This window comes from Diabrotica virgifera, chromosome 5 (genome assembly GCF_917563875.1).
Source record: "Diabrotica virgifera virgifera chromosome 5, PGI_DIABVI_V3a".
NCBI classification, from domain to species: domain Eukaryota; kingdom Metazoa; phylum Arthropoda; class Insecta; order Coleoptera; family Chrysomelidae; genus Diabrotica; species Diabrotica virgifera.
Genome location: NC_065447.1, coordinates 38,489,966 through 38,615,712, shown reverse-complemented (window position 1 = coordinate 38,615,712; position 125,747 = coordinate 38,489,966). Strand labels below are relative to the sequence as shown.

The 125,747-nt window shown below is 32.9% G+C and overlaps 3 protein-coding genes and 1 long non-coding RNA gene across 4 annotated transcripts; 1 reads left to right on the top strand and 3 right to left on the bottom strand.

Annotated features, from left to right (window-relative positions):
• Positions 1 to 19,966: 19,966 nt before the first annotated feature.
• On the bottom strand, positions 19,967 to 86,133 carry LOC126885012 (40S ribosomal protein S12, mitochondrial). Its single transcript, XM_050651402.1, has 3 exons — positions 85,880 to 86,133; positions 23,216 to 23,445; positions 19,967 to 20,120 (listed from the first exon to the last, which is right to left on the bottom strand). The coding sequence occupies exons 1-3, from the start codon at positions 86,019 to 86,021 to the stop codon at positions 20,007 to 20,009; spliced, it is 486 nt and encodes a 161-aa protein (XP_050507359.1). The 5' UTR covers positions 86,022 to 86,133; the 3' UTR covers positions 19,967 to 20,006.
• Positions 30,263 to 30,606, bottom strand: LOC126885015 (uncharacterized). Its single transcript, XR_007698224.1, has 2 exons — positions 30,468 to 30,606; positions 30,263 to 30,368 (listed from the first exon to the last, which is right to left on the bottom strand). It is a non-coding gene; the product is annotated as an uncharacterized LOC126885015 (long non-coding RNA).
• A 6,375-nt stretch (positions 86,134 to 92,508) lies between the features above and the next one.
• LOC126885344 (uncharacterized) lies at positions 92,509 to 93,162 on the top strand. Its single transcript, XM_050651901.1, has one exon. The coding sequence runs from the start codon at positions 92,509 to 92,511 to the stop codon at positions 93,160 to 93,162; it is 654 nt and encodes a 217-aa protein (XP_050507858.1).
• Positions 93,163 to 99,303: 6,141 nt separating this feature from the next.
• Positions 99,304 to 124,603, bottom strand: LOC126885008 (uncharacterized). The gene is made up of 4 exons (XM_050651398.1): positions 124,464 to 124,603; positions 122,843 to 122,996; positions 117,938 to 118,169; positions 99,304 to 99,526 (listed from the first exon to the last, which is right to left on the bottom strand). The coding sequence occupies exons 2-4, from the start codon at positions 122,858 to 122,860 to the stop codon at positions 99,339 to 99,341; spliced, it is 438 nt and encodes a 145-aa protein (XP_050507355.1). The 5' UTR covers positions 122,861 to 122,996; positions 124,464 to 124,603; the 3' UTR covers positions 99,304 to 99,338.
• Between the last annotated feature and the right edge of the window lie 1,144 nt (positions 124,604 to 125,747).

Below are 125,747 nucleotides of genomic sequence, written 5' to 3'. Positions count from 1 at the left end.
TGAAGAAATGCTGATATTGACGTTTTTATTAAATTCTCTCCTGTAGTATGTTTTTTTCTTGTTTAAGCGATGAATAAAGATATTTGATAACTTGCCTCAAGAATACGATTATTACCTGAAGTATGAGCAGTAAATAGAGACTTAGAGTAATGTTTTTCACAGAAATCTAGAATTGCATTTAAATGGCCCATATCGTAAGGGTTAAAGTCATGTCGGGCCCATATTCGAATTGCCCCCCTTAACAATTAAAGTGGCTCCCTGTGGGGCGTGGGCTCCACGTTGGGAAACACTTCTCTAAGGGAAAAATTGAATCATCCCAGATACCTACGGTATCAAAAGTATTGAGCTCTGGTGGGACTCTTTCCCTGTTATCGAACCCTAGGTGACTTGGTATGCAGGTGTATCTCCCAAATATTTTCGTACACTTTTGGCCGTCGCGAGTAGTACATCTTTCTGCATGGTCTTATAAAGATGTTCATAGAGACTCAGCTTTTTTATGCTTTCCAGGAGGGTCTTCGGAATGATTCCAGTAGTAGCCATAATAATCGGTATTGTCTGGGAACTTTTCATTCTCCATTGTCTCCGTATTTGAATTTCCAGATCTCCGTACTTGGCGATCTTTTCAGTAAATTTGGTACGTAAATTATTGTTGTTAGAAATCGCCACATCAATGAGTGTTGTTTGTCTCGTTAATTTATTGACTAATTCCAGAACTGGTCTATTATGTGCCACTGTTTGGTCTGTGAGCACAGTGCGGTCCCAGTATAGCTTATAGGTGTCATTCTCAAGCATACTCTCAGGAATATATTGATAGTATGGGAGATGGTCCGTTTGTAGAAGTCCCAGTTTGATAGCTATCTCTTGATGAAGGATCTTTCCAACTGAGTCATGCTGTTCCTTGTATTCAGTTGCAGCAAATGCCTGGCAGCCCCCGGTAATATGTTAGATGGTTTCTTGTGCTTGACATCCATATCGGCATCTGTCGTTTTGAACCTGAGGGTCTTTGATGATATATTTCAGGTAATTTCTGGTTGGTATAACCTGATCCTGAATGGCCAGTAATGCACCTTCCGTTTCGGGGAACATCTTACCTGATGTCAACCAGTAGTTCGACGCTACATTGTCGACATAATCTTGGATGACCTGATTGGGATGCCCGAGCAGAGGTTTACCCATCCAGGTGCTTATTTTTTCGTCCTTAGTGAGGTGGTTTATGCGCATTTCTGGTTCCCTCAGTTTGATCGGTGTCAATTCCGTGGCAATGTCGTCCTCTCTACTGCACTTTTAGGATGGTGTTTTTGTGCCTTTGTGAGGTGTGCCCTTACTGTTAGCTGAAGATTTTCTGGGTCGGTTTTTGTCCACTTAACAATGCCAAATGAATAGCTAAGAGCGGAACATGCGTAGGTGTTTAGTACTTTAAACAAATTTCTGCTGTTGAGGTGTGAGCGAAGCAGCTGTTTTACCCTTCGTATAAACTCCGTTGTTATCTCTGTTTTCATTTGTTTATAGTCAATTTTCCGCGCTTGCTTTACTCCAAGATATTTATACATTTCGTTTTCACCCATGGCCTCGATGTTCTGGCCATTTTACATATTGAATCCTCCGGGCTGTACTTTTCCTCTCACTATATATAAAACACGGCACTTGTCTAGGCCGAAGGGCATACTAATATCATTAGAAAATGATTCTACACCGAGAGAAAAAAAATCTTGATATAAAGAAACTTTATTAATATTTAAGAAAGATCGACTTGGCATATTGCCTAAGAAAGATATCTTTGTATGTAAGATATAATTTTCTAAAATATTTCAAATAAATTCTACTATAGCCAAAGAAATATATCTTAAACATGATTGAACTATCACTTTCTGGCAAACTTCAAACCCATTTATCAGAAAGAAATTACACTTAATTTAATTAATTTTATTAGTCATAAAAATATATTTCCTACACATTACAAAACTATTCTTTCTGAGCAATAATATTTCTTAGTAAGGAATATTATTATTTTACTATTAATAATTAATGTATTTAATGTTAAGAAATATATTTCGCAGAGATAAACGTATATTTAGAGTTCAGTTAATATTTCTTGAAAATAAAGTGATATTACATGCGGGGAAATAAATCATTGTGTTAAGGTAAAATCAGTATTTATTAATAAAACAAGATATAAAACGTTATTATTACATACAAATATTTTCTCCACTCTTAAACCACTGGCTTCTACACAACAATAAAAGGATGGAGAGGAAAATCCAACTTCCTCAAAGTTTCCTTCTTTTGTTAATAGCACTTTGTATATCAGCAATTCACTAAAACAAAATCGTTATGTAGAAAGAGTAAACTTACTTTAATAATTTTTTTTATAAAGATATAGATATTTATTTTGACAAATTTGGGAAATACAAAAATGAAAAAGAAATACACGGCCCCACATAAGAACTATTAATACTAATAATAATCAATCATATTTAGTTCAAACATGGCATTATTTAACCTACACATCTTTGTTTATTTTTTTCTTTTTGTTAATGAAATATTAATTATTTATCTGTATAATATTAAGTCACACAATAAACATTGTTTAGCTAAAACAAGAGGGAAAATACAACCAATGTAAAACATTGAAGCAGACATAATAATATGTAATTTTCTTAATTTTTATAATCTAAAAGAGACAGCATACCTAATCATTAAGAAATTTTATTACGGGAAAGTATTATTAGTTTACATCTAAGTCATTTAATACATATTAACTAATTCACGGTTTTCGGCAATAACATTTCTTAACCATAAACATATATTTCTTTTAGACTAACTGATTTCTTTATCTCAAATAAATTAAGAGAAAACATCCTCAGCGTTGCACTTGCCATGTTTTATATAGCGTTGTATTGTATATTTTTATAGAAGACGATACATTCAAGAAACCAATTATAGTTGATACATAAGTATACACATTTTAAAAAGGTACTTACATGTATGAAGTTCTACCATTTCTGGAAGGCCCCGCAGTTGGTTAATAACTCTTGTCTTAATATTGTTCTGAAGCTATATATTATATCATTCTGTCCCAGCTTTAAATTGTGGCATATTTCCCAGTTAGAATAATAAGCTCCTTTATTTCAGAGTCGTCCAGTCATTATACCTAAAAAGCATATAAAGATACTATTATGTTTCTTTTTTAACCATTCGGATACGCAAAAATATTATTATTACATCTTAAATTACTCAATTTACTTTTATTTAATACCTATAATATCTACGTACCTTCAAAATATCCGTAAATTTTTAAAGAACACCAATAACTCCAAAATCCATCTATATGAACATGAACATATCACGCCATCTTGACAAACACTGACGACTAAATCATAAATAGTTAATCTGCGCAATTCTTTTGTGGAAGAAAATCTCTTTGCAAGTAACATTTCGGCATTAATGACAAATTTTTTATTTTATAACCACAGTTACTACAGAGGGTATTTCTGAAGAATTATTTCTTGTGGTTTAAAATATTTATTTGATTGCAAGAAAATTTCTTGTTCACAAATATAAATATGGATTAACTTAACATTATATTTCTTATACTGCAAAATATTTGTAGTTTTCAATTTAAGAAATAAAAACTTTAGGATAAGAAAATTAAATGTAACCATTAATGCATTTCTTAGTATTGAAGAAATTATCTGTAAGAAATTATTGAGTTGTGTTTAAAAAACTCGTTTCTTTATATGTGAACCGGTATGTTTAAGTTAATAGGATATGTTAACTTTTAAGAAATATTGCTCAAAGAAATCGGTGTTTTAGGAGAAAAGAAATTGTTCTGTCGGTGTACAGTTTTTAGTATCTCATCTAGTTGTTTTCGAGTGGAAGCCAGTAAATTCAAATATTATTATTATTTCAGATTTAGCCATACGGCTCTTACTTCCTTTAAGGGGAAAATTCACTCACCTTTGATACTTACGGTATCAAAAAAATGTAGCTCTGGTGGTGCTCTTTGGCTTTCAGCATGTCTATCTATAGAGATGTTCATTCAGACCCCACTATTTAATGTTTTCTAGAAGGTTATTGTTGTTAGTTATCGCCACATTAATTAGTATTGTTTGTCTTATGAATTTATTAACTAATATGAGATCTGTTCTATTATTACCCATTATACCCATGTTTGATATGCAGTCAGTTTAACTTGTAATTGTCATTCTCAATCATACTCTCATAACCCGGTCTGTATAGACATTTCAAATAACAAAAATTGCCGGAGAGCCAAATTTTGGTGGAGAGCTAGGGTATACCATAACAAATAAAGTTTAAAAAGTCCCCATCGATCCCATGTGTGCGTCAAAAGTTATTCGGGGTCAAAGGTCAAAATTTGATTATTTTTGGATTTTTTTCGAAAACGGTAAGCTTTATCAAAAAAAAACTTAAACCAAAGTTGTAGATCTTAAAATTCTCCACAAAAATAGTCCTTACTATTTTTTTTCTAAGAGTTGCCATTCCTGAGATATCGCGATTCAAAGAGTCACATTATACATGATATGCACACGTTTCCACACCACCTGTGAGGTAGTGTACTCGGCGCGTTTTTTTTTACCGTGGTTTCCCCTGTAGGCCTACTCCACTAACTGTTTTGACAATTTTAGGATAATTTAAGGAAACAATACCGGTCAAGTTCTAGATATTACCTTATTATTGATATTGATTATTGATATTGCTATTGATTATTAGGTTAACTATTGTTTTGATTTCTTTAGATATTTTAATCAGATTCATATTCTTGAAAGTCTACTTCAACAGTCAAGTCTTCTTCGATTTCATCTTCTTCCTCTTCCTCTTGCTGGATGTTCAAAAATTGTTCAAATGTGACTGAGTCATTGGTCTCTTCATTAAAATCACAGGAGTCTTCCTCTGTTGTACTAAACTGGACATTTGAGCAAGACTGACCTTGGCAGTTGGTACACACTAGAGAACACAGCAACCCGACTTTTTTACATCCACATTTGGCACTACAACCTTTTTTGCAATTGCAAAAAATAGTGTTAAGGAGTTTTTCTGGAGCAGGTGGGAGTAAGGTTTTAATCGGTTCCAGAGTATTATCTATTAATTTCCAACCCCAGTCTTCTGGATTCAGTTCATTGCCTAGTCATGTTTGAACTTGATAATATACTCGATACAAATGTTGAAAAGCAGATGCTGATGTTGGAGGAAGACATGATAGTTGTACTTGTTTCTTGTTTCGCGTATTTTTTACAAAAGTTAAGTATCGGTATTTATCAAGACAAATAATTTTTTTTGGAGCTCCATAAACCGCAAGAAGCTGAAAGAAAGCTGGAATGTTAACTGACAAATTAATAGCTGCGAATATTGAAGTGAAACAAGCTAAAAATTACGCAGATGTCCTTATAATTGAGACAGCAATTGAAAAATTTAAGGCAACAAACACAACAAATTGTAGTTGGTGAAGGTGTTGATTTGTTGGTACTGATTACTGCAAGGACTCCAGTAGATAAAGTTATTTATTTTCTGAAACCTGGAAGGGCTCAACAGCGAACAGAGATGTATTCTTCGAATAGTTTATCGGCTTATCCCAAATGCCAAAAGTACATTTTATTTTTACATGCGATAACCGGCTGCGACACTACACGTCCGCAATGTACATATGGGGCAAAACGTCAGTACTTAAATTATTCAAAAAAAAAAGATTTGACTGACTGCTGTAAAGTTTTTACAGAACTTGATTCTACACCGCAAACAATAATTACGGAAGGAATTCGCTTTCTTCTTGCGGTTTATGGAGCTCCAAAAAAATTATTTGTCTTGATAAATACCGATACTTAACTTTTGTAAAAAATACGCGAAACAAGAAACAAGTACAACTATCATGTCTTCCTCTAACATCAGCATCTGCTTTTAAACATTTGTATCGAGTATATTAATTATCAAGTTCAAACATGGCTAGGCAAGGAACTGAATCCAGAAGACTGGGGTTGGAAATTAATAGATAATACTCTGGAAACGATTAAAACCTTACTCCCACCTGCTCCAGAAAAACTCCTTAACACTATTTTTTGCAATTGCAAAAAAGGTTGTAGTGCCAAATGTGGATGTAAAAAAGTCGGGTTGCTGTGTTCTCTAGTGTGTATACCAACTGCCAAGGTCAGTCTTGCTCAAATGTCCAGTTTAGTACAACAGAGGAAGACTCCTGTGATTTTAATGAAGAGACCAATGACTCAGTCACATTTGAACAATTTTTGAACATCCAGCAAGAGGAAGAGAAAGAAGATGAAATCTAAGAAGACTTAACTGTTGAACTAGACTTTCAAGAATATGAATCTGATTAAAATATCTAAAGAAATCAAAACAATAGTTAACCTAATAATCAATAGCAATATCAATAATCAATATCAATAATAAGGTAATATCTAGAACTTGACCGGTATTGTTTCCTTAAATTATCCTAAAATTGCCAAAACAGTTAGTGGAGTAGGCCTACAGGGGAAACCACGGTAAAAAAACGCGCCGAGTACACTACCTCACAGGTGGTGTGGAAACGTGTGCATATCATGTATAATGTTACTCTTTGAATCGCGATATCTCAGGAATGGCAACTCTTAGGAAAAAAATAGTAAGGACTATTTTTGTAGAGAATTTTAAGATCTACAACTTTGGTTTAAGGTTTTTTTTTTGATAAAACTTACCGTTTTCGAAAAAAATCCAAAAAATCTCAAATTTTAACCTTTGACCCCGAATAACTTTTGACGCACACATGGGATCGATGGGGACTTTTTAAACTTTATTTGTTATGGTATACCCTAGCTCTCCACCAAAATTTGGCTCTCCGGCAATTTTTGTTATTTGCCAAGCATTTTGATGTCTAAGTTGACCGGATTATCAGGAACGTATTGATAATACGGGACTACTCTCTACTGAGTCATGTTGTTTCGTATATTCAGTTGCAGCAAACGCATGGCTGCCCCTGGTAAGATATTAGATGGTTTCTTGGGATTGACATCCATAACGGAACTTGTCATTTTGGATCTGATTGTCTTTGAATACCGCTAGTTTTGCTACACCTAAACCGAATTAAAACAGTGACTCAACTGTATTGAATGTTCCAATGTTGCCACATAGGGTCATTGCTAAGTGACAATTCTAAAACTGTCTTTTTCTTCTTAAGGTGCCGTGTCTGTATTTAGACGTTGGCCGTCATCATGTTTACAATTTCCTGAAATCTCTCTCTATGGGCTGCTGCGCGAAATAATTCTTCTACTGTGCAGCCACACATTTGAGATTTGAGATGTGGATCTATCGACGAATCCTTAAGGCTCCCTGGACCGCAAGAATAACAAATGAAGAAATCCTGAGAAGAATTGGTACAGAACGACAACTGCTATGCACAATTAAACAGAGAAAAACGACATACCTGGGGCGGGGCACCTAATTAGAAATGAAAGATACCAGTTTCTGCAAACCTTAATTGAAGGAAAGATCGAAGGAAGAAGGGAATGAGCAGGAAGAAAATGTCATGGCTCCGTATTGTCAAACAATGGACAGGACTAAAAAACATAGGAGACCTAATACATACTGCAAGGGATAGAGAAAAATGGTCAAACGTGATCGCGAACATCCATTAGTGGATTGCATAAGAAGAAGAAGAAGAAGCAGCCACATCATTGTCTCATATTACGCAGCCATGAAAGTTTCTTTCGAGCAATCCATCTCTTTTCCTCCACTTTTCCTTGTATTATAAGGCGAAGCAGATGGTATTTAGGTCCTCTAATTATATGGCCGAAGTATTCTGTTATTTTCCTCTTTATGATGCTTATGAGCAGACGTTCTGAATTCATCATTTAAAGAACATCTTCATTGAAAGTGTGCGAAACCCTCGATATCTTTAGGATTCGTCGATAGCACCACAATTCGAATGCTTCTATTTTGTTTAGCATTGTGGTTTTTAACGTCCATGTCTCACAAGCATACAATAGGATAGACCACACATAATCTAAAACTGTAAAAATATTATTTACACATTAAATACAATAGGGGGTCTAAAGCCCTGTTGACCCCCTCTGTATCAACGCCTGGTCCTGTCCAATATTTGATGTTACGCAGCCAAGTTATTTGTCATTTACCAGGACCTAGCTTTCCTTCTATTTTTTCTACCATTAGGTATTAGTCGAAGGAAGTTATATCTCGCGTCTGAACATATAGGTATCCAAGATAAAATGTATTCTGTTTTTTAATAATCTCTACATCTCTATTCATTCTCTATCCATACTTCTTAAAACTTCTTCATTTTTAACAAGGTCAGTTCATGAAATTTTTATAATGCGGAGGAATATTCACATCCTATAGTTTTCCAGTCGTTCTAACGATCGAATTTTCAACGTCCAGGCTTCTATTTCATGCGATAAAATAGCGTGTATACTGCATTTTTCCATGCGATATCGTGTAGTTAGAAATGCGTTTCTGGCTTGATCCATTTGACTTCTTGCTCTGAGCCTATAGTGTCTCATGTATCAAGTATTCAATAGATTTAAATTAATCAACTTTTAACGGAACTTCTTCCGTTGACTTTAAGACACTCTTGTGTCTCATCCAGAGCTCGTACAAATATCTCCTTTGTATAAGTTACCGTAATTCACCAGTAAAAGAAGAATCTTTTTCTTGAATTTATATATAATTTCACCATAATTCATTATGTTTAACATATCAAAGACATGATTTAAAGTCAAAAAGAATATATCGTGTGTATAGAATCCAAAATTCCAAAAGGTGAAACACTGAAATCCCCAAATACAAGAACCCCACAATTATTATTAAAACGCTAAACAAGAATTTTAAGAAATAAGTCAAATTCTGTTACTGATACAGAAATCGAATCAGATAATGCTGTGAATGTCTTATCCTATAATTTTCTTTCATATTTCTGCAATTTTAGATGACCGTGCACCTTGAGAAGAACCATACATAAAGGATTGCCGTGTTACCGAACAATAACTCTTACAAATTGTGTCCTCAACTACCATCACCCATTCAAAAGCCATACATATTTTATCACGCTTGATAAATGAAGAAAATTTCCTCCATTTGTCATCTAATACGGCGTACTACCTACCCAATGGCCGTGCTTTTACCCATAACATGATCTGATGTCCCGTTCGGTCACATTTCAAAATTACGGGAACTGAATTTTGACAAAATCACACAAACCCCTTTGGGTGGCAGATGTTTGAGATGTATATAGGTCAAAAGCATTAAACGTATTTGCAATAGGGATTAAAGAATGGTCAAATATGTATACAGTTATCAGTGCTACATACATATCCATCATAACTCTTTCAATAGAAACGCTAGGATTGCAGGTCCGTATTCTATAGGTTCAATATCCCGTTATTTCGTAATAAGAGTTTTAAAACACACTCTTTATTAGTCAGCTTAAGAAGAACCGCTTTTGTAATATTTATTACCTACTTATTTATATATTTATGTGTTAAAAATTTCAGTTTATTTGTTTCCTGAGACCACTCTACTGAAATAAAACAACGCATTTTGGAAAAGAAAGATTTTTTTGAAAATGTTTTATTTACAATCTGTCCTTAACTGAGAACAATAGGTAAATTATTTGACAAAAATTAAATGACCTGTAGAGGGAGATCCAGTGATCACCCTCTTTACATAAATTAAATTAAAACAAGTTAAAATAAGTTTAATTATCACAGATTATTCGAATCTTCTTGCTAGGTCCATTACTTTGAATCTCTTCAGGCGTCGTGCATCATTATTTCCATCAGTGGGATTGCTGGCTAATTCGTTTGGATGAGATTCTAGTCTCTTCTAGTCTAAAAATGCAGAGATATCTTTTGAGAAGTCACGATTTTGCACTTGCGGGACCAAAATCTCTATCACCAGATGCTATGTTTTGTCTGCGTTATTATAGTAAGTAAAGGCCTGAATAGTTTCTAAAGCTTCTTTAAGAAGATTCGAGGTCTTCGAGATGTGGTATTACAGATGCATCTTATGAAGTTCATGGGTGGATCGTGTGACTAATGTTGAGGTCCTACGTAGAATTGATAAAAAATGCGAGATTATTAATATAATCAGAGATTAGAATTTCTTGGAATATTATAATGTAATGAGAAATGAACAGAGATATGGATTGTTGCAACTCAGGTCAAGGTACCAGGGAGAAGAAGAATATATTGGCTTCAATACCTAAGAAACTGGTTAAATATGTCTACAACCGGAATATTTCGAATAGCTTTAAGCGAAGTTAAGTTAGCTATGTTGATCGCCAACATTCGGAACGGATAGGATTTATACATAATTATTGTAGCTCTAGAGTAGAATATTAGCAGGGCCGCCGAGAGGGATGAGCGGGCCCCGGTAAGAAGTGAAGAGCGGGCCTCCGGCAAAAAGTGAAGAGCGAAAAAAATTGTTTAATTTTTATGGAAATAAAATTATTAATAATAAATAATAAGAAACATTTCAAATAGGTACATATAACTTTTATTAAATTTTGATTATATTTTTATAATAGTGAAAATATTTACAATACCGGTTCTTTTCGTGTTTTTTGATCGGCAAAAATGTCTTAAAGTTTTCGAAAAATCGCATGATTTTACCAAATCAAATCATTCTCAGTGGACAAAGTTGCTAGGTCAGTTAACTGATCCTACTTCATTTTAGATTTCATAGCATTTTTTATGCGAGAAAGAAAACTAAAGGATATTTTCCCTTTTTGCGACTTCCACCGGTAATGTGCAAAATATTCTTGACGCTATAACGACGTTAGGAAATAATGACGCCAATTCGGTATATTAAATTTTATTAAGCAAATCTATTGGAGAAAGTTGAGATTCACAAATATTTTCCTTGTATATCGCTCTATCGTCTTCTTTATACAACTCGAACAATATATCATTTTTTTCTTTATATTGTCGTTATCTTCATCTCAGAATGTCCATAAAATGTTAAACAGCGAATGAATTTCAATTGCTGCATTAAATCTTCCGGTTAAGTTGCTTATTATACAATCTATGACAATATTAAATCTCTCTCTCTCTCTCTCTTGGACCATCACTGGGCGCATCTACGTTTCTTGGCCGATGGTGTAAGACAGCGCATGACAATATTAAATATTTCATAGCGAAATATTGCGTCGAGCTCAAAATTATCAGTCGCCTCAATACTAATCTCTATATTTAAGGAGCAAAAGGGACGGCGGAAGGGAAGTTCCCCTAGCGTCTCTCTGTCACAGCCGCCCCTGGCTGTTACAATGAAATTTTTATGATGAAGACGAGATCACAGTTACGGAAGCAAGTCCAGTGCAAAGTCTATATTAACAAATTAAAACTTAAAATGACTAAGTTGTCATTTATAGGTTAAATTTTATGGTTTATGAAGCTACTTTAAATGTTTACGATTTTAAAAATCACAAATGTTAATGTTAAAGTAAAAAGATTGAATATATAAAATTATTAAAAAATAATCAAAACTGACAAACTTTAACAAAATTGTTGTAAAAGATAATGAAAATATTGTCTTTTTAAACAAGAAAAATTACGTCTTTGGTGTCGTCGACGCCGGCGTTACATCGCCGGGCCCCGGTAAAATATACCGGCTGTACCCCCCTCTCGGCGGGCCTGAATATTAGTGCTATCATTGTGTTGTAAGTACGCTCTAACATAATTTAATAGAGAAGACAATGGAGAGTATTTATTACAGGTTTTAATCCGCCATGATATCGCGGAAGTGTATTTGTATTCAAATTGTACATAAAAAGTGGGAAAATGCAATATTGAAAAGTGATACTTATCCCAAATTATTCAACTCTTTAGTTAACTGCTTGCAACGATGCAATGATAACTATAGGTAGATGTACTTTTTGGACATAGGTATATAATATGTACATAATATTCTCAAAGTATTATTTACTTTCTAGTGTCAAGCCGTACCTGCACTATGTATCCATCACCCTTTTACAATAGAGATGCAAGGAACGGGTCTATTCTGTGGCATTTTGTGTCCGAAAATCCTTCTATAATGCGGATATTTGCAGAGGCAGGCCACCGTGACAAGTGACAAGTAGGCAGGTAAAGAATGGTAAGGTAATGTACAAACACCGTTGCAGAATACACTGTGACGGACCACGACCACACCGTCACATAAGAAGTTGGCGGGTTTTGAAGAGGATTTAATACGCTCATCGATCATTTTATAACGGGATTAGGAGGTTTATATTTCAAGATGTCGTAACTTCGCTAAAAATTCTCTTTGATGGATTATTATATACTCCACATTATTATGAAGTTTGTTTTTGTCCGAATAGCAATAACGGTATAATTACTCTGGAAAATGATATTTTAAACACACAAACTGACGCTTGGCTAAGATATTTTAAACACACACAAAATTCGTTATAAAGCAAATTACTGAGAAACCACTAGAGTATAATAGACCAGCATTTCTGTCCGATTGAATTGAAGAAAGTATTTGACCCTTACAAATATATAGTATTGAAACAAAATTAGCAAGTTGTGAGTAAATATACGGTCACTAAGTCATTATCTGATGTCTATCGATATTAACCCTAATAACACAAAACATTCCATGAATGTTCCTAGAATGTACACACAGGACATTGAAAACATTCCTGGAATGTCCCCAAATGCACACGAATGTCCCTGGAAAGTCCCAGGAAAGTGCTGTGTCAGCATTTTAAATATTCTTAGAATGTTCTGTTGGAACATTCCATGAATGTCTACGAATGTTCTTTGGACATTCACAGTCTATTTTTTAGACTGAATGTCTTGTTGGAACATTCCATGAATGTTCTTTGGACATTCACAGTATATTTTTAGACTGAATGTCTTGTTAGAACATTCCATGAATGTCTACGAACGTTCTTTGAACATTCACAGTATATTTTTTAGACATTCACTGAAATATATCGTCAGTAATGTGACAATACCTCCTATATGTTTTTTCATGAGGTTTGCAGGAGACGAAAAACATTTTTTAAGGTCACTTTCTGTTTTCGTACGTATTCTGACTTTTTTGTAGTAAATAGATAGTTGAATTTACTGCAAAACAAGTCAAAAAATATATGAAAACAGGAGGTGGCCGAAACAAGTTTTTAGTCTATCTTACAAATCTCTTGAAAAAAACAGATAGGAGGTATTGTCACATCACTGACGATATGTGGCCATACCAAATAATACATCCTTGATAAATATAAACATTTTTATTGCAAAAAATCTTTACATACATTTTTTAATGTAATTTACTGACATTCCTAAATATTATAAAAAAATGTGTCACATTTGCTTTGTAAACCTTTCTTTTGCTTTTCGTAGCCACATATTCCGTTTCCTTTCTGGTTTTTTGTAGACCACTTCTCTCAGCTGATTCTAAAAGAAAATAAAATAAAAGGTAATTTTTCTATCCTTTACAATTAACAATCAGAAGAAATATTATTTACAGGTAATAATACGCATAAATAATAATAATAAAAAAATAAATATTAAATATTTAAATAAATAATAAATAATATTTAATAAATAAAATAATAATAATGAACATTTTGTATTTTGACAACGACATCCGACGTGGAAGTAGAAACCTTAATAAAATTATTTTTTCAAGTAAATTGTGGCTTATTTCCTCATTAGAATAGTTAATTACAAAAAAGCCTCAAAGAAATAGATTTTTCACAAACAAATAAGTATTTAGTATTCATTATATTTATTGTTTTTATTATTTACTTTAATGTCCTACTGGTACATTATTTGACAAATAATGACATTTCGAAGTCTGTTAAGTATGATATAACGCCCTTGGGCATTAAATTTAAATAACGACTTAGATACTGTCAAGTTGACAAATATCAACCTAAGTAAAACTATGGTTACCACAATTATGTTACTACTGTTACTGGTAAATGTACTTATTTAAAAACTAATCAATTCAAAATTCAAATTTTTCGCATATAAAGAATAATTTAGTCAGACATTAAACGTTGAAGGCACCACAGGTATTATAATAATAACGCTTTCAGTCAACGTATATCCCTCAGGCCCTTGTTAAAAACACCATTGACCTCAAGCGTTATTGTCCTTATAATACCCTTGGTACCTTAATAACTGTAACATAAGATTATACCTTAATTCTTGTTTTCTATTTCTGATGTTTTTATTTATTTACATTGAATATTAATCTGTTTTGTTGTATAATCTACTTCGCAATAATTATGTGATATATTTGACTTAAAATGAATTCAAAAATTTTTTGCAGTTGGGCAACAATGTCAACTTAGATCTCCGATGTAGATAATGAATTACAACAGTATCTATATTGTACAGACTGTATTATTAATTAGGTTATTTATTTATTTATTTATTGAAATATACATCCACCAGGTATAAACCCATAAAGGTGTACATAAGAAAACTACATACATTGACTGAACACTTGATGACAAAATATAAAATAAAATAAAGAATAACCAAAAATGTTTCTGTTGTTAATACACATACACAATAATAAACAAAGACCTTAATAAAGAAAAATAACATGGCATCAATTCGATAAGCTATTGCGTATTTCGCGTTTAAAGATGTTAAAACCAAGAAAAAAAATGCATATACCTGTGTGACATAAGCTATTGGAACAGCACAGTCTCTTAAACGAACAGATGAAAGTGAAGTTCTGTCAATATCTTTTTCTAAAAAGTGTTTTGAACATACTCCTCTATTAACAAATCTGATCTATACTTCATGTCTTCTTCGCAGGATCTTCTGGAAAGCTAAAAATACAAAATATATGCATTACTAAGCATTATTAACAAATTTTAGTTTTAAATAAAAAATATGATTAATGGACTCACAAAATATTATAAAACAGCTTAGAAATTGTTTATTAGTATAGTCGGTTCCCCAAACTCTGACACAACTGGCTAGTGATTTTAGTAGGTAATTTTTTTTGTTTTTGGCCAATTTTGCCAAAATTACAGTAATTATTAACTATTTAGTTATTATTTTTTTTTTGCCAATTTTACCAAATTGGCAAAATTATTTACTAAAATCACTAGCCAGTTGTGTCTGAGACTCAGTAGTACCTACTGAGACTGAGTTTAGCAAATCGACTATAATATTCTGTGTATTCATTAGTTGGTACTGCATATTATAGTGTGTGGTCTACCATCCTATTTATAAAGGCATACATTAGCAAAAACGCAAAAAGAATTACTTTAGTTTTACAAATCCTATTGTTATTATCTCTATTTACTATTTTAGTTAGGAATAAGCGAAGTTTGTGGCTTATTCACAATTATTATTAAAATAATAAATGGATATGACCAATTATTAACTTATAAAATAAAATAATAATTCTTCTGATTTATGCCTTTTATTCACTTTGTTATATCTAGGTTACTTAAAAGATTTTTTATGAATAGTATTATTAGGGTATTAATAGTATTAATTTATTTTCTGAAATACAGGGCATGCCTTCGTTTACATATTTGCATACTAACCTTTTAATAGGGCTTTTCATTCACAGTCATTTGTTTGGAGCTTCTGTCATAATTGAAACGTTATTCCTGCAGATTTTTTTATCTACATTTGTTTCTGCTACTCCAACTGCGTTAAAAACAGGACACCATTTTATTCACTATGTTAATAATACTATTAAAGCTATTATAAAAGTATCAGAATTAAAAAAATATTCTTAAAAAGCACAAATAATACAAACGATCCACCCACGCCAAAGCAAGGCATAGAGAAATAAAAGAAACTTGTTGTTATTTCTCTATGAAGCAAGGTGGCCAAGATGAAGATGCCAAGATGGCCGAAGCGAGGTCGTTGGTTGGTCGTTTTTAGTCACGTGATGCCCTCTCAAGCGCCATGCACAAAAATATATGCACGGCGAATTTGAAAATGAACGCAAAAGAAATAAATATAAATGCCTCTCTTGGGTTTTGCATAAGTTATAAGTATTTTTTTTATTAACAAAATCGCATTCCAAATTGAATATTCGCGAATAATAATTTTTATTACATTTGTATGTTTATAATATTGTATTAATTGAACTTGGGAAACTCTTTAAATTTGACATATTATTGCACTGTAGGCCTAAAGTGTCACTTAGTTTGTCTGGTATGTTATAAGTAATGTTGTATCTGTTACACGTATGTATTATTTCGCAACTTAAAATATAGGAACATTGGTAGTATGTTCACAGAATGTCTTATGGTAACATTCCAGGAATAATTTAAACAGATGTTCACCGAATGTTCCCTAAATGTCCAGGACATTCAAATATTGATAGAACTTTGGTAGTACATTCCTGGAATGTTGTGTGTTGTTAGGGAATTACTCAACATTTGGAAAGTTTAGAAACCATCAGCTAGATGGAACCAGAGAAGCGTTATTTAGTATTCACCTTATAGTTTATAGTACAGAGATAGAGATATATCCGTCATCCAGTTTATATTTAATATGTGTTTTCTTGACTTTGAGAAGATATTGGATCGATTAAAAACATGCTGACATGATAGCCATGCTTCAGCAGGTCGGTCTTGATGATAAAGACCTACGTATCATTCAAAATCTCTACTAGGCTCAGCGTGCAAATATCAGGATTGGACGGGATAATTCTTAAGAGCATCAAATACGAAGAGGAGTACGGCTTCCACTTGTGCATTTTGTCCCCACTATTTAACATCTATTCGGAGAGAATTTTCAATCAAGCACTGGATCAGTGGCGACGCGTGACTTTTTCTAAAGTGTTACCAAGACCAGATGTAAAAAATATTATTTAAAAAAATTATTTTGAACCTCCCAAATATAAGTTTTTGTTTACTTTATTGGCAAAAATGTTAATAACAGAATCGTATAAAGAGGGTTTTGTCAATAATCCATTTAAAAAGGGATTCTCAATGGAAATTAAAGAAAATGACGACATTCGATTTTGCAATTGGGTATTTACTTATTTGGCATTCATTGTTGAAAAACTTCTTTCAACGGATGCACTTATATAGCCGGGATTGTTAAAAATAGGTTTGCCAATTTAAATGCTTCCTGAAATGGATTATTAAGTCCTGAAGACTTTAATATTGATACAATTCTTGTACATTTTTTAATATAATCTGGAATATTATAGAAAACTGCTATTTCTAACTTTACTGTGTCAAATTTTTGTCCATATAGCTTTACAAATAATTGATGAAAGTCACTATCTGGGAATTTTTTGTATAATTTTTAAAATTGTCAAAATCATAAATAGTGCCAAACACTCTAGATTTCTAGATGCTTTAAATTATAAAACCTTTTTTTAAGTTGAATAATCATAGTGTCAAAAATAAAAAACAAACGACACTCATCCATGTTTAATTGCACGTACACAGTTAGGTATGGTATTACTCGAGTAGTTACCAATACAAAAAACTAATCCACAGTACCACATCGCGCCCACGTTTTCGCCTTTCAAAATTTTCAGACACGAGCCGTAGCGATAGCCGATGGACCATCATGCGTATGTATCCACATTTGAAAGTGGTAACAACGTAGTAACCTCGACCTGCAGTCGAGTCGTATAAACTCGCCAATATTTTCGTGCGTCTAGTTGGCTTTTTACTGAATTACTATTAACTCATATCTCTACTTAAAAAAAAATAAAATAGAATTATTTCACAGTAGTCATAATAATATATTTATTTGCAAGTTTTTTAACTGTTAGCAATGGTAACAGTGGTTACATAAACGCTTCACCAGTGCACTGGATAGTGTTTAATGTGATATCAAAATTAACTGCGTCAATACTGATAATTTGAGGTATAGATGGCACGTTTTTACTTGAAAATAGTTACGAAGAACTTCAACATTGGATTAATAGACATAACACAATGTGTGATGAGTATGGACTGCAGCTGAACACCACAAAGACAAAGTTGATAATTGTTAGAAAAACGCCAATACAACCAGAAGTGGTAATAGCTTATGGAAAGCAACTGGAGATATTATTGGAATTCATAAAACTTGGAGGAGCGTTTGGCTAGCAATCTAGCAATTCTTAATCAAAGTTTAAAAAAAATTATTCCTTTGCCTCCAGAAATTCATTTTTGAATATTAGCAGAGAGTAAAAAATCAAAGAAAATGTTTATCACCTATCGTAAAAATATTCAATTTACTTGTCACTAAAGCAATAAACATCGTATATCCACGTGTAACCAGGGGCGTGCGGTGAAATTTGAAACAGGGGAAGCAATTTATAAAAAAAATTGTAAAAACACCTATTTATAATGTAATTCAGTTCTTCTACCATTTTTCGAAAACTTGTCTATAACTTCCTTGTACAAACGTGGATATTGTGACATTTCTTTAATCAGATTATATTCAATTGGAAAAGAAAACAAGTAAAATCCTTTATAAAACGTATACATACTACTAGGTATACTCCCTAGGGAGTAAAAGTACCTTGTCTCCCTAGGGACGAAAAGTAGGTACGCCTTTCCTTCCTACAATCAGGTCAGGAAATGTATAGTTTCGGTAGAGGTAGGTGGAAAAAATATTAGTAACTCACTGGCAATATTTTTTGTGTCAATACTCAATATCCTCAGTCTCATATAAAGCTGTTAGTTCTGAACTTAATGAAATCAAGTCAAAATATTGTCCATAAAGACGCATCAAAGATTTTGTTTGTTTTTCAGGAAAATGTGTTTTTTTAATGTATTAAAATTGCACAGCTAAAGAAAGTCTCGCTCATCAAAACTCTTAAAACCTATTTTCCATTCGTTGACATATTTGATCGAAAATCTGGTAAATTGTATAGTTGGCGGTAGCACGATTCGACATCTCCAACATTATCAGTGCGTACCTATTCGTTTCCTTTTAGGTTTAACTTAACTTCTTGCCATCATATTATTCGAGCATTTTTCAAAGTCTTTCTCTTTTTGTTAATAATATCTTTAAATACGCTAATTTTTTTACGCAGAAACCAATCTCGTTTATCTTGCATTGCAATACATTAAATAAATTATCTGAGAATGGAAATATTTCTGAAAAAAGCTAAGTTATAAAGTAAAATTCAAATAATCTTTTAAACTATCCAAAAATCCTCTCGAGCTATTTATGGTTTCTGTATCCCACATTTCACATTTTCACCATTTTCCAAAACACTAATACATATTTTATAATATATTTATATAAATAATATTTATATTTAGTATTTATAATATAAATAATTCTATGTACTTATTTATATAAATAATTCAATAAAATCCATCTTCATACTTTCAAAAAATCAGTCAACGAAGCCCGTCATTGTCAAATGCTGGTAAATCCCATTTAAATTCACCAAAAACATCTTCGTATGCAATTGACAAAACTGCTTATAAGCTAAAGATATGCCCCAAATTTGAACTCACCGCTCACCATCTAACCCCGATGATTTTTACATAGGCTTGAGTTGCTGGAGAGAAGCAACTTAAAAATCAGATTATTATGCCGACATAACTCCGAATACCACCGTAGAAATACGATCATGGTCCGAGTACGGAAGGATGCAGCATACAGCGCTGCTTATACTTTATACTAGTATGGGTACCTATTTCATTGCTTAGTTATTTACTGTATGACAAAAATAGAGTAAAATACGTTTGTCTTTTCTTATTAGGTAGGTACTTGCTGCTTGTACTACATAATTAAATATTCTCGTACGCAACTTAAAATCCTGCTTATTATGTGTTTGTTCAATTTTTTAAAAATTATCTCAGTTACTCAGATGGTACGGCATTACTACGGAAACCAAGGGAAGCAATGCTTCCCTTGCTTCCATGGACTGCACGCCCCTGCGTGTAACTCTTTAGGTGCTAAAACTAAATTGGACTATCAGGCATCAGGAAAAATGTGCTGCTAGAAGGATGTTGCGATGTTATTATTATTAGGAGTAGTAAACAAACATAGAACATTAAATTATATTTACACTATTAGCTTTAACAAACATTATTTTCTATTAATAACCACGTGAGATAAGTCATATTTTCCTCGGACACATTTGATTTTCACACCGGGACAATCCTGTAGTCTTCCTACTCTGCAAAGTACTATATTGTGTTCCTAAAAGCAAAAAAAAATATTACCAAATTATTAATGTATTATTTATATTAAACTACTATTCTTAATATCCGAAACCTTTTCAGTCATTCACTGACAAGTGTGAAATCTGGATTATATCGAAGCAAACCTACTAGAATAACATTCTCTGTCCCAACGGCGTAACCAGGTTGATCCTAAGGGGGTTACAACTACTGGAGTGTCTCTGGGGGTATGGAATAGTAATGGTGTTAAGCATATAGAGCTCAAAGTAAATCCCAATGGGGGGAGGGTTATAACCCCCAAAAGCCCCCCTGGTTACGCCACTGCTCAGTCTTCTTTCTTTAAAGGACACTAGATGGCGCCTTGTATTTTTCATGAAATATTTAAGAACGCTCGTCATGTAGAAATAATTTGCAACTTATGATGTTTTAATGTTTAGACCAACTAACAACGGAACATATAGTCTGGGCTGATTATCGGAGAATAGGCCATTTTTGGGAAAAGTTATTTACCAGCAATTTTATTGCTGGAATCGAATTATAAGATCCTATATATTAATAATATAGGTATGCAAAGTCCTCAGATAGTGTGCTACTTTTTTTATAAACAAAATGGCGCCCGAAAATCGTGTTTTTTTCAATTATTGCTCTAGAACTCCGAAGATTTTAACTTTACAACAAAAACACTCAAATAAAAATTCACCGTGATTAAATTCTGCATAGATACGTGTTTTTCCCGATCTGCTCCGAAGAAAATTTTCCTCGGAAAATGCGGGTTTTCCCAATAAAATCTTTAATTTTCAAATAAAGTTTTAGATAAGTAATTATTTACCAATAATTAAATAATTTGGTGACTTAAAAGCCTTCTTGGTTTAGATTATAGTTCCAGAAGCTGGTGAAAATTAAACGAATATTTTAGCAACAATTCAATTGTTAATTAATAATTTACGGTCGCAATAATAACCAAAATAATTATGATACACTGATCAAACTTTGAAATCTTATAAAGATGAGATGCCTATTTAACATTTTGTCGACAAAATATAAATTTTTTATTTTTTTGCATAATCTTTAAATGTTTAAAAAAAATAGTTATAAACAAATTAACGTTTCTCAGAAAGTTTTTATTATATTATAATTTTAAAAAATAGCTAAAATGCGCATTTCAAATATCTTGAAAATTAATACTTTAAACTTTTTTGCAACCATTTGCAAAAAAGTTATGAAACAGCAAAGTAAACATACGATTACTACGGTGTTAATAATTTTTTTTAATTCTTTCAAAGCGTAGAAGTGAGTTTAAAGTACAAGCTAATTATTTATAGAACAATATCGATTATCAGCTTAATGGTTATATTTTAATTAAAGATTACAAATATATTTTTTTTGTAATTTACACGCGCGAAAGTAGAATAATACAGTACCGTAGCTACCCGCCCACATACACAACTCGCGCGAGTTTAAGCGTGTCAGTCGCTTCGAGTGAACATTTTATCTCCTGCTCTGTATCAAGCCTACCTTCGCGCTAAAAATTACAAAAAAAAATATTTTTAATCTTTGATTAAAATATAACCATTGCACTAATTTTTGACATTCTTTGTGAGTAATTAGATTGTACAATAGACTTACTTTTAAGCTTTGAAACAATTAAAACAAATTATAAACAATGGAGATATCGTATATTTATTTTGCTGTTTCCTAACTTTTTTGCAAATGGTTGGAAAAATTTTTTAAAGCATTAATTTTCAAGACCTATGAAATACGCATTTTAAGTATTTTTTAAAATTAGAATATAATAAACAATTTCTAAGAAATGTTAATTTGTTTACAACAATTTTTTTTAAACATTTAAAGATTATGCAAAAAAATGAAAAATTTATATTTTGTCGACAAAATATTAAATAGGCATCACACCTTTATACTCTTTCTAAGTTTGATCAATGTCTCATGATTATTTTGGTTGTTATTGCGACTGTAAATTGTTAATTAACAATTGAATTGTTGCTAAAATATTCGTTTCATTTTAACCGGCTTCTGAATTTATAATCTATACCAAGAAAGCTTTTATTTCACCAAGCTATATAATTATTGATAAATAATTACGGGCCCAAAAAATTTATTTGAAAAATTCCAGATTTTGTTCGGAAAACCCACGTTTTCCGAGGAAAATTTTCGTCGGAGCAAATCGGGAAAAACATGCCTCTATGTAGAATTAAATTGGGATGAATTTTTATTTGAGTATTTTTGGTGTAAAGTTAAAATCTTCGGAGTTATAGAGCAATAATTGAAAAAAATACGATTTGTTGGCGCCATTTTGTTTATAAAAAAAAGTAGCACACTATCTGTGGACTTTGCATACCTATATTAATAATATATAGGATCTTATAATTCGATTAAAGCAATAAAACTGCTGGTAAATAACTTTTCCATGAATTTTGCTAATTAGCCCAGAGTAATACTCGAACAGACGGAATTCGCCAACGATCGACGCTAGCGGCTCCACCGTCAAGCGCCTCAGTCAAAACGGCACCGTAACAGAGCACACAACACACAAGCAGTACACCGCGATCTTCGCTCAGCGATGAACGCAACAGACCCTCCACTAAAAACGTACTACATCGGTACTACATCCTTCCATCTTTTTCTTGGGCGACCAATTGACTACGTATTAATTAATTTCTACGATATAATTTCGTTTCGGTCATTACAGATGTCTACAGATAAGGACTACAAGAGCTTTAAATGCCAGTGACATGCAGATGACTTAGTCATGAAACTAAACGTCATGAAACGTCGACAAACACTCCTCCTCCTCCTAAGTGCCTTCTCTATTGAGGTTGGCGATCAATATAGCGAATTTCTCTGTTCTGGGCTTGGTGAATGAAGTCATTCCCTGTCGTGTGAGTCCAATATCTGATGTTTCGGAGCCAGGACTTTTCATTTCTTCCTATACTCCTTTTACCTTAGATTTTGCCCTCTAATATTACCTGCAGCTGCTCAAATTCCCTATGGCGCATTATGTGTCCTAGATATGACATCTTTCTAATTTTGATTGTATTGACCAGACAAATACTCAAGATATACAAATTAAATTATACTAAACTTTCTTGAATTTACCTGTAAATTGTGTCCAATTCCTGGTATATAGGCTATCATTTCTTTTCCATTGGATAACCTAACTAGCACACATTTTCTATTGGCGGAGTTTGGTTTCTTCGGTTTTCTGATCAAGGTTTTTAAAACGACGCCCTTCATAAAGGGTTTTCCATCAAAAGGATTACGAGATTTTCTCTGTTTTATGTGAGGTCCTTTCCTGTGCATTTGGTATAAAGAAGATGCGCATCTTTCTAAAAAATAAAAAACAGAATCAAATAAATTATTTTCGATACTTATATACAGGGTGTAATGAAAATACATGTCATAAATTAAATCACATATTCTGAGACCAAAAATAGTTCGAATGAACCTAATTTACCTTAGTACAAATATGCACATAAAAAAAGTTACACCCCTTTGAAGTTACAAAATTAAAATTGATTTTTTCGAATATATCGTAAACTATTAGACATTTTTTATTGAAAATGGACATGTGGAATTCTTATGACAGGAACATCTAAAAAAGAATTATAGTGAAATTTGTGCACCCCGTAAAAATTTTATGGGGGTTTTGTTGCCTTAAACCCCCCCAAACTTTTGTGTGCGTTCCAATTAAATTATTATTGTGGGACCATTAGTTAAATTCAATATTTCTAAAACTTTTTTGCCTCTTAGTATTTTTTCGATAAGGTAGTTTTTATCGAGTTACGGCTTCTTTTTTAATATGTTTACATAAAAATTTTATGGGGGTTTTGTTCCTTTAAACACCCCAAATGTTTGTGTATGTTCCAATAGGGAACTTGCACATTTTTTTTATTACATAATAATGTTCAGTTTTGTATAAAAATGAGATTTCCAAAATTTCACGCATCAAAACCTCATAATAACTTAGAAGTACAAATTTAAAGTCTTCGGTATTTTAAAGTAGTTCGAACGGCCCGTGACGTCACCTAGTTTTACATTAGTTATTATTATGGTTATATTTCGCTGTGTCTAGGTAAACGCTAACGTGTACGCAAATAAAAAAGTTACGTACATACACGCGAATTAAACTTCATCAAGCCAGTGACGTCATTATTTAACATACGCAGTGACTGTATATTTTGGTAAATACATGCTATTTTGATATGTTTAGTGTTTGTTTAATAGAAAAATATTTGTTAAGGAAAGGGAAGCAGAACTATTCAGATGTTTCAAACTTAATTGTAATAAATCAATGTATATAATAAAAGTATATATTTAGGTTAGCAAAATAAATATATGTATTTAGTTGACATGACACGTACAAAATATTGCTAAAATAATTTTTATACGTAAGTTAATTATTGTAATCAACTATTCTAAATGGGAAATGAGCCACAATTTAACTAAAAAAAGATTTTATTAACGTTTCGACGTCCAAATCGGATGTCATTGTCAAAATACAAAAATTAGTCAGATTAAATAAATTATTAGAAAAAATTTTTTACTAAGCAAGAACATTTTTGAAAGAAGTGAAAGAAGTATATTAAAGTGTGTAAATGTATTTTAATTTCCTTAGCTAAGCGATTTCGACATAAAAGTCATCTTGAGAGCTAATGGTCAATATATAAAAAGTACCGGCTACTTAGGATTGTATTTTCTTGCATCGCATTAAAAAATTTGTAATTCAGGTCCACTGTACAACTCCGGCTGATGAAAGCTAGTTTTAATTTTTAGTTTTTCTATGGTAAAACAATAAAAACAACCACTGGGACGATACATACATATAAAATTTTTTTCATGGTAAAGGTTTTACCCAACCATTTTGAAGTGATATGAGCTGGCGACTCTCATCGCCATATGAGTCGCCAGCTCATATCACTTCAAAATGGTTGGGTAAAACCTTTACCATGAAAAAAATTTTATATGTATGTATCGTCCCAGTGGTTGTTTTTATTGTTTTTCCATAGAAAAACTAAAAATTAAAACTAGCTTTCATCAGCCGGAGTTGTACAGTGGACTTGAATTACAAATTTCTTAATGCGATCTCTCACTTCTTTCATTCATTTCAAGTGTGTACAAAACCTATCAGTCTTTCAACTTTTTAAGAACATTTTTGTTTAATTTAATAATATTTTGTATTTTGACAACGACGTCCGATTTAGACGTTGAAACGTTAGTAACATCATTTTTTAGTTAAATTGTGGCTTAGTTCCAATTTAGAATAGTTGATTACAAAAATGCCACAAGGAAATAGCTTCATAACAAGTTAATTATTATTGTGAAAGCTTTAGGTCTTCCTTTTATTTTAATTTTGGACGGTAATACTAAATATTGTATATACTAAATTGTAACATATTGTACTATATTGTAATACTAAATACTGTATTTCACTTATAACTAAAAAAATATATATTAATTTATAGTTAACTTTTTCATACTGTTTTAAAATTTTGTTAAACTCATTAAAACAACTAAATAATTGTCCACACTGCATAGTTAATTTAAAAACAAACACTAAACAAATCAAAAATAAGAAATCTCTTTACTAATCAATATTTAAATTAAAGTATAAACACAACGCAATTAAACAAATTCCAACACTCTGACACTAACTTTTTTATTTGCGTACACGTTAGCGTGTACCTAGACACAGCGTTATATTTAGGTATATTCTTCTTTTTCTTCTTTAGTTTATTGGCCTCCACCTACTTGGGTATTTGGCCAGCTCGTCGTAGGGTAATAAAGGAAAAATATTTATATTATAATGACATTTATCGTATGTCGTTGTAATAATATATAATACCAGTTTGTTGAGATTTGAGTTTGATACAGTTTTTGAAGGAAAGAAAAGAAGGTTTACTATTGAAAATAAAACCATTTTGTAAAAGTAAAAATTTTCTATGAATAGTTCAAACGAACAAAAACACTTTTAACGTCACATAACTGTATTTTTTACTGACGTTTATAATGTCTAATTAATTTTGTTTACTTTTTGGTATAAAATGTAAATGCAAAACCATATGACGTCACGCCGCGTTTTTTGCTGGCTGGAATAATTTGAATTTTTAATCGTCTTTAGGGGCAAAACGAAAGACAAACAAAACTTTTTTATTATTGATACATGTTTTAAATTATGTTCTGTTGTGATTTATAACATTTTTTCCAATTTTAAATTTTATGCAAGTTCCCTATTAAACTTTTACTGCGGTACCATTAGTTAAACACAGTGTTTTTAAAACTTTTTTGTTTCTTTGTATTTTTTCGAGAAGGCACTTTTTATCGAGATATTACTTCTTTTGTAATATGGTTCAAAATATACCTAAAAATGTAAATCATAAATAAATGTTCATATTATTACCAAGTCTCCATAATCGTACTTAGTCATATACAAATATGTGGTGGATTTGACAAATATTCAAAATATCTCGATAAAAACTGACTTTTTGAAAAAGTACTAAGAGGTAAAAAAGTTTTTAAAATATTGTGTTTAATTAATGGTATTACAATAATAATTAAATTGGAACGTACACAAAAGTTTGGGGGGGTTTAAAGGAACAAAACCCCCATAAAATTTTTATGGGGTGTCCAAATTTCACTATAATTTTTTCTTAAGATAACTACTACCATAAGGATGCCACATGTCTATTTTCAATAAAAAATCTCTAATAGTTTTCGATATATTGGAAAAAATCGATTTTCATTTTGTAACTTCAAAGGGCTGTAACTTTTTTTATGTACACATTTGTACTAAGCTAAGTTAGGTTCAATCGAACTATTTTTGGTCCCAGAATATGTGATTAAATTTATGACCTGTATTTTTGTTACACCCTGTATAAAGCTATATAATATATTATATTATAAATATATACAGTGGTAAATGGAATAAAAAACGCGATTTGGCATTTTAGTCCCCTTGTACATTTAAGCACCTGAACAAACTAACATATACATAACCATATCCTATTCAATTATCAATTTATCAATTATTAGTAGAGGAAGAAGACAAAGTCCAACAGAAGTTGCAAAAATAATCAAAAAACGCAAAGGAAACAACACCAGGAATAGGAGATATCCATAATATTGCAATAAATTGTTCTACATCTAAGATACTGCCTGAAAAATGCACATTTTTCGAATAACTGGAAAAATTCAAAAATCATCCCTTTACTAAAATCAAGGAAGGACGGAAGAAGACCAGAAAGCTCTAGGCCCTAGGCCAATATCTCACTGGAATCGCTAGTAACAGTATTAGAAAAAATAATCTACGAAAAACTCATAAAACATGCAGAAAGAAGAAGAATTATATACAAGAAGACAAATTATATTATATTATACTCACTAGGAACCAAAAAACAGGAATAGAAAAAGCATACAACAAAGTTGGGAAAAAACTCCAATCAACACGATGGACAGAGCAAGATTGTCGCATTAATTATTAGTCAATATATGCGACGCATTGTTGACTAACACAACATTTCAGGTTTCAGCTGACTAAAAGATGTCCAGGTGTTCGATGTGGTATAAAATGTGTCGTGGATGATACGGTAATATACACCACATAAAAAAGAAGACAGAAGTATACATAGTTGAGATATTAGAAGACCATTTAGAAATAATTTCGGACTTCGCAAAAAAAACGAAAAAAAAAATCGAAGGTCCAGAAGATTTAATAATTATACCAGGCCTACGTTAGATCTGTGATATTGTACGCAGTCTCATTTTAAAGTTCCACAGCGAGCAGAGTCTAACTGGAGGAACTTGGAAAGAACAGAGAAACGACAAGCTACACATTTATAGAGGGATCGATACGCCAAGACAGAATTTCAAATGCAACCATCCATATATATCCGGATATGGCAGGTTTTACTGTACTGAGAAATGCGATTCTTGATATGATTACCGGTACTCAAATACAAGAGTAATCACAGTAATCAAAGTATCCTACTAATACTATTTATAATACAAAATATGTACTGAGAAATGCGATTCTCGATAGGATTACCGGTACTCAAATACAAAAGTAACAAAAGTAATCAAAGTAATCAAAGTAACGAATACTTTAAATGATTACTTTATACAAAAGTAACGATTCGTAACGAATACTCGACAGTAACTATAATCAACATCACTATTGACAAAACACCTTTTCAAAAATCATTCGATTTATTTCAAAAACGCTCAATATAAAAATACATTAGAATAACAAATTTTTATGAATTATAAATATAACCGACAATTTGTCAAGCCATCATATAAAAACCAAAAAAATTAGAGCCCATTTACATTCATACGTACATACGGGTATTCACAGACAAACACATCCTCGTGGCTGCTCTATTTAACGCAATAGATATGAAATATTGTGGATATTTTCCACAGCTACATGAATTCCGTTGTAAAAGTAAATTTGAAAATTGTTCAATGCAGTGGAAACTGTCGCAGATGAGTGATCATGGACTATTTCCCGGTTTTCCACGAATATAGGGGAAGCAGTGGCAAAGGAGGTGCGACTAAGAATAAAATTTTCTGTGAGTGAGTTCAGGGAAAAGTTTGCTGGAAAAATTGTAGAAACAGCCAGGTTTGACGTGAAAATAATTTGATTAAAACAGCTGAGTAGGTCTTGGTAATGATTTTAAGAAAATTGGTAAATCCATTTGTAATTATTGCGCATTTACTGGCTGAAAGCACTTTTATAGTGCAGTTACTGAAGGTGGATATTAGCTATTACATACCTCCGATTTCGTTGAACCTCCATCGATTTGCATGAAAATTAGTGAATGGTTTTTACCCTGAGGATGGATGCCACCCCTTCTCGAGGGTGAATACTATTTTATTAAGAATAACCCCATAATTCGATAGAGGGACAAATTCTAAGCAAAATTTCTTATATAAAGTTATTAAAATAAATCAAAACTTTTTGAGTTATTAAAGATCAAAGATTTTAATTTTTCGTGAGAAAAGGCATGTAGAAGTTTTTACAAAAAAGTTATTATTACCAAAATTGAAGCTAATAAAAAATGAAATAAACTCCTTACTAGATCAACCTTCTAATGCTAACTAAAAGTGAGTTAAAGGTAATTGAATGTATATTTTTTCGGAGAGTATCCAAATCTACGAATTCAAGTTTAAATAACGGGAAAATGATGCATTTTATAACATAAACTTATTAAACATTTGTCAAAGTACTTGAAAATATCTATCAAATGAGCTCCCAAACGAGTCGATAGCATTAAAATTTATGCTCCAAAATTTTTTCAAAATATATCTTTTAAAATTTTTTCAAAAAAATGTTACTGTTTTTCTTTAAATAACTCCGTTAATTTTTAAGGTATGAGGTTCACCTAAAAACCATTTGAAAGTTAATTTCAATGGCTATTAAACCACGTTAAACATAATCTTTTAAACCCTCTACTTTTTTTTTTTTAAAACAAAAGGTTAAATGGCGCGGTTATATAGTTCTCGCAGCAAAATTTAAGCTTTAAACGTTTCTCTCTCGGTTAGTTTTTACCCTACAAAAATAGTAAAACGGAATATTTGATACAGAAAAAACTAAAATTTGGTTATATATCATTTTTTACGTATATTGAGTTTTTTTGGAGTTATTATCACAAGAAAATAAAAATTACGATAATCTTTTTTCTTCTTCAGCTTTTTTCAAAAATATGCATTCTACACCAGTCAACATTGTTGAAATAATTACTTATGCTAATATAAAGAAATTCTTACACGGATAACTATAAATTTTAATTTTTGTGGAAATGGCATAATATGTTTTATTTTTCACTTTTTCCTAAAAAATTCGAAATGGTTCTTTTATTTTCATCATAACTTGCTTAGGTTTGACGCTATTAACTTTTTCTGGAGCTAATTTGATAGGTATTCCGAAGTACTTTGACAAATGCTTAGCAGGTATATTTTATAAAATGCATCTTTTCCCGTTATTTAAGCTTGAATACTTAGATTTGAGTACTCGTCGAAAAAAATGTACATTCAATTACCCATAACTCACTTTAAATTAACGTTAGTTTATTTCTTTAAGTAAGGGTTTTATTTAATTTGTAACGGGTAGTTCTTTTATGGACGACAGACTCAGTAAAACACAGGTTGAAAACAAAGCAAATCTATTAATTCTAAATTATGTACAAAATAAGTCAAAATAATAATTCAATATTCTATTTTGTCCCAGCGAAGTCCTCCTCCGGATGGGCGTCTGTATCAGAAGAACAAAATTAACAGCGATATTCAAATATATATTTATCGGAGCTCGCTCACTACGCTTGCCTCCGTTGAATTACGAGTCGAAAATTACCTGACTTCGGTACACCTTGCGTCTCGTCTCGAGTTGGCCTGCCTAAGTTTACGAATCACCTCAAAACAGTGCACGTCGCGACTCAGGTCGGCCTGCCTCGCTCACTTCGCTTGGCTGGTTATGGAGCCCAGAACGGTCGTTCAGGACTGCTTGATTTCTGCTTGCGACCTTCTTAAATATCCGTGTGCCGGTGTTGTCTCGGAGAGGTGGAACTCGGTGGGGGCATCTGCGCGAATTGAGAGAATCGCTCGGTTCCCAGTGTCGAGGCATGTTCAGCATATAGGCATATCATTACAAATTTTTTATTGTCTTTAATTTTGGTTATAATAACTTTTTTGTAAAAGCTTATAGTTTTTGAGTTATACGTCAAAAACAACTTTAAAACACGCACTGTTTTACGAAAAAATAAAATCTTTGATCTTTAATAACTCAAAAAGTATTGATTTATATCAATAACTTTATGCAACACATTTTATTAAGAATTTGTCCCTCTATCGACTTAGGGTATTATTTTTATTACAATAATTATCACCCCCGTGAAGGGGTGGCACCCCCCAGGTGGAACCCCCCAGGGGGAACGAACATTTAGTAATTGTAGATAATTAGTATTAAATGTGGGTGCCTACACTGGATCCGTTTTTCTCCGATCAGATCAGATCCGATATCGGCCGACGTCGGGAGTAGCTTCTCCTATTCTCATCGAGAAGTGTTTGGTTTCATTCCGATTGGTTGCAAGTTGAGTTGCAAGTTGGTTGCAAGTTGGTTGCAAGTTGGTTACAAGTTGGTTGTAAGTTGGTTGCAAGATGGTTGCAAGTTGGTTGCAAGTTGGGGGTTGCAAGCTAACATGTTTAAATATATTCAATGTCATCATCTCATTTTCATTTTCCACGGTAAACATGAATAAGTTTGATATTTCCTTCCGACCACTCCATTACTAACAAAAATTCAACTCAGGCGCCCCAAAACCAACAAACCAGTCACAAACCCGTCCAAATACGTGTTGCGAACCATCAAAGCATTTGTTGAAAAGCCGACAGAAGTTAGATCGTGGTGCGCCGTGTGCAAGCCGTTTGTGTGCCACTTGAAAACACGTACTAATCTAACAAACATGCTGCGCGCGAGCGGCTTGCACACCGAGCAGAGCGCATATGTATACCCGCCTTTACAGGTAAAAATGTGTAATTGTCATTATAACCTAACTGTGGCAAATCCCATATAAACAAAGCAGTATGAAGTTAGTTGCTAAATATTTCAAGTTATACGTATGTATCCGTGCAAATAAAGTGTGACAAAAATATATTGGGTACATATTTTCACCTGAAATACTTTATTTCGGGCATTACAGGTAAAAATGTGTAATTGTCATTACAACCTAACTGTGGCTAATCCCATATAAATATAATATTTAATCCAAACATGCCACAAGTCAACAGTTTTAGAACCAAAATATATTAGTGACTTTAATAAATATAATTTATTATAATTTTTGTATCTTTTAATTTGTTTTCGTCGGAAATAGGATAATGGTAGAGTTCGGATTTAAAAACATAAAGAAACGCAAAAGAAGCGCTTAAAAAGCATACGAATTTTACGAAAAAAAGCATTTTATTATACAAAAAAAGCATGAAAATAAGTATATAAATTTTGACAAACCATTTTTTTAAAGAAAATATATATACCTAATTATCTCTAGGCTTAACTTAAGAACTAGTAAAGACCTATTATAAATTTAATAATAAAATAGAATAAACAAAAAAAAAAAAAGATTACTGAAACAAAAATGCTTTAACCTAATTTTTATCGACACGCTTTAGATGAAGGAAAATATATCATTTTTGTTTAAAGCTATCACTCAAAACATTTTTTTATATCTAAAAGCTTCTTTTAACGTCCACACTGGTTATCGGTGCATACTTATACTTTGCCACTACTGCCGGATCCATATTTATATCTAAAACGTGTTCTCAATTTAAAACTGAAAATATTTTCTTTATCTTTTGAAATCATTCAGTTTTTGTTAATATATCTTTTAATTTTGTTAATACTATCTGACCAAGTTTTCCAGGAATACCTTTCATCTTTTTTTCAAAACTGTTTATTTTTTGGATCGACTCAACTAATGACATTTGCTGTTTCTCCAAATATTTTATTGTTTCACTCTCAAAACAAAAATTACTTTTGATAAAAGCAAGATTGTTTTGTAATTCTGTTTCACCTAAAACATCCTGACAATATTTTATCGATTTGCTAGCAGTCTCTTTAAGTTCCAATACGAAGCTTTTAAAATTTTCGAAATATGCGGCGTAATATAAAGCTGCATCTAACCATCTACCACACCGAGTTAACACTGGTTCCGGTGGTAATGGAGTGTTAGGGAATCTGTCTCTAAAATGTTGCACCGTTAAAGGAGCTGTAATGAAATTTTTTTCCATATTTTATCAACTCATTAACAAGTGGAAATTGCAGCCGTATAGTCTCAGCAATGCGATTCAGGCCGTGTGCTGAAACACGCTGAAAGTCCTCCGTTTAAATATTTGAAATTTCGACCCAGTAATACTTTCGCTACGCCCTGTATATCGATCTTCCGCATAGGCAGAGTATGGCGTTATTCAATTGTCACGGGATTTGGATGTTTATTTCGGTTCTTGCGATTCTTTGAAATTTGGTGTACAAAGGTGCCCCAAATTGTTTATATCCTACAAAATTGCAAACGGAATATTTTTCAAAGAGGTTCCACGTTAAGTAGGGACTCAGAGTATTAAAAGGTTTTTATGATATTTACAGTTTTGGTTTGTCGGTTATATGTTCGTCGGTATATCCAAATAGCTACAGGAAGAACCCCTGCTATGCTGTTAGGCTGTTGCAGTCTAGAAGATGAAAGATTTTTATGACTTTCTCAGACACAAATTTATTGAGGGTGTATTGCAACCGGAAGGCTCAACCTAAAATAAGCCGATGTCTTTAGTAATATTGGTTCTCAAAACTAACTGTAATTGTATGAGTGAGTCATCGCATTTCGTGTAAACTCAAGAGATTTTGTTATTGCGAAGTTTAAGTGTTTGTGGTTGGTTGGAAGTAAAACCATCATGGCGTTCGAGGGATGTCTTGAGAGTTTTTCTGACCATTTGATTGGTAGAGAAATATCTGGTATGATTCCTATTGGTCTAAGTAGGAAGTCACTTTTTTTGGGAGAAGAAACCCAAGTTTGAGAAGGATCGAGTTAGCGGTCCTAGAAATCAGTTCCGTATAAGCTATCATCATGTTCAGTTCAGTTCCACCAGGGCCACCATCAAGTTGAGTTCAGTAGAAGCCATCATCATGTTTAGTTGAGTTCGGTAGAAGTCACCTTTTTTTGGGAGAGGAACCCAAGTTTTAGAAGGATCGAGTTAGCGGTCCTAGAAATCAGTTCCGTATAAGCTATCATCATGTTCAGTTGAGTTCTCCCAGGGTCACCATCAAGTGAAGTTGAGTGATGAGTTCCACCAGGGCCACCATCGAGTTAAGTTGAGTTTTGTTTCCTTTAGGGCCATCGTCATGGAGAAGAGTTCTCCCAGGGCCATCATCGAGTTAAGTTGAGTTTCGGTTCCCTTAGGGCCATCGTCATGGAGTTGAGTTCCATTGGGCTGATTCTAGCCCGGTGAATGTGATGGTGTATCGTGAACCCCGGCGATTTTCCCGCTGTTTCTAAGCAAATCGTCGTTATCATTTTATACCAATTTTGGTATCCACTAATTTCTTTTAAGCAGTCAGAACCAGAAGTAGGAGAGAAGAGTTTCAATTTTCTCATTGCTATGTTTAACAGTGCAGTTAAAACATGTAGTATGCTCACATACTTTATTTTGGTCAAAGTTAATGAACTTTCAATAATCATGTTCGAGTCTAACTAAATAATTTTATTCAAGTAAAAGTAAAATTTGATCCAGTTTAACGAACTTTTAAACTATTTATCTTCAAGTGAAAGCTGAATTTTTCTATAATAATGTTTGTTTATAAACAATGTACTGTTTGCTGTTTGCTGTAATTAACGACAGTGAAGTAAGTGTTTCGCGAGTGCAATAGCGCCTTGGACTTTCCAATCAAGCTACGAGGAAGAAGCCAGGACACTAATTGTTAAGGTATAATTTTTATATTTGTAAAACTGTTCGCTTCATCTTTGATTAATTCGTAATCTGGTCTCTAATTATAACAGAGAGATCAGAGATTAATTTTTTTGTTTTTAATAAATAATGTTTGATTTTCAACATATAATTCATTTTCTTCCCTTCTCTCTTGAATCGTAGGAACAACAAAACATTGACTGAGTATATAATTTTGAGTGTAAAGTAAAGGAGGTAAGTTACATTATAACATTTTGTATATTATGTATATCATTTTATTTGACTATGTTTCTTTGTTTTATTTTAATTTATCTTTCTTTGTTTTATTTCTATTTTTTTTGTATAAAGTTTGGTTTCCCTTAGGTAACCAATGGCGCCCAATATTTTATTTTTTGTATTTTTTTTATCTTTTTATTTCACATCCTTATTCCGATTTTTCTATGTTTCTAATTTTTCTAAGCTAATAAGAGTATATCATAACATCTATTAAAGAATCCACTCCCTAAAATCTCTGAGACAGTAGCAACCGAGGTACTTAATAAATTATGTAGCACGAATTTTGTCCAATTCTTAATTAGTCATGTTTCATAAAACAACAGGGGCTATCTTTTGTCTTACATTAAAATGGCCCCATATGACTTCCATTCTTTGTCGTGTTTCATCAAATGGCTTCCATGCGTGGGGCTGTTTCATAAAATTAATTGTGCTATAGTGCTAGACACGTACAGTGAATCAGCATAATAATTTTAAAAAAGGAAAAAAAGCATAAAAAAGGGCTGTCAAAATGACTTATTTTTGCATATTTCGTTCATATTTAAAAAGAAAATAGTCCTGCTTATATTATTTACCATAAGCATTATGCTCTAGAAAAGAACATTAAAACTTAATATAGTATTTATTTGTACAAGGTGTCAAAATAATTCATTTTAGTTTCCATTTTATTCCAGTGTACCTAGCTACGGCCATAGCACACTGACTGACACCGTTATTGCCCGATAACCGTAGTCTATGGAAACCTGTAAGAAGGAGTGAAAATGCAATGCATCGTTTGTGGGCTAACTTTTCAACCTCTAATTCAACTTTCAGCAATCGCCGCTAGAGGCGCATGTGTTCGAATAGGTGCTACAAATACATTAGCTCTTATGGACTTATTTATTATTTAACTCATTTTATTATTGTTTTTAACGTAATTAGACATTAATTTATTGGTGGATTGTAGCTGAATATGTTTTATGCCAAAAATAAATTATTTTAACCTTATAACATATCGACGTGTGGTAAAAAGTGTATTCTTTTTATAGGTACCATTGTAGATGGAGATGTGACATCAAATTTAAATTTGTCATTATGTACTTTAATATGTAGGACAGCTTATTTTGAAGCGGAAATATTTTGTCACATTATCTAACTGCCACATTTTTATATACCAATGGTATTTCAACTGCAAATTAATTTGTTAATATCTTTGTAATTGATATCAAAAAGTTTGTTAGTTGAAAAAATTGAACTTAACTGTACGTAACTGTTTTTAAAAAGTTATTTAAATAATTTGAAGTTTATTGATAAATTTTTTTTGAATTAATCTTTTTATCAAAATTTAAAATGCTTTTTCTTTTGAACACTTCATTTATCTAGGTATATTCTCAAAGCTTAGCTATCAGATGTTTAAATTTACTTAATAAAAATATATGTAAATTAACTACAGACTGACTTTTATAAAATTAATGTTAATTTTTGTGAAATATTTTGTCTCAAAAAATGCATTGTTTCGACAGAAAAACTTTCAAGATCCTCCTAGCTAATATTATCATTATAATTTTCAGGTTAAAATAAAAACAATAATAGGTAATAAACAAATTTTATTTACACCGAAGGAAATAACATACAAACGAATAGGTATAATCCATGAACGTTATAAATAACATAAAGACAAATCTTTATAAAAAGTCTTTATTAACTTCGTTAAGTTCCCTTTTGAATTTTTTATGGGAACGATAACTCGATATAAATCCCGGTACAAAGTAAGTTCTTTTAGTGTAAGCTTTCTTGGCACTCATATTTAAATAATATTAATCACTAAAACCAGTAATCTTATATTAACTACGAATAATTAATTATTTTCGAAATTTTCACATTCACTCCAATGCAAAACTAGTATCTATCTATACCCCACCGCCGCCCTAGCGAGAAACCAAGCAAACAGGCAAAATCGTGTACACAAATTTCAAGGTCGTCCTATCTCGATTCCTCTCTGTGTAGGTCTCCACTCCATACCGTAGTCAAACAATGTCCAGCGCGGTTATGTTTTGGATGGGTGACTGCTTTGGAAACACCTTATGTTGTTGCCTGCTTTCCTTTTTTTTTTTTTTTTTTAATTTTTGGTATTACACTGCGCGTCAGAGAAAACGGGCGGGGCCCACAAAATTGGACATTTTTGATGTCTCGAATTTACTAAACCTGTTGTTCGATTTACTTGATTTTTTAAATATGTTATAACCTTATTCTGTAAAAATACCGTTGTAATAATATTGTTGCTAAACAGGTAAATTTTCATTGTATAACGGGTGGACCAATCAAACTGTGTTTTTTTCTCAAAGTTCGCAACACGCTGTGGAATAATCTAGCATTTATAAAATACTGAAATTAAAACCCAACTATAGCCTCAGGTTTTCCTAGCATTTTGTTTTTTGATTAATTCGCTTATGTTGGATAGTAAAAAGAATGTGTGTGTACTTTGTACGCACGTAAGAAGTTATACTTCTATTATATAATTTTAACGAAGTAATTGTATTCTATTTAAATATTAAACTAACTTTCTTATCTACCACTTTCAAAAAATTTTTATTAAAACAACTAAAAAAAAATGAATCGTAGAGGATTGGAACCCGGGACGTTTCGAACTCTGACCGAACGCTCAACAACTAGACCACCGAGGTCATGTGATTGACGCGTACGTTTCGGATATAATTACGAGTGCAGCTGATCTCACTACTACCAACTTTGTTAAATTTCGAAACAGTAATTTCACTTTTATTTAATAATGGTACGGTAAACAATCCTCATTTTTTAATATGTTATTCCTTACAAAAATACCTTTAATTTAAGCACAAATAATTAAAAATCGTAAATTTGGGTCAAAAGTTATTAACTTTTTAAGAATTCCCATAAGAGCCCATGTTAAAACTTAACTTTGACCCTTAATAGTAATTAAACGGCACGGTAAAACATTTTTTAAAAAATCAAGTCTTAGTTTTTTTAAGTAAACTATAACATACTAAAATTTCATGCAAATCCTTAATTCTTTGCCGAAGGTGTAGAACGTCATTATACTTGTGATATTTTGAAAATTGATCAAATTATTTTAATTTTGAATTGAAATGATTTAAGTGCACTTTACATCAACAATAAATTGAACAAGAAATTGACAAAGTTATTCAAGGCCAAATTTGACGAGTACAAAATGTATGGTTTGTAAAAGAAAATGAAGGAATTTGATGAAATAGAACAATTGGATATGTTTTATTTTGTCAAATTTCTTTATTTTCTTTTTATTCACGGCAAAATTGGATGTAGAATTGTGTTTTGTATAAGCCAAATTTGACCTTGAATAACTTGTCAATTTCTTATTAAATTATTGTTGATGTAAAGTGGACTATAGAATTGAAAAAAAATACAACAAAACATATAGTAAGAAAACAATATATTAGGTGAATATTGATGGTAATCAAATTATATAAATAAAAGTATTACATTATTACATACTATGTAATTTGGCAGATCAAACAGGTAGGTTTATACCCATGATACATTAACAATTATTACGTACCTGTTGCTTTTAAAAACTATTTAAAAGTCACTACAATATTATAAACTGTTTTGTTTCTGTCCTCACAACAATAAAACTAATATATTATACATTTGTTTACCTTTACATTTTCCTCTAAACCACAGCTGTCCTACAGCTGCCATATTGGATAATTTTTGACATGTTATTTGAACATCCAATCAGAACAAAGTTATAATGCGCGTATGCGCCTGGGTGATGCGTATGCGTCTGGTTTTAACATATAAAAATTCACCCTCATCGCGCGTAAAGAAGTATAACTTCAAAAAGTTAGGTACTTTAACAACTAGCCATGTTCTTGATCAGTACAGGGTGTTTCTAAATAAGTGCACACTTTAAGACAAACTTCAAGGTATAATTCTGGACGAAAAAATGATGACCGTTTGCTTTATAAACATATATGTCCGCAAATGCTTCGTTTCCGAGACACGGGATGTTAAATTTTTTCTTACAAACTGACGATTTATCTAGAATTAAGAATTTTATATTCACCATTGGCGTGCATACGGGTAATATGAATATGACCACTTAAAACTCACCCAACCGGATTTAAAGCAATAAATAAATTTTTTGCTTGTGAGACAAAATTCAATAATCCGTATCTCTGAAACGAAGCATTTGCGGACATATGTTTATAGAACAAAATATTATTATTTTTTCATGCAGAATTACCCTTTAAAGGTTGTCAAACTTATTTAGGAACACTCTGTTAATAACCATGTTTTCTAATCAAATACTACAACTACCTCTCCAACAAGATACAATGTTACATTTTTCTCATTAAAATTCTGTTCCAACTGCAATGAGTAGTTTTTATAGTATTTTTATCGTCGCCACAATGCTTTAATAAAATTAAGAAATTTTACGATATTTTGTCGCCCAGAATTTACGCCCGACATACTAACAGCAGTTTAGCGTTTTATTATGGATCAACTTGAAATTTTATCTGAGAATACATCAGCTAGTAAAACACACTTAATATTTTTAGTATAAATAACGAACATACCTGGACTGAAGTTAACTCATATCCGCTGGTAGCGTTAACTATGATTATACGTCACGTGGTAGGTACACTCTGACGTCGCGGGGGACGATCTTATGTGTGATTTACGAAAACAAAAGATTATTTAAATTTTTTTTATTAATTTTGAACTAACGGATCAATACATCAATAGAAATTTGCTACAAATACTCTATATTATGGTAAAAAATGTCTGATATAACACATACATATAGTTAGTACATTCTTTCACGGTTCTTGTGGTGAATTTTAAAGAACCGCTTGGATTGAGATGAAATTTGGCATACGCATAGCTAACATGCCAAAGAAAAAAAAAGTGATATTGTGCCGATGTGTGCTTTTGCCTTGGGAGTGACTTTCACCCCCTCTTGGGGTTGAAAAAATATATGTCAAAAATAATTCCGGAAATAGATAAACTGACTAATTTTAAGTAACTTTTGTTCTATAGAGTTTTTTCGTCAAGTCAACACTTTTCGAGTTATTTGCGAGTGAATATGTTCATTTTTCAACAAAATACCAACGTTTTTAGACGGTTTTTCGCAAATAGCTCAAAAAGTAAGTATTTTGTCGAAAAAAAAAACGTTCTTAGGAAAAATATAGCCTGTAAAAAAATAAATGGTATACGCTTGAGGTCTCTGGACCTCGTAGAATCAGAGTTATAGCCAATGAAAAATAGGTTCATATTCGCCAAATTTCAAATAGGCTATTTCAACGTGAAATATCCAAAAAATAAAGCACTTTTTGGGGAAAACCTATTAAATTTTTTTTAAAGTGTTTAAAAAATGCTTTATTTCTGTTTTTATAAAAAGTTTCTAGCATCAAATTTAAGCAAGTTACGCTCAAAATAAAGTTACTCCCTTTTGTTTTGGCAAAAAAAATCGGGAAGATCACCCACTAATTGGCAACCTAACTGAAATTAATCTTTACCGCTCCACAAATTTAACTTAAGTTGTGGTTATGTGATATGTAATTGACTCAAAGTGCTTATTTTTGAAAAAATTAGGTTTTAAAATAAAATTTTTAATTTTGAAAAATATGCTTTTTTCAAAATAACTTAAGAATTGTTAGAGATACCAAAAATCTCAAAAAACAAAAAAGTCAGTATTGCTTTTCTGAATATCTTGTATTTTTTGTTTTTCTGTAAGACAAAAATTGATTAAGATTTGGTGTTAATAAATTTGCACACACTCGTGATCAGTGACTCGTTCAAGCCCTTTTAACTACAGCTCTTGCAAAAATAAGGACTTTGAACCGATGAAACTTACAGATCATATAAACAATACATACACGAGTAAAGAAACTTGTGAAGTGGTAACGATTAAGTTCATCTGAGATACTAATTAGGAGGTGATTTTCCCGATTTTTAACCAAAAAAAGGGACTAACTTTATTTTGAGCGTAACTTGTTTACTTTTGATGCTAGAAATTTATTTTATAAAACAAAAATGAAACCTTTTTTAAATACTTTAAATAATTTGTAACGAGTTTTCCCCAAAAAGTGCTTCATTTTTTGGTTATTTCACGTTAAAGTATTCCATTTGGAATTGAACGAATATGAACCTATTTTTCATTAGCTGTAACTTTGCTTTTACCAGGTATAGAGACCTAAAATATACACATTTTTTTTTCAATTTTTTGCGGGCTAAGAACGTTTTTTTCGACAAAATACTTACTTTTTGAGTTATTTGCGAAAAACCGTCAAAAAGCGCGGTTATTTTGTTGAAAAATTAACATATTCACTCGCAAATAACTCGAAAAGTATTGACTTAATAAAAAAACTCTATAAAACAAAAGTTACTTAAAATTAGTCAATTTATCCATTTCCGGATTTACTTTGGACGTATATTTTTCACCCTCCAGAAGGGGTGAAAGCCACTCAAATGGCAAAAGCACACATCGGCACAATATCACTTTTTTTCTTTGACTTGTTAGCTATGTGTATGGCAAATTTCATGTCATTCCAAGCGGTTTTTTAAAATTTAGAGGTTTTGCAATATTTTACCGTTAAAGAACGTACTAAGTTTAAATATACAAAAATACGAAGAGATTTTAAGGCCGACAGCCGAAGTGTGACGTCACGACTGTCATATTGTTATTATCACTTTGTAAACAAGGGTTTAAATCCAGGACTTGCCCAATTTCAAGCCTTTTTAATTCGCATAAAGTTGAAATTTTGCTTCCTCTGCTGCGTTTTCTGATTAAGTACTATAGTGTTATTAAGATAATACCAACATAATTCGGTATTAAATTTCTATGAAATACAGTTTTTTAGCGATTTTCACCGACCAAAGGTTAGGAACTTTTTGAACCGTTGTATTTTGTGTAATAAAAATGGAAATGTGCTTTGTCCCGGATTGTAAACACTATAGCGAAGACGAATATTGTAAACACTTCTTTGTGTTTCCAAAGGATCTGGTTGGAAAGAAGAGGCGGATTTCATTACTAAGGTAAGAAAATATAATGAAGAAAAAGAACTGAACTTACCGCGCGCGGGGGACGGCTTACAAATTATGCCACTATGAGAAGCACTGTCGACATATCATATCCCCTCCATGTCAACCCTCCCAGTGGATACAAGTTAACTCATGTAAATCAAAAATAGCCTTGTTAACATTTTGTGTGATATTGTCAAGTTTTAAGTATTTTTCGTAGGACTGGTAATAGCGACGTTGGTCTAAAATTATTGCATTTTAAAGGTCACTAGGAAATGAACCTTCTTCTTCTTCTTCTTTTTGTATAGACATGACTCTGTCGGTTTTTTCAATGTGCCTCTAGTAAGTTGTCGTTCCATCGTTTTCGTGGTCTTCCCACTGATCGTCTTCCTATTGGGGAACCGTCTCTCGCTGTCCTGACTACCCTATTTGTTGTCATTCGGCTTATGTGGTCATTCCATTCTATTCTTCTGTTTCTTACCCAGTTATTAATGTTATCCACCTTGCATCTCCGTCGTATATCTGTACTTCTAGCTCTGTCCCATAGAGTCTTACCATCGATTTTTCGAAGGGTTTTCATCTCCGCTGTTTCGAGCAATCTTTTTGTCCTCTCTGTGTCGGGTCGTGTTTCTGCCGCGTATGTCATTATTGGTCTGATGACTGTTTTGTAAATTCTGCCTTTCATTTCTTTTCCGATATTTTTATTTCTCCATATTGTGTCATTCAGGCAACCTGCGGCTCTGTTTGCTCTATTCACTTGATCTTCCACTTCTGTTTCGAGTCTTCCGTAGCTAGATAGTGTGATGCCTAGATATTTCAACTCCATCACTTGTTCTATTATCTGACCTTCCAGCTCCTATTTACATCTTATTGGATCTGCTGTTATAACCATACATTTTGTCTTTTTTGAGGAAATTAACATGTTAAATTTTCTGGCGATTATGTTGAATTGGTGCAGCATACGTTGTAAATCATCTTCACTTTGAGAGATTAGTATTGCATCGTCCGCATAGCAGATTATTTTAAGTTGTTTTTCTCCCATTTGGTATCCTTTTTTAGTTCTTACTTTTTTTATGATTTCGTCCATGATCAGGTTGAACAATAAAGAACTCAAGGAATCCCCCTGTCTTATCCCATTGCCGGCTTCAATTGGGTCAGTTAGTTCATCTTCCACTTTTACTTTTATTGTGTTGTTCTGGTAGTTGTTTTCTATCGTTTTAATTATTCCCAGGGGTACCTCTCTCGAGTATAACAAGTGGATAACGTCCTTTAATGTGACCCTGTCAAATGCTTCCTTAAGGTCCACGAAACATAAATATGCCGGTTTGTTGTATTCCAACGATTTCTCTTGAACTTGCCTCATTATAAATATAGCGTCAGTGCATGACCTTCCCGACCTAAAACCTTGTTGTTCTTCTGCTAATGTTATAATTTCATTCAATTTGTTTGTTATCACTTTTGTTGTTAATTTTAATGTTGTGTTTAATAAGTTAATGCCTCTGTAATTCTCCGGGTCTGATTTGTCTCCTTTTTTGAAGAGAGGTATTAGGATGCTTGATCTCCATTCTTGTGGTATTCTGTTTTGTTCTATTATTTTTTGTATTAGTTTTAATAGTTGTTTAGTTAGATCTTGTCCTCCGTACTTCAGGAGTTCGTTCGATATTCTGTCCTCTCCTGGAGATTTTCTATTTTTGAATTTTCTTAATGCTTCCTTTACCTCTCCCTCCTCGATGTTTATTTATTCGTTTGTCGTAACTTCAAGTGTTGGTGGTTCATTGTCGTCGCCTTTAGCAAATAGAGATCGGAAGTAGTCTGCCCATGTTTCCTTCTCAATGTGTTTCGCTTTTATTAATTCGTTCATCTCCTTTCTTTGCCCTCTGATCATTCTCCATACTTCTTTTTGTGTTCCGTAGAAGTCGTGTTCCATCTGTTTTGAGAAACTCTGCCAGTGCTCCCTTTTGTCTCACTAAAGTGTTCGTTTCGTTTCTGATTCGTTTGTAGTGGTTGTATGCCTGTTGTGCTTGTTTTGTTCTGTATTGTAAAAAGGCTTTCTTCTTTTAAATCTTGAATGGGTTGCATGTGAGAGTTCATTTTAAATGAAGTAAAAGTCAGACTTACTCTCAATCTTTATTATAACTTCCGACGACCGGTTTCGCTCTTTAAAATTTGTAGAGCATCTTCAGGTCAAAGGTAACAAGTTACAAAATGCTACAAATAAAAACCAGAATTAGGACATTGTCTGGTTGTAAAAGATGCTAAAGATCCATATGATCAAGCCAATGTTGAATAACATACATAAAAGTAGCGAAATAGCATACCAATGCACATGCAAGCATTCATGGGGGTGGTGGTACAAAACTTCCCTCAAACGCAACAACATGCGCAGAAGTATGCTATATATAATCATGCAATCATAACGTGTCGTACTTACATTCGGATACAAGGTGCTATCAACTCAGTTTTCATTATCATGATGTTTCTTTTAAAGTTATGTTAACGAGATATGGTGGAATAGACGGACGATGCAGCAAAGGTAAACAAATCTATGGGAGAGTCCCATAAGATTAAGAGACCCATAAGTCCCATAGATTTGTTTACCTTTGCTGCATCGTCCGTCTATTCCACCATATCCCGTTAACATAACTTTAAAAGAAACATCATGATAATGAAAACTGAGTTGATAGCACCTTGTATCCGAATGTAAGTACGACACGTTATGATTGCATGATTATGTATAGCATACCTCTGCGCATGTTGTTGCGTTTGAGGGAAGTTTTGTACCACCACCCCCATGAATGCTTGCATGTGCATTGGTATGGTATTTCGCTACTTTTATGTATGTTATTCAACATTGGCTTGATCATATGGATCTTTAGCATTACAACCAGACAATGTCCTAATTCTGGTTTTTATTTGTAGCATTTTGTAACTTGTTACCTTTGACCTGAAGATGCTCTACAAATTTTAAAGAGCGAAACCGGTCGTCGGAAGTTATAATAAAGATTGAGAGTAAGTCTGACTTTTACTTCATTCACTTTCTTCTTTTCTTCGCATTTTATCTTAACTTCCTCTCTAAACCACGGGGTTTTCTTCCTTAATATGTGAGTATTCGTTACTTTTCTCTCTCCAAGTGATTCTGTTGCAGCGTCGATTATGTTATTTTTGAGTTTTTGCCAGCTCTCATCGATGTTATCGTTTTCTAATATTCCATTCTCGGCAATCTTCTCTGATATTCTTTTCCTGTATAAGTATTCCGTGGATTCCGTATGTAGTCCTTCGACTTTGATTTTTGTTTGTGTTGGTGCTGCCCTCTTAGGTGTGAAATATTTCTTAATGATTCATATTTTACATAATACTAGGCTATGGTCGCTACCTACATCTGCTGAGTTGAGGCATCTTACGTCGATTATTTCTGATGGATGTATATCTCTGTTGGTTACAACATAATCTATCATAGATCTTTGTCCACGGGTGTTATTGAATGTATATTTGTGTTGATCTTTGTGGTCAAAAAATGTGTTGTTTATTCTAAGTTCGTTATTTGTGCAGAAGTTTATCATCAGTTCTCCATTTTCGTTTTTAACATTTTCATTGTGTTTTTGCTTAATTCCGGGTATTACTTGGTTACCTATTCGGAACGAAATAGGTAATGAACCTGTTGTAAATAATGATAAGTTAACGAGGTTACTTATACTAGCTAAATGTTTCATATACAGTGTGTCCACGGATGCGGTGCCCAAGAGGAAAACCATTTTTATTTTCAATTTTAGCGAAAAATGTCAGTTATAAGCAACTTCAATTTTAGCGAAAAAAATACAGGGTGTACCATTTAAAAAAATGAAGTTATAAGCAACTTCCGGTATAACCGGAAGTTGCAAAGAGATGAAAATATTTTCATTTAATAGATCATCCTTCAAAACCCCTTTATTCCAATTTTCATGATTCTGTTGCTTTTAGTTCTCGAGATATTTCTAATAGGCCAGTTATCTGCCTCACCCTATATATTACTATAGCGAATCTACTGAGCTTTACCACACTCATCAATCACCCTGTATATTGAATTTAAATTATTTTAGGACGAAACATTTTTTTGTCATTACTTTTTAAACCACAGAAATGTCTGGCAATTATAGTTCATATTTCTAATAATGTTTAAAAAGTAATGACAAAAATTTTTTTCGTCTTAAAATAATCTTAAATTCGATATATTTACCTGTACAAGTGTGCTGCGCAGTAATGAACGCAACCTGTATCAATAGCCAGATGGCCGGTACGGTGTTCGAGGAAGCATAGGGAATAATATATTAAAGAACCAGTTGTCTTAAAATACTTTTTTTTCGGACGTTGCTAGCTCTTAGTCCATAAGCTACTATGTTACTTAGTAACTGTCAACTTCGATAAATAATTTGCGAATTGTCATTTTTTCGACAATGTTCAGCGTTCAACAAAGAATTTATCTTTTGAACTGTCATTCTTGATAAATATTTTACTTGTTCTAAAACCCCATAAAAAGAAAACAGTCAATTTTAATATCAATAACAAAACAATAGGTTTGTTCTAGCAAATAGTCAAACTAATCAGAAACCGTCAGCAAACAGTTGGTCAGTGAGAGAACATAATACAGTCACCAGTGACCAGTGCTATCCCCTCTACTCGCGCTGGTCCATTATTCGCTGATGGTTTCAAACCGTTTGAAAGTGATGCTAGAACAAACCTAATAATAAATAATAATAGGAAAACTAACAGTAAATACAAAAACAATTATTCAACGTAGCCTCCACCAACTTCAACATGTAAAAAATGACAAAACAAGTCCTGGATAGGGGTGGAATTTCCGATTCTAACGACTGGACTATTATCAATATTATTTGCTTCGACTTTGAAAACGATTTAAACAACAAATTCTACGGATTCCCAAAAAATATATTACCTAAAAATGGTTAAAATAGTAAAAAAAAGAGTCAAGACTAGGGTTATAATCCTGTATTTTTGTTAGTTTTTCAGAAAGTCGTTTTTTTGGATATCTGGATTAGTCAGCGAGAGATCGAATAAAAGAGATTAGCTGTATGAGATAATGTTATCGTATTGTAAAATTTCTATGAGGAATAAACGAAGCTTCTGATGACACTTTTATCGCACTCTTCAAAACCTTCCTAGTTTCCCCCAGTTTATCCACTCGAGCCAAGAGACATAAAAAAAGACGAGGCCTAAATATTATTTCTGTCCCATTTTCGAGAAAATGACGTTCAATTTAGTAAGAAAGTCACCTCATCATTTGTATAAGAATCAGTTGTGTGGAGAATATTTTTTTAAAAGCTGTTTCGGGCTAATATTGCTCGTTTAGAAAAATGTTACATATCGTACATACATTTCAGTATTTACATACATTTAAATAAGCTTTGTTATACAAATAGAGCAATCGTTAGCTTTTTAAAGGCCAAAAATATGTTCATCTCGTTTTAAATTTGTTTTATTTAGAAAAACGTGATTCCAGACATAGGTACCTATTAAAATAAAATATAAATAATAACGATTTTCACACTTTTTTATACGATTGAACTTTTTTGAATGATTTAAGTATGTCGAATTTTTTACTACTCTTTGGGTTTTTTTGGCATTGGTATTCACCATTCAGCCAATCATGAATTATGATGAGAGGAAGATAGTGATAATAATTCCTAAAGGAAAAAAATGTATATCTATCTACAATACATATCTACAATAAAATTATTCATACAAGAATAAAACATATGCCATGTTTGTGCAATGAATGGCAATGCTACCCTAAAAGAGAAATAACATTTTTTTAATGCACCGATCAAACGGTGCATTAGACCAGGGGTCACCAATTAGTTTCCCTCAGGGCCCGTTTCAAAAACCTATGACATTTCCGGGGCCCGGATTTATGCTGCCTGTGTTTGACTGTTTTGATTCGGTTTCTTTGTGGATTCTTGTTAAAAAATATCCCCTATAAACAAATCAGAAGGGTGCCGGGCGAAATTTTTGGACAGAAAATTTGTATAATATTTTTTTTAACAAATTCAAAACATCACCTTTTTTGCCCGTGAAAATATGTTTTTAGCATTTTTGGGTCTTCTTAAATAAAAAAGATCTGTCATTTTATTAAAACTTAAGAGTTTTCAAGCATCGCAAATTTTCGCATTTTTCAGATTTTAAATCGCTTATAACTCGAAAACTTTTCAGAAATATGAAAATGAGACCTTCATTGTTTATAGTTACCCAAGAAACCTAAAAATACATTTTTCGAGGCAAAAAAGTAATTTTGAATTTGCTTAAAAAATTGTTTCACCTGACACCCTTCTGATTTGTTTAAAGGGGACATTTTTGAACAGGAATTCGCAAAGAAATCGAGTCAAAAACATTTTTCATACGAAAGTAGCCTCACACACATGGACTAATATGGAAAGGAAAACTAATAATATCTGATTGTTTTTTGGTTACTGTATACTTTTCTGTAAGTTTTCTTGGTACAATAAATAAAAGATAAATTCATTGTGTATTGTTTTGATGTTATTATCAGTATATTTTGAACACAGTAGTATTGTAAATTGTTACTGAGAATATTTTAAAAATTAGGAATTTATATTTTGAATGCTAATGAAGTTTTTAGACATCTTCAATTTTGTAGAAAGGAAACAGAGGAATTTAAAATAAATAATCATAGTATAAAATGCTAATTAACATGTTATAGTCCGTTCTTTAACGGTAAAATATTGCAAAACCTGTAAATTGTAAAGAACCGCTTGGATTGACATGAAATTTGGCATACACATAGCTAACAAGTCAAAGAAAAAAGTGATATTGTGCCGATATGTACTTTTGCCCTGGGGGTGATTTTAACCCCTTCTTGGGGGTGAAAAAATATATGTCCAAAATAAGTCCGGAAATGGGTAAACTGACTAATTTTAAGTAACTTTTGTTCTATAGAGCTTTTTCGCCAAGTCAACAGTTTTCGAGTTATTTGCAAGTGAATATATTCATCTTTTCAACAAAATAACCACACTTTTAGACGGTTTTTCGCAAATAACTCAAATAGTAAGTATTTTGTCGAAAAGACATTTTTAGCAAAAATATAGCCTGTAAATGTAAAAATTTTTAAAAAATGGTGTATACATCACGTCTCTACACCTAGTAGAAGCAGAGTTATAGCTAATGAAAAATAGGTTCATATTCGTCAAATTCCAAATGAAATACTTTAACGTGAAATAACCAAAAATGAAGCACATTTCGGGGAAAACTCATTACAACTTATTTAAAGTGTTTAAAAATAGCTTCATTTTTGGTTTGTAAAAAAAATTTCTAGCATCAAAATTAAACAAGTTACGCTCAAAATAAAGTTAGTGCCTTTTGGTTTTGGTAAAAAAATCGAGAAAATTGCCCCCTAATTAGTATCTTAAATGAACTTATTCGTTACGACTTCACAAGTTTCTTGACTCCTGTATATATTGTTTATATGATCTGTAAGTTTCATCGGTTCAAAGTCCTTATTATTGAAAAGGCTGTAGTCAAAAGGGTTTAAACCAGTCACTGATCACGAATGTATGAAAATTTAGAAACACCAAATCTTAATAAATTTTTGTCCAACAGAAAAACAAAAAAATACATGATATTCAGAAAAGCAAATCTAACTTTTTTGTTTTTCGAGATCTCTAACAATTTTTAAGTTTTAAAAACAAAAGATGTAGATCTTTAAAACACACTCAGTGATCAAAAGATCCAAAGTTACTGGTTTGGACGACCACTCGTACGAATACAAACAAATGAAACAGAGAATGCGGAAAAATCCCCTTACGAATAATTCACACATCCACTACTTCGGGCTGGGAATTTTTTTTTGAATAGAATCAAAGATCCAAACACCAGTTCTTAGAAATGTGTTTCGCCCTCTTCAACCTCTCTGGGCTCATCTTCACTGATGACTGATATTACTTATTGTGAGCCAGAGTCTTATAAACAATTAAATTGTTTATAACCAGTTTTTTGACCACTCGGATCGAAATCCACCATCAAAATTCGTAATCAGCAGCCAAAAATCTATAAGAATCCGTTGAGTTTGTCCATCAGAATTGAAAAGGACACGGTGACCTTTATTTGGCGCCTAGACTAAATTATTAGAGTAATTAATTATATATTCTTTTTCTATTTCCTTTCTTACTGTTTATAGTTCATACGAGAACATGAGAGAATATTTTAAATTTTCTTGATTTATTTACGTCAAAACATAAAAGATCAGTAATTTTTAAGTAAATACTACAAGATAATTTGTCCATTCAAGCTACATATTGAAGATAGAACGCTATGGTAAGATGGAGGGTAAAATGCAGTAAATACCATTAAAACGTCAATTTGTAATGATTAGTACTTTACACAATAATTCTTAGAATGAATCTATGGGGAGAAGAGTGACCAATGGTTAAAAATGAAAAATGATTGAGGCGTCAATATGTACAGACCAGCTGAATGAATACATTCGATGAGATGGCACATTCGGACAATTGTGACAGTTCAATACGACAGAACTTAAATCCAATAAGTAAAAATCTGCAAGATTACGATCTGACCACACTAACGCCAACGCCCTATTATAACTACTGTCCAGTAGGAATCAGATCCGCACTCAGCAAGAATATTACGCAGAGTAGGTATTAAAAACCATAAAATAAAATATTTGTAAACTGGTACTTAATTGTGATGTAGCAATTCTTTTAAAAAAGAGGTTCTATTATATTACCATTATTTAAACGTGTGCTTTCCGACTTACGATATTTTTCTGCAAATAATATTCGCAGTATAACGTTTTTAACCAGTCTACATTAGTGTTGCCCAAAATCGGTCTTGGTCTTGTTCTTTTTTTTGCGTTTTTGCAAGGCCAAGACCAAGACTTACCGTACAAGACTTGTGCAAGAACAAGACTAAGCCTGCGAGACTCTTGCGTCTTGCAGTTAGAACTGAGGGTCCTTTTAGGGAGTAGATTAGTTCGGCTATATTCTTAGATAATCTATGAGAAACAAAAAAAATTGTAACAAAAATTTTGAACAAAATATCCATTAAAAGAACTTTTGACACGTACTAAGAGGTCATTATTACAATGTAAAAATAAAACATTTTGTACATTCTTTCCTGGCAGACGACTTCTTTGCTCTGAATTAATTGTCCATGTTTTGAGAATACCTAGTCGCCTTCTAATCATAACGTAACATTCGTTATCGAAAATATCGAATATCGTATCCAAACTTTTTAAAAATATGTCACCAACTAATAAAAAATATACCTAATAAGTAATTAATTTTTTTCATTATTAGTTTTCTAGGAATCCAAACACCACAAAACTCATCGGTATAGAGTAAGACTATTAGACTGTATTGTTTGTGCTGAGTGTGTTATGAGGTCACTCGGTTAAAAAAAATTTGCCGAAACAGCGCGGCTAATGTTTGAAAGTATGTATTATAACGAGACAAAAGAACAAAATACCAAAATATTATTTAATAACGATATACACTTCTCCAAGAAATTAAGGCACCACTTTAAAAACGGGTCATTTTTAGTGTCTCGAATTTCCTAAACCTGTTGTCCGATGTAACTTTTTTAATATGTTGTCATATTGTTTATACTCGTAATAAATATCGCTGTAAATTATGATACCAATCAACCATGTGAACCAATCAAACTGTTTTTTCTCAGAGCTAACATCACTCTGTGGAATATTCTAGCATTTATAAAATACTGAAATTATTAAAACCCAACTAAGCCTCATATTTTCTTAACATTATGTTTTTTTATTCATTCGCTTATATTGGATAATAAATGTCACCGAATTGAATGTTTTTCAAATCACAGATAGTGAATGGCAAATACTCGGAAAAATACATAAGTTTCTAATACACTTTAGTTAGTTAGAACGTAGGCACGGATCACTTAGATCGTGAGCTCAAACCCCACCCGGTGTCAGTTGTTTAAGATATTTATTAATTTGGTTGGTCTTTACTATGGTTATGATATTCAAGCTTAAAATGTAACTCTTAGGTTGTTCTAAGATAGGCAATAGGCTAATGGGCAACTGTAAGACTCTTGCTGCAAGACCAAGACCAATACCATGACCGGGAGCGCAATACCAAGACCAAGACCAGGTGTACCGGCGCAAGACCAAGACCAAGACTGTCTAAGTCTCGTCTTGGTCTTGCATTTGGGCAACACTAAGTCTACATATATATATGAGGTTGTGGCATTTTTGTGTACTAATCAACTGACTTGTCTTTGATCTCATCTGATATTTCAGTTTTTCTCATTCGATCTCTTCGTGTTCGTCAGAGCCTGCTGAATTCTATCTTTGACTGTGCCATGTCAATTTAAATTTAGCCGTCGTGGGATAAGATTACTTGGTCATCCGCATAGCCCAGGACATAATCAATAATGTTAATGCCTGTCGTTGCTGAGTCTATGCTCTGACTATCAGCCTATCTATCGTAAGAGAGGAGATAAAACTTCCCCTTGCGAAGAGTCTCTGGTTACCTGTGCTAAGAATGTATCCCCCAGCAACGTTGCCTATATCCCATGCACAGCTCCTCAGCATGCAGTCTATCTATCTGGAGCTTTTTTGATTATTCCTTTTAGACGAATTGCCTTTGTGATTGATTCGTAAGAAGTGTTGTTGAATGATCCCTCTATATCGAGAAATGCATCCAAAATCACAGCTTGGTTTTCCAAAACGTACTTCACCCTCTGTACGAGATGGTGCAGGGTTTCCTGATCTGCTCGGACTTTCAACCAATCCTCCACTACATTTTCTCCTTCCTAAGGATGTAGTGGAGTCATGTAATTTGTTTGATTATTTCTGTCCAATTATCTCTCCTGTGCGTGTTAGTGATGTGGATTATAGTTACTTTCGAGTATTCATTACAAATCGTTACTTTTGTATAAAGTAATCATTTACAGTATTCGTTACTTTGATTACTATGATTACTTTTGTTACTTTTGTATTTGAGTACCGGTAATCATATGGAGAATCGTATTTCTCAGTAGGTAGGTATTTTGTATAGGTATTCCGATATAACAACGACCTTCACCAATCTGTTTAAGGGATAAAAATGATTTGATTACGATGACTACTTTTGTTACTTTTGTATTTGAGTACCGGTAATCATATCGAGAATCATATTTCTCAGTAGGTAGGTATTTTGTATAGGTATTCCGATATAACAACTACAATAGTCGTAGTCGTTACTCGCTCTGATACGAATGGTACAAAGTAACGAGCTAATCAGAGTAATCAAAGTAGATACAATAGTCGTTACTCGCTCTGATACAATTGGTACGAAGTATCAAAGTAATCAAAGTAGATACAATAGTCGTTACTCGCTCTAATATGATTGGTACCAAGTAATCAGAGTAATCAAAGCAGATAAAATAGTCGTTACTCGCTCTGATACGATTGATACGAAGTAACGAAGTAATCAGAGTAATCAAAGTAACGATTTGCCTTTCTGTATAGTAATCGTTACTTTCAGTATTCGTAAGTAACGAGTACTTTGTAATGAATAGTTACTTTTTTAACATCACTCTTCGGAGAATGAGTAACCACTTATGAACTTTATTTGGTCCAACCATCGTATTGGAGATCTTCCTCTGGATTTTTTTCTCGCTACATTTCCTTCAACTGTCATTCGTTCCATGCCTTCTCTTCTTCTTTTTGTCTGATGTCCAATATATCCCAGTACATTTTGGTTTATAGTTGTTTTAACCAATATCCCGTCCATAATAAGACTATCCAGCAGTTTTTCTATAGTACGAATGACATCAGACTTATCGACCATAGGAAATTAGCTTTTTTCTGTCTGATTTTGCCAGATTTGGGAAAAAATCCACCCTTATCAGCCTCCATGTTTTTTGTATATACGTCAGTCCTCAGCTAGCCTGCAGTATCATATATAATTTTTTGTACAGAGTGTCATTTCTCTTCTGAAGAAGTATTGGATAAATCCCATCCGAACCCGGTGATTTACGTAGATCAAATGAGTTTATTGCCCATTTGACTTTAGCCTGATTTACCACTTCTTTTGCCTTAAGCTAGTTTTCCCTAAAATCATACGTCATGTTATTCAGTCCAGTCTGCCATGTGTCTAGTGGTACCAGTTTTGTTTCAGACTCAATAAAGTGCAGCCAAAAAAGTTCTTTCTGGGTCGCACCATTCTGAGTGTATTCACCTGACTCCTTTTGGAGCGAGCGAATACTTATTTGAGGGTCCTTTGAGAGAACTTTATGGAGCATTCACATTTCTGCACTCTGTTTGGCTTTCGTAGCCTTTATTTTTTCGACCATTGTGTCAAACAAGATGCATGATAAGGCACGTCCCTGACGTAGTCCCACTTTCATATCTATTGTTTCCGTTAATCCAAAAGTATAAAATACAATAAATACACCAGCTTGTCGATCTGACAGCAGACGTGGTATTGTGTGAAAATGGGACCTGTTATTTGGGGATCGGTCAAAAGTACTCTTGTTAAAATATGATGAACTAAATCCAATGAGACCAAGTTAACACAGGTAACCTTCACAATAAAATGAAACGAATATCACTTTTCACACTCAATCACAAGCAATAATTAATACGGCAAACGACACAAAATACAGATTAGCAAAATCGATAGACGATTAATTTGACAAGCACTTTTTCACTACAAAAAAAAAAAAGAATGTGTGTGTACTTTGTACGCACGTAAGAAGTTATACTTCTATTATATGATTTCAACGAAATTAATATACTTTTTATTCATATTTTGTTTAAATATTAAACTAATTTATACTTACTACTTCTCAAACATTTTTATTAGAACAGTGCCAAAAATTAAAATAATAAAAGAATAAAACACACACAAACACATTAAACAAGCCACAAATAATGTCTGAACATTAATTGTCGAAAATTTTTTTAACTAAATACGTATTTTCTGAAAATACAATTATATAATAAATATACTTACAATCATAAAATGTATTAAAAAAAAAACAAAAAAGAAAGTTTCTATTGGGATTCGAACCAGCGCTGATAAGAGCGGTTGGTATTGGAATTCATTCGCCTTCTCCGCTTAGCCACGGACACTATGTGTCATTATTTACGAAGATCGACTAACTAAACGGATTAAACTTGTGATATTTTGATATTTTGAAAATTGATCAAATTATTTTAATTTTGAATTGAAATGATTTAGAATTGAAAAAATACAACAAAACATAGAGTAAAAAAACAATATATTAGGTGAATATTGATAGAAATTTTGATGGTAATCAAATTATATAAATAAAAGTATTACATACTATGTATTTTGGCAGATCAAATAGGTAAGTTTATACCCATGATACATTAACAATTATTACGTACCTGTTGCTTTTAAAAACTATTTAAAAGTCACTACAATATTATAAACTTTTTTGTTTCTGTCCTCACAACAATAAAACTAATATATTATACATTTGTTTACCTTTACCTTTATCTCCAAACCACAGCTGCCATATCGGATAATTTTTGACATGTCATTTGAACATCCAATCAGAACAAAGTTATAATGCGCATGCGCCGGGCTGATAGGTTTTAACATATAAAAAAATCACCCTCTATCGCCGGTAAAGAAGTATAACTTCAAAAACAGAAAAAATAAAAACAAATTAGGATTAAATTTAGGCTTTTAGACTAATAAATATGATGGTTGGTTGGTGAGGACTTTAGACAAGCCAACGCTGAATAATAAACCACTCCTTCACAACACAATTCTTATACTTTCTTCAACAATTCTTATAATTAACCTGATTTAGATGTATGAAATCCGACTATGGAACATTCTAGCACAAAAATACCAAGTTTTTTTGTAAAAGGTATATATTAAAATACCCTAAATAAGGGTCACAATACAAAACGTTTTCGGATTAAGGAATCCATCATCAGTGTTTAAAAGCCCTAAAATTAAGTATAACCTAATTAAATGAGATAAAAGTTAAAATTGACAGAGGTTTTCAAGAACAAGAGGCCATACTTACAAAATTTGCATGCCTGAGCCACCAAAATGTATAGGGTAAAAACCCTTTAAATGTAAATCATAAAGTTATTTTACATATTTATATAAAATTCATCGGATGTTATAGATAAACCTAGATGTTACCCAGGGATTCTCCCCACGTGTTACAGGACTCTCCCCACGTGGTTGGAACTTTTTTTGGAGAAAACCTCACATATTGGATTTCAATGGCCAACTGACAAGTGAATTCAAGAGCAACCCAAAATGACATCAAGAACTGTCAATGTAACCTAGTTGTAATATTACTTCAGCCACAACGTTAAAGATTAACTTGAATGTTTTAAGATAAAAAAACACAGTATCAAATTTACAAATATTAAAAATAAAAGATGTTCGCAAAACATGAAAAATTTTTCCCTTAAAATAATGCATTAATTAAGTATTCAAAATAGGGAAATAAAATGTTTACGTTACAGGAAGTTATGCAGTCAACAATACCAATAGGTGTTGTATTAGTGGTATGAAATTATCAATACGATTAGACAAATAATGATAAAGGCCTTATACTAGGAACACAAAATAGTATGTAATGTGTACATATGTGTACGATTTTACGAGTATTGATTAAATGATAATTGTTAAATGACTGATAACTTTCTTGGTAGTCGACCCAACATAAATTGTATAATGTATAATCATAGAAAAAGTGATATGATAATTATAAAAATACTGTTTTGTTTTTATCTGATTGAAAATGAGACTAAAGTAGCTTGATGAAATTGAGTCCTCCAGAGACCTGACATCAAATTGGTTAAAAATGAAATGATTGTAAAATATGGGGGTGAGTAGGAAGGTATGAGAAGTCTGACAGAGTATGTTGTGATATTGGACCATGGAAGATGTGTAGTGTGTTGTTATGAAATGAGAGTTATCTAATCTATAAGCTATGAGATGAGGCTAAGAAGACAGGTGGCTGGAATGAGACTCAATTCTGATAGATGTGGTTGTATATGTGATGTAGGAGCTAAATTTTGGAAAATTAAAGCTGGTGTGAAATAATGAGAATGTAGGAGGATGAAGTACAAATGAATATTAGAGAGTTAAAGTAAGATGTTGCTTATCGACAATTGGGAGTGAAATAGATGTATGTGGTAGTCGTGAATGGTGTAGCAAAGAAGAGAAAATTGTATCTGATGTGGTTTATGAAAAAAGTTGACGGTGTAGGGGTTGAAAATCTCGGTTAAATGACACATGGCGATTGACACAATTAGGACTTCTCTGCTTCTCTTTAACTATTTCTAAGTCTTCATACAGGTCCAATTTTAGGAAGTTTTTTTGTGAAATATTATGTAATAACGAGACATCTTCTGGGATATTAAGGGTATGTTTGTTTTGTACAAGATGTTGTGAGAAAGTAGAAGTGTTTTCTCTTTTGGTGTGCTCTAAGGAGCGTGAAGATAGGGATCTACAGGTCCTACCTATATCTGTAGCGTCACAATCAGAACATTGTAATCTAGTCTCAGTTTCATCAAGCTACTTTAGTCTCATTTTCAATCAGCTAAAAACAAAATAGTATTTTTATAATTATCATATCACTTTTTCTATCATTATACAATTTATGTTGGGTCGACTACCAAGAAAGTTATCAGTCATTAAACAATTATCATTTAATCAATACACATATGTACACATTACATACTATTTTGTGTTCCTAGTATAAGGCCTTTATCATTATTTGTCTAATCGTATTGATAATTTCATACCACTAATACAACACCTATTGGTATTGTTGACTGCATAACTTCCTGTAACGTAAACATTTTATTTCCCTATTTTGAATACTTAATTAATGCATTATTTTAAGGGAAAATTTTTTCATATTTTGCGAACATCTTTTATTTTTAATATTTGTAAATTTGATACTGTGTTTTTTTATCTTAAAACATTCAAATTAATCTTTAACGTTGTGGCTGAAGTAATATTACAACTAGGTTACATTGACAGTTCTTGATGTCATTTTGGGTTGCTCTTGAATTCACTTGTCAGTTGGCCATTGAAATCCAATATGTGAGGTTTTCTCCAAAAAAAGTTCCAACCACGTGGGGAGAGTCCTGTGTTGCCCTGGGTAACATCCAGGTTTATCTATAACATCCGATGAATTTTATATAAATATGTAAAATATCTTTATGATTTACATTTAAAGGGTTTTTACCCTATACATTTAGGTGGCTCAGGCATGCAAATTTTGTAAGTATGGCCTCTTGTTCTTGAAAACCTCTGTCAATTTTAACTTTTATCTCATTTAAATAGGTTATACTTAATTTTAGGGCTTTTAAACACTGATGATGGATTCCTTAACTCGAAAACGTTTTGTACTGTGACCCTTATTTAGGGTATTTTAATATATACCTTTTACAAAAAACTTGGTATTTTTGTGATTTATGGTATACAGCCAGCTACAGGAAGTTGATTTTCCTCGTGGATTCTAGCACAGTGTTTCCCAACCTTTTTGTGTCATGCCTCACCCTAGCCATTCGAAAATTCTTATGCCCCCCCTATGCAGAACGTTCCCCGTTAGAGGGCGTTCTAACCATACTACGGTATAAATAGTTTTATTTTTGTACCGATAACTACGGACGTTTTGGTGTAAATTTGTCTTTTGCAGAGCCTCCTTGACAACAGGTAGACCTAGAAATAGTACTATCGGGGGATGACAGGAGACAGATTTAAATCAAAACGAAACCGTAGATATTCTAATTTTACTAATGCCATACTCTGCATTATAGTACAAAGACTCGTTTCATACAGGTTCTCTGAACCGCATATTGGAATATTTTCCTAGCGGTGCCTTTTGATATTGTCATATCTGGGTTAAACAGAGAACTTGAATCGAGTCGACATTCATTTCACTTATTCCCCGTTAGAGGGCGTTCTAACCATACTACAGTATAAATAGTTTTATTTTTGTACCGAGAACTACGGACGTTTTGGTGTAATTTAACACAGGCATAGAGCGCTTCACGCTGGCCTAGATTTGAAATCGATTAGGACACCACATTGAAATTCTATTACCCAGGATTCCCATGTGAAGAGCATTTGGCTGATAGTTGTGCCCCTATCGCGTATCAGCGTGCTATAGGGGGGAAAGGGAAGGCCTGGAGCATTGGAGCGCGGTGGAGTAACTCCTGTCATAGACTCGGGTTAAAACACCTCGCTCCAATGAATTGTTACACCCGAACGTACTTTTTCTAGGGGTGAACATGTCTCACGAGTCGGGTTGAATCAATATGCTTGCTTGCGTGTAAATTTGTCTTCTGCGGGTTGTCTCCTTCAAGCTGCTTCCTTGACATCAGGTAGACCTAGAATCAGTACTATCGGGGGATGGCAGAAGACAGATTTAAATCAAAACGAAGCCGTAGATTTTCTAATTTTTCTCACTCTATCAAACGCTTTCTTCAAATCTATCAGGCACATATATGCTGGTTTGTTGTATTCCAGGGACTTTTATTACAAAAACTGCATCCGTGCATGATCTTCCTGTCCGAAATCCTTGCTGTTCCTCTTGCAGAGTTATGCGTTCGTTTATTTTTGTCGTTATAATTCTTGTTGTCAATTTGAGTGTTGTATTTAAAAGATTTATTGCTCGATAATTATTTGGGTCTTTCTTATCTCCTTTATTGAAGAACATCAGCATGATCGCTCTCCTCCATTCATCTGGTATTCTGTTCGTCGTGATTATTTTATGAATAAGAAGTTGCAGTTGTACAAGGTGATCACCTCCATATTTTAAGATTTCATTTGGTATTTGATCTTCCCCTGGTGACTTTCTATTTTTTAATTTGTTTATTCCTTGCTTCACATCTACTTGGGAGATTTCGGTCTGTTCATTAGTTACTATATTTGGCGTTTCGGGTAAAGATTCTTCGTTGTCTTTTTTAAACATTTCTGTCAGGAAGGCCACCCATGTATCCTCATTTATGTGTTCTATTTCAGCTAGTTCTTTCACTTCGCTTGTTTTTTTCGCATTGTTTTTTTTTAAGCGAAAACATAAATAAGTGTTGTTCGTAAATACGTCAATATTTACTATATAAGGTTATAACTAAAGTCTGGATTATAAGCATGACAGAAAGGTCAAAATAAGCACTTATATAAGTAAAAAGTGTCACAAAATTAGCAAAGTTTTTATGAAATAAGCAAGGTTCAAGAAAAAAACCTGTAAGTGAACATGGATATAATGATTTAAATATGAATAAAGGACATTAACATTAAATTACATTTATTTTTAATTATCGTATTATTAACAATAAATAAAAAATTACAAAAGTGTTAAACTGTAATATAATAAAAAATCGAAAAATAATTAACATATTAATATATTTTTGATTCATGCCCATTAGCAAAAAACAACTAACAATAATATGTTTTTCAAAAATTTTCTTGCAAAAAGTCTATGTCTTCTATATTTATACGCAGAAAAAGTTCTTTCAACATCTACAGATGTGATTGGTGCGTATTTAAATTTAGACAAATGTACCGATACTGAATGATTAGAATATTCTCCGAGAATGTTCTCTGAGAAAAGTATTTTACAACAATATAATAAATTTGGGCTGTCTGCAGACAAATATTAGTTTATTACATGGACAGGTATAACGATGGGTATTCCCGTTTATCTCCTAAACCCAAGGGATTGCAATTCTTATGGTTTATTGAATTATTAGGGTTTTATAGCTCTGTATATTTCATAGAATTTTGCAAGACAGGAAGTATACATGCAATTTAACTATTGTTCATCATAAAAAGTAAAATAAACAAAGATAAGCAACATATCTTTAAAATAAGCATTTTACTAAAAATCCTAATTATAAGCAAAAAAAAAGCAAAATGCTTATAATCCGGACTTTAGTTATAACAACTCCAACCCTGCCACTTCAAACAGTGGTCCATTCTTTAGAGAGCATTTGCGCCCCCGCCTCATCATCAAGCACCCTTTGCTTCAGCGAACACCAAAACAATCATCGGCATAGCAGTGGCACTAGCAAGCAGGTGACGCATCTCGGATATATGGAACGCAGCGCCGGCCGACCAACGGTCATTATCCTTTTTCCAATGTCGTACACTTTTACGCCATTTTAATGGAAAGCAAAAAATTTTATTGAAACAAAATATATAATTGCAGAGCTCAAGCTAAACAAAAAGTCTAGGAAGTGATGGTATTTTAGCAGGACTATTCAGATATGGAGAAAAATATAAACAGGCAAATTTATGAATTAGTAAAAAATAATAATATAAAGGTAACAAAAATTACAGAAATACAACGAACAAAGAAAACGAACTAAAAGAATAATAAGAGCAAAGAAAAGAAAGTACAACGAAGATAAATTGAAATGTATAGAAGAAAACAATAAAAATGGAGAAATCAGAAACTTATATCAAGGAGTAAAAAATGAGAAAAAGGGATACCAAATAAAACCTGTACACTACAAAAGTAAAAAATGGATGGAGTTTAGTAAGCGACGAAGAAATACTGAACAGATGGAGAGAATACTTCGAAAGCTCCTAAATGAAATTCCCACAACAAAATATGCAGAAGAAGAAGAAGAACCGAATGAAATTATTGATCAAGAATAAATACAGGCAAGACTGCCTAATGAAAAGAAATAAAATAAATAATAGAGAAACTAAAGAAAAACAAGAGCCCAGGTAAGGATGAAATAACAGCTGAAATGTTTAAATATGGAGGACCAGTACTAATTAAGCATTTGGAAAAGCTGATAAAAGAAATTTGGGAACAAGAACACATACCAAAAGAATGGACTGAAGCCACACTGTGTCCAATTCACAAAAAAGGCGACAAAAGTTTATGCCATAATTACAGGGGAATAGCCCTACTAAACGTCGCATATAAAATACTTGCAGTAGATATAAAAGACAAGATAACACAAAAGATAGATAATGACATAGGAGAATATCAATGTGGATTCAGAAGAGGACGCAGCACGGTGGATTAAATTTTCCTGCTGCGTGAGATACAAGCGGAAAGCTACGAATACGGGAAATCTACAATGGCCCTATTCATCGACTTTAAACAAGCTTTTGACAGAGTTAAACGAAAAGAAATATACAAAGCACTATGTGCAATTGCAATTAGTGAAAAATTAATAAAGATGGTAAAAGTTACATTCAGAGAAACAGAGAACAGAGTTAAAATAAATGGAAAGGAAACGGATAAGTTTAAAAATAAAATAAAAATTTCATTTTTATTCAGTTGCAATGCGAAGGCAAAAAAATCTTATTTTTCACTTAGAATACGGAGCGCAGTGCCAGCACTCTGAATCGACGATTTTCGCCTCTTGTTGGAGTTTCATCGGAGAGAACGTAGGCCTGCTACTCCATACTACTCCATACTCTAAGTGACCAACACCGAGAGTTTATCCCCCACACCGCAACTGACGTGAATGGACTAGGTGACTAGCGTCATCTGGCAATTGAAAGATGAAGTAGTTTTCAATCCTAATAGCAATATTAATAAGATTTAAAAATATTAAAATATTACTAAACAATTTTTAAATTGAAAACTTATTGGTCCATTTTCTTGGTAACACCTTCAAGGCTTCTAAAATTTGCAAGCCAGATGGATGCTGAAGCGAAGAAGACAAGAGGGAATTCAAAAAACTTACAATTCACGACCCCGTCTGTTCAGCTGGTAAATAAGATTGTTTTGCCTTCGCATTGCAACTGAATAAAAAAGAAATTTTTATTTTATTTTTAAACCTATCTGTTTCCTTTCCATTTATTTTAACCCTGTTCTCTGTTTCTTTGAATGTAACTTTTACCATCTTTATTAATTTTTGACTAATTCCAATTTCACATAGTGCTTTGTATATTTCTTTTCGTTTAACTCTGTCAAAAACTTGTTTGAAGTCGATGAATAGGGCCATTGTAGATTTCCCGTATTCGTAGCTTTCCGCTTGTATCTCACGCAGCAAGAAAATTTGATCCACCGCGCTGTGTCCTCTTCTGAATCCACATTGATATTCTCCTATGTTAGCCCGATCAAAGAACAATCTGACCTCAAAAAAAATAAAGGAAGGATGAAAATTTGGGAACAGGTAGTTGAAATTGTCTATTATTTTATAAAAAAAAGTTTACAATTCTACACCCCCTCCATTTTACAAAAATAGGGAAATAAAGGTTGGTTTTTCATTAAAAGTGCTGTATTTCGGAAAATAAGGCAATAATAACAAAAAAATTTATTTAAAAATCATCAAGGTACTTTTATTCTAACATTTTAACTAAAAACTTTGTTTGCATCTTGATTCGTTTCTAACCTATTGCCAATTTTAAAGTACTTAACAGGGGCGCTTATTTGAATTGCGCGCGCAACAAAAATGTCACATTTTAAAATTAACTAACTTTTAAATCGATAATTTGGGGCATTTATCAAACATTAAAATGTACGAAAAAAACACAATACCTTTAGAAAAATATCAATTTTAACGTGAATATATTTTCATTGTGACTTACAAATTATTTAATTTAGAAAAATATGTTTAAAAATATACTAATACAAGTTTTGAGAGCAATAAATATTTTTTGTCACAAAAACTTACATAATCATTTAAATTAAAATTCCTTTTAGATTTACGTTTTAAGATGGCTAATTAACATTTAGATTTAAAATTGCACAACGTTACTTTAAAGGATAAAAATTTGTATGCCGATAAAAAATGGATATTTTTTTGATTTTTATTTTAAGTCAATTTTCAAGATTTCAATCAATAATATCTTTGTTGAAAATTTATAAAAAACTTTAAAAATGTGCTTGTAGGTACTTGAAAATGTACTCTTTCGGAAGCGGTATCTATTTTTCTTATGCATAGAATACTTTTTAAATAAGGCTCACTTATTATAAACAACTACAAAAAAATGTCATGTTTTAATAAAATCGATGCCATTATTTTCTGAAAGCCTTTTTTTAAATGAAAATATGGGAACATATTAAAAAAGGCTTGAATAACATATTACATATATATACAACACGCTTATTGCAAAGGTAAAAATATGTGGGGCACGTAAACACAGGTAAAAAAGTTGCTTAAAAGAGAAAACGGCGCGCTTCCTAAACACAGTAGACGAACATAACCCAAAAAATTGGAGCAATATTCACGCTGCAATGTATTGTTATCGTTTTCGGCTGTCAAAGTTTTTGAATTTATAACTTATTATCAATAAAAGTGATCTGTTTGTTATAAAATAATTGTGTAAATTGGTGCGAACAGTGAAACAAAAAATAATAATTCTTGTTTTATTTGTGAAAAACATTTAGAATGTGTTAACGAAAAAATTGTAATTGTCAAACGTGGAACTGAAACATTACAAAGTGTAAGTTTTGAAAGAAAAGATGATAGACACAAAATGCTTTTGGACTGTGATGAAATTAGAATGTAGACAAAAATATGTATTAAAAAGAGGAGAAATGTTTTCATGCTGCATGCGGAAGTTGTCAAACTGGTAATTGTACAAATCATAAAAAGGAAGACATTATAGTTTCTGATGATGAAGATGATAATAGTGTAGATGGTAGCTGCCAAGAGACCCAAAATTATGATTTTACATTTGATTCTATTATAAATGAAGTTGATTCAGACACAAATTTTACATCAGACGAAGATGAAAATGAACTTTGAATAATTTAGATTAATTAATTAAATGTAAACAATGACGATCCAGTTCGATATACAATAAACGATTTTTCATTGCACCTTTTATCATTTTAGTACTTCATACACATTTGATCCTTTATAACTTAGGAAGCAACATCAGCGCGCGAAAAACGCTTTCCAAGATTGCAACTTTAATTTTGAATATTCTGTCGAGATATCTGACACACATATTCGCAATATAGTAAAGAATTGTGGTACAGAGCCCAATTTAAGAAACATGTTAGTATGTAGAAATTACTCTAAAATTAAATTAAATATAAAAAACGAGTCTGTGCCGCTTTAAGAAGAACAAAAAAATACAGTTTCTTCAAATAAACTTTTTTATCCCATGTCTAGATTTTGTGTCACAATGGAATTACTAAAAAACGATTATCTATAGCAAGAAATCGAACTTGACTGACATGGCAACATTTAGCTCGCCTATGCGTATAATAATTATTATCACATTACTGTGCCTTTGTTTCTGATAGTATAATGTATAGTGTTACTGACACTGTAGTACTGCCGACACACTGTTGCCTCACTGTTGAAAGTTCGGAGAACTATCGAAAAAAAAATATTGATGACGCGTTGATGTAGCCTCTTAATAGAGTACATTTATTTTTAATTAAGTTAATTTAATTTTTAAATGAACTTTAGAAAACCTAATAAATATTTAGTAAAAGAAATATTTCTTTGAGAAATTTTGATATATTTTCATTTTATATGTTTATATTGAAATAATTAACTTAAGAAAATACAAGTATGTACTTTAAAATGATAGTTTTTCAAATTATTAACTTAATTCAAAAAGAAAATAATATAGGATACGTTCACGCGCATGTAATTCGTTCAGGTAAGTACATACTTACAAGAAAACCCAAAGTTTTCAGTTCTTTTTTCAAAAATTCAAAAAAAAAAATTCCAATTTTTCCACTGGCCGTAAATTTTTTTTTGAAAATTTTTGGAAAATCTTAATCTCAAGCCCTTAATAGATCTGTAAAGAGTGTGTTCACCAATTTTCAGATTAACTGATACAAAACTAACCGAATAAGACCGTTTTAAAAATTTTTGGTTTTCAACCCTTATTAAAAATAGGCTATATCTCATAAAATAATCGAGATCTAAAAAAAATTTTAAGACCAATCTTTAAGGTTAAATCACTCTGATGACTATTTTATTTTTCACTGTTACATTTTTTTTATTATTTCATTATTTTTAAAATACAGCACTTTTAATGAAAAACCAACCCTTATTTCCCTATTTTTGTAAAATGGAGACGGTTTAGAATTGTAAACTTTTTCTTATATAATAATAGACAATTTCAACTACCTATTCCCAAATTTTCATCCTTCCTTTAATTTTTTTGAGGTTTTTATAAAGTTTTGTGTTCCTTGATCGGGCTATGTCATTATCTATCTTTTGTGTTATCTTGTCTTTTATATGTACTGCAAGTATTTTATATGCAACGTTTAGTAGGACTATTCCCCTGTAATTATGGCATAAACTTTTGTCGCCTTTTTTGTGAATTGGACACAGGGTGACTTCAGTCCATTCTTTTGGTATGTGTTCTTGTTCCCAAATTTCTTTTATCACCTTTTCCAAATGCTTAATTGGTACTGGTCCTCCATATTTAAACATTTCAGCTGTTATTTCATCCTTACCTGGACTCTTGTTTTTCTTTAGTTTCTATATTATTTATTTTATTTCTTTTTCATTAGGCGGTCTTGCCTGTATTTGTTCTTGATAAATATTTTCATTCGGTTCTTCTTCTTCTTCTTCTTCTGCATATTTTGTTGTGGGAGTTTCATTTAGAAGCTCTTCGAAGTATTCTCTCCATCTGTTCAGTTTTTTTCGTCGCTTACTAAATTCCTTCCATTTTTACTTTTGTAGTGTACATGTTTTCTTTGGTAACCCTTGTTCTCATTTTTTACTCCTTGATATAAGTTTCTGATTTCTCCATTTTATTGTTTTCTTCTATACATTTCAATTTATCTTCGTTGTACTTTCTTTTCTTTGCTCTTATTATTCTTTTAGTTCGTTTTCTTTGTTCGTTGTATTTCTGTAATTTTTGTTACCTTTAGACGTGTCAATTCTTGTCTACGCCGTGTATGTCACTATAGGTCTAATTGCTGCTTTATACATTCTTGCTTTTGTGTCTTGTCTTAGGTGTTTGTTCTTCCAGATTGTGTCATTAAGGGATCCCGCCGCTTTACTTACTTTTAAGCTTTGTTGTCGTACTTCCTCTTCAACATCTCCGTAACTGGTTATATCTATTCCCAGATATCTGAACCTTGCTTCCTGCTTTATTATTTTCCCATCAATTTCGATTTTACATCGTAGTGGGTATTTAGATGTTGTCATACATTTGGTTTTTTCTGCTGATATTATCATATTGTATTTCTTGGCTGTTGTATTGAAGATGTGTGTTAATATTTGGAGATCGTCTTCTGTATCAGCGATTATTGCGGCGTCGTCTGCATAACCTAATATTTGGATTTCTTTGTTCCCCATTCTGTAACCATGACCTTTACGTACTGCTTCTATTATTTCATCCATTATTATAATAAAGGGCAGCGGGCTTAATGAGTCACCTTGTCTAACTCCGCTTTGTACTGGTATAGACTGCGTTAGTTTTCCATTTATCTTTGCCTGTATTCGATTATGAAAATAGATGTTTTCGATGGTTTGTATAATATTGATAAGTATGTTTCTTCTGTACAGTAAATGTAAGACGTCTTCGACTTGGATGCAATCGAAAGCCTTTCTCAGGTCTATAAAGCATAGATATGCTGGTTTATTGTACTCAATGGCCTTTTCTGATATGTCTATGGTATTAACTAACTTCTGTGGGAAGATGTTTGTTAACAATTTTGATGTAGACTGGAGCATTGTTATTCCTCGGTAATTGTGTGGATCGGTTTTAATCTTTTTGGCTCAATTTAGATCGAAAACATCGCTAAATTTCTCTTCCTCAATCAACTACTTACAAAGGCATTTTCAATTAAAATAATTCAATAGTGTAACTGGTAATGCCATGTATGCATTACAGTTTTAAATAAAGTGCACGCCTCTGTGTCTTTAGCGGCCCTGTGACATGTCACCGGCAACCGCAATGTCCAATGTCGACTATCCACAGGCATTCACGCAGTTTTAAGTCGAACGGGAATATGCGGGGATTATGTTGGAAATGCGGTGATGTCGACCACACACAACAACAAACAGGAGACAGGAGCATGAGACGCATTTTTACTCCGCCGCTTAGCTGCATGCTTGCTTACGTGAATTCAAGGCATAACGGGGTATAACGCGAGGAGGGAATATTTCCGACGACGGTTACTGTTATCTACCTCTACCGCAATTACAGGATAGAACGGAATAATGGAATATGTAGTTTCTCATGGGAGTTATGGTAAAAGTCTCTATACATTTTATTTCGGTATTTTGAAACCAGGCTCTTGTACAATCTTGCTGGAAGATAAAATTTCTTAGTTATAAAGTTGTCGACAATTCTTATTTTGCTAATATGGTTCCCAAAATAATTACACAACCTAAAATAAACTAAAAGGCAAACAATTAGGAATGCACGTCATCGATTTAATGACATCATAACCCACCAGTACAAACTTGAAAAAAAATACAACAAATGTTTCTTCATACTGTTGATTAGGGTGGAGCGCTGTTATATGGAGAAAAATGAAATAACAATTCTTACAAACGCGGGGTGCGAAATCGACGCTACTGTGGGAAAGGATTGGAAAAGTTAATTGTCATTTTTTTATATTATGACTCTAACATCTGCCCCAACGTGATTCAAATTTTGAAATTTGAAAACAATTTTTTTTTGCATTTTTACCTATGCGGGGTGCGGTATCAATTCGCTTCTAGGATATGAATCGAAAACTTCAAGAACATTTATTTCTATTTTTATCAGAATAACTGCCCCAGCGCTACTTAAATTGATCTATGTATATGTATGTATTTTGAATTTCGCGCCAACCCCCGATCTAACGCTGCAACCAAAGAATTATAACCTGTCACAGTAGTCGACTTTCACTCTCCCACTCAATTTCAATTATAAGTAAGTAGAACACAAAACAATATTGCTAGAATTATTATAGATTTCCACGATAAGTATATAACATTATTGAAACCTCATAAAGGCAGGAAGGACGAAGACGGTTACAAAGATAAACTATTAAAGTTTGGTGAGGATAGCAAGAAATTGTTTCATATTGCATCTTGCTAATGTTTAGAGTTCAGAGATTGCTTATCTCCTGGAAGAAAGATGCCCGGGAGGAAAGATGAAGAAACTCCTAGCTGTCCTAGAAACCGAAAGATTCCAATACCAGAACGAAATTTCTTAATCGACCAACGAGCTGACCATAAAATTAATAATGATTAATAGTTTAGATCGTGAAGCGACCAAAAAAATTGAGATGGATTTACATAGATTACACAAACAAGAGCAACGTGAAGAACAAATAGTCTTGAAAATAGGGGTGGAATCCATTCCTAGTACTTCTAGATTACCTACAACTTCAAAGATACGGCCGAATGTTTAACAGCCAGATACATTAAACAAAAGCGGTGAAATTGAGGACTTCCAATCGCAATCGATTATTTCCACTTCTTCACTCACAATGACTGATGTCACATTTTCGGTTGTTGCCAGAACATTAGATCGTTTTCCAGTTTTCCACGACATTGGTCTCATTACTGAAAACGATTCATTACGGGTTATAGACTGAAATAGAGTTCGACGAGCTCGTTCTAAAGCTAGGACTACTTTGTAACTCTATTCTGACATTTCTTTCCTCGAACTCTATCGATGTAAATCAAATAATGGCTGTTGGTTGTGATGGGACTGTCGTTAACCAAGGAAACAAAGGTGGCGTTATTCGTTTATTGGAAATCAAGTTTTCACCTCCACTCCAATGGTTCATATGCCAACTACACGCCAATAAACTGACATTGCGTCATCTTTTTCAACATCTAGATGGCACTAAAAGTGGACCAAAAGGTTTCACAGGTTCCATTGGCAAGGCAGTTACTAACTGTGAAGTATTACCCATTGTTCCGTTTGATGCAATTAAATGTACGTTGCCCGATATTACCAAATCGGCACAGGAATTAAGCACCGATTAACTATATCTACTACAAAATATGTCAGTATATCAATAGTGGACATTGTGATGAAAATTTTGTGAAAGAAAATCGTGGTAAACTAATTCACCCTAAATGGTTGACAATGGTTAATCGGATATTGAGATTATAATGTCTCAAGCCAAACTCCGTCAGAAAACCTAATTATACTAAGCACATTTATTTTAACGGTCTATGCTCCTATGTCGTTCAGGATCCAGACTAGGCCAATTTGTATTTTTGGTGCCAAACATTTATATATGATACGATAAAACTGTCGCGCTATTTGCCAAACCACTTGAAGAATGTTATTGTCCCAGTCATACAGAGAAATGCATTCTTTGGACATTCAGAGAATCTACTACTAGGAATGTTAGCCGACAACAGACAATACGTCAGAGAAGTTGCACTCCGCAGAATATTCAAGATCAGAGAGACATCATACATAGGAGCCTTACATATTTTCCAAGTACCTACTTTAAATATGGATGCTGATGATTACATCGATATGATAGATTGGAAGACCAAGACAGAACCTCCACTTACGAAGAATTTAAGTACCGAAAGGATATCTCAGGCCATCATAGGGCATCACGGAAAAATTCCGTGTCACACACAATCCTCTGAAAGGTGTGTCAAATTGTTACAGAAGCATGTGCTGCCCTCTGTGGGTCACGGAGGAGAGACGAATTCATTAAGAATAAGCTCAAATTATGCCTTTTGATGCCTAAATTTGATACTAAGAAAGACTATCGTTCACAATGAGTTTTTATGTTATTCTTCAATTTGTAAGCATATTTTTTTTACTTCATATTGACTACTATTCTTCTTTTTCTTCATGTTATAGTCCTAATAGCTTAAAAAAAGAATGTGTGTGTACTATGTACGCACGTAAGAAGATATTCTTCTATTATATAATAGGTAATTTAAACGAAGTAAATATACTTAAAAGGTTATTTGTATTTTATTTAAAAATCAAACTAACTTTCTTATCTACCACTTTCAAAAATTTTTTATTAAAACAACAAAAAATAAAAAAAAATATGAATCGCCCCGGGAATTGAACCCGCAACCTTCCAATCTCAGTGCTAACGCATTTCTAACTACTCCATCGAGGCACTAGAAATAGACATGTAAGTTTCGGATATAATTACACAACACGGCGACATATAGTGTAAAAATGTTATGCTTACATAATATTTTATTAATCCAAAAACACAAGAAGAATTATAATAAATAATACATTTCCTAAAACCACTATTATATTCTTTTAATGACTTATTTGCACGGTTACAGATACATACATACCTATCTTGAAAGATTAGCAATGAACTACATACTGTCAGTGTGCGCAGGCGCGCGGTAAATGTACAATTTTACCCTCAATCGATTCGCCGCTAAAGAAGAATATCTTCAATAAATGAATAAAACATTATCGTTAACTTTAGTTGACTCTATCGAATTTTTTTAGAATTTTTTTTTACAAAATTCCAAAGGTTCAATTACCGTTGGGCACTTTTTAGACTAAAAATACGAAAAAATGTCATCTAAGTTTCTCATTCGAAAATGAAAGACGCATCAATTCCGCACACCCCGAAAATGAAATTCGAAAAAATAAATTTACGCTCCACTCTACTGTTGACCCCAAACCCTTTTTTCAGTGCGTCATTAATTTTAACGTCATATAAGATTTTAAGAATGTCGCGAATCACTGCATGACATTTAATTGAAATCTGACAGTTGTCAGAATATTTATATTTATGTTTATACGAATATTCATATAAATATTTGCCAGAACATTAATATTTAAAACGTTTTAAGGAAAAAAATAAATAAACATAGAACACAATTTCACTATACAATGTCCGAATATACCAATGACATAAAATATTTATATTTTCGTCGTTGACAAATTTCTAACCTAGAATTACAATTGTTATTTTATCCGTTAAACTTGTGAAACGTGTTTAAAGTATTGCCATGATATATTACTTTTGTTTCAAATTATCTTTATTCGCATCATGGATTCGTTATGTATTTAGAGAAAATTTATTTACAGTTTGCATGGTTAAGTAATAAAAACAACAGTTTTACGCATCTAACGAATATCTTCCGATCCCGCAAGGTCAATCAAAATCTATAAATATTTGAAATTTTCGATGATTTTGATAAATTAAAAAACATTTAGTTATCTCATTTTTCTCCTACATTGTGAAGTTTTTCGCTTGTTTATATATTGTATGACAATACTTAAACAACCCAGAACTCACAACGAGGAGGTGGTTGCACTTCTAGCTCCACACACACCCTTCTCTCCAACCAACCAATGAGTGTGATTTTTACATTATTTACATAGTAAATTTTTTTTCATGCTTGTATCCAGCTTTTAAACGTCAACTTTGTATTGTGATTTGGTGGTAGAATCTTGCAGCATGGACCTTGATTTAAATGTTGCCCTTATGAATCCATCTCTTGATTGGGGCCCACATACATTAGACCAGGGGTGACCACCTTAATCGGACTCGAGATCTACTGTCTGCCTTTTTAATTCTCTGCGATCTACTGACTAGGAATTTTTGTAATATTTAGGACGGGAATAGATAGGTAGGTAGATAATTTTTTCTTGCCATCGATTGACTGACCTAGGGGTCGCGATCGACGGGTTGGCCTCCCGTGCATTAGACGATGCTTCCGTGACCAACTTTAGGCACCTCTCATCAGCTTGCGTATGTCAGGGATAGTTTTGTACATTCTAATCTGGTATGTCGCCCGATGTAATGCAAGAACTTATATCTTCATTTGACACTTCGAAGAAGTGGTGCAGAACATAGTTTTGCAACAGTCTGCAATAGTTTCGGAACATTATATTCCAGTCTGTTATTTCAGTTTAGTCCCGTGCTTCAAAATTTCAAGTAGTAGGGAGAAAGGAAACACATTAGAGAGCTAGGGCTAAGGAGAGTGTTAAAAGCCGGATAGACTAAAGCCAAGGGCAAACGTACTAGAAACTTCATCTCTCCTACTTTAAATTTTGAAGCACAGGACTACACTGAAATATTAGATTGGAATGTCGCAAAACTATCTTCTCCACCAGTTCTTCAAAGCGTTTCAAATGAAGATATAAGTTCCTACATTATATCAGGCAACACGCCAGACTGGAATGTACAAAACCATCCCTGTCATACGCAAGCTGTCTAGCTGTACGTAGAGTTGGTCACAGAAGTATCGTCTAATGTATGTGGGACCCAATCAAGAGATTGATTCATCAAGGCAACACTTAAATCAAGGTCCATGCTGCCAGATTTTACCACCAAATCAAAATTCAAAGTTGACGTTTAAAAGCTGGATACAAACAAATGAAAAAGACATGACAAAAAGACCACACACTCATTGGTTGTATGGAGAGAAGGGTGTGGGTGGAGCAAAAAGTGCAACCACCTTCTTGTTGTGAGTTCTGGGTCGTTTAAATATTATTATACAATATATAAACAAGCGAAGAGCTTCACAATGTAACAGAAAAATGAGATAACTAAATGTTTTTAATTTATCAAAATCATCAACAATTTCAAATTTTTATAGATTTTGATTGACCTTGCGGGATCGGAAGATATTATTTAAGTGCGTAAAACTATTGTTTTTATTACTCAAAAATGCAAACTGTAAATAAATTTTACTATAGCGATAAATAAAATGTACATGGAGAATAAATAAAAATTTCCGAAAAAAAGGTAAAATTTCATTTTTTCATAATCTTTAGGCCCGTTGCGGGATCGGAATGTGTCCATTTAGCTAGCAATATTTCTTAAAATTAACGCCTAACTAAACCCACGGTACAACAAAACTATTATGAACCTAATCGACCAATCAAGGATAGGGAAGGGAAAGGGATAAAAAATAAACTGTCGTTAAAATATAAAATAAATAAAGAAAATATAAAAAGTCAAAGTTTTCAACCTAATAGAAATATTAAAAATATTGAAAAATATTAAAAATATCCCTAAAAGATATTTTATTGAAAACTTATTGGTATACACTTAAAAACAAATAAATAAAATAAAAATGGTATACATTTTTATTTTATTTTATATTAGTTTTACTCCTTTGAGTAACTAGGTCCATTTTCCGTTGCAATTTACCAGCTGAACAGACGGGGTCGTGAATTGTAAGTTTTTAAATTCCCTCTTGTCTTCTTCGCTTCAGCATCCATGTGGCTTGCAATTTTTAGAAGCCATGGAGGTGTTACCAAGAAAATGGCCCAATAAGTTTTCAATTAAATATATTTAGGTATATTTTTAATATTTTTCAATATTTTTAATATTTCTATTAGGTTGAAAACTTTGACGGCCAGATGTCGCTAGACACCTACTCCATGATCGTCAGTTGCAATGCGGGGATAAGCTCTCGGAGTTTCGTCACTTAGGACAGAGAGCAACAAACCTACGCCTCTCTGATGATGACTTCAGTTAGAGTCGAAAATCGTCGATTTAGAGTGCTGGTTTGCGCTCTCTGTTCTAAGTGAAAAATAAGACAGTTTTGCCTTCGCATTGCAACTGAATAAAAATGGTATACATTTTTATTTTATTGTAAAGAAAATATATGACAAATAATATGACATTATAATTAACCTCCAATATTATGACAGACGTCAGTTACCATTTACAATCTCACCAAATACAGGGTGAGTCATGAGGAACTGTACACATTCCTACCTCGTATAGAGGCCCCTACGGTCAATAACAAATTACCATTAAAAAGTGTCTGCTTCCATTGTTTAATAATATACAGGGCGAGTTTCGCATTTTGACAGAAATTTATATTCGTCATAATTTTTGAACGGTCAGATCGATGTGTCTCTTATTTTGGTCAATCGTTACACTATTACCACCTAATCAACTGATTTATTCAAACTAGAAAAAAATCAGGTCCGGCTTCAAAAAATTAGTTCGTTTGGGTCTTAGAAAAAATTTCACCCTGTATACGCTTTTTGAAAACTCTAATATTAATTTTACAAATAAGACAAATAGGCAATTAAAATGACATATTTATTTTTTTCCCCACACAATTACTTAATTTTTTATAAAAAAATCAAATTTGACTATGAATTAAAAATTTGGTAAAGTGAACCATAAATTAAAAAAAAATTAGCTTTTATTACAAAAATTAATTTTTTTAAACAAATATTTGATTTATGTTACCATCCAATCAACTCATTTATACAAACTAGAAAAAAATCAGGTCCGGCTTTAAAAAATTAATTCGTTTGGGTATTAGAAAAAAATTCACCCTGTATACTCTTTTTGAAAACTCTAATTTGAATTTTACAAATTAGACAAATAGGCAATTAAAAAGGCATATTCATTGTTTCCCCACACGATTACTTAATTTTTTATTAAAAAATCAAATTTGTAAAAATCGCAATTTTACCATAAAAATAAAAAAAATAAACAACGTTTTTCTTAAAATTACAAGTTTCACCATTTTTTTTATAACACGTCTAGATCTAAAACTCCCCACAACACTTCTCTTTGGACTCTATAGTTTAACATAGATGTGATCAAAAAGATAACTTTTAAATGTTTTCACTTAATTTTTGCGATTTAACTTTGCAATTCACGAAGCTGCACCTTTTATTTTTAGAAATTCATAACTTTTACGAGAAGAAGACTGAAAGTCTACAACAATAATTGTCATACATAGCCTTCACAATGGTAAGAGCTATGTGCTGTAAAAATTTCAGAAAAAAATTTTTAAATGGAACGTTGTAGCGAGTTAAACCGTGATTTCATCTTTTTTTTTTTTTTTTTTTTTTCATTTTTAGATTAAAATTCCGATTTTGACAAATTTAATTTTTTAATAAAAAATTAAGTAATCGTGTGGGGAAAAAATAAATATGCCATTTTAACTGCCCATTTGTCTAATTTGTAAAATTCTTGAATCCGGGCCTGATTTTTTTCTAGTTTGAATAAATCAGTTGATTGGGTGGTAACATTAATTAAATATTTGTGTAAAAAAATTAATTTTTGTAATAAAAGTAAACTTTTTTAAATCTGTGGTTCACTTTACTAAACTTTTAATTATTATTCATAGTCAAATTTTATTTTTTTATAAAAAATTAAGTAATCATGTGGGGAAAAATAAATATGCCATTTTAATTGCCTATGTGTCTAATTTGTAAAATTCATATTAGAGTTTTCAAAAAGCGTATACAGGATGAAATTTTTTCTAAGACCCAAACGAACTAATTTTTTAAAGCCGGACCTGATTTTTTTCTAGTTTGAATAAATCAGTTGATTGGGTGGTAACATAAATCAAATATTTGTTAAAAAAAATAATTTTTGTAATAAAAGTTAGTTTTTTTAAATCTATGGTTTACTTTACCAAACTTTTAATTCATAGTCAAATTTGATTTTTTTTATAAAAAATTAAGTAATCGTGTGGGGAAAAAATAAATATGCCATTTTAATTGCCTATTTGTCTAATTTGTAAAATTCATATTAGAGTTTTCAAAAAGCGTATACAGGGTGAAATTTTTTCTAAGACCAAAACGAACTAATTTTTTAAAGCCGGACCTGACTTTTTTCTAGTTTGAATAAATCAGTTGATTAGGTGGTAATAGTGTAACGATTGACCAAATTAAGAGACACATAGATCTGGCCGTTCAAAAATTATGACGAATATAAATTTCTGTCAAAATGCGAAACTCGCCCTGTATATTATTAAACAAGGGGAGCAGACACTTTTTAATGGTCATTTGTTATTCCCCATACGAGCCTCTATACGAGGTAGGAGTATGTACAGTTTTCATGACTCACCATATATATATATATAGCTTCAGAACAACATCACCATGTATAATAATGATGTCATACAAACTTTAGAATATGACAACAAGTGGAAAATTACGTGCATTCCTTATTGTTTGACTTTTCCCTTATCTACTATGGTTGATGTAATATTTTACGTACATTATTTAAAAATAATATATTATATCTTATCAATACATGTTTAGTCCATTCTTTCACGGTTTTTGCTCTAAATTTTAAAGAACCGCTTGGATTGACATGAAATTTGGCATACGCATAGCTTACATTTCAAAGAAAAAAAGTGATATTGTGCCGATGTGTGCTTTTGCCCTGGGGGTGACTTGCACCCCCTCTTGGGGGTGAAAAAATATAAGTCTAAAATAAGTCCGGAAATGGATAAATTGACTAATTTTAAGTAACTTTTATTCTATAGAGCTTTTTCGCTAAGTCGACACTTTTCGAGTTATTTGCGAGTGAATATGTTCATTTTTCAACAAAATAACTACATTTTTAGACGGTTTTTCGCAAATAACTCAAAAAGTAAGTATTTTGTCGAAATAAACGTTCTTAGCAAAAATATAGCCCGTAAAAAAGTAAAAAAAAATGGTGTACGCGTTAGGTCTCTGGACCTGGTAAAACCAGAGTTATAGCCAATGAAAAATAGATTCATATATTCACCAAATTTCAAATAGAATACTTCGAAGTGAAATATCCAAAAAATTAAGCACTTTTTGGGGAAAACCCATTAAAACTTTTTTAAAGTGTTTAAAAAAAACTTTATTTATGTTTTTATAAAAAGTTTCTAGCATTAAATTTAAGCAAGTTACGCTCAAAATAAAGTTGGTCGCCTTTGTTTTGGCAAAAAAAATCGGGAAGACCACCCCCGAATTAGCAACTTAAATGAAATTAATCGTTACCGCTCCACAAATTATTTTACTTATGTTGTGTTTATATGATCTGTAAGTTTCATCGATTCAAAGTGCTTATTTTGGAAAAAAATTGGTTTTTAAGTAAAATTTTTAAAAATTTTAATTTTGAAAAATATGCTTTTTTTCAAAATAACTTAAAAATTGTTAGAGATACCAAAAATCTCGAAAAACAAAAAAGTCAGCATTGCTTTTTTGAATATCACGTATTTTTTTGATTTTCTGTTAGCCGAAAATTGATTGAGATTTGGTGTTTCTAAATTTACATACATTCGTGATGAGTGACTCGTTCAACCCCTTTTAACTACAGCCCTTTCAAAAATAAGTACTTTGAACCGACGAAACTTACAGATCATATAAACAATACATACACGGGTCAAGAAACTTGTGAAGTCGTAACGATTAAGTTCATTTGAGATACTAATTAGGGGGTGATTTTTCCGATTTTTTTACCAAAAAAAAGGGACTAACTTTATTTTGAGCGTAACTTGTTTACTTTTGATGCTAGAAATTTTTTTAAAAAACAAAAATTAAGCTTTTTTTAAACACTTTGAATAAGTTGTAATGAGTTTTCCCCGAAATGTGCTTCATTTTTGGTTATTTCACGTTAAAGTATTCCATTTGGAATTTGACGAACATGAACCTATTTTTAATTGGCTATAACTCTGCTTCTACTAGGTATAGAAACGTGATATATACACCATTTTTTAAAAATTTTTACAGGCTATATTTTTGTTATAAATGTTTTTTCGACAAAATACGTACTATTTGAGATATTTGCAAAAAACAGTCTAAAAGTGTGGTTATTTTTTTGAAAAAATGAACATATTCACTGGCAAATAACTCGAAAAGTATTGACTTAGTGAAAAAACTCTATAGAACAAAAGTTACTTAGAATTAGTCAGTTTATCAATTTCCGGACTTACTTTGGACGAATACTTTTTCACCCCCAAGAGGGGGTGAAAAGCACCCCCGGGGCAAAAGCACAAATCGGCACATATCACTTTTTTTCTTTGACTTGTTAGCTATGTGTATACCAAATTTCATGTCAATCCAAGCGGTTCTTTAAAATTTAGAGGTTTTGCAATATTTTACCGTTAAAGAAGGGACTAGTTGAAACATTAGCCTGATCAAAGAACACAAAACTTTACGAAAATCTCAAAAAAAAATAAAGGAAGAATCAAAATTTGGGAAGAATAGGTAGTTGAAATTGTTTATTATTATAAGAAAAAGTTTACAATTCTACATCCCGTCCAATTTACAAAAATGGAGGACAATACCCTCTTCTCGGGGTATTTCTACATTCACAATAGGTAAGTCCGGAATTGGATAAAATGACTAATTCTAAGCAACTTTTGTTCTATAGAGTTTTTTCACTAAGTCAATACTTTTTGAGTAACAAAAAAAAACACATGTTTTTGCACGGTTTTTTGCAAATATCTCAGAAAGTAAGTATTTTGTCGAAAAAAATATTTTTAGCAAAAATATAGCTTATAAAAAAGTGAAAAAAATGTATGTATGAGGTCTACACACCCAGTAAAAGCAGAGGTGTAGCTAATGAAAAGTAGGTTCTTATTCGTCAAATTCCAAATCGAATATTTCAACGTGAAATAACTAAAAAAACCGAGAACACTTCGGGGAAAACTCATTACAACTTTCTTAAAATGTTAAAAAAAAGTTTATGTATTTCTGTTTCTTAAAAATTAAAAGTAAGTGAGTTACACTCAAAATATTGTTGGTCACTTTTATTTTTTGGTAAAAAGAATTGCGAAAATCACCCCCTAATTAAAGTGCTCCGTTTTTGGTTATTTCCCGTTGACATATTCGATTTGGAATTTGACGAATAAGGACCTACTTTTCATTATCTATAACTCTGATTCTACTAGGTATAGGTACAGACTTCATGCATACACCATTTTTTTTCAATTTTTTATAGTCTATATTTTTGATAAGAATAATTTTTTCGATAAAATACTTAAGTACTTCTTGAGTTATTTGTGAAAAACCGCCCAAAAACATGTTTTTTTTGTTAGAAATGAATATATTCACTAGCAAATAACTCGAAAAGTATTGAATTTTCGGAATTGGATCCAATTCCGGACTTATTTTGAATGTATATTTTTCATCCCCGAGAAGGTGGTATTCCCCTCCGTTTTTGTAAAATAGAGATGTAGAATTATAAACTTTTTCTTATATAAAATTAGACAATTTCAACTACCTATTCGCAAATTTTCATCCTTCCTTTATTTTTTTTGGGTCAGATTGTCCTTTGATCGGGCTACATCAACAAAGTGGCCATAATATAATGTCTACCTTTTTTGCTCTGCCGAAGAAACCTGATCCAAAAAAGTGTCAGGTATATAAAAACAGTAGCTTAACTAGTCATTTACTGACAATTTCCTTAAACATAATTTTACACAGTTTCATTTGGTTTTAGGGATGCTATAGTTACAAGAAAAGCACTTGCACAGCCAGTTTGAGGACTTGGAGTTTTCAGACGAAATTTGTCTCCTAACTGAACATAGAAACCATGCAAAAGAAGATCGACAAGCTTGGCGTAATCGACCTGAAGATAAATACAGAAGAAATGAAACTCTTAAAAAACAATAACCAAGGAACTAAAATTGAAATCAATGGAAGACAAATAGAGACAGTAGATAACTTTTCATATCTCGTATCAATCATGGAAAAAGGTCGTGGTAGATCAAATGTCGATAAAAGAATAGTAAAGGCACAACATATTATATACAGAGTGGGCCAAATAAAAGGAGCCACCCCGATATTTGACAGTATTTATTGGATTTTAAGAAAATAAAAAAACAGGTAAATTTTTTATCTAAGGGGGACACATTTTTACGGTACAAACATCTGTCATTTGTCAACTCCCTCACTTCCACTTCCCCCACCCCTTATTTTTAAATAGGGAATAGGGGTCGTGTGCTAGCTCATTTGAAAGGTTATTAATTCTCTATTCAGTAATATCAACATTGACATAAAAATTTATACAGGGTGTCCAAGAAAAATTATTTTAAATTAAATTAATTGACACAAAAAGAAGAATGTATGTAATTTATTTAACTCAGAATACATTCTACTGCTGATAAAAAACAGAAAAAAATGTTTATTTGATAAATAAACACTGTTTGATGCTTAAATTCAATATTCAACCTAACAAGAGGCAGATGCATGGAAGCTTGAACGTTAAAATTAAGCAAAAAGCAGTGTCTATTTATCAAAAAACATTTTTTTCTGTTTTCTGTCAGCAGTAGAATGTGTTCTGAGTTAAATAAATTACATACATTCTTCTTTTTGTGTCAATTAATTTAATTCATAATAATTTTTCTTGGACACCCTGTATACATTTTTAAGTCGATGTTGATATTACTGAATAGAGAATTGAATAGCCTTTCAAATAAGCTAGCACACGACCCCTATTCCCTATTTAAAAATAAGGGGTGGGGGAAGGGAGGGAGTTGACAAATGACAGATGTTTGTATCGTAAAAATGTGTCCCCCTTAGATCAACAATTGACCTTTTTTTATTTTCTTAAAATCCAATAAATACTGCCAAATATAGGGGTGGCTCCTTTTATTTGGCCCACTCTGTATAACTCCTTAAAGAAAATCTTGAACAAACGCGATCTATCCGAATTAACCAAAATTAAAATATTTTAACAGCTCTATTAAGAGTATCTTGGAGACAGGAAGAAACAACAACCAATAAATTACAAACCTTTATAAATAAATTGTTGAGAAAAATCTTAAAATATACTGGCCGGATAAAATAACAAACGTAGAACTGTGGAGAAGAATAAAAAAAGAGAAAATAAGTCACAATTAAAAGAAAAAAAAAATAGATTGCACATACTCTAGGGCAGGGAAAGACCAAAATAATAAAACTTGACAGGCACTCCAATACTAACCAGACCGAAGAAGAAAAAGAGGAAGACCTGATAATAGCTGAAAGAACTGTGGAGAAAAACAAAAGAAAAAAGAGAAAAGAACAGTCACAATTAAAAGACAAAATTGTATTGAACATAATACATCAAGGGAAAGACAAAAATAATATAGCCAGACAGGCAGTCGAATACTAACCATATGGAAGAAGAAGAAGAGGAAGAACCGATAATAGCTGGAGAAGAAATGTAACAAGAGATCATGACAGAATTGGCCTGAAATTAAACTGAGTGTGGGAAATAATATCTCCCTTGTCTTTACTCCTTACTTATGGAACATTAGTCTGACATATTACGTTGGAAATGTGTTGTGTGACAGAAAAATTCCAATGAAGCTGAAGGGAAAATTCTATAAAACAGCCATAAGACCGGCTATGATGCACGGAACTGAATGTTGGGCAGTAAAAAAGAAAGAGGAACAACGAATGCATGTGGCAGAAATGAGAATGCTTAGATGGATGAGTGGAGTGATAAAGAAGGATAAAATTAGAAATGAGTATATTAGGGGAAGTCTAGGTGTGGCACCAATTGATGCCAAAATGAGAGAGCATAGGTTAAGATGGTTTGGTCATGTTCAACGTCGAGACGTTAATCACCCAATACGAAGAATAGCTGAAGTGCAGATTCCTGGTAGGAGTAGGAGAGGAAGACCAAAGAAGACCTGGGCGGAGACGATAAGGCAGGACATGTTGGTAAAGGGGATTAACATTGATATGACCCAAGATAGAATTGTGTGGAGAAATGCAATTAGGGAAGCCGACCCCGCATAGGGATAAGGCAAAGAGAATGATGATATTATGTCGGAAATGTGGTGATGTCGACCAAACACAACAACAAACAGGAGACAGAAGCATGAGACACATTTTTACTCCCCCGCTTAGTTGCATGCTTGCTTAAACGGGGTATAACATGAGGAGGGAATATTTCTGACGATGGTCACTGTTATCTACCTCAATTACAGGATAGATGGGAATATGTAGTTTCTCTTGAAATTTATGGTAAAAGGCTTTTTGTACCTTTTACTTCGGTAGTTTTAAACCAGGTACTTGCAAAATATTGTTGGAAGATCAAATTTAAATAAAATGTCTCGCTTTATTTGAATAAAATTCATTCAGCTCAATTTATTATTGAAATGTATGTAAAGTTAACAGAAATTAACACTCCGATAAAAAAATAACAAACTCATAGTGAAGTTCCAGTTCTTGGTTTCTTTTTCTTCTTATTGCACCATCCCCTTTCCCATACGACTCAAGTATTGTATTTTCCTTTCTTTGATTGTTCTTAGTAATTTTTTTTCTTCTTTTTTGGCCTTTCGGAACTGCGCCCATTTAGCCAGCAACACTTCTTAAAATCAAATCCAATCGAACAACCAAGGGTAGGGGGAAGGGAAAAAATACTTTTCGCACCCATGTCGTTCAAGGTGACTAACCACAGACTAAGTAGGGATACGGGGTATTTTAATATATTTAATATAATACATTTTGTTTACTCATGCGCTGAAGTACCTACCTCATCGCTAGTATACGGCTCCATATATACATCTCAAAATCATCTAATCTTTTTCTGTTTCTGAGTCTATTGTCAAACTTTCATAGCCATACACCAAGACAGAAAAAACATAACGGACTTCATTAAGTTGGAGGGTCCGAGAAGTTAGGCACATTAGATTTTCGTAGAACGTTGAATTGAAGTTTGACAGTGTTGCCATGTGATTATATATGTATATAATGTATAATATGTTGCACGCTTCAAATATATTTAATATAATACATTTGGTTTACTCATGCGCTGAAGTACCTACCTCATCGCTAGTATATGGCTCCATATATACATCTCAAAATCATCTAATCTTTTTTCTGTTTCTGAGTCTATTGTCAAACTTTCATAGCCATACACCAAGACAGAAAAAACATAACGGACTTCATTAAGTTGGAGGGTCCGAGAAGTTAGGCACATTAGATTTTCGTAGAATGTTGGATTGAAGTTTGACAGTGTTGCCATGTGATTATATATGTATATAATGTATAATATGTTGCACGCTTCAAATATACAGAGAAAGCTTCAAAAACTACCTTTTTACATTATTCTATGGATTTTGATATTTTTAATTTATGTAAAACACGAACAAATAAATATTTGTTGTTTGTTTTGATATTCATTGCAGTTAATTACTAGAAATTTTTTTGTGGCAATTGCCCTGATAGATTCCTGAAGAGATTTGGCAATAGAGTCAGAAAATTTGCGTTTGCCAGATTGCACAGATGTTCCGCAGATATACATTTTATGACTTTCTTTTTATTATATTATAAATATTTCTTTTTATTGTTTTATTATTTGGAATGAATGTACCTGAGTACTGAAATGCCCTTAGTTACTGAAAAGTGTTCACTTTGTCAGTACACTATTTTTGTGTTTATTTTGTATTTTTTTAAATATTAAAATGCCTACAATTATTGCAGCACGTGAAAGACTTTTACCCATATAAATAGCTATAACTTCCATTTTAGAGAAATTATTTTTCCTAATAGTACTGTGCACAGCTTTTTAATATTTCTGTGGACTTGTATATCTGTGTTTTCAGTTGCATATATTCTGGAGTCTGTTATTATTTACATTATATTTAATATTTCTGTCTTTAATCAATGTTAAGTAAAATCTTAATGCAGCAGAATTTTACTTATTTTACACTTTTTAACTTTATTATTGATACTAAATCTTGTTATTTCGACATAATTAGAGAAATTTAAAAATTTTTCTCGTTATATTATCTACATATAGTATTTTTACTACAAAAGCGATATTACGTAGGTCAAAATTTTTGACGTAAGAGAACTGTCAAAACATTAGAATGTTACTTTTTATTATTGCCATGTTTATAATAAACATGGCAATAATGAAAAGTCACATTCTAGTGTTTTGACAGTTCTCTTACGTCAAAAATTTTGACCTACGTAATATCGCTTTTGTAGTAAAAATACGGTAATTATTTAGTGTTGACTCACCGCTCCCACAAGTCTGACAACTGTATATATGGTATCTGCCTTACCTTCTTATCATTTTAAAATTAACAATTAACTGCGCTCGGCTTTAATTTTTGTATTTATCTCATTTAAAAATGTGAAATTTTCACATCAATTTCAAATTATGGCCGCCATTACAGTATGCGCAGATCGCTTACGTATGGATTGATGACAGTTTATTTCTGCAATGTTGCCTAATTTAAAATTTTTTATAATTTCTTGTGCAAAGACGGAAGGTGCTTTATTTTTTTTTTAATTTTATTAATAATTAACAAAACACTCTACACTCTAATACCCGAAAGTTAGGTTTGGACCGAAGGGTTAGGTCTTCCTCCTTTGAGAAATTGTACTGTATAATACATAATATATTAATTTTTTAATTTTGTTAATAATTAATATTATATTAATTGCAGACATAAACTGCATATTATATCAATTGCAGACATAAACATTGCAGAAATAAACTGTCATCAATCCATACGTAAGCGATCTGCGCATACTGTAATGGCGGCCATAATTTGAAATTGATGTGAAAATTTCACATTTTTAAATGAGATAAATACAAAAATTAAAGCCGAGCGCAGTTAATTGTTAATTTTAAAATGATAAGAAGGTAAGGCAGATACCATATATACAGTTGTCAGACTTATGGGAGCGGTGAGTCAACACTAAATAATTACCTTTTAAGAACACATGGCAACACTGTCATGCCTTCATTTCCTTATATCTGTAGCTAACTTCTCGGACCCTCCAATTTAATGTTGCCCAACATAACATCTGATCACTCGTATTCTAAGCTCTAGACCTGATCTTGTAAAAAATGTTTTCATGTTCATGAGTGTGTTCCTCACTTATTCGATTCATGAGAGAGTTTCTTTCTTTTGGGTTACACTGGCTAATGATATTTGCTCCATAATATTTTAACGAAGTTGTCTGCTCAATTATTTGTCTCTTGGTATACAACTGTACGTTTAGCAAATGTATGGATGTAAACCGAACATTTCACTATGATGAACTAAAGATTTATTAAATTTTGTAGTTCCTGTGCGTTGCTTGCTATTAAGATAGTATTATCAGCGTACCTGATGTTGTCGATCTGGTTCCGTTAATCTTGATTCCACTTTGGACCTCGTCCAATGCTTCTCTGAATATAGACACCGAATAGAGATTCAGTAATAGAAGTGATAAGATGCAACCCTGTAGAACTCCTCGTTGGATTCATATATCTTAATTAATTTAATTAAATTTGTATCATTCGCGGTTGTTTTCAAAGATATACTTATTGTAAAATGTACATAAACTGAAGGAATTACCAGAAATGACATAATATGTACAGCAAATAAGAATATAAAAGGAAACTGTACAATATACAAGGGATCAATCAATGAGAAAAATATTAGAATAACAATAAGTCTAAGAGCACAAATACTAAACATCTTACCTTGAATCTGAAGAGCTGAAAATTGAGTTGAAAGTAGTGTGGAAAAATCTGTTAGACTTTTCTTTTCAACAACACTTTTCGCGATTGAAACCAGTGTTTGACGTACTGGCACTTTAGGAATGAGTTGTTTTAAAAAGTTCATTGTAGAATGTCACTACACAAGAAAGTTAATCAACTTATTCTTTAATAAAAATATTGGTTTTTAAATTATACTGTGATTATACTGGAAAGTGAGGTTAGTGTTAGTTTGAACATCAGACATCGAGTATTCATAACATCGAGAATTTGTGAAATCGAATCCGGTATCGAAATTAAAAGAAAAAATCAAAACTCGTTAAGTTATTCGTAATAAAATATATTACAATTTTATATAAGTACACTTAATTTTCTAATTCAAGTTAACAGATAGTATATTTTCTCAAATATTAAAATTATTAAAATAAAATGTCCTCATAATTTCGAAATTGGTGCGATTAATCGACGACAAATGATCGAACCGAAAGAAATATTCTAATGTATTATAAAAAAGATTTTATTATATTTATCTGTTCAATTTTATATTTAATTGAATGCATTTAATATACAGGACTTTAATGAGAATCAGGTACATATATTATTATTTTTTAAAATTGTAATTTGTAATGAAAAATACACAATCATCGAAATATTTCTGCAAACTTTGATTCCTCCATTCATGAATAGTTCGGCTTTTAACCGGTAGATGGCAGCGTTAGATGTAAAATTAATTTAAAAAATACCATTTTCTTTGAAATAGTGCCATTTGTTAAAAAAGGGTCTTTTTTGAACAATGATGTACAAAAATATTATTACAAGTGTTTTGTAATAATGATAGGGGAGCCCAAGCGGGGATTCTTGCAGTTACTCGAGCACGTCAGATTACCCAGGTTTACAAAAAAAAAAAAAAATAAATTTTGGACTTATTTGACGAAACCATTGTATAATTGTAGATAAACAATGTAGTAAACAAACCAGTGTAGATAAACAATGACGAAACCATATGACCAGGGCGTTTTTGGGGTCGCTGATCACGTATCCGGGGTCCGCTGACCTCTCTGACATCTAGCTCGAGGTCATTTCAAGGTCAAATTATAAAAATCGACACAATCGCTCTGAAAAAGTATATTAGGAAGTTTTTGGGGTCGCTGATCACAAAACTTGGGTCCGTTGAGTTCTACCACGCCAGGTAAAGTTCATTTCAAGGCCAAATGATGACAAGTCCACAAAACTAATTTGACCTTGAAATGACCTTTACTTGATAACGGACCTCAGTCTTGTTATCAGCGACTCCAAAATACCCCTAATATACTATTTCAGAGTGATTGTGTAGATTTATCTTGATTTGACCTTGGAATGACATTGAGCCAGACGTGATAGAGGTCAGCTGACCTCGGATTCGTGATAAGCGACCCCGAAAACCCTCCAATATACTTTTTCAGAGCGATTGTCAATTTATCTTGATTTGACCTTGAAATGACCTTTACCTGACGTGATAGAGATCAGCGGACCCCGGATTCGTGATCAGCGACCCCCTAGTCATATGGTTTCGTCAAATAGTCCAAAATTTTCTTCTGTTATCATATAGGGAGAAACCATGTACGCTGTAGATGTACCTCTACCTACTCTATTGGCTCTTATATTATATATTGGCATATTATTGGCTCTTAACACAGGGGACCTCGTTAAGGGGGGTCCAAAAAAAACATATAGGTATTCTTAGAAAAACTCGAAATTGTCAGAGAAAAGGTACGTTAAGTACATGCAAAAGAGTGTACCTATATTTCAAAAATCTTACGATTTGAGCGGGGCGTAAGGAAATGGGTCGAGTCAAAAAGAAAAAAATCGTAAAATTGTAAATATAAACCCCGCGATATTTCACGAAATGAACATCAGATCGAAAAACTACAAAATACACCTATTCAATATTTTTGAACAATCTATCGAATGGTACCAAGCACGACCCCCCCCACGGAGGTGGGTGGGGGACAGTGGCGGCTCGTGATTTTTACAATAGGGGAGGCTATACCTAACTGTAAAATATCTAGACAAATTTGCACTAGCAAAAAAATGCGCCAAAAATGTAATTTAAGGCCCCATTTTTTGACCATTTTTTATTTACATTTCATAATATCATCCTAATTCATAATTTCATATCATATCATTTTAAAAATAGTTAGTCTAATTGTAAAAGTTTAATACCAAAGTTTGTGTCGTTTATTTGTTAACAATTCCATCTATTTGTAAATAGATACCTCGCATATCAAAATAAATACAGATTTGAAGTTTTGCAGTCCAAACATAATGAAGCTTCAAATTTTTTAAGATACTCAACTGAATTTTTTAATTCTAAACGCGGCCTACTGCAAATTCAAAAACACCATAAATTACCGATATTTTGCTTTGAGTTAGAGATATATCGGAAAAAGTTATTTGAGCAAGTTGTTCCAAATATTATTATAACCCCACATACCAAATTTCATAACAAAATTCGCACTTTTAGATTTTTCATTATTTTTAGTCAGGACCCTAAAATTCGTTGTCCTGAGACGCACGCAACCACGCAACGGAGACGAGAAGCTATTCTGCCTCCCTTGGTATATCTTCGGGCAGCGTGTGATTGTGTTGGGATACACAGCATCTCAGTAAACATCTTCTTAAGACAAACTCTTTAATAATTAAATGCCCGTGGTAAAAACAAATATGTTTGTTTTTAATAAATACGATTAACCTAGATTACCACATCGATACATGCTAGTATTTGATACAAGGTCAAGTTGCAATAATAATCAATGTATTGTTATATTTCTATTTGATATGAAAATTAAAATTTGATAATTATAGACAAAATTCAATTTAATATAAAATATTTTCAATTTTCTCAACCACGGGCATATAAATTTAGAACAACCTGTATACAACAAATTGTTATATTTAATTTTAAGAAGTGATTAAATAAGACTCAAGTGAAATCGATAATAGGCCATTATCGTTGTTCGCGGAAGGATCGGTCATTAGCCGATGCTAAGTAAGACTAAGTGGAAATAGAGAATAGGTCATTAAAATTTGTATATAGTAGAAAGTAATTTTAGAATGGGAATTAACTATTTTCTTTGAAATCCATTAAGCATATTTAGAAAGTTTAAAAATTGGTTTTGAGGAATACTGCGAATGAGAGTTGGTGGTGGAAGTTTGATTTGTGAATCTGGAAGGGATATTTAGAAAGTAGGGGAATGAATGACAAATAGAGATCAGAATGTTATGAGCTGTCGAGAAGTGAAGTCCAGTGGTAGACGGTAGTGTACGGAGAGTGAGAAAGCCGGTGTAGTTCCGTGAGTGTGGAGTATCTATCGTGGAACGAGAGGTAGGCCAGGTTGAGAGTAAAAGAACCTCCTTGAGCCAAGAGTTCCCGGTAGCTGATTGCAGTTTCGAAAAAGGTAGAACACAGCATCACGACAGAAGCAGGAAGCGAGAGCTATACGAGCTAGTTTCAGAGGAGAACATTACTGGAAGCCAGGACGAGGTTTTGATTGCAGCCAAGGATAGCAGGAAACGGGTCTTGTGTGAAGACATTCTCAGTTCACCAGAAAAAGGTCAGTCTCATTTGTTTGGACATGAATGTATGGGTTTTTCGTATTAAATACCACATTTAAAATTGAAGAAACATAATCAATAATATCAGAAAAGCTTCATCAAACTTAAATAGAATTGTTGCTAATAAATCATAATAGTTAAATGTTAATAAAAACTTTCAATTGGAAACCAAAAGGAAATAAGATTCCCATGTGTAAATGTTATGTTTAAGAATAATAAGATATAGCAAATATTAAGCAGTGATTGCCATTTAAATAAAATAAACAATATTTTGATTACAATTATTGTAACTCATATGTGTTATTATTTTACTCTTTTCTTTCCTATCCCGATTAGGAACCATTAAGAAATACTTAGAAGCCACGTATGTAAGTACTTAATTTTATAAAAAGCCCTGAGATTGAAAACACATTGATATGTGATCTGGTAAATTAATTAGATTATTATTCATGCATTGATTAAATTAAATGACATATAAAAATATTATCTCATATCAATAATAAAGATCACAACAGTATGTTTGTTAGCAGTCAGCAGTTTTGAATCACTCTCACTTTTGCTTACCAAAACATAAAACAAAACAATCGACCTTTAATTATACTTTCACGGGGAACAGATAAATCAATTAGTAGTTGAGATTCCAGCGAGTAACATCACATTAAGCAAATAATGTACCACCAGCTACTTACCGTTAAATACTCCACGTATAAATAAATGTATTAACTGTGAGAGTTATTTACTACATCAACCCTTATGGTCGGGGGTAACCAACCCCTAATTATCTAAGGTGGCTCAGAAGCCAGGAGCCACCATATGATGGCACCGTAGATGCCACTGTTAGGAGACCGGGTCTCCTTAAAGGCCTGCTGCGCTGCACGGAGCATTAGCAATGGAGACTGCTGGGCTTCTCGGCTCCGTGCTCCGTTCATGCATCTCGGGATAACCCAGGGTCCTGCCTACAATAATATGTAATAAAACTGAGACGCGATCATGCATTCTAATGCTAATGCTCCGTATGTATGGATAATTAGTGATAATATGGAATTTACACGTTGTATAATAGTGAGAGTGCTTGTTATTTTCGCGATTCATGATAAACAAAACAGTGTAGAGTGTGTAAAAAATTTATGGGGAGGCTGAGCCTCCCTTGCCTCCTCTGACGAGCCGCCACTGGTGGGGGATACTTTAAAATCTTAAATAGGATCCCCAAATTTGTATTGCAGATTTGGATTCTTTGAGTAAAAATAAGCAACTTTTATTAGAGACGTTTTTTCGAATTATGGATAGATGGCGCTAAAATCGGAAAACACGATTGTTGGAAATGGAAAGTCCCCACTAAAATGGAAGACTTTACTTAACTTTTTTTGTTTTTAGGACCTAATATACACAACCCAATAGGTCCTATAACGCTCGAGCAACTGCAAATTTAGCATACTTTCCTTCCCTACAATATTTTACTATATTTTAATTAGTCGTAACTAGGTACATGTGCGCCCATATAAAAATTTTTAGGGGGCCACACGAGAAGATGTTGCAGGTTACATTTTTTATACCTTGGATGACAATATACAGGGTATTTGGTAAAGAATGGAACATAGCTTAACCCTAGATTCCTGAGGTTAAAATGGGTCGATTTAAGCTAACTTACCTTAGTACAAAAGTTGATAATAACCGAAATACAGGGTGTCAAAGTTAAACTTTTATTTTATTTATTCTTTAATATTTCCTGACAGGCATGGGACAACAACACGAAATTTGTTAAGTGGGGGTTTTTTGGGATGAGAAATCTAAATTTGTCACCAAAAATTATGTATTTCCCACAGGGCGCCACATACGCCTTTCAGTGTGTAGCATTAGCATCATGGATGGACGCTATTTTGTAACATTAACACGTCAAATGCCAAAGCCTCGACGGTGGATAATATGAACTCGACAAATTAAACAAACATGAAAATATACTTGGTGTTACGTAACTTTACGAGTACCTCGGTAGCTCTAAGTCTTCAGAGATCTAGGGGTGTGGATTCTTAATAGATTTTAAATAAATATATTATAAACTCAAATGCTCCGGGGCGCCATAATTAAAAGAGGATAATAGACGAAATATACTTAAAACTTAAAAAAATAATTAAAGTAACAAGTTAATAAAAATATATAGTCATTATAAAATACAAACAGATTTACACAAACATAAATATATCATGACCTTACCTTAGTGTTCTCAGTTGAATATCATTTAGGAACAAGAGAAAGGGATCAAATAATAATATTCAATCAAGCAAAAAACATTATTGCAAAATGAAATAAATTTTATTAAAATTTAAAAATAAAAAAATGAAATGATGGTTCTCTTGTAGACAATAAAAGAGATTCTGGTTACAAAATTATTAAAAAGGTTTACAAACAATACCTTGTCATATAGTCCTGTCCTTATCTTCACGTTGTGGATGTCCAACGCACGCAATTTTCACTGAATTTAGATAAAGAATAGTACAAAAATGTTTATTATTTATGAAAAGTTTCAGCAAAATTAAATAAACTTCCAAATAATTGTTCCAAAATAAATAAAATTCGAAATGAGTCTGCTCATATTGACTTTTTAAAATATTTAAATAACTTCTATTTAACTTCTTGAAGTATTTATTATTAATATTGGCACCTAACGCATGACTTTATCCATGACTCTGGTACTTAATCCATAACTGCTTACAAAAAGAAACTTGGGTAGTGTAGTATATGTAGAGTCAGCTCAGTATGCAACCACTTATACGTTTCCTTCAGAAACGTAGTCGGTACTTGAGACAGAACCTCTTTGGGGAGAAGGACAGGATGTCAAGATAGGGGTAGAAGTTAGGTTAATGATATGGATTGTCGCTTTGAAATATAATTGTAATAAAGTGCTAAATAAAGATTGTCTCAATAATTCTACATGGTGGCAGCGAACTTGCAAATACTCCGAGGAATATTTGGCAAGTAGAACCTTCTTCGAAGAGCAGAAATAGAGTTAAATAATTCCAGGGATGGCAGAGAATCAAGCAGGAAGCCATGTGCTTGCCAACATGGCAACAGTATCAGCTCCTTCTGAGTTTAATTTCTCCCTTCCAGGATCATGGAATCAGTGGAAAAAGAGGTTACAAAGATATATGTCGGTTAGTGGTTTTATAAACAAACCAGAAGCTGAAAAAATTGATATGCTAGTGTATCTAATGGGGGCAGAAGCAGAGGAAATTATAACTCAATTTAATCTAACACCCGCACAGCAAGTATATAGTATTATTATCGAGAAGTTTGACGCTCATTTTATACCCCAAAAGAACGTAATATTTGAACGATTCAAGTTCAACACACGTAGTCAACAGCCAGGGGAGTCGGTGGATGCATATATCACTGCACTTCATAGCCTGGCAGAGCATTGTAGTTATGGGGCTCTAAAAGATGAGTTAATAAGAGACCGCATAGTAGTAGGAGTTTTAGATGTAAAAGTAAGTGAGAGGTTACAACTCCAAAAGAACCTAACATTAGGGGAAGCTGTATTAACAGTACGTCAAGCCGAGCTGCAGAATTCTCAAAACAGGATTCTTAGGCAAGAACGAGTACAAGAAGTAGCTACGGTCAATGCACACAGAGGTAACTACTGGTCACAATCACAAGCAGAACCAAATAAATATGGATAACAGAACACATGGGGGAAATCCAACAAAAACTACAAATGTACATACTGTAGTGTACCAAGCTGCAACAGCCGAGAAAGATGTCCAGCAAAAGATAGTCGTTGTCGATTATGTGGAAAGAAAGGACATTGGCAAGCTAGATGTAGATCCGGCAGGAATGTAAGAGTAGTTGAAGGTCAAAACTGTGCTGAAAGTGAGGTAGGAATAGAAAATGAAATGGAAAACTTACAGGTAAATAACTTTGATTTTCATCTAGGACACATTTACACTAATGATAAAGATGAGTGGTTTGCAAAAGTTTTATTTGACAATAAATATGTTATGCCTTTTCTTGTTGATACAGGTGCTGATGTAAGTTGTGTCTCTAGAAATATGTTGTCTGATTTCTACAAAAATAAAATGTATGTTTGCCAGGAGTCCATAGGGGGCCCTGATAATAAAAAACTAGAAATTGAGGGTAAAATTGATGTTAATTTGACTTATAATGACAATATGTGTTCAGAATCTTTATATGTTGTAAAAAATCTAAAGGTGCCTATCTTTGGTCGGCCTGGAATTATAAAATTAAAAATGCTTAATATTAATAAAAATAGTTCACGTTATATTAATAACTTAGTATCTAAAAATATAAATGCATTTGGGGCAGAATCAGAGACCTACAGTGCTAGCAAGTACTCATTAGAAACGATAGCTGAGTCATTTCAAGGAATATTTGATGATATTGGGGAATTTAAAACAGAAATGAAACTTGAGCTAAAATCTAATGTTCAGCCATTTGCTCAGTCAGTACCACGAGTAGTTCCATTACCACTCATGCCCAAGTTAAAAGTTGAGTTAGACCGTCTACTTCAGTTGGGTATAATAAAACCAATTGAAGAACATACCAGGTGGGTAAGTCCTATTGTTTGTGTACCAAAGGGTGACTCTCTTAGGTTGTGCGGAGATTACACAAAACTTAACCAAAGTGTATTAAGAGCTTATTTCCCACTTCCAAAAATAGAGCATACTTTGGCTCAACTGAAAAATTTAATAATATTTTCTAAGCTCGACACAACTAGTGGTTACTTCCAAATTAAACTGAAACCAGAAAGCCAATTGCTAACTACATTCATCACACCATTTGGTCGATACTTTTTTACACATCTTCCCTTTGGAATTTCATGTTCTCCAGAATATTTTGCACTTAGGTTTTCTAAGATTCTTTCAGGTATGAAAGGGGTAGTCTTTTATATGGATGATATTTTAATCCATGCTAGTTCAGTCAAAGAACATGACGAAATTTTAAACCAAGTTCTAATAAAATTACACAGTGAAGGTATAACCCTTAATAAAAACAAATGTGTCATTGCTGCTAAGTCAGTCAAGTACTTGGGGCATATCATCACTACTTCTGGGGTTAAAATAGATCCTGAACGGGTCAGAGCAATTAGAGAATTCCCAGAACCAGAAAATAAAACAGAACTTTTAAGATTATTAGGTATGATTAATTTTGCTGGTAAATATATTAAAAACAAATCTGAGATTTTAGAACCTTTAACATTTCTTCTAAAAAAGGACTCAGTATTCTTATGGGGACCTGCTCAAATTCAAGCTCTAAATACTCTAAAAAAATGTTTAGAAAGTTCCCCAAATTTATCATATTTTGATGCGAACAAAACTATTGTTGTAAATTCAGACTCTAGTTGTTTTGGTATAGGAACTTGTCTGATGCAAGAAAATCTAGATAAATCTCGCGAAATAGTGGCATTTTCATCTCGATTATTAAGTCAAGTAGAGGGTCGATACGCGCAGATAGAAAAAGAAGCTCTGGCAATTACGTGGGCAGCTGAAAAGTTTGCTGATTATATAACAGGGGTCAAAGATTTGATTTTTGAAACAGACTCAAAACCCCTTGTTCAAATTTTACAGACGAAAAATGTGGATGAATTATCTCCTAGGTTGCAGCGGTTTCGGATGAGATTAATGCGTTACAATTATAAAGTAGTTTACATCCCCGGAAAACAGTTGGTTGTGTCAGACGCACTAAGTCGAAGTCCCATAAAAAATTCTGTACCTAGTAATGATGAGTTGACAGGTATTGAAGTCGAGGGGTATGTTAAATCTGTAATTCGTAATTTACCCATAAAAGATCGGTTTATAAAGCAAATAATCGAGGAACAAAGCAATGACCCTGTTTTACAAATAATAAAACAATATACGTTGACTTCATGGCCAGAAAAGTCTAAAATTCCCGTGCATGTTTTGCCATATTTTCAATTCAGATATGATATATCATTTTGTGAAAATTTGTTATTAAAAAGTTCTCGAATTATTATACCAGCAGCTTTACAACTTAAATGTCTAGAATATATTCACACAGGTCATCTGGGGGTAGTCAAGTGCAGGGACAGGGCTAAATCTACAGTGTGGTGGATCGGGCTGTCTTCTCAAATAGAAAAAATGATTAGAAATTGTCCCAATTGTGTGGAAAATCGTGAAAATATAAAAGAAACTTTTTACAAAGAAGAATCATGTACACGACCTTGGGAAAAGATAGCGCTAGATCTTTTTAAACTGGATAAATGGTTCTTGATTGTCGTGGACTACTACTCCAGATATTTTGAAATATTTGAGCTCAGTTCCATGACTGAAATTGTTATTATAAATCACTTGAAAGGTTTATTCTCTAGATATGGTATTCCGAATATTGTGCGTAGTGACAATGGACCACAATTTTCAACATTATTTAAGAAATTTGCTTCAAATTATAATTTTATTCATGTAACTAGTAGCCCATACTTTGCACAGAGCAATGGATTAGTTGAACGGGCAGTTAAGACTGCTAAAGAACTAATCAAAAAGAATAGTGAAGATATATTTTTAGCGCTCTTAGCCTATAGGGCTACAACTTTAAGGTGTGGACTTTCACCAGCAGAGCTGTTTTTCTCTAGAAAATTAAGAACTAATCTACCACAGTTGTCATTAAATTTGGAACAATCGGTTGTTAAGGGGGGAGTGTCATTAAGAGAAAGGGAAAATAAGGAAAAACAAGCAGATAATTATAATAGTAGACACCGAGCCAAGGATATGCAACCTTTATATGTGGGCGATTCTGTCTGGATTATTGATATTAGGCAATATGGAAAGGTAATTGAAATTTGTGAAGAACCACGCTCTTATGTTGTTCAAACTAATAGTGGTCAATTCAGACGTAACAGATGGCATTTGGTCCAGGCACCTTACTATACTCCTGATACCAGTAACCAGTTAGTTCCTAAGAAATTTGTTGACGGCAGTGACTTAGCAACTCCAGGCTTCTCCCACAAAGAAAAGGAGAATGAGAATATAAATAATACCTCTGATACTTTAGAGACTATACATGGGAGTCAGAGTTGTGGAGTCGATGCTTCACCAAATAAAAGTGATGTCCAAAGTGAACACTTACCTGTACAGGAACCTGATCTGTTATTGAGGCCTAAAAGGAACATTAAAAAGCCAATTTACTTGTCCGACTATAGTTGTTAAGTTATGTATTCATTCTATATTTGCTGGGGTCCTGGAATTCTCATAGAGAGCTCTGTGGCTTACCTCATTTAAAAAGAGGAGAATGTAGAGTCAGCTCAGTATGCAACCACTTATACGTTTCCTTCAGAAACGTAGTCGGTACTTGAGACAGAACCTCTTTGGGGAGAAGGACAGGATGTCAAGATAGGGGTAGAAGTTAGGTTAATGATATGGATTGTCGCTTTGAAATATAATTGTAATAAAGTGCTAAATAAAGATTGTCTCAATAATTCTACAGTATACACTAAAATAAACTGACTCTTTGCCTAACAGCGGCATTTGGCTTGTGACTAGGAAGTCACGAAAGGAGAACCGTTTCTAACACTACATTTTCAGGAACTTTAAAAACTTGATTAAGAGCTATGTCGGAACTTTATATTCGAACTTAACTTTCTCAGAAAACTAAACTCTTCAGAAAACCGCGCCGTGGCGGCTCCTGCCGAGGCTCAACAAACCTCTCTCTTTGAAAGCTCAAAATTCTTCAATCTCAGAACTTGAATCTTTCTCCCCAAACCAAAACGCTTCCTTCCAAAAACCCACTCCATTTCTCATTCTGCCTTACTCATCCAATCAACCAATAAGAAAAAAGTCTAATCCTTCCCTCTTTCATCATTGACTAATAAAAAAATAACTGAGCTTCCTATACTTTTTATCGACCAATGGAAAAAAACAAAACATGTTCTAAGCCCAACCCAGTTAGTATGGAACCATTTAAAATTAGTTTGCAAAGTCAGCAAAACTCACTCCGTTCTACAGTTCTAAGTAAAGATATTGCTGAGTCCACAATTAACACATGTGTTCTCTAACAATAATATGAGCACGTTTTGTGTATCTAACTACCAGGAATACTAGAGCCAAAACGATCATTAGCTACATTGTAACTATTTTTTTACATCACAAACGGAACACAGGGAATCGAATATATGACCGTAAAATACAATAACGTCTTTCTGTAACAAGACAGATGAACTTCAAATTCTCACGTTTAAATAAATTCCCTACATTCGCTTGGCATATGAAGCTATGTTTTTATGTCTACAGGGTGAGACAAAAATATGTTACGATAAATTTACAATCTTTGGTTTCTGCATAAGGAAAAATAATTGCGTTCTTTTGAACCGTTTCAAGTGCTCATTTAATACGTTTAGTTCTTTTTATCCCCCACTCTACATACTTTTTGAAACAAAATTTTTGTTCTCTTAATATTTTTACTTAAAAAAGGTATACTACATTCATCTCGCTAAACTCAACTGTTCGAGATAAACGCATTTTAATTTTGCGATACAACATATTTTTGTGAATAATCTCATTGTAATTGGACCCGAAAAAAAAAAAACTTTAAACCATAATAATTGTACCAGTTCTCATATTTATGTCATTGCAACGCAAATCCCATTTGAAGAAATTTGCGAAAAATTTTTGTAAATTTTTTTGGTTTTAAGTTATTTTTTGGGCGTAACCACAATGATAATATGCAAAAAATTATGTTGCCTCGTATATTTAAAATGCGTTTATCTCAAAAACGGTTGAGTTTAACGAGATGAATGTAGTATGCCTTTTTAAAGTGAAGATATGAAGAGAATAAAACTTTTGATTCAAAAAGTATGTAAAGTGGGCAATAAAAAAACATCATTTTTGGTGGCGAATTTGAATTTCTCGTCCCAAAAAACCCCCGCTTACCAAATTTCGTGTTATTATCCCATGCCTGTTAGGAAATATTCAAGAATAAATAAAATAAAAGTTTAACTTTGACGTATTTCGGTTATTATCAACTTTTGTACTAAGGTAAGTTAACTTAAATCGACCTATTTTAATCTCAGGAATCTAAGGTTAAGCTATGGCCCATTCTTTACCGAACATCCTGTGTAGCTTGAAGCACCCGAAACGCTAGGGGGACCCACGCCCCCTGCCCATGGGTATGGGCGCCTATGACTAGGTACCTCTATACTGGTACAGTTTTATGCTTTATATTACTGTAATTCATTTGATTTCAAGTAATTCCACAGTATGGAAGGAGTGTCAAATTTCAAGAGCGTTAAAGATGAGGTTGATCAACTGCTTAATATTCCTAATACTGACTTACGGATGTGAATCTTGGACCCTGAGAAATTCGGAAAGAAGAAAGATAGACGCCACTGAAATGTTCTGTTGGAGACGAATGCTACGAATTCCTTGGATCGACCATAGAACAAATAATTCGATTTTAAGAGAGCTAAAAGTTAGCCAACGGCTCTCCAGTAAAGTCCATCTCCAACAATTAAAATACTTTGGACATGTTATGAGAGCCAACACAGAAAACATGGAAAGACTCATTATACAATGAAAGGTGGAAGGTCGAAGATCACGAGGAAGATCCCCAACAAGATGGATCGATCAAATTACAGGAATATGTAAAAGACCTATGCATGAGTTAAAAGAAATGACCAGAGACAGAGCTCTTTGGAGACGGACAATACACGACATCACGTCGACCACTACACTCCCTCCGGGGGGTCAGGATTGAAGAGAGAATTCCATTTTAAATTTTTTATAAGTCTACACTCTACACATAAAATGTTTAATGGTTTTGGGGAAACAAAAAATCAAGAAAATACAATGATATTTAACTCTAAATACTCTATAATTTTTTAGTAATTTCAATGAAATAATATTTGAAAGCCATGTCCAGCTCCTTGCCCACCGGATTGCTGACCTATTCCATATCCTCCAATGATCTCTGGATATATGTGCTCGTTATAGGATGCATGATGTTTCACCGAAATCACAAAGGGTATGAAGATATGGTGAATATGGGCTGGTATAAAAGCATGGTCTTTAATATAACCTAAAAATAAAATTTTAAACACCATTAATACTTATCTTATAGATAATAAAGTAGGTAAGTATAATTTGGTCAGTGGTACAAAAGTATATCGTTCCTCAAATCGGCTTAGCTCACGCTGGGTAAGCTCTGTTTGATAGCCACTCTTCTTCTTTAAGTGCCACCTCCGAGACGGAGGTCGACAATCATCATAGCTATTCGAATTTTAGAGACGGCTGTTTTGAAAATTTCATTTGATGTACATCCGTACCATTCTCTCAGGTTGCGCAGCCACGATATTGTACTTATAGAATACTATGTATACTTCCACCTCTATTACCTAATCTAGGCTTGGATGGAATAATCTTAAATGGAAAAGGCCTAAATACCATTCGATATGCAGATGACACCGTTATTTCTGCAGATAATCTATAAAATTTACCATAACTAATGAACAAAGTTAACGAAATAAGTGATACGTTATCACTTATATCGTACTAGAAATAGACATCAAAATCTAAAATGGTCATTACCAAAAATAAAATTGGCGACTGGATTGATTATCAAGCATACACCAATGGATTGAGTAAAACATTTTAACTATCTTGACTTGGAACAATAGTGTGCAAAGTAGAGATTGGCATTATGGTCGCCAATAACCGAAAAGGATAGGCACTAAAATAAGAAGGAGCAATAATAAACGAACAATGGGATCACTCACAGGAGGTAAGTAAAGTATGGAGAAGCAGTATATTAGTACCTAAAGAGTATACAGTAGAACCCCGCAAATCCGAACCCCTCTAATCCGAACGTTCGGCAAATCCGAACCAACGGAAAGTGAAAAAAAAATAAAAAAATTCAAGACAAAAACTTAACAACATGTTTATTATACAGAGTATAACCAGAAAATTGAACAGTAGGATTAGTAGGATTTTGACATTGAAAATTTCTTAAAAATAAATACATACTTTATGCGTAGTGCTTGAAAAGGTTAAATATAAACTTACTTCGGTTTTCTCTTAGTCAACTTGAGTCCTAAAAATATTGTCCACACTCTTGCGAGAACGTTTTGCGACTCAAAATCAAAGGCAATGTAAGCTTTGAATTCTTAGTTAGGCTAATATTAATTGTTCAATCAACGGTTAGGCTAACTTTCGGATAATCCGAACTTTTCGGAATCCGAAAAGTTAGTCTTAAAAAAGTCCCCCCAGTTAGTTCGCATTTGCGGGGTTCTACTGTATTAGCACCTTTAGTACCTAAAGCAGTATATTAGTACCTAAAGAATGGAGAAGCAGTATATTAGTACCTGTCTACAAAAACAAGGGAGATATACAGCAGTGTACAAAATACAGGGCTATAAAACTGCTTAGCCATACCATGAAAATATGGGAGAGAGTAATTATTGATAGACGAATACGTGAAGAGACCGACATATGCGAGAATCAATTTGGCTTTATGCAGGGCAGATCAACAACAGACGCAATTTTCATTATAAGGCAGTTGATGGAAAAATACAGGAGTAAAGAAACAAACGCTAATATGGTATTCATTGATCTTGAGAAAGCATATGATAGAGTTCCTCGAGAGATCATGTGGTGGGCACTCAATAAGAAAGGAGTCCCTGGTGCATATGTAAAGATTGTGAGGGATATGTATGAGGGAGTAACGACTAGTGTTAGGACAGGTGTGGAAGAGACTGATAAATTTCATGTTAAAGTAGGATTGCACCAAGGCTCGGTGCTTAGTCCGTATTTATTCTCATTAATTTTGGACCAGATAACAGCGAAACTACAGGGTAACATTCCATGGTGCTTAATGTATGCTGATGATGTCGTTTTAGTAGGAAATAGTGAAAGAGACTTAGAACAAAAACTGGAACAGTGGACACGAGCTCTGGAGGAAAAAGGTTTAAAACTTAGTAGGACAAAGACAGAGTATTTGGAATGTTCATTTAAAGATAGAGTTACTACAAATAAAATGGTAGCTTTGGATGGTGAACTGATTGTAAAAAGCAATAGTTTTAAGTACCTGGGATCGGTATTACAGAGTAATGGAGAAATAGATGGAGATGCATGCAGTAGAATTAGGGCCGGATGGATGAAGTGGAAGGAAGCGAGTGGTGTGTTGTGTGACAGAAAAGTTCCAATGAAGCTGAAAGGAAAATTCTATAAAACAGCCATAAGACCGGCTATGGTGTACGGAACTGAATGTTGGGCAGTGAAAAAGAAAGAGGAACGACGAATGCATGTGGCAGAGATTAGAATGCTTAGATGGATGAGTGAAGTGACAAGAAATGATAAAATTAAAAATGAGTATATTAGGGGAAGTCTAGGTGTGGCACCAATTGATGCCAAAATGAGAGAGCATAAGTTGAGATGGTTTGGTCATGTTCAAAGTCGAGACGTTAATCATCCAATACGAAGAGTAGCTGAAGTGCAGATTCCTGGAAGGAATAGGAGAGGAAGACCAAAGAAGAAGTGGGGGGAGACGATTAGGCAGGACATGTTGGTAAAGGGGATTAATATTGATATGATCCAAGATAGAATTGTGTGGAGAAATGCAATTAGGGAAGCCGACCCCGGATAGGGATAAGGTAAAGAGAATGATGATGATGATGATGGGATCACTCACAGGAGGTAAGTAAAGTAGCGAATGCTAGGAGTGCATTCAACAACATAGCCAAATTTTTCAAAAGCCTCAACCTTAATCTGGACACCAAAGTAAGGCTCTTACGATATTATTTCTTCTTAATACTATACTGTGGACTTAAATCCGTGACACTTTCTAAAGCCATGAAGAAGAAACTTAAAGTTTACGAGGTGTGGTGGCATAGGCGAATAAGAATAAGATAACAAACGGGATAACAAACGTACTAGGAATAATGAAGAAAGAGAAATGATGTACACGATTAAAAGGAGAAAGCTGGAATATGTAGGATACATAATAAGAAATGGCACTACCTAAATATAGATTATTAATAATAATATTTAAGACTGAGTAGTCTGAAAGCGAGGAATTGGGAGAAGAAAAACATCATGGCTAAAAAATACAAGGAAACGGTTCTTCACAAATTTAACTAATCTTTTAAAAAAGCATCAACCAAAAAATAATTATAGCAAGAGGGATCGGAACGAATAGGCACAAAAAGAAGAAGACATGTGTCGCTAATAAGCATGGATGTTGATGGAGATGTTTTTGTAATATAAAAAATATTTATTTTATCGTATGTAAACTTTTCTAAACTTTGTCCCAATTTACTCCGAGTTTACAAATTATTATGTATCAGAAAACCGTTGAAAAACAAAATTATATTTCCGGTTTTTGGAAGGGAATCCAGATCTTTTTGAATATAACAACATGAATTCCGTAAAATGTGCTTCCAATAAGGGAGGAAAATATTTTGTATAGATACTTGACCTTATTTTTCAAAATTCCATTAAATTTTAATTTAAACATCGATTTCATCGGTCCTAACCTATTTTGTTGTTAAAATTGTATGAGTTTGAAAATTCAGCAATGCCTTTAAAAGTTTTCATTTCAACATACAGGATGTCCCATAATTAATGGATCACACGGCAAATCCAAAAAATTACAGATTAAAACACAGTCGATTAATAGAAACATAGCCTTAATAAAATACTGCCTAATTATAAAAAAAACCTTTTCTCAACCAGAAGATAAATTGAAGAATGAAGAAAACAAAACTATAGGTTTAAGAGAAGTGTGACATAAAAATATAATCTTGCTGGATTTATACATGACAGTGCATATCAACAACGACTCATCATCATTCTCTTTGCCTTATCTCTATGCGGGGTCGGCTTCCCTAATTGCATTTCTCCACACAATTCTATCTTGGGTCATATCAATGTTGATCCCCTTTACCAACATGTCCTGCCTTATCGTCTCCCCCAGGTCTTCCTTGGTCTTCCTCTCCTACTCCTTCCAGAGATCTGCACTTCAGCTATTCTTCGTATTGGGTGATTAACGTCTCGACGCTGAACATGACCAATCCATCTTAACCTATGCTCTCTCATTTTGGCATCAATTGGTGCCACACCTAGACTTCCCCTTATATACTCATTTCTAATTTTATCCTTCTTTGTCACTCCAGTCATCCATCTAAGCATTCTCATTTCCGCCACATACATTCGTTGTTCCTCTTTCTTTTTCACTGCCCAAAATTCAGTTCCGTACATCATAGCCGGTCTTATGGCTGTTTTGTAGAATGTTCCCTTCAGCTTCATTGAAATTTTTCTGTCACACAACACACTACTCGTTTCTTTCCACTTCATCCACCCAGCCCTAAATCTACTGCATGCATCTCCATCTATTTCTCCATTACTCTGTAATACCGATCCTAGGTACTTAAATCTATTGCTTTTCACAATCATTTCACCATCCAAAGATACCATTTTATTTGTAGTAACTCCATTTTTAAATGAACATTCCAAATACTCTATTTTTGTCCTACTAAACCTGTCTGTTAAACTAAACCTGTTTTGTCCTACTGTTTTAAACCTTTTTCCTCCAGAGCTTGTCTCCACTGTTCCAGTTTTTGTTCTAAGTCTCTTTCACTATTTCCTACTAACACTACATCATCAGCATACATTGGGCACCATGGAACGCTACACTGTAGTTTCGCTGTTATCTGGTCCAAAACTAATGAGAATAAATAAGGACTAAGCACCGAGCCTTAGTGCAATCCTACTTTCACCTGAAATTTTTCAGTCTCTCCCACACCTGTCCTAACACTAGTCGTTACTCTCTCACACATATTCCTCACAATCTTTGCATATTCGCCAGGAACTCCTTTTTTATTGAGTGCCCACCACAGAATCTCTCGAGGAACTCTATCATATGCTTTCTCAAGATCAATGAATACCATATGAGCGTTGGTCTCTTTATTCCTGTATTTTTTTATCAGTTGCCTTACAATTAAAATTGCATCTGTTGTTGATCTGCCTTGCATAAAGCCAAATTGATTATCGGATATTTCGGTGCATATCAAAAATGACTATTACTCTGGGCTAATTAGCAAAATACAAGGAAAAGTTATTTACCAGCAATATTTATTGCTGGAATCGAATCGTATGATTGTATATATTAATAATATAGGTATGCAAAGTCAGCAGATAGTGTGCTACTTTTTTTATAAACAAAATGGCGCCCGAAAATCGTGTTTTTTTCAATTTTTGCTCTATAACTCCAAAGATCTTAACTTTACACAAAAAACACCCAAATAAAAATTCACCGTAATTAAATTCTACATAGAGATGTATTTTTCCCGATTTACTTCGACGAAAATTTTCTCCTGAAAATGCGGGTATTTTCAACAAAATCTTTAATTTTCAAAGCTATTTTCGTGTAAATTATAATTCCAGAAGCCGATGGAAGTTGAATGAACAGTTTAGCAACAATTAAATTGTTAATTAAAAATTAACTGTCGCTGTAATAACCACAATAATTATGATACATAAGAACAACTGTGATTTTTGTATAAAAATACACTGTACCTATCTAACGTACTTTACAGAATTGAAATTGGACTATTTAAGCGGCCTCAAGAATATTTTAAATTTATAAACAATTTTTTGGCTTCAAAACAAATAGAATATCTAAGGAAGTATTAAATTAAATTACATCATAGAAGTGGTATTGAAAAAAAAAGCGGCAGGACGCTTCTTCTCAAATAAAAAACGTTTAATTGTAATGAGTGGTTCGTGAGATACAATCGGTTAAAATTGACCGGCATTTACGGCAAAGATATAAACAATAGGATCATAATTTTCAAACCATCACCTTTTTATTTTTATCCTTTTTCTTCACACCAATTTTCATATCTTTAAAATAACCATAACATATATTATTATAATAAAAACTATCGATATTATGAGTGAAAATTGCCAAAAATAGCAAAATTCCAATAAAAAATCAGGTTGGAGAAAATGTAATCTCAAAGTTCAAAATCGGTATACGTTAAAAAAATGCATTTTCTCGGCTTCCCATGGAGCAATTTTCTTTATTCTTTTTTTGTTCCCAAGTAACTCGAGTAGACTAACGCATTACTAAATGTCAAACTTGCTTTTGTTTTGTTATAATAAATTAATTTATTTATAAGAAAAGAAAACTACATATTTTTTTCAGTGGTAGGATTTTTTTAGATAAACTTACTACAAGTGTACCTTTTAACGTTAACAACACAAATATTTAAACAATCTTTATTTAAACAAATTAAAAATTTTGTTATAATAAATAAATTTATTATAACAAAACAAAAGCAACTTTGCCATTTAGTAATGCGTTAGTTAGATGGCTCTACTCGAGTTACTTGGGAACAAAAAAAAAAAGAATGAAGAAAATGGCTCCATGGGAAGCCGAGAAAATGCATTTTTTAACGTATACCGATTATGAACTTTGAGATTATATTACATTTTCTCCAACCTAATTTTTGATTGGAATTCTGCTATTTTTGTCAATTTTCACTCGTAATATCGATAGTGTTTATTATAATAATATATGTTATGATTATTTTAAAGATATGAAAATTGGTGTGAAGATAGAGGATTAAAATAAAAAGGCGATGATTTAAAAATTATGATCCTATTGTTTATACCTTTGCCATAAATGTTTGACCGGCTGTATCTCAGGAACCACTCATCATAATTAAACGTTTTTTCTTTTAAAATAAGTGTCCTGGCGTGTTTTTCCAATACCGTTTCCATGATTTAATATTTAATTTAATATTTCCCGTGATATTCTATTTGTTTATAAGCCAAAAAATTGTTTATAACTTTGAAATATTCCTGAGGCCGCTTAAATAGTCCAATTTCAATTCTGTAAAGTACATTAGATAGGTACAGTGTCTTTTTATGCAAAAATCATAGTTATTCTTATGTATCATAGTTATTGTGGTTATTAAAGCGGCCGTAAATTTTTAATTAACAATTCCATTGTTGCTAAACTGTTCATTCAATTTCCATCAGCTTCTGGAACTATAATCTATACGAAAAGGGCTTTTATGCTACCAAGTTATTTAATTATTGATAAACAATTACTTATCTAAAATTTTAGTTCAAAATTCAAGATTTTGTTGGAAAAACCGGCATTTTTCGGGGAAAATTTTCGTCGAAGTAACTCGGGAAAAACACATCTCTACGTAAAATTTAATTACGGTGAATTTTTATTTGAGTGTTTTTGGTGTAAAGTTAAAATCTTTGGAGTTATAGAGCAAAAATTGAAAAAAAAAACACAATTTTCGGGCGCCGTTTTGTTTATAACAAAAGTAGCACACTATCTGCGGACTTTGCATACCTATATTATTAATATATACAATCATAAGATTCGATTCCAGCAATAAAATTGTTGGTAAATAACTTTTCCCAAAAATGGCCTATTCTCCGATAATCTGCCCAGACTATATTATAACAATTTGATTTCAAGCTTTTAAAGCCTCAAGTTTCAAGAAACCTATAATAAATAACATCGTCTCAAGTATGCACAACGAGATGTAATCAACAGTTAACATGGTATGTGTACATTCAAAGGATGTCAGAAACAAGTCTTTCTAAACAAGCAATGAACTGGAAACCGACAGAAAGTCAGAAAAAAGGAAGACTAAAGACCAAGTGGAAACAGAGCATGAACAAAGTAATGAGTACCAGAAACTTACAGGAATTAGACTAGAAGACAGAAAAAAGGAGACAAGGAATGGGACAACTCCGCCTGCAATGTAGAGATGTTGAAAAAGTATCTATTCGTTACAAAGTACTCGTTACTTACGAATACCGAAAGTAACGATTACTATACAGAGAGGCAAATCGTTACTTTGATTACTCTGATTACTTCGTACCAATCGTATCTGAGCGAGTAACGATTATTGTATCTACTTTGATTACTCTGATTACTTCGTACCAATCGTATCAGAGCGAGTAACGACTATTGTATCTACTTTGATTACTTTGATTACCCTTATTACTCAAATTCAGATAATGAAAATAAAAATAAAGCCGGGCATTTTAGATTTTAATATTTTATACAAGATCTCTATGCTAATGCAACAACAGCAATTAAAATTGGAACGAAATCAAATACCTTTCAAACTTTTGAAGGGATGCTGTCTGTCGCCCATTTTATTTAAATTTTATCTTACACATGTGTTAAAATATTGGACTAGGAAATGCCAAACAATGGGGATACCAGTAGGAGATTCTTATTTGTATACGTTGCTATTTGCTGACGACCAAGTTGTGATTGCTGCTGATAAAGATGACGCCAATTACATGATTAGAAAATTGAAAAAGGAGTACCGAAAATGGGATTTGGAAATGAGCATGGAGAAAACTGAATACCTTGTAGTCGGAGGTGATACTGAAGACTTAGAATTAGAAGGGGAATACATAAGAGGATGTGATGAATTTAAATATCTAGGTTCTATTTTTGACAAAAACTCCACATGCGATAAAAATATAGAATATCAAATAAGTCAATGAAGAAAAGCTATAAAACAGCTGAATGGCATTTGGTGAAGTACAGGACTGCAAAATCAGACAAAGAAAAAAAATCTATCAAACTATCGTGGAAGGAATTGTCCTGTACAACTCGGAAGTGTGGGAAGTAAAAGACCGACAAAATAAAAGACTTCAAGCTTTAGAAATGGACGTAAGAAATTAGAAGCTGCAGAATATCTAAACTACAGCATATCCCAAACGAAGAAATAAAATAAAGAATGGAAGTAGAAAAGGATATTATAGACAGAATAGAACAGAAAAGATTAATATGGTACACACATGTCCAGAGAATGGGACCTACAAGATGGCCCAAGAAAATGATCCAATATGCACCACCCGAGAAAATAAAAAGAGGCAGACCGAAGAGAACATGGATACAAGATGTAGAGAAAGCAATGAACAGTAGACAACTCAACGAGGAAGATATTCGTGACCGAAAAGCATGGCGAATAGGATGCGGAAAACGGCGGATGCTGTAGAACACCCGATATATACAAGGTGTCCCAAAAGTAGGGGAACGGTCGAATATTTCGCGAACTAGACATCGGATCGAAAAACTGATATACACGTTTTCAATCATTTTTAAAAATCTATCCAATGACATTAAATACGATCCCACTCCACCCCTTGGAGGTGGGGTGGGGGGCAACTTTAAAATCTTAAATAGAAACCCCCAGATTTCATTATAGATTTGGATTCATTATGTAAGAGTAAGCAACTTTTATTTGATACATTTTTTCGAATTATGGATAGATGGCGCTATAATCGGAAAAAACCATTTACCGTGATACCATAGGTAAATTATAGAAACGGTCTAATATCTCGAGAAACACACTTCCAAATGAAAAATCAGAAAATACGTGTTTAACATTTTTCAAAAACCTATCGAGCAACACTAAATATGATCCTCCACTCCACCCCCTAGAAGTGGGGTGGGGGGTAACTTTAAAATCTTAAATAGCAACCTCCATTTTGTATTACAGATTTGGATTCGTCATGAAACATTAAGCAACATTTATTCGAAACATTTTTTAGGATTGTTGATAGATGGCGGTATAACTGGAAAAAGATGATTAATTAGCGCCATCTATCAACAATTCTAAAAAATGTTTCGAATAAATGTTGCTTAATTTTTCATGACGAATACAAATCTGCAATAAAAAAAATCTAGGTTGCTATTCAATATTTTAAAGTTACCCCCACCCCATCTCTAGAGGGTGAGGTAGAGGGTCATGTTTAGCGTTATTCGATAGGTGTTTAAAAAAATATTAAATACAAATTTTTTGATTTTTCATTTGGAACTGTATTTCTGGAGATATTAGATCGTTTCTATAATTTACCTGTAATATCACGATAAATTGTTTTTTCCGATTATAGCGCCATCTATCCACAATTCGAAAAAATCTCTCGAATAAAAGCTGCTTATTTTTACATAAGGAATCCAAATCTGAAATAAAAACTGGGGGTTTCTATTTAATATTTCAAAGTTACCCCCCCCCCCCTCTAGGGGGTGAAGTGGGGGATCGGGTTTCGTATCTTTCGATATATTTTTGAAAATTATTGAACATAAATTTTTCAGTTTTTCGATAAGATGTTTATTTCGAGAAATATTCGAACGTTCCGCTACTTTTGGGACACCCTATATAATATTTTAATAATAAATCCTTTAATAATAAAGCCTTTTTATTCCATAAATTTCAAATATTCGAGCATTCAATCATCTCCTAATTTACATATCAAATCATTTTTATCCCTTAAACAGATCGGTGAAGGTCGTTGTTATATCGGAATACCTATACAAAATACCTACCTACTAAGAAATACGATTCTCGATATGATTACCGGTACTCAAATATAAAAGTAACAAAAGTAATTATAGTAATCAAAGTAACGAATACTGTAAATTATTACTTTATACAAAAGTAACGATTTGTAACGAATACTCGAAAGTAACTATAATCAACATCACTACTGCAATGACTGTTGGGTGGATCGAGTAGATTAATAGCCTTTTTTTGCCGGTATCAAGCCCAGATAAAGGAAAGGGGTTAAGCGGAAGACCGACAACCTGCTCTTGTATAAAAACACCCTGTTATGAAAACTGAAAATATGCCTGGGATGATGGATACATATGGAAAACAAAAATCGCAATGGACAAGGAGTACGGATGTTGGAACATGGACCGTTCTAAGTTGGTAGTGGACAGGAACATCCATCATTATCAAAAGCTGTTCCATCCATCCTCGTATGTAAGCCTCCTTTAAGAGTGTCTGTTCATTTCTGTTCGTTGTTTTTTACATCCATCCGTGATCAGAGAGTCGCTTGATATCATCAGCATATCTGTTTTGAGGTCTTCCTCTACTTCTCTTACTTGTTCTTGGTCTCTATTTAACAATTCGCTTCATCCAACGGTTGTCTTCTATTCTTCCTCTGTGTCCTGCCCAGTTCCATTTTAACGTGGCGATCGCTGAGCTCGTTTACCATTTTCGGTTCCATAGCACTATGAGTTACATGGAGTTTGTGGACTGTGTTGTGGTTACAAGCCCATGTTTCAGTTCCATATGTTAAAACCGGCAATATGTACTGATCGAAAGTTTTTTTTCTTAAAAGTATGTACTTGGTAAATTTGATTTGAATAGTGTTTGTAATCTTCCATATGGAGACCATACTTATGAACATCTTTTATTTAACCCTCGTAAAGCGGTGCTTAGATTCTTACGTAAACAACGGTGCGGGGTGCATTTGCACCCCATCTGTATATACATTTTTTTATATGTGAACGTCGGGGAAATTGATTTGAAAGATAATTAGGACTTGTTTATTATAGTATGAAACATAATTTTACAAAAAAGTACCCATTTCTTCTTAAAAAAAATTATTATCGTTGCAAGATAAACACATGAAATTTTTCACACAGTGAGCAACACAAAGTTTTTACACATAATACAGTTATGTCGGGACTTTCGGTCTTTTTTCTCTGGCATAAGTAACACCGACCTTGTCCCGTAGCTCTGTTAGCTCCAAGTGGAACATCAGAAACGTCCAATTCAGGATATGAAATTTTCATCATTTGCACAATACAGTCATTTTTCCAAAAAATCACGTAAACGTAAAGCGTTTTAGATGCTGCAATGCGTGTAATGTGTTATGAATTAAATTTAATGCGAATAAAAAAATGGACAAAAATAAAAAAAAATATTATAAAAGATAGGTGAGAAAAACGAGGTCTGGGGTGCAGCTGCACCCCGCACGGCCTTACGAGGGCTAAATCAGTGTTTAGGTTAAGCTTCGATTGTTCAATTTTTTGTCCTAAGTATACATACGACTCAATCTTATCTCTTGAGATTGTTCTCGAAGCTTGCTTTGTTATTTATTACTACTCCCAGGTATTTGCATATATGTTTTCTTTATTTTTTCATCTATCACCACTTAGATTAAGTCGCCTGTGGCCTTTTTGCTTGTTATTTTCATTATGTATGTCTTCTTTTTATTTACATTTACGTTGTATTTTTTGCTTTAAGCAACCTTGGCTTTGCAATAAAACGAGACTGTTTTTCTTATGAGAAGAAAACTTGTTATCAATGACATTATTCATTAGAAAAAAGCTACTGAATAATGTCAGAAGCAACGAGCATCAAGTGACAATACAAAGGAGATGATGTCTTTATCCCGCGTATACCGTTGATTCCAATGGACTTAATCATTTTTTGACTTTTGCAATACCTAATGATAAATATGCGTAAGGCATTGGAAATTTGCGGAATTAATTTGGAGTTTACATGTTTTGCTCATCATACGTCGCCTTTTGGCGCGTCGGGAAACCGTCATTACTGTCATATTTACGCATCTTAAAAAAGACCAAAAATATTGTTTTCCGCAAATCGCCAGGAAATTTTGACATTCCTGTCAAAATTTCTTGAAGAAAAAGTCAGGACTTTCTTACTGTAAGGAAATGTCATTTCCTTACTGTAAGGAAATGATATTTCCGTACAGTTGTTAGTGTTCTACATAAATGATAATTCAACCTCAATACGTTTCCATAGTAACCCAAGTAATTTTATTAGGAATTTCAAAGCACCATTTATTTGGGAATAAAATTATCGCGTTTTTTTTAAATCAATCAATATCTGTCGAATTTTAAACGATTTGCTGAAAAATAGTATGTTTACCTCGTAGGAAAAGCCACATTCCTGGACTCTGTGTTGCTAAGTCTCGGCTTGCGCCTCGACTTAGCAATCTTCACAGTCGTCCAGGAATGTTAAGCTTTTCCTACCCGGTAAACAATGTACTATTATCGCCAACCGTCACTAAAGTCATTATTGTACTCATTTTTACATATTTTACCTGCCGCGATTAATCGAGATTGAATGTAAGTTGTCGATGGCAGTAATCGATTATTTATTTGAGTTAACTTACAATTTATGTACTTTAATTATTAAAAATATTGTACACAATTTACGAATTTGTTGATTAAATTTATGCCAAAAAGTGAAATTCTGTAGGTAGTATTTTGTAATTATATTTATATAACAAAAATCAAAGCTTGACTGATTTAGTAATTATTCAATATTGATAACCATCCATTAAAAATCGAAAGCGGCCATCATGCAAAAGCCATCTATCATCACTGTCATAAAATTTTAATTACGTCTAAAATTTAAAAAATTCCTAAATTTTAAATTTTAAGTATGTGCTAACCAATATCAAATTGTTGGCAATAACATTTTGTATGCACCACGTCAGTAAAGACTCTTTATCGAACTCGTCTGTTATTCGCCTCGCTCGCTAGGCTCGCTCTGCTCATAATATCAGACTCGTTCGATAAAGAGTCACTTTACTGACTTGGTACATAAATAACTATTATCAGAACGGTTTTGGATACTTTTTTGGTTTTCTGTTGAACTTTTACACATAATTTAATTATAAATTGATTTTATTCATTATTTCATTCTTACAGATTTTAAATAATAGAAACCTACAAAAATAAGAATTTCAGCGATTATTTTTTAATGATTTTAATTTCCAATCATGTAGTAAGATTTTTCATCACGTGTTTAATTCTGTCCAATCAGATTATTATCATACTGGGAATAATCTACTTACATTACATAATATTACACTGAGAATAAATTTAAGTATTTTGTTTCTGTTTAATTACAACGAGTTTTCTAGTTTTGACAACTGTCACATTTAACCTTTAACTACACGCGCTGGCGTATTTTGTACGCCAGATATAAGAATACTACTGCAAATATATTTAAAAATTTAATTTTTGACCTTGTTTATCTCTCTAACCTATCACTGGAATGTGCTTTACAATTTGGTTTTAGTTTCGTTATAATCGGCGTTCTGGGAAGATCGTAATTTACAGTTTATTATTTGTTGTTTCCGGTGGTGGACAATATATTATACGAAACGATTATATTAATATAAGTAGTAATATATGTACATATTTCAATTGTTTTTTAGTCATTATGGCACAAAATATATTTTTCTTTATAAACAATACTCTTTCTCCTGTAAAAAATCACATTTTAAAAAAATTTTTATTAGTAATTTTATTTATCATGGAATCCAGTTATTCCATGATTCCAGTTATAAATCCCAATTGGCTTACTGAGAAGGAACTCCAAGTATTCACTGATGCCGAATACTGTTTATAACAAACAACTAAGTGTATTAAAAAAAAAAAAATAATAAACAAATCCGCTGTTTTTAAGTGTATTTTCTTGTGGAGTATAAAGTACGCCACACGTGTAGTTATGTTATAACTTGATGCGCGGGTAGTCAAATGTTAAGAAAATAAAACAAAATAAACGGTTAGTTCTGAATCTAATGTAAAATTGTCAGTATACAAATCACAAATCGACAATTTTAAGAGCTCGAGTGTAATTCTGTAAGATTATTTTATGAATATATGTATTTTATATTTGATAATACTAATCTTTTATTGGTATCCCGAATAAAGTACGTGCCTCCCAGTGGCGGGATACGGGCAACAATACATTGGCTTATAGGGCAGTCCGGCAGTCCTTACAGTAGGGATCCTGGCCGTAGACAGAAAAATGCCGGCGGGTGTGGGGTAATACTGCACTTTGGTTGCATTGGTGGTGTGTTGGCTAAACGTGCAGGGCAGGGTATGGTGCTGATAGAAAAGGCATTCAGGCATCAAATATCCAAACAAAATCTTTTCAGGCCATAAAAATGAAAAGACCTTCTCCAAAGATATAAAAACTTATACTGAAATGATGGCATCTCCTGAGGTAAAATATGCCGGAAGTAAAATGAGCCTCCGTTCGGATCTCCGGGTGAGGACTATCTCAGGGGGAACACCATTGCAGGTTAGAAAAATCAGGATAGGGTGGTGGAATCTTGGTAGTCTTACAGGTAAGAGTCTGGAGTTAGTGGATACGCTCAAACGAAGGAAAGTTCAAATTGCTTGTATTCAAGAAACTAGGTGGAAAGGACAAAGGGCGAAAGAACTAGGTGAAGGTTACAAATTGTGGTATGCAGGGAGTAGTAACACTAGAAATGGAGTTGGTATAATTGCTGATAGTGAAATGAAAGATAACGTAGTGAAAGTTGTAAGAACGAGTGATAGAATGATGTTAGTGAAATTTGTAATTGATAAAGAGGTATTGAATGTTGTGTGTGTGTGTATGCTCCTCAAACAGGTCTGGGTGAGAATGAAAGAAGAGCTTTCTATGACCAATTAGGAGACGTCCTGAGTGATATTCCGTCAGAGGAGAAAGTTATAATAGGAGGTGATTTCAATGCACATGTGGGCCAAGCCAAGGCAGGATACGAAGCAATACATGGGGATTAGGCTTTGGAACTAAAAATGAAGCTGGAGATGACATGCTTGAATTAGCAACAGCATTGGATATGGCGATTGTTAACAAATTCTGTAAAAAGAGAGAAACTCAACTTATTACCTACAAAAGTGGACAACATCAATCCAAAATAGACTACTTAATTCATGATAAGGAAAGAAGACATACGTGAATGCAAGGACTGCAAGGTAATAGTTAGTGAGACAGTAAGCCAACAACATAAGCTGCTTGTTCTGGACATCGAAGTAAAAAGCGAAACTAAACAAAAATATCGGAAAGGACCACAAAAAATCAAGTGGTGGATGCTAAAAGATGAGAAAGAAGGTCTATTCAGGAGAAGAATAGTAGAAAAAATGTTGGAACATGAAAAGAAGCCCTAATACAATTTGGAGAAAAATGGCCAGTAGTATTAGAGAGACTGCTATTGAAATACTTGGAGTCGTCCTATTGAAATACTTGGAATATTGGAAAACGTCAGGAAAAAAGTTTGAGGATAAAGAGACTTGGTGGTGGTCAAACGAAGTACAAGGAAAAATAAAAGAGAAGAGAAAATTATATAAAAAGTGGCAAGAAACCAAATCCGACACAGATCTTCAAAACTATATGGTGGCGAAAAAGGAAGCGAAAGTAGCAGTAGCAAAAGCCAAAGCAGAAGCATATTCAAACCTATACGATCAACTTGATACCAGGGAAGGCGAAACGAAGATATATAAAATAGCCAAACAGAGAGCAAAGAAAGTAAAAGATTTTAATCAGATTAGATGTATCCGAGATGAAAATAATAAAATACTAACTAGTTCACGAAAGGGATGTAAAAAAGAGATGGAGAAAGTACTTTGACAGCTTATTAAATGAAGAATTTGACAGACAGCCTGTAGAGTCAACGAATACAGTAGCAGCAATGGTCACCAAAATAACAAACGAGGAAGTGGCTCAAGGGCTTCAAAAAATAAAGAAAGGAAAAGCGGTAGGACCAGATGATATTTCCGGGGACGTATGGAGAGCATTGGGAGAGACAGGAACAAGGTGGCGAGCAGGCCTATTTAATAGAATAATGGAAGTTGGACAAATGCCAGACGAATGGAGAAGCAGTATACTGGTATCTGTTTACAAAAACAAGGGAGATATATAACAATGTACAAACTACAGGGCTATAAAACTGCAGGGCTATAAAACTGCTTAGCTACACCATGAAAATATGGGAAAGAGTAATTGATAGACGGATACGTGAAGAGACCGAAATATCCGGGAATCAATTTGGCTTTATGCAAGGCAGATCAACAACAGATGCAATTTTCATTATAAGGCAGTTGATGGAAAAATACAGGAGTAAAGAAACAAACGCTCATATGGTATTCATTAATCTTGAGAAAGGATATGATAAGTTCCTCGAGAGATTCTGTGGTGGGCACTCAATTAGAAAGGAGTCCCTGGTGAATATGTAAAGATTGTGAGGGACATGTATGAGGGAGTAACGACTAGTGTTCGGACAGGTGTGGGAGAGACTGATAAATTTCATGTGAAAGTGGGATTAGTTTTGTACCAGATAACAGCGAAACTACAGGGTAACATTCCATGGTGCTTAATGTATGCTGATCATGTCGTGTTAGTAGAAAATAGTGAAAGAGACTTAGAAAAAAAACTGGAACAGTGGAGGCAAGCTCTGGAAGAAAAAGGTTTAAAACTTAGTAGGACAAAAACAGAGTATTTAGAATGCTCACTTGAATATGGAGTTACTACAAATAAAATGGTACCTTTGGATGGTGAACTGATTGTAAAAAGCAATAGTTTTAAGTACCTGGGATCGGTATTACAGAGTAATGCAGAAAAAGATGGAGATGCATGCAGTAGAATTAGGGCTGGATGGATGAAGTGGAAAGAAGCAAGTGGTGTGTTGTGTGACAGAAAAATTCCAATGAAGCTGAAGGGAAAATTGTACAAAACAGCCATAAGACCGGCTATGATGTACGGAACTGAATGTTGGGCAGTGAAAAAAAAAGAGGAATAACGAATGCATGTGGCGTAAATGAGAATTCTTAGATGGATGAGTGGAGTGGAAAAGAAGGATAAAATTAGAAATGAGTATATTAGGGGAAGTCTAGGTGTGGCACCAATTGATGTCAAAATGAGAGAGAGTAGGTTAAGATGGTTTGGTCATGTTCAACTGCGAGACGTTAATCACCCAATACGAAGAATAGCTGAAGTGCAGATTCCTGGAAGGAGTAGGAGAGGAAGTCCAAAGAAGACCTGGGGGAGACGAAAAGGCAGGACATGTTGCTAAAGGGGATTAACATTGATATGACCCAAGATAGAATTGTGTGGAGAAATGCAATTAGGGAAGCCGACCTCGCATAGGGATAAGGCAAAGAGAATGATGATGACTAATCTTTTATTGATATCTTCATCTTCGTCTGAATATTTGCTAAACCTGTTCTTGGTGTTGATTTTGACAAACTGTAAAATGGTAGTTGTGATAAATGTCACCGAATGGTTATTTACAAAGACTAGAATTGTGTAAGAAGTATTAAAAGGACATTTTTCGATTATCACACGATAGTAAAAATAAATAAGAAAATAATGCTCCAGTTTGTTTCTCAAACTTGTTGCCATTCGGCAATAGTCACTCGAATGCTGTAGGCTTCCGTGTCTATTGCCAGGCAACAAGTTCTCGAAAATTTATTTTTTCAATTTATTCTCACTCTCTTTGTGATATTAATACCAATAATTTTTTTTTAAATTTCCCGTCGTCAAGTAGCGCGACAGATGTCTTTTGTTGTTACTCAAAAATAAACATTCTGTGACATTAATGACAATAATTATTTTTCTACAACCTGTCAAAGAGAACACCATGAGCAAGTTTAGCAAATATTTACGCAAATATATCACTAAAATATTAGTTAAAATGATTTAAAAATACAGTTTTATTCATGAAATAATTTAAAAATACAGTTTTATTCATGAAATGGTCTCCCCTTCGGGTGGGGAAATTAAAACTGTGAAAGTGTCACTCGGAATACAAATTGGAAATTTTGGAGTTCTTGTATAGAAATTACAAGTGATAAAACCATTCGGTTGTATATTGATGTACATACCCTGTATCCATTCAGTGCTGTGAGTGATAATCGGCGATTTCGTGGATAGACCGTGAAATTCTTTTTCTGGCGACTTCACTTCCTCTACTTTAGTCATATTAAATAAAACAAATCTCGACTTCTCAACTTCAGGAAACGTCACAAAGCCGAGTTCAAGAGGCGATCTTTTTACGATTTCTGCGGAACAGACGTTTAATAGCGTCTTCCAGAATAAAAGGCGAATTATAATTTGCTGGAAAAGGAAATGTATTTTTGAACAGCATAAAGAAAAATCTTATAATAATAAAGGTATGTATAGAAATGAGAAATTTTTACAAAAGATTTTAATATGTTTATTAGACATTCTATCAGTTTTTAGAATTTTATTTTCAATCCCAATTAGAATGTATATTGTCAAACATGAAAATAATAAAATGTATTTTTGAACAGCATAAAGAAAAATCTTATAATAATAAAGGTATGTATAGAAATGAGAAATTTTTACAAAAGATTTTAATATGTTTATTATACATTCTATCAGTTTTTAGAATTTTATTTTCAATCCCAATTAGAATGTATATTGTCAAACATGAAAATAATAAAAGAAATACTGCAACGATCTAATTGGCCATAATTAATAGCCACAAAAATTAAGGAGATAAGGAAAATCGGGCCTCAAACAGGAATTGTAGAAATGGAAAACTTTGAACAAAATAACTAAAATTCTAACGAGATTATACTCTTAAATATACAAAAACAGAGAAGTAAAAACTTAGCAGCCAAAGGAAAAAGAACCACCAGGGGAAATAAATACGAAGAGCTCAATAAATTTAGAGCTTTAACATCATCATCATCATTCTCTTTGCCTTATCCCCATGCGGGGTCGGCTTCCCTAATTGCATTTCTCCATACAATTCTAACTTGGGTCATATCAATATTAATCCCCTTTACCAACATGTCCTGCCTAATCGTCTCCCCCCACGTCTTCTTTGGTCTTCTTCTCCTACTCCTTCCAGGAATCTGCACTTCAGCAATTCTTCGTATTGGGTGATTAACGTCTCGAAGTTGAATATGACCAACCATCTCAACCTATGCTCTCTCATTTTTGCATCAATTGGTACCACAACTAGACTTCCCCTAATATACCCATTTTTAATTTTATCCTTTTTTGTCACTCCACTCATCCATCTAAGCATTCTTATTTCCGCCACATGCATTCGTTGTTCCTCTTTCTTTTTCACTGCATAACATTCAGTTCCTTACATCATAGCCGGTCTTATGGCTGTTTTATAGAATTTTTCCTTCAACTTCATGCGAATTTTCCTGTCACACAGCACACCACTCGCTTCCTTCCACTTCATCCATCCAGCCCTAATTCTACTGCATGCATCTCCATCTATTTCTCCATTACTCTGTAATACCGATCACAGGTATTTAAAACTATTGCTTTTTACAATCAGTTCACCATCTAAAGATACAATTTTATTTGTAGTAACTCCATCTTTAAATGAACAATGCAAATACTCTGTCTTTGTCCTACTAAGTTTTAAACCTTTTTCCTCCAGAGCTTGTCTCCACTGTTCCAGTTTTTGTTCTAAGTCTCTTTCACTATTTCCTACTAACACGACATCATCAGCTTACATTAAGCACCATGGAATGTTGCCCTGCAGTTTCGCTGTTATCTGGTCCAAAATTAATGAGAACAAATACGGACTAAGCACCGAGCCTTGGTGCAATCCTACTTTCACATGAAATTTATCAGTCTCTCCCACACCTGTCCTAACACTAGTCGTTACTCCCTCATACATATCCCTCACAATTTTTACATATTCACCAGGGACTCCTTTCTTATTGAGTGCCCACCACAGAATCTCTCGAGGAACTCTATCATATGCTTTCTGAGGATCAATGAATACCATATGAGCGTTTGTTTCTTTACTCCTGTAATTTTCCATCAACTGCCTTATAATGAAAATTGCATCTGTTGTTGATCTGCCCTGCATAAAGCCAAATTGATTCTCGGATATTTTGGTCTCTTCACGTATCCGTCTATCAATTACTCTTTCCCATATTTTCATGGTGTGGCTAAGCAGTTGTATAGCTCTGTAGTTTGTACATTGTTGTATATCTCCCTTGTTTTTGTAGACAGGTACTAGTATACTACTTCTCCACTCGTCTGGCATTTGTCCAACTTCCATAATTATATTAAATATTCCTGCTAGCCACCTTGTTCCTGTCTCTCCCAATCCTCTCCATACTTCCGCAGGAATATCATCTGGTCCTACCGCTTTTCCTTTATTTATTTTTTGAGGCACTTGAGCCAGTTCCTCGTTTGTTATTTTGGTGACCATTGCTGCTACTGTCTCCGTTGACTCTACAGGCTGTCTGTCAAATTCTTCATTTAATAAGCTGTCAAAGTACTTTCTCCATCTATTTTTTACATCCTTTTCGTGAACTAGTATTTTATTATTTTCATCTCGGATACATCTAATCTGATTAGAATTTTTCGCTTTCTTTGCTCTCTGTTTGGCTATTTTATATATCTTCGTTTCGCCTTCCCTGGTATCAAGTTGATCGTATAGGTTTGAATACGTTTCTACTTAGGCTTCTGCTACTGCTACTTTCCCTTCCTTTTTCGCCACCATATAGTTTTGAAGATCTGTGTCGGATCTGGTTTCTTGCCACTTTTTATGTAATGTTTCCTTTTCTATTATTTTTACATGTACTTCGTTTGACTACCATTAAGTCTCTTTATCCTCAAACTTTTTTCTTGACGTTTTCCCAAGTATTTCAATAGCAGTCTGTCTAATACTACTGGCCATTTTACAATACAAATTTAGAGCTTTAACAAAGGTCAAGTAAATCATGGAAAACGGTCAAAAACTTTGTAACAAAACAAACAGAAAGAAAATGAGTAGAATAGATTAACTGTCACCAGCATTATTTCATGTATATTCTGAAAAAGTAGTTCGAGAAGCTTTGACCGAATCAGAAGATGGAATTTCACTAAATGACAAACTCCAAAGGATGATGGAGAATGTTGTAGAAACATGTAACAAATATGGTATAAAACTAAATCGTAAGAAGACAAAAATAATGATCATTGGTAAGAACACCAATTTAAATGCCCAACAACTCTTTTAACGTTCTTGGAAAGATTCTCTACAACTTGTCTTTATCTTTAAGTATCAATACGCACAATACTTCTTAGATGTTACGTTTTTAGTGTCATATTTTACGGAGCAAAAGCTTGAGTAGGTATTACAAAAGATGCTATAAAACGATTAGAGGCATTTTAAATGTGGTTCTACCAGATACCCATTACCTAAGATGGGTCAATGAGGTCTCTAACATCATTAGAAGATAGGCACCTTTAGAAGAAGAATTGACATAAAAGAAGAAAAATCTTGATTGGAACCTTACAACTTCTGAAATAGGTACCTAATAAACAAAAAATATATAAAAGCAGTACAACAGATTTACAAAAATATGACGGCAAACATTAAGCTGGAAAAAGATTAACCAAAGGCGTTCCTATTACCAAGGGTTTAAAGCAAGAAGTATACTTCATAACACCTACACTGATGTTCAAAATAAAATATCTAAGTCAGTGATACTCAACGTGCGGCCCTCTAGCGTTTTTCATGCGGCTCGAAAGCTCACTTAAAGCGAGGTTATAGTATTTACATTACATTACATTACATTACATTGGTAACCTATGTTATAGGCCCAGAAAGAAATGGGCAAAATAGATAAAACACCCTGTAACTCGGTTATAAAAATCGGTGGGGCAATAAATTATGTAGAATAACTAGAAACGCCTCAGTGACCCCTATTCACCATTTAAGTATTTCCGTTTCCCAATAAAACACCCTTTATACTACTTCACCTATGCGGCCCGCAAGCTATGGCAATAGCTAGTATGTGGCCCAAGGTAGAGATCGGAAACTATCGATAGTGCTATCGATAACTATCGATAGTTTTGACTATCGGAAACTATCGATTGTTTTGCTAACTATCGATAACTATCGGTCTATTGTCGTATGTCGAAGATATGTTGCTGTAAACACAGATTACAGAGGTACAATCGTTGACGTCCTTCCAAATTCATGTCTCATGTCACATTTCATGTGTCATGTCATGTCCATTCTTCTTGGCTTGGGTGTGGTTCGATTAAGTTGTATTTTGTTGTTATTGTTGTTGTATTGTATATTATAGCGAGTCGAAATTATTTTTTTATTTTGTTAGTTGAATTTATTTTATTTCAAAGAATTTTTCCCTACTAATACATTGTCCAATTAATTACATAATATTGTACTTCCATATTATGTGGTGATTGATATGCATTATGGTATTCTTTAAATGGCAAAATAATTCAATTTAACATTTTTCTCTTTTCAATTATCTTATTTTAATTTTTATTTAGGATCTTATTACACCTCAAATTCAAAAATGTTATGTCATTTGTCAAAATAAAAGATTCTTATACCTGCGTTTGCAATTACGCATGCGCAGGAGTGACCATTAAAAAATACATCACTATCGAAAACTATCGATAGTTATCGATAGTTTGACGCCAACTATCGATAACTATCGATGGCACCGACTATCGATAGTTTCCGATCTCTAGCCCAAGGTAAAAAAAGGTTGAATATCTCTGAATCTAAGTGAAGCGTTCTCAGTGTAGAGAAGGAAGTGCAGCAAGATAAGCATCCCAACAGAAGACGAGAGATTGTATAAGATACACTTAGCTGACGACCAAGCCATTCTAGCAGAAGACGAAACTAATGTAGAATATAACATGTAACATGCTTAGAAAACTGGGAGAAGAGTACACTAAGTGGGGCCTTACAATTAATGTACAAAAAACAGAGTCTGGTTAATATTAAAAAGTACAAGATCCACAGCTGGCAATAAATTACTTACTTTTTGTGTTCCATACATTTTTCTTCAATTTCGTTATACTAGCTGTTTAATGTTCAAGTTGTGATATTTTATGATTCAAATTTTCCATATTTATTTTATTACATTATTAATGCTCCTTTTCCCCTGATTTCTACTGAGTTCAGATGTCAACAATCTATAATAATTATAAAAAGTTACCTTAAAACGATTTCCTATAACAATTAGGACATATTAAAAAAATACCCTATAATGTGAGCAATAATTATCGATTAAGGCGCGGAAGGACCAATCGCTAATGAAATATAGCTGATAAAGAACACATTAAGAACATTTAAATCTGAACTTTTTACCATCTTTTTTTTGTTCTCCATTTTCCTTTTCTTCAATCCATGGAGTAGGTAATCATGTAATCGTTGCCTTTTCATGGTTGGCTATCATGATGGTTTTTTCTTGACTTTACCTTTGATACTTCTGTTCTATACAGCGCAACAGAATTACAGTTGTACCATTGTTTCCAAGTATTTAGCCAGAATATACGTAGTCTTCCTATGCTTCTTCTGTCCAGTATCTAATCTTGTATAATGACTTGCGCACATATCTCTCTTCTCTCATGACATCGTATACATTCTATATATAAATGTAGGATTATAAATAGTTTACCTTATATTTTAAATTCCCCTGTATATCATTTTTCTTAATTATTAGTACGAGAACGGGATAAGGGTCTCACATATGGACGTTGGCCCAGATGTGCAGAACGAATTGGGATTACGGCAAAGGTAGCGGACTACTTTTAACTTTATAGTTTTATAGTTTTAGTTTATTGGAAAAAGACGGCGGCGGGTCGGTACATACTTTGAACCAATTTTAATTGGGTTCTTTCACAGAAAAAAAGAGATTAGCCTAAGAGGGTTGGTTTTAGCGTAGGGAACTAGAACGAATACAGGCAGTCGATTATAACATCACAGCGACGACAGACGCGTTCTTAGGGATAATACTTAGAAAAAGACGAATTAAGACGGGTATTATATTGATTAGACGCAAATTATCTATAAATATATTTCTTTTTTGTAAGAATAAGAACACGTAAGATTTTGGTCGCAATTACACACTTTTACACTTTTACATTTCGTCAATTTAATAGTATCAATAATTTAGTCATCTATTTTATTAATTAAAACTGTTAAACATCAAACGGACTTTTATTACGATTGTCTTTAAAGAAAACCTACATAAATGCTCAGACCGATAAGGTTCTTTCTAGTATCCGAGTTTATGATCCAAAATTATAATAAAAAGCAAGATAAAAAACAATACAACAAAAAAGAACAATTCAAAATATGAAGAATATACTAATACAAAAAAAGGAAACGACTAAAATTTTTGTTAAATGAGACACGGAATTAGATTGTATACCTACCTATACGACGAGAATATAACAAAGCAAACAAAGAAGATTTAAGAAGATTCTTTTGTATTTAGAAAGTGGAAATCTTAAGAAAAATATAAACTAATGTAAAGAGGATAACGACACTATTTTTTTGAGGTTATGTCATGAATCTGAAGCATAGGTACATGAAATGATCAGTGACCCGAATTTAATATTTATTAAAATAATTGTACTAAATGTGTTTATACTTACAGACGCCGGTAATTTGAGATAAATACACTTTGTTGCAAATACTTAGAGAATATTAAATTTGATCTTACTTTATTATACACGTAATTTAGTATAGTAATCCTCAATCCTCACAGACAAAATCTGAATACCAGCTGCTTACCTTCTAAGTTGTTTTATACAGGGTGAGTCTGCCAATGAATGTGAAACTATTAATTCTTTTGAGGTATTTTTACTAAGTATCATATAGCCACAATTTAACAAAATATTTTATGTATTTTTTAGGCTTAAGTTAAACCCTACATTTAAAAGTTTATTATTAAACTAAACCGTTGAGCTTCTCCGTCGTATAATATTGACTTGCGCAGACTTTCTCAAGTTGAAATTCATTTTCAAATCGTACGACACAGCAATATCTCAGAACTTTAAGTTTCATTGACAATTGTTTTCCTGACATCAGACATATTCGCTTTTGAAATCTCATCTATTAGTTGCCTGTCACCTCTTGTAACATAATGACCTAATTAATTATTACCTAGTAACCCACTTACCCCGTGTGGGAGTCATATGTTGCCCTAAAGTCACATCCATAGGAATTATATCCTTCCTTTGAACACACTCACTGATAGATGCAGCAGACATACTAGAAAAGGAAGTCTCACAAAAAGGTTCATTGATAATATCGAGTAAGGGTGAAGGCGTCTTACATTTACTGTGTAGAAGAAACATACCAATAAATATTATACAAACCATCAAAACCATCTATTTTCATAATCTAATACAGGCGAAGATAAATGGAAAACTAACGCAGTTTATTCCAGTACAAAGCGGAGTCTGACAAGGTGACTCATTAAGCCCACTGCTCTTTTATATAAAAATGGACGAAATAATAGAAGCAGTACGTAAAGGTCACGGTTACAAAATGGGAAACAAAGAAATCAAAATATTATGTTATGCAGACGACGCCGCAATAATCGCCGAGACAGAAGACGATCTCCAAAATTAACATACATCTTCAATACAACAGCCAAGAAATACAATATGATAATATCAGCAGAAAAACCAAATGTATGACAACATCTAAATACCCACTACGATGTAAAATCGAAATTGATGGGAAAATAATAAAGCAGGAAGCAAGGTTTAGATATCTGGGAATAAGAATGAAGTGGACAGTGAAAAGGATAAGGTAACCTTTACACTGTGTAACTTGAAGATGTCAGTCAAAGAAGAGGAGAAAGAAAAGCTCGTTGTTCTACTAATCCATATATTTTAGGAACGTTTCGTTTTGTGTTCACAAAACATCAT

What these genes read in the sequence shown, in the direction of transcription:
- LOC126885344 (XM_050651901.1), top strand. Translation starts at nt 92,509, where the DNA reads ATGGCAGAGAATCAAGCAGGAAGCCATGTGCTTGCCAACATGGCAACA.
- LOC126885012 (XM_050651402.1), bottom strand. Translation starts at nt 86,021, where the DNA reads ATGAACTTTTTAAAACAACTCATTCCTAAAGTGCCAGTACGTCAAACA. An exon ending in TTCAGCTCTTCAGATTCAAG is followed by an intron (nt 23,446 to 85,879) that starts GTAAGATGTTTA and finishes TTTATTTTTTAG; the next exon opens with AAAGATGCGCATCTTCTTTA. An exon ending in GAATTGGACACAATTTACAG is followed by an intron (nt 20,121 to 23,215) that starts GTAAATTCAAGA and finishes TTTTGCTTTTAG; the next exon opens with GAACACAATATAGTACTTTG.
- LOC126885008 (XM_050651398.1), bottom strand. An exon ending in CAGCACTGAATGGATACAGG is followed by an intron (nt 99,527 to 117,937) that starts GTATGTACATCA and finishes TTTTATTTTTAG; the next exon opens with GTTATATTAAAGACCATGCT.